The sequence below is a fragment of the Camelina sativa genome, chromosome 4, assembly GCF_030686135.1.
Source record: "Camelina sativa cultivar CO46 ecotype springtype chromosome 4, ASM3068613v1".
NCBI classification, from domain to species: domain Eukaryota; kingdom Viridiplantae; phylum Streptophyta; class Magnoliopsida; order Brassicales; family Brassicaceae; genus Camelina; species Camelina sativa.
Genome location: NC_141883.1, coordinates 2921086 through 3057074, shown reverse-complemented (window position 1 = coordinate 3057074; position 135989 = coordinate 2921086). Strand labels below are relative to the sequence as shown.

Below are 135989 nucleotides of genomic sequence, written 5' to 3'. Positions count from 1 at the left end.
TCGGATCCCGGAAATATTGTCATATCTAAGAAGTTTGGGAAGTTGGTTGAAGATAGTAATATTCCTTTGTCTGATGGAGATTCGAGATTGTTGGAATCAAAAAAGGAAAATATCCCGATATCAAATAAACAACATGATTCGAGGAGTGGTAATCAATCAAAGGGGAGAGTGGGTAATGGGCCGAGCTCGAAACTTTCAGGGGTTGCAAAGGATGGTTTGTCTAATAAGAAAGGATCAGGTCCATTAAGGATAGTTAATAATGGGCCGAATCCAAAACCTGTTACAAATAGGCCCATGAGGGGACTTATCTTTTGTTCGACACGGGGGAAGTCAAATTGGCGGAATCTGGGAAGCGCTTACGAGTTAAGAGTGTCGGAGTTGGTCGTGTCGGCGGTTTGTTTGATAGGATAGAAATGATCGAAGGGGATAGTGGGTCTCTAGTTACGCAAGTGGCGAATGGAGGAAGATCAGGGGCAATGAAAGCGGTCGTAGCACCATAGATGGATATGGAGCTAGCCGTTGTTGAAGATCCGCCAGATGGGGTGGTGGGGGATAATCGAGTTTAACAACTCGTCCCGGTAATTCGCTTTCTTTGCTATATATTCATGATGAATTATTTATTTTGGAATTTCCAGGGGAGAATAAACCCAATTTCTGACGGTCCATTCGGTATTTGTTAAAAAGGTTTAAGTCTGATGTTCTTGCGTTGTTTGAGACTCATGCGAGTGGTGATAGGGCGCAATGTATTTGTCAGGGACTTGGGTTTGATAATTGCTTCAGAGTTATGCTGTTGGTCAGAGTGGAGGACTTTGACTCTTATGGAGGTCTAGCGTTGGTGTGATGGAGATTATACAGTCGTCTACTCAATATATCTATGCTACAGTTACAAAGGATGCTGATTGATGTCATTTTATTGTTGTTTATGCTGCTCCTTTGGTTAGTAGGAAAAGCGGCTTGTGCAATGAGCTCGAGGGTGTGATGCGTAACATATCAGAGCCGATGATTATTGGAGGTGACTTCAATACTATCTTGTGGTTGGATGAAAGAGCTGGAGGTAATGGGTGCCTGTTTACTGATTCCCTTGAGTTTGGAGCTTGGATTGATAACCTATCTCTGATAGATATGGGGTTTAAGGGCTCTAAGTTTACCTGGAAAAGAGGTTGTGAGGAGAGGAATTTTGTGGCGAAGAGACTAGATCGGGTGCTCTGTTGTGCGAATGGAAGATTGAAATGGCAGGAACCTACATGTACACACTCACCCTTCCTGTCGTCAGATTATGCTCCTTTGTTTCTCCAGTTGTGTCCGGTGGTGAAGGGGGACCCGAGAAGGAGACCTTTCTGGTTTGAGGCGGCCTGGCTAAAGCATGAAAGCTTCAAAGATCATTTAGATGCCTCTTGGAAGAATGATATCTCAACTCCGGAGGCATTGAATATTTTATGGGTCAAACTTAAGCGGTGGAATGCGGAGGTGTTTGGGGATGTGCAGCGTAAAAAGGATAAAACAGTGGAGGAGTTGTAGAGTATACATGACGTGTTGGCACTGTCTTAGACAGATGAATTATTGGAAAGGGAAGGTGTGTTGGCCAAAGAGTTTGATGAGATTTTGGAACAGGAGGAGTTGATTTGGTTCCAGAAGTCTCGTGAGAAGCTGATAGCTTTGGGGGATCGCAATACACGTTTCTTTCATACCTCTACTATCATTCGTAGAAGACAAAATCGAATTGAGATGTTAAAAGGGATGGTGGTCGGTGGATTTCGGACACATATGAGATTGAGGAGATGGTTGTGTCTTATTTTAAACGGCTGTATTCACTGTAGGATGTGGATCAGAATGTTAGTAAGCTGCCTGCTAAGTGTTTTATCCATTTTTCACAGTCGGATCTGCAGAGGCTTAATTTTCCATTCATCGTACAGGAAGTTGAAAGTTCTTTGAGGAGTATGGGGAAGGTTAAGGCTCCTGGACCGGACGGTTTTCAACCTATCTTTTATGAGGAGTGTTGGGATACAATTAGAGAATCTGTAGTACGGTTTGTGTTGAAATTCTTTGAAACATGTGAGTTACCATCGCATACGAATGATGCTTTGGTAGTTCTGATAGCAAAATTACAAAAACTAGAGACAATTAAGCACTTACGACCGATTAGCTTGTGCAATGTCTTATTCAAGACGATCACGAAAACTATGGTTATGCGGCTCCAAGCTGTGATGCCTATGTTGACAGGATCAGCGCAATCTAGCTTCATTCCAGGTTGACTTAGTACTGATAATATTCTTATAGTACAAGAAGCAGCACACTCTATAACAAGAAAGAAAGGCACCAAAGGTTGGATGTTACTTAAGCTCGATCTTGAAAAAGCTTATGATAGAGTCAAATGAGACTTCCTTGAAGATACACTACAGGCAGCATAGTTACAGGAGGCGTGGATATGGTGGATTATGAAGTGTGTGATAGGACCCTCGATGAGTGTGTTGCTAAATGGGGAACGAACAAAGGCGTTCCAACCTTCCCGTGGACTTCGTCAGGGAGATCCTCTCTCCCCGTATCTGTTTGTGTTGTGTCTAGAGAGATTATGTCATCAGATTGATTGGTCTATAGGCTTGAAGGAGTGGAAACCAATCAGTCTGTTAAGAGGTGGACCTAAACTATCTCATCGATGTTTTGTAGACGATTTAATATTATTTTTTGAAGCATCATTAGTACAGATACGAGTAATTAGGAGGGTGTTGGAGACCTTTTGTGTGGCGTCGGGACAGAAAGTAAGCTTGGAGAAATCCAAAATTTATTTCTCCGCAAACGTAAGCTGTGATCTGGGGATATAGATAAGTGTAGAGAGTGGCATCCAGCGAATAACTGATCTTGGGAAGTATTTAGGTATGCCTCTCCTTCATAAAAGGATAAATAAGGATACATATGGAAGTGTTTTGGAAAGGGTGTCAATAAAACTGTCGGGTTGGAAAGGCAAAGTCTTGAGTTTGGCAGGTCGTATCACGTTGACTAAATCTGTTCTCAGCTCGATTCCAGTTCAATCGATGAGTACTATCCTGCTGCCAAGGTCTACTATGAAAAGTTTAGATAAACTTTCTAGAAGTTTTATTTGGGGGAGTACCGTGGAGAAAAAGAGACAACACCTTGTGTCTTGGAAAAAGGTTTGTTTGTCAAAGAAGGATGGGAGATTGGGAATTAAGTCTCTTGAGGTGATGAATAAGGCTTTGATTGCTAAAGTTGGGTGGAGGGTCATTCATGATAGAATGAGTCTGTGGGCAAGAGTGCTAAGGAGTAAGTATAAAGTTAGGGACTATAATGATACTTCTTGGACTAGAGTGAAAGCCACATGGTCCTCCACTTGGCGTAGTGTGGGGACGGGACTGAGGGACGTTGTATTACCTGACTTAAGATGGGTAGTGAGGGATGGAGGTTCCATAAGATTCTGGCAGGATTGGTGGATGGATGTGGGGACCTTTGAGGAATGTGCCTTTGAGAGACATACCAGCAGAGTTAGTAGACTTGCGAGTGAAGGATCTCTGGATAGAGGGATCTGGATGGGACTTGACGCGTATCGAGCAGTTTATTTCACCTTTGGATAGACTACGTCTTGCTGTTGTGGTAGTTGATACTCTTACTAGAGCAAGAGATAGAATTGCCTGAGGTCCGAGTGATGATGGGAGATTCACAATTAAGTCTGCTTACTCCTTTTTAACTCAAATGGAGGTTCTAAAAGTGAATATGGAGTGCTTTTTGGGAGGATATGGAAGGCAGTGCTCCCCGAGAGGGTCAAAGTCTTCCTTTGGCTGGCCTGTAATCAGGTTTTCATGACGAATGCTAAGAGATTTAGGCGTCATTTGAGTGATTCGGGCCTTTGTCAAGTCTGTAAGAGTGGGGAGGAAACAATTCTCCATGTGTTTAGGGATTGTCCAGCGATGTCGGTTTGTGGAGTAGGATTGTGGCACCAGAGAAAATGGATTTGTTTTTTCGTCAAACGCTGTTGGAATGGATTTACGTAAACTTGGGGATTACAAAGCCACGGTTTGACGTACCCTGGGTTACGATCTTTGGAATGGCAGCGTAGTGGGTATGGAAATGGAGATGCGTCAATGTTTTTGGGATGAATGGGAAATGCAGGGATAGAGTACACTTTGTTAAAGATATTGCTAAAGAAGTATCCCAAGCCCACGTCTTGGCGAGTTCGCAGAGTCGAGCTGGTGAACGGGCGGTGCGACAGATTGCATGGTCTCCTCCGCCAGAGGACTGGGTGAAAATTAACTCTGATGGTGCCTCTCGAGAAAATCATGGGTTGGCTTCAGCTGGTGGTGTCCTACGGGATAAGGAGGGGGCTTGGATTTACGGTTTTGCGCTTAATATATGAGTATGTTCTGCTCTGATGGCGGAATTATGGGGTATTTACTATGTTCTAGCTATTTCTTAGGAGAGGAGGATCACTCGGTTGGAGGTATAGGTGGACTCGGTGTTGGTGGTTGGTTTTCTTAAGACAAGGATTTGTGATACTCATCCTCTGTCGTTCCTAGTACGTTTGTGCTATGACTTACTTTCAATGGACTGGACAGTCTGGATTTCTCAAGTACATAGAGAAGCAAATCGTCTTGCTGACGAATTAGCTATTTATGCACTTTCTCAACCGTTAGGTTGCAGTTGTTAAAGGTTTGTCCTTCTTATATTATGTCGGTGTTTACTGAGGATACTAACGAGATTTTACTTCCACGTCAAATTCATGTGTAATCTGATTATTTTTCTTTTAATAAAGTAAGGAGACCTTTGTCTTCTTTTTCGCACTAAAAAAAAAAAATATATCGCTCAAAAGTCTTGGGTCTTTTTTTGTTTGAGCTGTAAGAGATGAAATTCACAATACACTAAACGTTACTTCTTCTCGAATAAGAGATAGATTCGAATATATAAAACTATTGAAAGATCATAATAACCAATTGGGGATGTAGCTCAAATGGTAGAGCGCTCGCTTTGCATGCGAGAGGCACGGGGTTCGATCCCCCGCATCTCCAACTTTTTAACTTTTTTCTATTTCCATCGATCATACAAAAAATCCTGAAATTTTTGCACTTAAGGTAAGATTCAAAGTTTATAAACAGGTTTCATGTAGACAACTCATTCTACTAATCATCTTAAACCTTCAAAATAAGATACATTGTGGAATATAAAATAAAAAGAAATAATCTCTGTTTACAATAATCAAAAGAGCAAACAAAAATTGGATGAATGAAATATATATATATATAGCTACATTTGTTTTTGTTCCAGAGCAATATTTAATGAGGAAAAAGAAAAATTAAAGAATATTTGAATCTAAACTCTTTCTTCTACTCATAGCTACAGCTTCCACTTACATATAGAGCCAGCCTCCTCCTCAAGTTTTTGAAAAGCCATCCAGAAATAACAAAAACAAAAAGATATGATCTCTCTCCAGAGCTTGCAGGAGATATATAAATTTGGATCTGTTTAAAAACAAATAACATATTGGTTGGTTACTTAGAAGCTCAAGATTTTGATTTCTATTGAAGTAATAGAGAGAGAGATCTTACCAGTGAAAAAGACTGTGTAGTGAGTGTTTTTAATATGGTGAAAGAAGCATGAAAACTTTTTGATGTTGCTTTTCAGTTATTTTTTAAGGAATGGTTTCTCACAGACAAGAAGTCTTTGGTCACTACCATCTTGAAGATCAATGACTCGTGCTTCCCATCGCACTCGAGCTGTTAGTGCTCGAGCCATCTCTATTACTCCCACCTTGTCACTTAGAACAACCCATCCCTATTAAAACCAACCACATGTATGTCAAGTTTATTACTAATTAGGTTTTTGAGGATCTTATGGGAATAAAGGAATGGTGTTAGTATAAGAACCTCAGGTCGAAGAATCCGATCCATCTCCAAGAATAAGTCCATTAGACTGCATCGTTCGGAGCTAAGATGTGTAAGAAGTTCATTGGCATGAAGCATGTCGTACGTTCTAGGATATGTCGGGAATGGTTCACACCTGTACAGTGAATAAAAAAACAGTTTTGATGCGTTTAACCATATCACAATAGATCAAAAGGAAATAGTTTTGATGCGAGTTTCAAAGGCAAGAAAACACACTCACCAGTCATGTAGAACACCGGCGAAACCACGATCAAGTATGATAGGAAGAGTATTACGTGCATTGACTGGGACAACATTCATAACCCAAGCTGATTTGCCTTCATCAAGTAAAGCGGCATTCAAATTCCCAAAATGAGCATTCATGTCCATCACGTTGCGTATCATGTTAAAAGGAGGGAGAGGATCTTCATCACCGGGTCTCTTCGGGTGGTCAGAGAATATTAGAGGTGTAAGCAAGGACCAATAATTTTTCAGAGCTGATCTCCATATTTGCGTGTCCTCAAAGAATTCTTCAGGTTTTAAACCTGAAATATTCAATTATAACCCAAGACAAGATGTTACAATCTGAAAGTACCAAGTGAAAAAGAGAAGCAATGAAGTGGCTACCAAAAGAGATACTTTCCATGAGTTTCAAGCCCAGCCGAGGTTGTTCCTGCAACAGCAGACCTATTCTGAACAGAAATCCAGCGTTTACTCGTGGTTCCACTTATACATGGAACCAGTGGGTGGTAATACGGAACACTATCACTATCTTTGCAAAGAGGTATAGAACCTTGCGAACTACACAAACCAAAAAAAAAGCATCAGTAGAGGAAAACCAAACTTACACTTTCAATACAAAGAACATGTCTCAAGATCCTACTTACCGAGACGAATAGCAATTTGAATCTGTAGTTTTCTGCCAAAGAAACGTCTCGTCCTGCTGAGCTGTTAGACTCCAGCAGATTTTCTTTGATAACTCATCAACCCGTGTCGAAATGCTCGTTTTCTTAGTATCCGGTGAGTTTCCCTGTGCTTTGTTCGTAGGAGAAGTTAAAACAAAGTATCCACCGGGTTTCAGAACACGATCCACTTCCAAAAGTAACATTGCATCTGCTTAAGGGAAAAACAATCAGCACAATTATCCAAATTTAAAGACAACGTATCACACTCCCGACAAATGTTGATGTAATTACCTTTAATATCCCAAGTAGTGCCACATTGAGCACAATGGACCATGTCAAAAGACAATGCCGGGTAAGGAAGCTGTTTTGAAAAGAAATTGCCAATCATTGCAGGAAGGCCTCTCTCTAGAGCTAACTGGACTTGGCTCCCAGTTGCCTCATACTCAGCAATACATATAGGCATCAACTTCAAAGACACTAAATGTGCACCAAAGCTACCAAATCCACAACCAATGTCTAACACAGTTCGTACCTGAAAGCATGAGAAAATTTCTGAAAAAATTGGAGCTGGAAAGTTGATGTGTATGATGATAAGATTAAGAATACTTACACCTGCTTGAGAAAATTCAGTATCGCTTCCTAAACCTATCATCTCAGCAATTTGACGAGCATAGTCTTTGACCCCATCAAAGACTTGTCCATCCTCGGAGTGAAAGGTTATTTGATTCTCTTCAAGCAACATTAACCTAATAAGGATAATAAGGATTTAGAGAAATTACAGAACAGAACCAAATACATGGGGAAACTATAACTGTATGTCAAAAGAAAGAGACCTCGTTGTCACGGTTCCTGACGAAAGAAACTGGTCTTTGGTTATCTTCACGTTCCCACTCCATATAATATCTCTACCAAGTGGCCACCTAAGTGGTATTTTATAGTCTCTCGGAGGACGAACTACACATCTTTCCTTCTCTCTTTCAAACTCGCAATGCCGATCTAACTCCTCACCTTCTTGAAGCCCAGCAAGCAAATTCCCAGTAATGTTATAACAAGGCACATAGCTTTCTCTTTCTTTACCACACAAAGGGAACTCTTTAAGACTAGCACCTAAGGAGAGAGACCTTAGATCAAGATAGTCAACAGCAGCTTGCTCCTTTATCCTCCTATAGTTACTATAAATGTTGGGCACAAGTGTCGAACTCGAAGAAGAATCATACGAATTGGATGTGAATGGTGATATAATAGTAACTAAAGCGACAACACCGACAATGAAGAAAAGCAACCCTCTGATCCGTGGTCTGAGACCAAAAACAGAGGAAACACTCTTGTACCAAGAACCTCCTCTCATATCACAAAGATCAAACCACCACTAATCCGTGTTGCTGCTGTCCACAGGAACTTTGTCATCCGCTTCTTTTCAAACAAGTCTCAATTTTTGGAAGTAACATAGTCTCATCATCCATTACCTCATCAAGCCATTTCAATTCCACAAACCTTAAGCTCTTTTATGATCCAAATCAGGAAATTGGCACTAGTAGTAGTAGTAAGTAGATGCCAAAATTCAGAACCAAATCTCGATGTAACCAAAATTGAAGATGAAACTCTCGAAAGGGCAATGCCAATTACGGGAAAAAAATATCAAAATCTGAGCTTTAAACAAATCAAACCCACCTGCTGCAACCAAATCTCACAGATAAAAAAAAAAAGAAAAAGAAAAAAAATCTAAACTTTTTCCCAAAAAAAGAAACATTACCACTTCTAGTGAATCTATACATTAAACGAATTTTGCTTTTTTCCTCTCCACAAATATTCACCCAAAAAAAATATATAGCTTTATAACAATTCTATGGATAAACCCATGATTGAGATCTCGAGAATGACGAACAAGATCAGATCAAAAAAAAAAAAAAAATGCAGCAAAAAAAACAAAAATCCACGACAAAGATCAATTTAGGGTTTTTGAGATGCGTACCGAAGTTAATAGATTTCAAAGAGAGCAACCAAACAACAATGGCAATGAGAGAGATTCAGAAGAGAAGAGAAGAGAGAGAAGAGAATGTGAGATTCCAATTATATGGGCACTCTCTCTTTTTTTCTTTTTACTCTGCTCTGCGTCGAGTTCGTTTTTTATTTTATTATCTGAATTAAGATTAATAAGCAAAGTGTTAAATGATGATTAAGAAGAGATTAATTAAAGTAATTTTAATTTATTATTTAGATCTAAGAGAAAAGTATGTGTAAGTGAAACTTTATAAAACCAAGAATTGTTAATCTTTTTTTTTTGGTTTGTTCCAGCAAAAAAACAGTCATGAAAGAAGCAGGGAGATAGGAGAATAATTGCAAATTCGTGGTGAACTTTTGCTTTTTGTGGCATTTATTAAATTGGTCTCTTTGTCTTTTGGGTGTCTCTTTAGTAGTATTTTATTGTTTTCTTGAAATTCACTACTACTATGATTAAATTAATTAGCATTATTATGTTGTTGTTATTGGTGAGCAATAACAATCCACTACTATAAAGAAAATCTTATAAAACAAATTTTTAAACTCAATTACTATAAGCTTACTTGTATGTTTTAACTTTCAATCATAATAATAATGTACTAAAAAAAGATATTTTTTTTTCATCAACTATTTTTAAAATAAAAATAAATCATTATCAGAAAACAGAATGATAGTAATCCGGAAACCAAAAAAAAACAAAATATACTGTTAAAATTGGTGAAGAAAATATATTTGAAAAATATCTGAAGGAGTCTGTAAGATTGTTACCAACAGTCGTTCGTGTTTAGTGTTACCAACAGCCGTTCGTGTTTATTGTTACCAACAGTCGTTCGTGTTGACCCGTTCGTGTTGATCGTGTGCAAAAAATATTTGGCAGTATCAAAGGTAAGATAATATATCTACCTCTTAAATCGTCTCATGAAGAATATGGTCACATGTTATTCATCACAGGATTTGGTATCGATGCTGATGGTGTTAGTTTCTTGGAGGAGCAAGATTAGAGAAAGGAGATTGTGGATAGCTAGAAGAGAGAATATAATTACATATTTTTATAGGATGAGTTTGAAAAATAAATCTGTTCTTATTAGTTATTAAGGGAATGAAAGTCATTATAAATTTATTGCAAAAGAGGAAAAAAAACAAATCAGGCAACAAAACGTCAAAGCAATCGTTTTCATATGTCCCGCTAATTAAATATTGAAAGAAAACAAATTCTAAGTATCTTCTTCATTTTCTCATTAAGCAAAACAATATTACAATTTTTACAACACAACAAACTGATATTTATCCCTAAATGATATTCAGAGACAAAAAAAAAAAAAAAAAAAAAAAAAAAAAACAAGACATAAATTTTAAAAAATCTACGTACAAGGATCGAACTGGGTTAATGTCTTGAACAAATATATAAGATTATAAAAACAACTTGATCAAATTTAGTTCAAGTGATTTAGATCAGTCCTTTTACCACTGTTTGTACTAGATTGTCTACTAATCGTCTCTATTTGAACAAATTCATTTTGATGATTTATTATATTGTCTTCTTGTCTACCTCATAAAGAGAAGTCTTGGAAAATTTCCCAATTCTTTTTTTTTTGTTTCAAACAAATTCGCTCAGATCCTCTCCTTGTCCCAGATCAATCTTCAAATCAATTGTAATTTTCTTTTTCTTCTTAATTTTATCTTTCGATTGATACCTGTTTTGATACCATCCTTGAATATCTTCAAATCTAGGGTTTTCTTCGATCGAGTTCTTGATTTTGATCACAAATCGATAGATCTGTTTAGGCATTTTTCTGGGTATCGATTCTTTTCAACATCCCTGTATTAATTTCACGTTTTCCCCAAATTTTATTAACCCTAATTTGCTCGTCGTGACCTTTGATGCTTTAAGGTTCGTTAGATCTGTAAATTGATTTGGGGCTTTTGTTCCTCGTACTTGAAATTGATTGATTCGTTGTTTTTTGGACTCTTGATTTTGTGATTTTTAGACGTGAATTGAAAATTCTAGGGTTAGGTTTCGAATTTGGGGATTTTTTAATTTGGGGGAAAAATAATTCCTTTCGACTTTTTGACTATAACTTAAAATTACACTAATACCCACATCTACCTTGAAACATCAAAATCAATCATCGTTTGTCTCTCTAATTATGGAATTGTCCATATGTAACAAAACTTAACGAATGTTATAAAGAAAGTTACTAAATTGACTTTGGTTTTTACCATTCAGGTTCTAAAAGAAAAAATGGGATTAAAGCGACCTTTTGATGCTGAAGAGATGCAAGAGTGCAATGCTAAGCATGCAAGACAGCTTACTTACAACAACCTTGACCAGCTGAACCAGTTTGACGAAGCTGATCCGTATCATCATGTTTCTTCTATGGAGAAGAAGACGACAGGTGTATTAGGTAACAATGAAAACCTCTAATGCTAGAATTTAATATACTATGTTCTGCTAAGTTTTATCTTAAAGCAAGTGTTTTTAACTTTGGATGTTTTTTTTGTTGTTGTTGCAGTAGACGGTCTGAGTGATCTCTGTCGGAACCCTACGTGGACTAATGATGCAATTCATGTTGAGAAGGGTTTTGACTCGTCTGAACCGTATTCGTGGATCCCAATAACCGATTTGTGTCAGGAAGATTCTCAGTCTGGAGGGTCGACTCAGTCAGCTCTCTCTAATCAATCTTCTGATTCGGATTTCACCTGGAGGCCACTTTCACCAGTGGGAGACGTTTATTCTTGTCTGATGAATCAGCCACCTAGGAAACAAGTTCCTCTTGGGTCTAATCACCAGGCGGATATTCCTGAGTTTGTCCTTGATCAGTCAGAGGGTACTAACGGTGACTTGGAAGAGAAGCTGATGGGAAAGTGCATCATACCAATGCCTAACTCAGACCTTTGTGGAACTGGCCAAGGAAGAAAGGAATGTCTTTTCTCAGATAAATACTCCATTAGATGCGTGCAGCGACATATCATGGAAGCCAGAGAAGGGATGGTTGAAAGGATTGGATACCAAAGGTTTCTGGAGCTGGGGTTGTGTGGAATGGGTGAGGAAGTTGCAAGCTTATGGACTGAAGACGAAGAAGATCTCTTTCACAGGGTTGTGTACTCTCATCCTTTTTCAGTGGGTCGCAACTTCTGGAGGCAATTAAAGGAAACGTTTCCTTCAAGAACCATGAAGGAATTTGTTAGTTACTACTTCAATGTCTTCATCTTGCGAAGGCGAGGTGCCCAGAATCGGTTCAAAGCCCTAGACATCGACAGTGATGATGACGAGTGGCAAGTTGAATATAAGATTTTTAACAGCACCAAATCTTTAGATGAGGAAGAAGACAACAATGCAAATCGCTCCTCGTATGAAGATAACGAGGAAGAAGAAGAAGAAGAAGAAACCAACAGCAGCGATGATGATGAAGAAGAAGAAGAAGAAGAAGACTCACCAAGTAACGATGCTCATTGTGTATATATGGATAAAGCTTCAAGAGACAGTGTTGGTGAGGAGGTAAACGTGGAAGACGACTCATGTTTGTCCTTCGAGTTACAAGACTCCAATTTGATCTTCAGTCACAACCCAATGGAAAACAGAGAGTGTCACAGATCTGGTGATGAGTCGTATAAGTATGATGATCAGAGACTCACATCAGATTGTTGGACCAAGAACAACGACCTTCTACCAACTTCCAACATCATTGAGGAAATATTTGGTCAAGAAGACTGGGAAGATAATGATGATGATAACTTGAAGGGGAAGTAAATGTAAAAAAATAGTTTTCTTCTCCTCTTCCATGGATTTCTGCTAAGATTTATTTTTTTTCCTATGTGAATTATCAAAAAAAAAAATGCAGAAGTTTTCTCCTTGAAGTTTTTGGTTGTTTAGGTTGAAGAAGAGACTTCCTGATTGATTTGACTCTGTAAAAAAAGCTATTAAGAATCCAGGAACCTTTTTTGTTTTTTTTGTTGTGTACATTATTTTGCTGTAAAAAAGAAATGAACAAAGGAATGCTAAGTTATCCATGTGTTTGTATTAAACTAGTTTACACAATAACTTTTCCATAACACAAATGCAGTTGCCTCGTTAAATTAAACCTGAACGTTTCCAACGTATTAGCATTTTTGGAAGACGAAGCCGTCGTGAAAGACGCATTCGATTCCGAATTTTACCGACTTAGGGGATCAAAGATGGTCATGGGATGAACAAAACTTGTTCGATATGTTTTAAGTTTGAGAGTTCGTAACAAAAGTAAGACATGATGAGGAAGGATGGAGGACGATGTTTAACTTTAGTGTGAAAAGAAAAACAAACCCACATTGTAAAAAAAAAAAAAAAAAAAATCCCACAAGTTGTTCACGTTTGGTTTGTTATTACTATTTCTTTATTTAGTGTGTATACTACAAGTCTACAATCATGCAATGGTCTATATATGGAACAAAATATGCCAAACCTTGATATTTTTTTATGTTATATAATTTTTTTAACAAAAAAATGTAATGTGATTTATGATAATGTATGAAGAATATTTTTAACTGAACTTATATAATATATAGTTACACTATGAAAGATATTCATTATTAAAAATTAGTAACTTAAAAGTCATGAAAGAAAAGAAAAAATTAGACCCTAAACAACTTTGTAAATAAATTTTTAGTTTTTTTTTTCTCCATTGTCAGTTTATAGAACAGTGAATGGTCTTGAATCATGATGCCACCAAATTAACGGATATGTTATAATTACTTGCATTTTATATAGACAAAATCTTTAAGAGTTAGCTCGGGAAAACGGCCAAAATCCACCCCAACTATTTTCAAAACGCTTTTTTATACTTGAACTCTAACTCCCAGCAAATAACAACCTTAACTCAATTTAAATTCAAATTCCCTACCTAAACTGTTCTTAATGTGGTAAATTTCAACACTCGTATTAACGGGGTTAAATTATGGATTAACGGTACTAACTCAGATTACGACGTGGCATTAGGAGTGAACAAAACGACGTCGTTTTTTTTTGTGTGTGTTGTTTCAAAAGCAAAACGACGTCGTTTGCAATTGGGGATTAAAACCAAATCGATTTGGGGATAAATCGAATTTAGGGTTTTTGTTCTTCTTCTTCTCTCGACTGAAACCGAGATGGCTGATCAAGGAAGAGGCTTCCCAACCAGATGCAGATGCGGAGAGGCTGTAAGAATTGGTATGTCGAGGACAGCCAAAAACCCAGGAAGATTGTTTCACTCTTGTCCAAGAAGATCCGAAGAGGTATTGTCAATTAACAAATTATTGTTGTAAATTTTGTTTACTTTGCTTGTTTGATTTGAGTATCGTGTATTGGTGCAGACTCAATGGTATCACACTTTTAAATGGACTGATCAGTGTATGGTTGAAGAGATTGAGGATTTGAAGTTGAAAATGGATAATGTGGAAGAAGACTCAATCACATTTCAAAAGAGTGTTAATGCTTGTGAAACAAAGGTTGGAACTCTCCAAATGGAAACTCGTGTTTGTGAAACTATGGTTGAAAAGGAGATAAGAGAGTGCAAAATGGAGCTGCGCAGCTTGAAGAATATGGTCGTATGTGTTCTGGTGATGATTTTGGTATACATGTTTATGTTTTGAGTTGAGATGTTTCTGTTTTGAATTGTGTTCTAATGTGTAAGGATTGATAACACGAAGAAGTAATTGAAAGAAACTTTGTTCACATCGGCAAAAGTTACATAATTTAGTCACCATTCGGATCAAGAACATCCTAAAACCAACAAAAAAAGTTACATCACAACCGATGGCTTGCATCCAAAAACGTACCAAAACGTACCAAAACAAGCCTAGTTTCTTCAAGCTTCAAAAACCTACTAATCCATGCATCCAAAACCTACCAATACCAAAACAGCAACTCCTTCATTGACTTTAAACCAACTAATGCTTTTGCCTTTGCTTTTCTACACTTGTCTCTTGTGACAATCAGATTGAAGTTCTTCAAAATTTCTTCCTCCATTGTCTTCGGTTTAAAGTCAGGATCAGACCTTACATCATCCAAAAACAACTTTGCAATCACCCTTGATTTCAAGATCTTACAATATCCATCCAGAGTGCAAACATGTTCATCTTCAAATGATTTCACCTTGTACTTTCCAATACACTCTTCATAGGAGCAGTAAATCCTCCATTCACAAGGGATCTCACTTTCTTTTACACCACACACGGCTTCACACTTATCTTTCCCCCATCGGTTTTGATTAATATTGTTTCCACTTTTTAAAGCGTATTCAACTAAAGCATCCTTGAACTCATCCAAACTTTCAAACACTTGATGCATCTTCAATTCACCACTTCCTGGCTTGAATCTCACATGAACCTCATCATCACCTTCATCATCAGAGTTAGGAGGAGTATTGTGGTAGTCAAAATCTTCATCCTCATCATCATCAGTAAAAGGATCCACATTTCTTTCAACCCTTTCTTCCTCCTCACACGGCTCACCACCAATCTCCGCATCTTCTTCGCGTTCCTTTGTTGCTTCAGCCACAAATACATTAACAAATTTAACCCAACGAGCCCCATAACACATCTTACTAAAAGTCCTTGCACTCAATACCTTCCGCTCCTTAAAATCTTCAAAAGGGTAACAATACCACAACCTTTTCCCAAAAAAAGAATCACCCAAACAATTTCCCACGATAGTATAAAGTTCTTCAGCCTTACAATCAAATGTAGAATTCTCACCACCAATATAAGAATCTTCCCCTGCATCACTCGTCGTCCAACTCCCACCATAATAAACCGTGAATGTTACTTCAACAGCGTTGTCACAATAAACGACGTAGAAAAATCAACATTAAAACAATGGACAAAAATTCTAACTATTCATATCCTCAATTCACTGTTGAAAGACAAATTATTACCTCATTTTGTCTTCCGAAACACCCGAAATTGGAACTTAAGAAACGTATCAGTGAACGATATTCCTTTGATTTCGATTCGACCCACATAGCTAAAGACCAACGCTCTTGAAATTCACTACTTTCCCTCTCGAAAACCACAGAACAAGAAACCTACACTCTCGAAACTTAATCAACAACTCGCTCCCATCGATTACAATCCACACTTGTTTCAGTTTCTCGACACTCGGTTTCAGTCGAGAGAAGAAGAAGAACAAAAACCCTAAATTCGATTTATCCCCAAATCGATTTGGTTCTAATCCCCAATTGCAAACGACGTCGTTTTGCTTTTGAAACAACACACGCAAAAAAGAACAAAACGACGTCGTTTTGTTCACTCCTAATGCCACGTCGTAATCTGAGTCAACACCGTTAATCCACAATTTAACCCCGTTAATACAAGTGTTGAAATTTACCACATTAAGAACAGTTTGGGTAGGGAATTTGAATTTAAATTGAGTTTAAGTTGTTATTTGCTGGGGGTTAGAGTTCAAGTATAGAAAAGCGTTTTGAAAATAGTTGGGGTGGATCACAAAAAGCACATAATTAGAGAGAACACACGACGAATTAGTAAATTACCATGACGTTGAAACGACGTCATTTTCGAGATTATTTTATCGTCACAGATCAGTCCTTGTGACAATAATATCGTCACAGGTCAGTTACCTTACGATGCTAATTAATATTTTGTTTGGTCATTAAGAGCCGTTACAATATTTTGGACATGTGGGTTATTTTAGATACTATTATCTCTCAGACTCAGTATATATTAGTCGATGTCCCCAAAAAAGGAAACAAAGTCACCAGCTTCTCTATTCAGGGTTTCTACTTTTCTTATTCTTCCAGTTTCTCCTCTTCCAGTTTCTGCTCTTCTGCTTCTTCATCTCCGGTCAAATCCGCTTACCGAGAGAGGTTCTACGCCACACACATCTTAACGCCTATGGAATTCTCTACAAACTGGTCCATTTCTGATCTCTTTTATCCATTAATGCTCATCTCACGAGTATATTGGTGGTTTATATGTTGATTTTTTCTTTTGTTTTATTCACTTTATATCCTTATCGTTGAGTTCTTATCATATTTTTGAAAACGATGTGCTTGCTTGATGAACGAGATGAGTACAATTCAACATACATATCAATTGTTTATACGTTGTCTTATAAAACCCGTTATAAATCCTTAAACAGCCTTATAAACAAGATAAAACATTTATAAATTTATTATATAAAAAATATAAAAACGTTTTATATGGTTTTATACAATGTCTTGTAAAAAAACCAATATATAAAATGAAAAACTTTTATAAGGTTTTATATGGTGTCTTATAAAACCTGTTATAAATACTTAAACAGCCTTATAAAAATAATTATAAAATATAAAAAACCCTCTAATAAAATTGTTCAATTAAGGTTTTATAAAGTTTTATACAGTGTTTTATAAAAAAAACCCATAAACCTATAAATTTTAATGAGTTGAATTTTTAGACCCTAATGAATTCAGGAGTCAAATGAGTATTGAGTAAACTGGTTCGATAGATAAAATGAGTTGAATTGTAATGGGTTGACGGTTTAACCATTTAATCCACTAATTCTTGAACATTGTTCAATTGAATTAAACAAACTCAAATACTTGAACCAATTGAATCATAATATCATATCATCATTGGGTAATGAGCTTAAAAGAGTTGAATTACCCATTTTGACACCCTACATGTAAACATATAGATATCCATACTTAGTATTTGATGTATTCTATGTTTTATTATTTTATATTGTACAATAGCTAATCTTATATATAGAAAATATTTCAGTTTAAATGAATGCAATTCTACATTTATAAAAATAAATAGGTTAACCTGTCAATTTAATCTACTGCATATCAAATACTTTTAATTTACAAATTTTGTAATGTAACTTTAGATACGGCTACATGCAATTTTTAACTTCAATAACTTCACTAGAGATTACTTTGAGAATCTCCTTGGTTTGAGTTAATAAGGTTTGTTTTTACAATAACTATTTTTTAGTTGATTTATAATGTTCTGGATATGCATTTTTCTAACTGTAGAAATGAAAATTTAGGCAGAATGGCTAGAAGCGTGATGGGGTAGGAACAAAATTTTAAATTTTTTTCATATGGCTACATTTCTTTCTTGGGATTTAGAACTAAGAATCAAAAAACGTGTCAAAACTACATGTTTTAAATAATTTTTAAATATTTCCAAGATGGTACATAGACTTAATATGAAGCTCATCACTGTTCTAGCAAAGTTTTATGACTTAGAACGTAATGCTTTTTCTTTTGGGGAAAGGAATGAGAGTATGTTCTATGTAGATACCTTGTAGATATTTTATATAATATTGGACTTACCATTGATGGGCTACATATATTTAATTTAAATTTTGTATTTGATTAAAACCTTTTTTATTTTTTATTTTTATGTTCAATCTTAATTCAGGTATCCAACTATGAGGTTAATATCTATTGCATACAATTATTGAACATGTACAAGTAATAAAAGAGGAGGCTTGCAGCTTGCTTTATCAAAAGAAAGGACAACCCTTTTTAACCATTGATCTAAAAAAACTGCAATCTAGATTTGAAAAATGCCAGATGGAGCGGATGATTTGATGCCTTATTTCTTTTTGGTGAAGAGTTTGCTTTTTGCGAAAACAATAGAAGGTATATCTCCTGTATATACAGTTACTTGTAGAATCAGTCAACGACTATGCTTGGGGAACAACGACGTTTGCATTCATTAAGCATGAGTTGGTATCAATGAGGGAAGATCTTACGAAGGGTAGGACCACAAACTTCCCTGGTTTTGGGTATGCTTTGACGTTAAGTTCTGAAACCCAGCAGAATAATTTTTTAATCGAAACATTATTAGCCACTTTGTTACATAATACATAATAATGTTTACTAACATTTGTTCTTTAGTTTTTCATTGTAGATATTTGCAGTGGAGCTATTTTCGTCCTTACACGAAACATTATCAATTGATTATCTACCCTCCGGATTTCCTATGTTTTCGGGGTGGTTAAATCTATTTCCTAAAGAAAATGTTAAGAACATCTTTGTGAATCATTTCCAAACCAAACCTAACAAAATGATGGAAAATCAGGTAATACTTCTTTAAGACTATAGAAACTGCTTATATATGGTTATGTATTGTTGTTGTAAACCCAATACTTGATTATATATTCACAGGTTACATGACAACCTTATAAATTTTCTAACCGTAACCTTGAATTGCATGATGAGTATAAAGATCAGGATTTATATGATCTATTCATGCACATTTTGTATTTCCTTTAATGTCATCGCATATAATTCCCCTCATAAGTTCGTCAAGCGGACCGGCGAAGGTGTGCACACTTGATGAGATGCCAGATATGAAGATATATCCCAAATTTTCACATAGCAAGAAAAAAGAAAAGAATTGATTCACTTTAGCATATAAACATGTTGTTCTCCAATCATTGTCTTTCTTCTTTCTAAGTGATAGTTTGGGATGTATCTTCATATCTGGCATCTCATCAGGTGTGCACACTTCCACTAGTCCTAATTGTTTGAAGAACTTATGAGGGCAATCATATGCGACGACATTAAATCAAATACAAATTGTACATGAATAGCTCATATAAGTCTGATCTTTATATTCATAATGTAATTCAAGCTAACAATCAGAAATTTTAAGATTGCCATATAACTTGTGAATATATATAGTCAAATATTGAGTTTATAACAAGAATACATAATCATATATATATGTAAGCAGTTTATACAGTCCTAAAGAAGTATTACCTAATTTTCAATCATGTTGTGAAACTTGTTTTGGAAATGATTCACAAAGATGTTCTTATCATTTCTTTAAGAAATAGATTCAACCACCCCGAAAGCAGAGGAAACCCGGAAGGTAAAGAATCAATAGATAATGATTTGTGTAAGCACGAAAATAGCTCTACTGCAAATATGTACAATGAAAAACTAAAAAGAAATGGCAGTAACATTATTATGTATTATGTAACAAAGTGGTTAATAATGTTTTGATAAAATTTCGTTGTATTGTGTTTCAGACCTAACCATCAAAGCATATCCAAACCTAGGGAAGTTTGTGGTTCTACCCTTTGTAAGATATTCCCTCATTGATACCAACTCATGCTTAATAAATGCAAACGTCGCAGCTCCACAAGCATATTTGTTGTCTGATTCTACAAGAAACTGTAGATATATAGGAGGAGATATACCTTCTGTTGTTTTTGCAAAAAGCAAACTCTGCACCAAAAAAAAAAGATATGCCTTTTGATAAGGCATCAAATCATCCGCTCTATCTAGCATCTTTTCAAATCTAGATTGCAGCTTCTTAAGATTGATGGTTAAAGAGTTTCGTCCTTTCTTTTGATAAAACAAGCTGCAAGCCTCTTTTAGGTTACTTGTAAGTGTTTCATAATTGTATACCTGAGGTATTTATCTTTATATCCGGATGCCTGAATTCATATTGAGTATAAAAATAACAAATAAAAAATTTGTTAATAAAATAGAAAATTTAAATTAAATATTGTAACCCATCAATGGAAAGTCCAATACTATATAAGATATCGGCAAGTCCGATATTTACATAGAACATACTCTTATTCCTCTCCCCAAAAGCAAAAGCATTATGTTCTAAGTCATAAAACTTTGGTAAAGCGGTCATAAGCTTCATATTAAGTCTATGTACCATCTTGGAGATACTTAAAAAGTATCTAAAACATGTAGTTTCGACACAGTTTTTGATTCTTGGATCTAAATATATCGCAAGAAATAAATGTAGCCATAGTACATAAACTTTTAAAATTTTGTTTCTGCCCCATCACACTTGTAGCCATTGTGCCTACAATTTCATTTTCACAGTTAGAAAAATGCATATCGAGAACCTCACAAATCAAGTAGAAACTACTTTTTATAAAACCTTATAAATCAATTTAAAGGGTAGTTATTTAAAAGGTTTGTTAGGACTACCCAATTTCTGTTTTGGTAACACTGTTAAATTGGCTGATTATGGTGGAAAGATAGCGGTTTTGTGGGAGTAAGTTTTGCTTTATTATAAATCTTATAGCGGCTATAAGCATATGATTATGTATGCAGAGATTACGCTTGAAAAGCGCGGAAATTGTGAAATTTGGATAAGGTTCTTGCTGTTACTCTTTTGATAAATGTCTCACAAGAATTGAACGTATGTTCTTTTGGGTGCATGCAACTTTTGATGAATGAGTCTATCTCTTGCACAACAGTTTTCGTGTTGTATAGTTACGAAGAATATTGTAGCTATGTATTTATATTTGTAACAAAATCTGAGTTGCTACAAAATTGTTTCGAGATTTTTTTTGCACCTATAGGGTGGTTGCAAAATACCGGTTGTGAGAAATTGTAGCAATTTGGCTACAAATTTGCTACAACTGTTCTTGTGTCCATTTGCTTCAAGTTTGTCTCAGAAATATTGTAACGGATTGTTACAACTTTCCCACAAACTAAGTTGTCGTTAATAGTTACGAATACTACAAGTTTGTTGTGACAAATTTGCTACAATTTGTCATAAATAAAACTGTGTCAATTTGCATCAATTTTGTTTCAATATTTTTGTAACAATTTGTTATAAATACCCACAAACAACCGGTTGCTAATAGTTACACAGAGCTACGTTTATCTTGTAACGTACGGGCTACAAGCTAGGGACGGTTGGTATTGTAACAAATAGCCACACAAAATTGTCACTAGATCTGTAACTAAATTAGTCAAAACTTGATACAATGTTTTTTGTTCTTATCAACAACAAATTAATTTGTAACAAACTTTTATTTACTCACAAATTCTCATCGCAAATACCCACGATGTACAAACATAGTATATTATACGTGTTTTTGGTAACAGAATATTTTCACAAACACAGTATATTATATCTGTTATGTGTTTTTGGTAACAAACTATATTCACAAACAGAGATAAATCGTTTGTTAAAACCAATTATATATAACATAAAAACCAAAATTAACAGAAAACCCAACAAACAAGCATTCATAAAAAAGTTTCAAAAGTAGAACACAATCACGTGGATCATACATTCCCACCTCCAAAAAACAAGAATTCATAAACATAGTTTCAAAAGTAGAACAGAGGGAGAGATAGCATATGAAAAACTTGATAAGCAAAAGAGATAGAGGCTAACATCACCATTCACTTGACCAACTTGCACCAGCATTGTCCTCATCAACATTGTCATATTCTTGGTTTGCCTCATTAGGAACTTGGTTAGGATCTGAAACTATGGGAGTACCTTCAGCATGTTCCTCTGGTGGATTACCAGGTTCAACATCATGATTATTGTTGAAGCGAGATGGGCCAGCTCCGGTGCTTTGTGTGGGATGAGCAGAAGGGAAGTTGATGGTCGCTCCTTCAGGCAAGTACTTCTTCATGTGCTCAACCACATCAGCCAGCTGCTGTTGCAAGGTGAAGAGTTGACGTTCAAGTGAAATTCTGGCTCTTACACCAGCAGAGCTTTCCCCACGCTCAAGAGTATAAAACTTGTTCTCCACGACCAAATATCCTCCCATTATGAGATGGTACATACTGAAAAAAAAAACAAGTTAGAAAACACTTTCATAAACTTCCAAAGATAGAACATTGTTAGAAGAGAACAACAAACCAATGGCATTTAAAACAGTTGAAAACGTAACATGACTTTTGGTCCCTGAGAATAACTCGATAACATTCCTAACCAAGCTCTTCTTATGTATGAACGTAAATACTAACGAAGCTAAAGAGAAAATGAGATTGAGACAAATACTAACAAGCTAAAGAGAAAACAAAAGAACAACAATATAATAATAACAGTTTGAGACAAATACGTTTAGTATACTAACGAAGCTATTTTCTTTTTAATTGCACATATATATATTACTCTCTCTTTTATGTGCTTTGCAATACTCAAATTTGACATTAATAGTATTTTTTCTTATGTTTGCTTTACTCAGGGACTATGGTTTCAGTAGAACGGGTGCTTCAAGGTAGCTTTATTAATATTAGTCTTTTTTAGTTTTTTTTGCTTCGCTAAAACAGTGAACAATTATGTAATGCTACATGATTTTTGTTATTCTGTTTATGCCTCATGATTTTCTTATTTTTTTTAATTATTACTGTTATCTTTTACAGTAAAATTATTCTAAAATATTACAATATGTTAAAAATCACATATCTATTTTAATTTCATTTTCAGATAAAAAAAATGATGTTAAGATTTTGAGTACTGAAGTTAACGTCATTATAAATGATCTACACGTTTAATTTCTGAGAATTATTGGAACTATTTACTATAATTTTGTTATTATACAAAGTAGTGAGTATATTTGTTACACCTATATTGTTACTTCTCTGTAGCTATTTACTACAAAAATAATTAGTAACTAGTTACTACAAATTAAGTTACTAATCACAATAGTGGGTATATTTGTTACAACAATATCCTTACTTAAGTATAACTAATTACCTCAAAATAAATTAGTAAAATATGTTTAGAATTGTCACAAAAGTATAGTTGCTTATCAGTGGCTATTTCTCACAAACTATTTTTTGTATCTAGTGGTGTCACTAATTATTACAAATTACTACAATTTTGCTACTAAACTTTTAATTTAATTTTTTGTAACTAATTAGTAACTAATCGTCGCAATAATTAGCTACAAAAAATAACGTGACAAATTCCGAAGCTATATCGTCCAATCTTTGTTTCCTTTCTAATCTTTTGATCCCGATTAGTTGTTAATTGTTATGCTTATGCTGTGACCAAAAAATGTCTTTGAAGCAGTTAAATAATGTTGCTAAGCTTTTTATATGATACCTGACTCGTAAGATATAATATCAGAATGATATATAAACCTGTGTGGCAAACAAACAAACAAAAACAAATCAGTTGAATCACGTCTCTTCGGTTTTCATTTGGATCCAACACGAATATTCTTTCTTTTTACGACTAAAGAAGCCAACAAAATACCCCAAAATCACTCCCAAAACCATCACACTTGCTCCTTCAATGTACCACAAGAATGCAATATCAAATTCAGATCCAAATTTGTCGTATCACTACCGCTAATGACTTCCTCAGATGCCAAAATCTCAACAATATCATGAACTTCTCCGTCATGGTTTCCCACATACGAAAGAGTGAGTCTTTCCCAAATGCTCGATCATCCGATCCTCTACCTTATCGAAGCGTCTCTAATCTTTCTACTTGTAGCATACATTAGGTCTATGCTCTTGCAACACAACAAACGGTGTCTTGCTCCTATTCACAGACTCCATATCACTCTTCAAAAAGCTATACTGCTTCCCTCCTCTAAGAAACTCAGTCTCTGTCAAAAAGCTATTAAAAATGCACAACCTTTTTTTTCTTGAGTACTTAAGATCATTATTATTCAATGAACATTATTTTGCTGTATAAAAGAAAGAACAAAGGACTATGTTAACAAAGAAAGAACAATGAACATTATTTTTTGTATTAAACTAATAACTTTTCCATAACACAAGTACGGTTACCTCGTTTAAGTGCGGTGATTATAAAGGCTCTAAACTGAAATTATCACTGTAGAGTTCATACAGATTATCACTGTAATGGAAAAAATTATGCAGAACTTGACATTATCATCTTATAAAACTACAATCATGTTATGGTTTTATAAATATGCAAAACTTGATATTTTAATTGTTATATAATTATAACAAAAGAATGTAATTTGAATTTGATTTATTTTTATGTATGAAAAATATTTTCAAATGAACTTATATAGGTTTTAGCTACACCATGAAAGATATTCATAATTAAGAATCGTAACTGAAAATTCATGAATTAAAAAATAGAGAAATTAGATCTTAAACATCTTTTGCAAATAAAGTTAAGTGTTATATTATAGAACAGTGAATCATCTTGATGCCACTAACCAAATTAATGGATATGAATCTCCGATCAAATCCGCTTTACCAGAGAGGTGGTTCTACGGATCTGATTCGTCGCGGAAGTCTTCTACTAGCAGGTCATGAGAACTTTCTTTTCTTATCTCTTCAATTCCTAATCTCACGAGTTTATGGTGGTTCTTATAATATTTTTGGAAACGATGTGCTTGCTTGATGAAAGAGATGAGACAAATTTCAACATACATATCAATTGTTTATTGCGGTTTACTTGGATCTGTATTGATTATGTAACTTGATTTTGTGACTAGAATGTTAGAGAGTTAGCCCTTTCACAACAACATGTGCTTGTTTTGTTTTGGTTTTGATTAGGATTTTTTGGTGTTACCAAAAAGAGTACGAGTTACATAGATCCATTGCTAATCTTAGTTTTACTTCGACATATAAATTGATTCTGTAACACTTGATTTTGTGATTATTATGTCAGAAAGTTAGTTTTGTTTTTTACAATATATGAGTTTTTTCTTGTGTATGTGTTATGCATCTTTTGGTCGTGATATAGCTGGAAAATGGTGTTTAGTCTAGTTTAGTATTGTCGTGGACTTAAGTTGTTATGCTGAAACTGACTAATGGTTCATTCCTGAGATAGATATGGCTCAGTACTCTGATGATATCTTTTATTTAACATATGAACAGGCTGTTGGACCATCCAACCCTCTGAAACCAAGGGAGCAAAGCAAATGGAAAAGGTTAGATTTTGTTTTGTGTGTGTACTGATCTATCGTTTAACATTTATGCATTCATCATTGGCTGTTTTTCTTTTGTTTTTGTAATGATCTGTAGTTGTGAATCATATATATTTCTTTACATAAGATGATGTCAAAATGTTCTCAAGTTCAATTTTTGATTATTTTTCAGATTCTTGGTTTCATTTTGCTGTTGCCCCTAGTTGCCTATTCTAATGTTGGGACATGAATAAGAAATGGGTTGATGATGGGTAGTGCATGAAATGAGGTAATTTAAATTACCTCTTTACAAGTCTCGTGTTGCCTATTCAAATGCCCCGGTTCGTTAGACTCTTCTTATGATGAGTCTACAAATTAGAAGTGGAATGATGGTGGTGCGTGAGTGATAACTCTATTCCGTGTTGCCTTTCAAATGCCTCGGCTCGGGTTTAAGACTCTTATTATGATGATGGGTCTGCAAAATAAAAATGTATTGATGGTAGTGCATGAAATGAGGTCATTTAAATTACCTCTTCACCAATCCTGTGTTGCCTATTCAAATGCCTTGGTTCGGTTTTAGATTCTTCTTATGATGAGTCTATAAATCAGAGAAGGAATGATGGTGGTGCAATGAGTGAAAAACCTTTTCCCGTATTGCCTTTCAAATGCCTCGGCTCTGGTCTAAGAGTCTTGTTATGATGACTCTGAAAATTAGAAATGGGTTGACAATGATGAGTGTGTAAATCTAAGATGGAATGATGGTAGTGCATGAGTGAGACACTTTGTCCCCTGTTGCCTTTCAAATGCCTCGACTCAGGTCTAAGAGTCAGAAAATCATAAATGGATTGATGGTAGTGCATGAAATGAGGTAATTTAAATTACCTCTTTACCAGTCCCGTGTTGCCTATTCAAATGCCTTGGCTCTGTTTGAGACTCTTCTTACTTGATGATGGGTCTACAAATCAAAAGTGGAATGATGGTGGTGCGTGAGTGAGAAACTTTGTCTTGTGTTGCCTATTCAAATGTCTCGGCTCGGTATTAGACTCTTCTTATGATGAGACTAATCAGAGATGGAATGATGGTTAGTGCAAGAAATGAGGTAATTTAAATTACCTCTTCACCAGTCTCGGGTTGCATATTCAAATGCCTCGGTTCGGTTTTAGATTCTTGTTATAAACCACTTATCGGATGGACTCCATAACCAGGCCCATACACGGCCCGTTCATGGCCTGTGTCCGTCCAAGGCAATAAGGCCCATCGGCCACATCCTTTAATCTTAGTCGGTTTAGGATTCCTAATGTAATTGGGCTTTGCCCTTGACTATATATATGTAACCTCGAGTTTGATCAATGAATAAGAACAAGAGAATTCCTTCATTCGATTCTCTAGTTTACAACAATTCTTCTTATGATGAGTCTATAAATCAGAGAAGAAATGATGGTGGTGCAATGAGTGAAAAACTTTGTCTCGTATTGCCTTTCAAATGCCTCAGCTCTGGTCTAAGAGTCTTGTTATAACGACTCTGCAAAATTAAAAATGGGTTGACGATGATGAGTCTGTAAATCTGAGATGGAATGATGGTAGTGCATGAGTGAGAAACTCTGTCCCGTGTTGCCTTTTAAATGCCTCGACTTAGGTCTAAGACTTGTTATGATGAGTCTGTAAATCTGAGATGGAATGATGGTAGTGCATGAGTGAGATACTTTGTCCCGTGTTGCCTTTCAAATGCCTCGACTCAGGTCTAAGACTTGTTATGATGAGTCTGAAAATCAGAAATGGATTGATGGTAGTGCATGAAATGAGGTATTTTAAATTACCTCTTTACCAGTCTCGTGTTGCCTTTTCAAATGCCTCGGCTCGGTTTGAGACTCTTCTTACTTGATGATGGGTCTGTAAATCAGAAGTGGAATGATGGTGGTGCGTGAGTGAGAAACTCTGTTCCATGTTGCCTCGACATGGATTTAGATTCTTCTTGCGATGGGTAAGAAATTTTGTCACCTGTTATCAGGTAATGATGTAATTAATTAATTGTTTGGTATTGCATTGAAGAATATTATAAGTAAGTTGAATAGTAAATTATATAACAATATGTACAACAATATTTGTTTTCAATGACTATTATTAATATTTTCACTTTTGCAGGGTGGTAGCTACGGATCTGGATATATTTTTTGTCAGGTTCGTTGATAGTGATGATGTCTCGGAAGATATTAGTTAGTTGTATGTCTCGGCAGATATTAGTTAGTTGTATTCGTTGAGAATCTTATATAGTATTTTAACTCAGCTGATTATATGTGTTAATCAGGATATTACTTCTGCAATGGATTTGGAGCTTGAAAAAGGTTAGTTGGATTTAAGCATATTTGAGAATATCAGAAGTAAGGATTTCTTTCTAATCTCTCTCTTCCTTTCATACGTTTGTTTCTGTCAATGATTTCTTTCCAAAATCCATAGCCAATACAGATTAGTTTCTGGTCCCATTATATAATAGTATGCAGGGAAGAAGAAAAATAATAGAGTTGTTACAAAGCAAATTGTTATGTATCCTTACCTTCTATTTGAGGCACATACCTCAGCAAAAAAAGGATTGTAAAGGATTAATTACTGTTCTTGAATTTTACAGGTTTGAGCAAATAAGAATTACAAGCAATTCTTCCTCAGGTTGGTTGATTGATATTGATCATAATGATCAATTTGTGTTACAACTAAAAGTTAAAGGAGTCGTAGTTGTGTCGACGTGTTCAGCTGATGTGTGGGCGGAGCTGACGTGTCAGAATAAAGGGGTTTGATTGGTCGAGCGGATGCGGATGACATGCTGGGCTGTGATTGGTTCATTTGAAGTTTGTGACTATTGTTGACCATTGACCGAGGAAGAAGCTTAAATCGAGTTCTCTTCATTTTTCTTTCATTATTCGAATATCTCATTTGAAATTCTCTTTTACTGTAAAAACCCAGAAACAACTCGAATTGGTCTAGATCTTTTGGTAAGATCTTCATCATTTGAGATTCAACTCTCGTTTCATGAGCGTTAGTTGGATTTGATTGTATTTGCAATTTGAATTGAAGAAGTGTTGGTTTTATTCTTTATCAGAGGTATCAGAGCTAATACGAACCTTGGAGAAGATGATGGAGACTCGTGCTCAAGCACAAGTAAGAGAAGCAGCAGCTCACGGAGGTGAAGAATCGTCAGATGCTTGGATCGTGAAAGCTTTGGCGGAACAAGATGCGAGGATTACGGAGAATTCTGCAGAAATGTTTGCTGTGATTTGTATGATGGCGGAGAAGGTGGATAACTTGGTGGCGGCAACCACAGACGCCGTATAGTTCATCTCCTCCGACAGTTGAGAAGGCGGATTACAATTGTTTTTCGACGGAGGTTCCACGCAAAGCGAGATCCGGCAATCCATATAACTACTCTGAAATGACTCGCTTAGCTAGATTGGACTTCCCTAGGTTCGATGGTGAAGGAATTAAGGATTGGTTGTTTAAATTTAAGCAGTTTTTTCTGTTGGATTTTACTCCTAACGAGATAAAGGTTCGAATGTGTGCTATTCATTTTGATGGAGCCGCGGCTGCTTGGCACCAGTCCTTGTTTGAATCGGATTTGGGAAGAACTGTGTTGAATGACTGGATTTCTTATAAGATGCTACTGAAGGAGATGTTTGAGGATGCTTTGGATGATCCTATTGTGGAGCTAAAAATGTTGCAGGAGAGAGGGGGAATTAAGGAGTATAATGAGAAGTTTGAGCTTATTCGTTTGAGATTGAGGTTGCCATGAGACTATTTGGTTCGTGCATATTTGGCAGGTCTTAGAACTGATACTCAAATACACATTCGAATGTTCCAACCTCAGACTATAAGCCAATGTTGGATGTTGGGTAAGCTGTAAGAACAAGCTCATCCTAGAACGGGAAGTGGTATCGCATCTAATGGTTGGTAGAGTAACAAATGGCAAACTGGTGGTAATGTTCAGCCTAAGGCAGGGGTTGCTAATAAGTCTGATTGGGTGCAGAAGACTGGCAACTTTGAATCAACTTACAGGCCTAAGGATAACACAATGCAGCCACGCAAGTTCCTGTCAATAGAAGAGATGAATAAGAGGAGCTCGCAAGGATTGTGCTATTTCTGTGATGAAAAATATTCACCAGAACATTATCTCATTCACAAGAAGACACAATTGTATATGATGGATACAGATGAAGTGGAGGGAGAGATTGATGAGATTTGTTTAGAAGAGGATGAGGAACTAGATATGGTTCAAGAAAGGGCTCAAGTTTCAGTAAGTGCAGTGGAAGGTACGGATGACTTTTGGACTATGCGAGTTAGAGGATATTATGGGAAGCAGAGTGCGATCATGTTACTCGACTCGGGTTCCACTCATAATTTTATGGATCTGGGGACACTAGCAAGGTTGAAAATTCCATCGACTCAACCATGTCTCACTAAGGTTTTTGTTGCTGATGGTCGAAAGGTGGGGGTATCCGGTAAAGTGGACAAGTTTAACTGGAGTTTCAGGGATACATCTTTCAAAGCAGATATGATGGTCATACCGTTGAGGGGTTGCGACATAGCGTTGGGGGTGCAATGGTTGAAACCGTTGGGAACCATAACATGGAATTTTGACACTTTGGAGATGAGCTTTAACTAGGGATTGAAGAGTGTTCATCTTCGAGGAATTAAGCAAGGGTCTGTTAGAGAAGTTAAGGCAACGAAGCTCAACAAGATGAAAGAGAAGGATGCACAGTTATCTATGATATGTGTTGAGCAAATTCCTAAGGATAGTGAAGTGATGTTGTGTTCCGTAGAAGTGCAAACTGGGAAAGAAGAAGAACACCCAAAGTTTACAGAGTTGATTGAAGGGTTCGTTGACATTTTTGAGGAACCAATTGCTCTACCACCATTCCGGGCTAATCACAATCATAAGATTCCACTTATGGAAGGGTCAAATTCTATTAACCAGCGTCCCTATAGGTATGCAGTGCATCAAAAAAATGAAATTGACAAGCTGGTGAAGGATATGTTGGTTGGTGGTACTATACAAGCGAGCAGCAGTCCTTATGCATCTCTAGTGGAGTTAGTTAAGAAGAAAGATGGCAGTTGGAGACTATTTGTTGATTACAAAGGTTTGAATGGGATGACTGTTAAAGATCGGTTCCCTATACCTTTGATAGATGATCTAATGGATGAACTGGGAGGCTCGGTGATCTTTTCGAAGATAGATTTACGAGCAGGGTATGATCAGGTCAGAATGGAACCTACTAACATCTACAAAACGGCTTTTAAGAAACATAGTGGACATTACGAATACCTGGTGATGCTGTTCGGTTTAACGAATGCACCGGCTACGTTTCATAGTCTAATGAATGAAGTTTTCAGGGCTTTTCTGAAGAAGTTTGTGCTCATATTTTTTGACGATATCCTCATTTACAGCTCGACTCTGGAGAATCATTTGCTACATTTGGAAGAGGTGTTTAAAGTGATGCGAAGTAATAGCTTGTATGCTAAGAAGAGCAAATGTGCATTTGCTGTGAAGAGGGTGGAGTATTTGGGCCACTACATTGAAGCCGAGGGAGTTTCTACTGATCCCCAGAAGTTGGTGGCGGTACGAGACTGGCCTGTTCCCAAGACAGTGAAGCAAGTGAGAGGGTTCTTGGGTTTGGCAGGGTACTATCACAATTTTGTGAAGAGTTTTGGTGTGATTGCGAGACATTTGCATGATCTTACCAATAAGGATGCATTCATGTGGAATGATTCGGCTGCACAAGCTTTTGACAGACTCAAGAGTTCCTTATGTGAAGCCCCAGTATTAGCACTTCCACGTTTTGACAAACCTTTTGTCGCTGAAACTGATGCTTGTGGGGTGGGAATTGGAGCAGTACTAATGCAGGAAGGTCACCCAGTGGCTTTTATCAGCCGACACTTGCGTGGTAAGCAGCTACAGTTGTCAATTTATGAGAAAGAATTGCTTGATGTCGTGTTTGCAGTCCAAAAGTGGCGCCATTATTTGCTTCCAAATCACTTTGTGATCAAAACGGATAAGAGAAGTTTGAAGTACTTGTTGGAGCAAAGGTTGAACACACCAATACAACAACAATGGCTTCCCAAGTTGTTGGAGTTTGACTACGAGATACAGTACAAACAGGGAAAGGACAATGTGGTTGTCGATGCTTTATCGCGTGTTGAAGGTTCAGAAGTTCTACATATGGCGATGTCCGTCCTTGATTGTGATTTGATGCAGAGGATTCAGGCTCATTATGACACATATGATGCTTTGAAGAGTGTTATTGAGCAGCTTAAACTCGATCTGCAGGCTAAGAAGCATTTTTCATGGGTTCAAGGAGTGTTAAGAAGGAAAAGCAAGATTGTGGTTTCGTCTGACATTGAGTTGCGAGATGACATTCTCAAGTGGTTGCATGGTTCAGGTAATGGGGGACATTCTGGCTGAGATGCAACATGTCAGCGAGTAAAAGGTCTTTTTTACTGGAAGGGGTTCGCCAAGGATATTCATCAGTACGTATGGAGTTGTAGTGTATGTCAACGGTGTAAGTATGATACTTCGGTTTCTCCTGGGTTACTTCAACCTTTACCAATTCCAGAGACCATTTGGACTGATTTATCCATGGATTTATCGATGGGTTGTCTCCTTCCTTTGGAAAATCAGTTATCTTTGTTGTTGTTGATCGTTTGAACAAGGCTGCCTATTTCATGGCACTTTCATATCCTTATTCTGCTATGACGGTGGCTCAGGCTTTCATGGACAACGTATTCAAGCTTCACGGTTTCCCCAAGACTATTGTCAGTGATCGTGACACTGTTTTTCTCAGTGAATTCTGGAAAGAGTTTTTTGTGTTGTAGGGCGTGTCATTGAATTACTCTAGTGCTTACCATCCTCAGTCACAAGCCTTGAACGTGTTTTCTTTTGGTAATATCATATTTTATTTGGAATACTTTATGTTCTTTTGTGTGAATGCAACTATTGAGGAACGAGTTATCTCTTTTGTGAGCAAAAAAATGTCTTTCAAGCAAAAAAAAAAAATAATGTTGCTAAGCTTTTTATATGGTACCTGACCTCGTAAGATATAGTCTAAGAATGCTATACAAACCTGTGTGTGGCAAACAAACAAAAACAAAATAGTTGAATCACGTCTCCTCGGTTTTCATTTGGATCCAACTACCATTAGATGATCCAACTCCAGATTCTTTCTTTTTACGACTAAAGAAACCAACAAAATACCCCAAAATCCCTCCCAAAACCATCACACTTGCTCCTTCAATGTACCACAAGACTGCAATATCAGATTCAGATCCAAAGTTGTCGTCTTTACCATCATCATCACTACCGCTAATGACTTCCCCAGAAGCCAAAATCTCAACCACATCATGAACTTCTCCGTCATGGTTTCCCACATACGAAAGAGTGAGTCTTTCCTTATTAGCAACCAAACGAGTGTACCCAAACTCGCCTCCACGGTACATTGAGTTTGCAGGCTGAGGAAATATCGGGACATCCTGGTGATTAGGTCTCGGTTCCCATATAGGTTGTGTATCTTTTCCAGCCATACCAATCACAAGATGAACAGGGCTTCCTTGCCAACGTTCACCACAAGTGTTGTTACTAATCGGACAAAACCTTTCGTAATTATGAACATGTCCCCATAAAGCAACCGTCACATTGTTCTTCACTAACAACGGTTCCAAATGCTCGATCATCCTCTGTCTTATCTCCGCATCTCTGATCTTCCTACTCGTAGTGTACATCGGTCTATGCCCTTGTAACACAACAAACGGTGTCTTGCTCCTATTCACAGACTCTAGATCACTCTTCAAAAAGCTATACTGCTTACCTCCTTTAAGAAACTCAGTCTCTGTCGATATATAAACGAAATGAACCGAACCCATATCATAAGAATAGTAAAGGTTCCGAGTTTGAGAAGGTCCCTGAACCATACCCGTGGCTTCAGATGAATTACCAGGCATGTTGAACTTAACACTATACGGTACACCACATTCACCACCACTATCTTTACCATAAATATAAGCTGACCAAACTGGTTTCCAAGGCTGGTTAGGCCAATCATACTCATGGTTACCAATACACACATGGTATGGTACTCTAGATGCAATTGGCTCAATCTGAGCAAAGAACTCATCCCAAATCCACGAGTAACCTTTCGCATAACTTATATCTCCAATGTGAGATACAACCGCTGCCTTATCCTCACCTAAAGCTTCAATGTCTCTTAGAATCCACTTCACAGTTGATAAACTCTCATCTTCACCACGTATGAATGTTCTGTAAGGTGTAGAACAACCCATATCTCCAAACATGAAAGCTAACGTTTCGTCTGAGCTCTCGTTTCTTGAAACAAAGCTATGGACTTCACTCCATCCTTTCAAATCACTCCCAACCTGATTAAAATAAATTCAAATTCGTTTCAAAAACTCAAATCTTTTGATTCGAAACAACCCTTAAAGATTCGATTTTTTACCTGATAAAAGTAGTTAATCCCTTGTTTCAGATCCTTCATCACAGCGTCAAAGGTCCAACCTGGATCTCTCCATCCGATTGTCGTATTCGCCGGCGCGTGACACATATGTTCCCTCTCGTACCTAACTCCACGCGCCACCGCGATGTTATCTAGCTTCTCCTTAACCTCACCGTATCGAGCTTCTCGTACCTCTCCATCTCCGGTTACAAACATCACTCTCATCTCGTTGGTATTATCTGTGTAACCCAAATGAATCTGCTCCGGCCGGTTAGCGGCAAACCGGAAATTTAACTGGTTTGATTCGGTTAAAATATGGCGGGTTCCGGGTAACGGGTTGTGATCATGGTCTAGGTGTTTCGGGTTGATCTCGGATTCGATCCAATGAAAGATCCGGAAAGAGTAATTTGAGCGGAGATTGGTTAAGGGAAGTGAAATCGAACCCGACCCGGATTGCCAATCGGGCGAATCGGATAAGAATTTGTAGCCGATGAAGTGATCGTGACGAGATTCCGGCGGTGAGTAGATTCCTAACCAATCGAGATCGGACGGTGACTCGACGCCGGACCATTTGATCACGACTGTGTCGCCGGATCGGTTTAAGGTTTTGGGAGTGAATGAAATCGTGGGTTTGGAATAAACAGAGGTGGTGATGAAGGTGAAGATGAAGATGAAGAGATAGTAAACGGCGATCATGATGACGGTGGCTGACGCGGCGGAGGATGGTCGTTAGTCAAAAAAGTCAACTTTATTTAGGAGTTTTAGTTTGGTTTGGTTTTGTTAGGGGTTTAGAAGAGTTTTGAGTTATTATGAAGTCATTGTTTTTAAAGACTTTGGAACCAAACTTGATTTATGACTTTTCACCTTCAAAATATCTATGCTATTTTTCAATAATAAAAATAAAAACATTATGGTATGAAATGAAACTATTAATTAATTTTAAAATTTTAAAATTTTGGCAATAACTATTGTTAAGGTATATTTTAGCAATCATTGTTAAATCAAAACATGATTTATATTTATTTTTTGCAAGTGTTTTAGCAATAACTAAGTTGTTAATATATGTAGAATATGCTTTAATGGAATGCTTTGTGTCTGTTTCAGACGCAAATCTTATGGTATAACACAATCAAAAGCACAAAATTAAGAGTATGAATCAAAGAGTTACAAAGGTGAAATAATGGAACAGGGGAGATTCAAAGGGGTGACCTGAGAACACAAACTCAATGGTTTCAAATAGGAATATAAAGAAACCAGAGGATCTGTGTTCTCATGGCATGCTTTTGATATTTCACCTCCTGTTGATTTCTCTTATCTTCTCCGTACTTACTTTTAAGTTCCACTCTTTTATTTCACATAAATAATTAGTTCCACCATATACAAATTTATAAGGTTTCAGTTTCTTCTTCTTATTGGTCTTAGATTTTTTTTGTTCACTCGTGTTCTGTCATAATAATGTGGTCATCTTGTTGACAGAAAAAACATTAACAAAGTGTGGTCATCTTCACCAAATCCTTTTCTCATTCACCCACGACATCGTTTTTCAAATAGAAATGATTCAAACAGAGCTGGGCTCAGAAAATTATATAAGTGGGCAATTAATACAGGCTTCTCAACTGATAGGCAGAGGTAGTAATTAAACAATTTAAATCATAATTTCTCATCTAAGTATCTAACGTACGCTACTATGATTTAAATTATTTAATTACTCTGCCGACAAAATCATAAATTGGTCAAGAATTGGATAGACTAAGGTTAGGTGGCATGAGGACCCTTTTCTCCGTGCCACTCATCAAACCTTCAACCAATCCATAATTTTAAGTGTAGTGTTGCTCTACACTCTACACATTTATGATCTAGAATCCAAGATTATACTAGCATTTATGTAGGTATAGGTATATGTATGATCAAGAATCAAATAAATTCACCAGTGGTCGACAAAACGTAGATGTAATGATCTAGAATCAAACTTAAGCAAGACCGGTTCCGAGGGTCGAGCTTGTACGAAATGGTCAAAATGTAACTAAGCATTTATGTAACAAAATACACCAAGAAAAAAAAAAAGAGCCGTATAAAAAACTCACACCATTGAAAGTAGATCTATGGCGTAAGAAGCGTGACTATAAATATCCCATTATCTAGTGGATAAAGATGAAGGGAACAAATATAAAACTAGTGGACAAAGAAATAAAGAAAAACACTAATTTCTGAATTTATCAATAAATACCCTACGCATAACTTTGTTATTGTACATTTTCCAATTTCAAGACAAGAAAAAACTTTTTTCTTTAAGACAAAAGAAACATGGATTTCTTCACCGATCAAGTAAAGAAGAAGTTCTCCGACAAGAAACCGGAGAGCTCGGATCCGGAACCGAACCACAACAAGAACAAACCAGATCACACCGAGCCAACGACACATAAACCGGTTTCCAACACCGATCCAACAGCACATAGGCCAGCTTCCAACGCTGAGCTCATGGCTAGTGCCAAGATCGTAGCCGAAGCTGCTCAAGCCGCTGCTCGTAACGAGTCAGACAAGCTGGACAAAGCTAAAGTCGCGGGAGCCACCGCTGATATCCTTGACGCCGCTTCTAGATATGGCAAGCTCGATGAAAAGAGTGGTGTTGGTCAGTACCTCGAGAAAGCTGAACAATATCTCCACAAGTACGAAACTTCCCACTCTCACTCCTCCGGCGGCGGAAGCCACGGTACTGCTGGAACCGGTGGAAGCCACGGCGGTGTTGCAACCGGGGGAAGCCACGGCGGTGTTGGAACCGGGGGAAGCCACGGTGGTGGAGCTGGAGCACCGGCGTCTAAGAAAGAAGATGAGAAGTCCGGAGGTGGCCATGGGTTTGGAGATTATGCTAAGATGGCTCAAGGTTTCATGAAGTGATCCATTAACGTTTTAATTAGTAGAGTAAAAATAATGATGTCTGATCAATTAACGTTTTAATTAGTGAGTAAAAATAATGATGTCAGTAATGATCTTCTATAAGTGGTTTTATGAATTAGTCACTGTTGGATACTTGGATTTGTGTATGGTTGAGGAACATTATGATGATGTAAGTACTTTCTAAATTATTTTTTTTTTAGATATTTTTCTTGTTTTTTTTAAGATTCTTTTTAACTTTTTAATGCATTTTTATATATTAATGAAAACAGATCTTCAAATAATTAAGAAATGTTCAAAGATCTTAGTTTAGAGAGGTGGAGTGATGCATGGAATTTGGACCCAAACCAAGAGGGCTAGACTGAGAAGTGGCTTGAACAGAACGTGTAAATGTGATGCGAAGGCGTACATAGGCTTCTTTTAATCAAAGCTTTGTTTTTGTTTTTGTAATCATGTCTCAGTACTCTTCTTATTAAGTTTTTTAATGATTTCTCACAAGAAACCGCCAAAAAAATAAACAAAAAAAAAAAAGTAAAAGAGGGCTCTTATTTCTACTACACCTCCCCTAATTACGTGACAACAATTGGTTGCTGATTTGCTCCTCTTGAAATCGGTTTATTCAATCATAAGGGCGACCTAACTTCTTCCTCGAGTCCAATTAATTCTATAACTCTCTGCACCTCCTCAACAATTTCCTTGACAGAGTCCGATTCAACGCTGCCAAAAATTGTAAATCCATCAAACATCCTTTCATACATTTGAGCACTTAAAAAATATATATATATATATATAGTTCAGAGTGGAGAATACATACCTGTTGTCTCCTAAAGACAAACCCATCTTATTGGTAATACCCTCCAAGGCTTCTTTCCATTTCTTGATCTGATCTCCACTAGAAGCTTCTGCGAGCCTCCAGAAATTTTTACCGAACTCACTGTCACCTGTTTGTTTTCTAACGTCCCCTGCCTCCACCTTGTAGAATATTGGAATGACTCTGAGCTTTCCTAGATCCGCAAGTTTGTTCATTTTCACCAACTCATCCATACACCACCTAGATTCTGGATATCTATATATTAAGACAATGACTATGATTCTTGAGTCTTACGTATACACATATATACACCTCTAAAGTAGAGATTGAGAAGTACGTGAAAGAATAGTATACAAACCTAGTAGAGAAGATTGCGAGTGCAATGCTCGACTCTTCGATTCTCACAAATAGGTTTTTAAGGTCTTTGCCTCGCTGCTCGTATTTGTCCACGAACAACTTGATGTTGTGCCTCTCGAAAGCATCACCGAGGTGACTGATAAAGTTGTAGCGCAGTTCCTCTCCCCTGAAATTCAAGAACACTTGATGGACCTTCTTAGCTGGAGACACCGTCATATATGACATGAACAGGGAATGGAAAGTTGTGAAATGACGAATTAGAAATGTGGCCCTCTTTGTTTGCGTTTGGCCTGAAATGGACGAGGACAAATTCGAGTTCGCTTGATTGAAGCAGCGACAGGACTCACATAGGCCAATGGTATTTGTTACATTTGTGTTTTCTAAAGAGACTGATGATGATATGATTTTGCCAGTGAGAGCCAGCAAGAGGATGATGCCTAGGATCAAGTTGTTGAGATAGGTATGCGGTGGTTTCTTGCGGTTCCTATCTATAGCTTCCTCTGTAATAAATAAGCCCTGAAAAGGAAATCAATATCATCTTTAAAAGTCCAACCAACACATGTTAAGAGCTTATATAAGATTCCAAGTATCCACAAAAATGAAACATATAACAGAGCAAATTAGTCAAAAAAAACCTGCGCATTAGGACAGTTGTTGTTGTCACTGATCACCGTGTTTGGGGCCAATACCTCTTCACACGGCGGAGAGAGTTCTTCATCAGGACCACCTTTGTGGACGTCTCCTTGTTCACCCATATAACTTACGTTACAGATAACATAGGTCCTCCTAACAAAGTCCACCTTTGATTTGACAGCAAAAAAAAAAAAAACTCTGTAACAATTTGGTAAAGAATTGAAAAATGAAAGGTACCAAATTGAAGCATTTGGAAATTAGTATAGTTGGTTACCTTATCAGGATTCAAGAAAGCGACATGGAGCTCGTACATAATCCAAGGAGTCAAAACTCTAGCAATTGCATCACCTTCATAATACTGACGCGTCCTCACAACCGCGATCCCTTTGCTAACTTTCTCAGAATCGGTAAGCCAATTAGAACCGGTAAGCCAATCAGCATCGATGACCTTATCAGCACCGGGTCCGGTAGTAAGTCTCCATGAGCCAGAGCTAGTCTTCTTTTTAACAGACCTGTACTCTTTCCGATCGAACTTGTACACAGCTTCTTTCAATTCGATCTTCCGTGCTGCTGCTGGATTAAAACAAAAAATGATCGATTATGAGAAAGAAAGATCACGGACACGAAACGAAACGACCTTGGGATTTGGAATGAGAAAAACTTACGTTTGACGCGCCCTTTCTTCCCCAGATCCTGTTCCAGCGTGTTCACCAAGCTCTCCACCATTTTTGTTTTTTTCCTCTGTCTCTCTGTCTCTCTGTCTCTAGATGGTTCCTACTGCTTCCCACTCACTCCCAAAATTAAAGAAATGCTGAATAGACTATAGACTAGAGTGAATGTGAAAACCGTCAATAAATTGATGATTATATAAAGAGGGGGAAAAGTCAATAAAAGTGTACCAAAAACCGATTGTACGTGGGTTGTATGGTACCATTTAGAATAATGAACTCCGTAGAGAATTGTATTCATAACCATATCATATCCCTTATATAGGGATAGTAAGAGTATCCACCAAGTATATATCTATACATATTTGACAGTATCAACATTAGGGAATATTCTTCTTCCGTGCTGCTGCTGCCTCACACCACTCCAAACAGAGTTAAAAAATAAATAAAAAATGATCCTAGGCATTATATAAAGAGGGGGAAGAAGTCGGTGGGTTGTACCAAAACCGATTGTAGGTGGGTTGTATGGTACGTGTCACATGTACAAGGGGGTTGTACGTACCGTATAAGATATTTTTTTTGGATTTTGGGAATCTATTTGTTTTTTATCAATAAAATACTTTTATGATCAGGTTAAAACAGCCGGTTGGAACATAGAAGAGATACATACATGTTGTTAAATCCTCTTTATAATAAAACGGAAGAACATAACATTGTTTTGTAAACTATATAATTTTAATAAATTAGTTACAATAGATTATACATTAATGATAGATTAATTTGTTACAAATAGGTTATACCGAAAATTTTAAATTGAATATTTTAAAAAATCATATTATCTAATTTACCATATTAAATTATTCATCAAATAAAATCTTTAGATATCTAATTTAACATATTAATTTATTAATTATCATTATACTTCACCTCTCATTTTTATATATGAGTCTATTTGTGAAACAAATAAATTATCATATTATTTATTATAATTAAAAAATAGTTTTATTTCTGAATATACCATAAGTTGAATTTTTAAAAACAAATATAAATTGTTCAATCTATAAAATATTCAAGATTTAGTAATATTATTCTTTAGAAATAATATCTATTAAATTAAAAAATTTACTGAGTAACAGGTCAAAATTTGAATATTTAAATTCAAATTTACAAAATTATATCTTATAATAACATTCAAGTCATTATATATAATATACATTGTTGAAATAACTTCACATAAATAACCTAATACAACATATTAAAATTTTATTTTAAAATATAAAATATATAAAATAACACTAGTACTTATCTAGAATCATTAACAATATTAAAACTTACAAAATATGTGTCTTTTTCAAATTATCATATTTAGCATATGATTTTATTGCATAATGTTTTATCCAAAAAAACTTTAAAAAACAATTAAATAAATTATATTTTATATAAAAATTACAATATAAATAAAATGAATTTTAATATGTGATCTAGTACGGATCTTAATCTAAAATTAAAAAACGATATAATGGGAGAACCCGTTGATTTGGTTTTTTCTTTTTTTTTGGATTTTTCTGCTCGACCAAGGAGAACTTTAGATTCTGTTTCTAAAATTGACCAGCTAACTGGAAAAGATATTGCTTACGAAAAATTGAGAACAGAGCCTATCATGGTTTTTTTTTTTGCCGGCCAACATTTTTATTAAAAAGCCATACAGGTACGGAAGGGTCTAGCCCATGAGAGGATTAAAACAAAAATAAATAACAGCTAAAACAGAATCTTATTTTTTTTTGAATTTAATATTAAATTATATTCAAAATCAAATTACAAGATAATGGTAATGAGACTGTTCTTTTGTTAAATGCTGCGATAGCGATTGGTAAAAAAGAAAAATAGTATTACCAGAGAAAAAAATACACAGAGATGAGAGAAGTGTCGCAGATGATTAAAACTTATAAAGATTGATATGTTACTGAAATTTTTTAGCGATCGATGCAATGTCGTCGCGACTCAACGGATGTCATCGACGACTCATTTAGATCTGTAGTATTCAAATCCACGGTGTCGTTTAACATTGCTGCTACTCTGCTTGACACGTCGTTTTAATCAGCCGCCGCCACAGCCGCAACGTTTAGCAAAAGTACAGCCTCAATAAGCATTTTTTATTGAGAAATAGCCTAAAATATCAGTAAAACAAATTTTATAGTCAATTATAGCATACATTTTCTAAATCTCCAAAAATGGCACTATTTAACACATTATAATATTTAAAATTAATTTTTAAAAAAAAAATTATTAGGTTTAGGTTCTCAATTTCACATTTAGGATATAGTTTTGAGAGGTAGGATTTAGTATTTAAATTTAAGATTTAATTTGGACATATTAATTTGTGTTATTTTGGAATTTTAGAAATGTTGTGCTAAGTTTGGAAAAAAAAATATTTTAGTACTATTTTTGAGAATGTCCATTTCTATTTAATAATAAACACGTGGATAAAACATGAAGTGAAGACGTGTTCTTCTCCTATCCACGCTTTTTGACCTTGAGCGCCGCTGTCAATTTGCTGGACACCGCCAACAGCTTCAAAATTTCTCTAAAGAACACCAACTCCATGGAAGCTCCATCACTGACTACACTAACTATCATGCTTGTTTCTCCTATCTCAATATCTCCTCCTCTTTTTTTTAAAAAAAAAAAAAAATCTAATATCAAATTATATTTAAAAGAAAAATATATTGTTTTACATGCTTAGTGCATACTGTTTATTAGAGCAGAATATAAATCCAACTTTATAAAATATTGCTTCAAATCAAACTTGAATTTTGGTGCCTTCTCCATCTGGCATTGTGCTCAATATATTGCCGACATTTTTGTCAATCAGTTTCACCACTTTCTCTTGCGAAGAAGGTTCCTCCCTGTGACGTCTAGCGTTTCTCTCCATTCAAATAGAGTGAATTGTGTTTTGATAGGTATAGCCCAGTTGTTGACAACAAAATGATCGATTATAAGAAAGAAAGATCACAAACAAGAAACGAAATGACCTTGGGATTTGGAATGAGAAAAACTTACGTTTGACGTGCCTTTTCTTCCCCAAATCCTGTTCCGGCGTCTTCAGCAAGCTCTCCACCATTTTTGCTTTTGTTTTCCTCTATGTCTCTCTGTCTCTAGATGGTTCCTACTGCTTCCCACTCACTCCCAAAATTAAAGAAATGTTGGATAGTGAATGTGATGATGAATTGAATTGATGATACTATATAATTTATTGATGTCCAAATCGGTCATAATTAAATAATTTAATTCGGTAAAAAGGATATTGAAATTCTCTTTATAATTCGGTACCGAAGCACAAAAAGTCAGGCAACAAAATAGACTAGACGAGTCAAACGGAAAGAAGAAAGACAAAACTGAGTTGCGAGCTTGTCGATTCTAGGTTTTTAGACGAGAGTTCGATCGCTGTCCTTGTAACTATTTTCTTTTCCTATTCGCTGCCTCCATTTTGAACATTGTACATCCGTATTTATAGGTAACTGTGTTGGTTCGTCCTCTAAAAGGACCAAAATACCTCTCTTTTTCCTTGAGATTTAATTGGGCCTTTTCTGAGTCGGACCTTGTCTTAGGGTGAACCCTAAACACTTGTGAGCTTTGATTCTTAACGTAAGAAAAACTTTGATTCATATTTATTTAAATATTATAATTAAAATCTATAAACTTAATAAAATTTTAAAATATTACAAATATGTAAAAAAAAATTAAAAATACTATATAATATGCTTATATAGTAGATATGTTATAAAGAGGACATGTTGGAATTAATAAAATATCATTAAATTTGTGCTAACATGGGTTAAATCTTCATTTTATTATTCATCAAAACTAATAATATTAGAATATTTGATATATAAAAATTAACTTGATTTAACTAAGATTGTGTTAAATAATTAAATCATTAGGAAAAATGTGAGTTAATCATAGTGTATAAATGACTTACTATGAATTTAAATCCTTTATTTTTTGTTATAATAATTAAAAATCAAAATATAATCTCAAACACTAAACAAAACAAACTAAATATAACAAACAAATGATCATAAAGTAAGTTGTGGGTTAAAAAATTAATATAAATATTTAGCTGCACAAACGGTCGGAAAATTTAGTTATTCTTCTATTTGGAAAACATACGATATTTAACAAATAAATACAATATAAAATATAAATAATAATAAAAATTATATGCACACAGTGTACCGCGAGTTAAAATCTAGTAGGATTAAAAAATTAGAGTTTAGATATTTTGGTTTAGCTATACTGGTTAATGTTGGTTTAGCTTTAGACTTTACATGTTGATTAAATTAAACTTGAATGAAGATATTTTGATTATTTTCTCAATTAGTCCCTCCGATCCTAAATAATTGTCGTTCTAGGAGTAATTTTCATTTTCTTATTAAGTGTCGTTCTCACTTATCAATGTGATAATACTAATTAAATTACTAATATAACCTTAACTAAATTAACACAAATTACTATACCTGAAAATAACAAATCTTTAAAATACAACACGAGTGAGGATATATGAAGAGTCATCGATGAATATATATTGGGTTAGTGGGTTAGTTCTTCTTCATAGCGGTTAGTTCTTCTTCTTCATAGTGGTTGCAACCATGTGAGCAACCAGAAAATGCCAACATATCCATTTCATATCTGAGATGCAGAACAAGAAAGGGATCTTTCTCACTCAGAATCTTGACTACTCTTCTATCCAATTCCTCAATCTTTGGAGTAAACCTAAGCCTGTTGAAATTTGCTCGGCATCACACCTTCTGAATCTCAAGAGGCAGTTTGTTATTAGCAAGTCGTGTATCGGTCTTGTTCAGATGTACAACCTTGTGCTTCTTCAACAGTGGAAGAATCTGTTTCCAAGGGTTAGGTACAAAGAAGCTTGTGAGAATGTTGGTTGTTTGGGCAAAAATATTCGATTTGTTTAAAGACTACGGAAACAAGAAACAGATATTGAATAGTTGATTTTATTGATTAAAGTCTTGAGCTCAAATACAAGAATTCAAGACCCAACGAATCAATCTATAAACCCTAGCCGCGTTCTAGAGTTGAGTCGTGTGTTTTGTGTTTTAGGTCTCTTGATTTGCTCTCGATCCCCCTCTCGTAGAGGCCGCTCTCCTTTTTATATAGAGATCTCTTTACCCTAATCCCTTAGGATATGTCTTGGGCTTGCCGACTCTATCTGTGATAGGGTCGGTCAATAGACTCTTGGCTCATTGGTAAAGTCGGTCATTAGACTCTTGGTCCATTAACAAATCCAGTCATGTGACTTCCGGCCCATTGACGAAGCCAGTCGTGAGATTCTCGGCCTATTGAAAAAGTCAGTCGCGAGATTCTCGGCCTGTAGACAAAGTCAGTCGCGAGACTCTCGACCTATTGATCAATTCAGTTACAAGCTCTTGGCCTAGTTACAACGTCGATCACATGACTCTCAATCTATTGACAAAGTCAGTCACATGACTTTTCTCTTAGTAGATTGGCAAACTTGTGTTGACTTTGTCATGTAGAATATGAGTTGACTATATCCAATATCTTCGTGAATATTCTTTCTGCTTCTCCTGATTTACCGGGTTTGTCGAACTAACCACGAAATTTATTTATTTAATAGAGAAGATAAAATTATATCCAACAGTTTGTGGCGCTAGAAGGAGGGGCTAGAGTAAACTACGTGAGATGACAGGAAACAGAAGTGACACGACTAATGTCGACGCGACTGTTGCCGCTCAGCTGGAAGCACTGACTACCATGATGAACGAGACAGTGGAAAAGCTGACGCAAATTGAGGCTGATAACGCTAGGCTACGGGAGGAGAATGCATCGCTGGTGACAGCAGTAAGAATTTTTACTGAAGCAAGCTCTCAACACGACTCCTAGAACTACTCGAACGACAACCATGACTGAAGACGGACGACTGGAGACTCCACGTGAGGATAATAACACGTGACACGAATAGCAGAAGCATGTGACAAGAACGATCTCCTGAGCATGTAACAACACGTGATATAAACAATGTCATGAGCACACAACGCGAATCACGTCACAAGCAAGAGATCACATTCACACTGCAATACAACGCTTACCGCAAAGAATTCAACAAGAAGTAAAATTCGACAAGACAATTAGAAAGTCTTCTAATCACAAAACACCGAACAAGCTAAGTCGCGACGTTCACAACGTCATAAGCACCTGGCGTATATGGCGTCATGAGTGCAGGAAATAAACAAGGTCATCATGACATGATGTTGTAAGCACGAGACTCACGACATGAGCACATGACAAATTTTCTGAGCACATGATGAAAATCGCGTCATGAGCACCATACGTAAACAATCATGATTACATGATGTTGTGAGAAGGAAACTCACGCCATGAGCATGTAACATGAGTAGTGTCATTAACATGTGACATGAATGGTGTCGGAAGCACATGACATGAACAACGTCATGGGCGCAAAACAATCATTTGACACAACACAAAGCAGTAGATGTACCAAGAGATAAATATCACTTTGTATTTGCACGATGAAAGTCGTATTGTAGTGCGCAAATCGTACCAGGAAAGCTAGAAATATACTCTTGTTTCAAGCACGGGATATAAACAGTGCCATGAAGACGAGACACATATAATGTCATGTTCACAAGACATAAACAATGTCTTGAGCCTGAGGTATAAGTCATGTCACGAGACAAATCATGTCATGAATGCGAGACCTAAATTGTGTCTCAGGCACAAGATAGGAGATTGTCATCATGTACATCCTCACATGTGGAGATTATCCTAAGGTAAGAGATTGTTATTACGTACAAGATCAATGTCACGAACAAGTCTTATGACTGAAAAGAATGTCACAACCTACAAAATGGTCATGACACATAAAGTCAAATACAAAGACAATTCCCAACAGAACGTGTTAAGGACTCAACATTGTCTCTACGGAGTCACTATTCGATCAAGCTACTATGGTGACATCACAACCCATTACAGATCATTCCAAAAGGTACATGACTTCGAGATTTTGTTGGCTGGAAAAATAATACCGTTGTTTCTAAATACTCTCTAAATTTTTACTAAGAAAATAGAGAGTGGAGGGCAAACTGTTGGATATAATTTTATCTTCTCTTTTAAATAAATAAATTTCGGGGTTAGTTCGACAAACCCGGTAAATCAGGACAAGCAGAGAGAATATTCACGAAGATATTGGATAGAGTCAACTCATATTCTACATGACAAAGTCAATACAAGTCTGCCAATCTACTAAGAGAAAAGTCACGTGACTGACTTCGTCAGTAGATTGAGAGTCACGTGATCGACGTTGTCACTAGGCCAAGAGCTTGTGACTGACTTTATCAATTGATCGAGAGTCTCGCGACTGACTTTGTCTACAGGCCGAGAATCTCGCGACTGACTTTTTCAATAGGCCGAGAATCTCACGACTGGCTTCGTCAATGGGTCGGAAGTCACATGACTGTATCTGTTAATGGACCAAGAGTCTAATGACCGACTTTACCAGTAAACCAAGAGTCTAATGACCGACTTTACCAATGAGCCAAGAGTCTAATGACCAACCCTATCACATATAGAGTCGGCAAGCCCAAGACATATCCTAAGGGATTAGGGTAAAGAGATCTCTATAGAAAAAGGAGAGCGACCAAAAGTCACATCGAATAAAAACACAGCTTTCAGAAATGCAAAGAGATTTGCTTTAAGAAAGCAAGAGGATTAGTTCTGATCATACCGCTGCTCGCATTTGGTTGAGTCCCCCATTGCAAGAAACCATAAGATAGCCATTGTTCTGATATATTCCTGAGATGAACAAAGAGCATTAAACAAAAAAAAGCATAAAAATTGCAATTCTTTATAATGAAAACAAGCAGTTTGATGAAGATTCAATAATGATATATAAAGTACAACATACAAAACATTGACATTCCCAGAAAGTTGCAGCTAAGCTACTACATAACAAGAAAGAAACTTACTTTTAGGAGGAAGGGCGATTTTGATTGGAAGAGAAGTCATCTCAGCAGCAGCGATTGGGAAATCATGAATTCAACATAGAACTCTTGCATACCATCGTTGATGTCTCCACTTTATAATCACTCATCATCCAGTCAAACAAGATCAATCCAACCCTCAAAATCATCAATAAGAAACCGACATTAGGAAAAAAAAATCAAAATTGAAATTAAAAAAAAAAAAGATTACAGTTTCATCATTTCCATTTCTCTGTGTTTGCTTGGTCTTATGATGAAGGTGGAAGATCATCAGAAAATTGGTTGAACTCGCTGGAAAATCAGAGGAAGCGGAGGAGGAAAAGAAGAAGCTCACCGCCTAAAAGTCAATTACAAAACAAAAGAGGAAGCTTCACACCAGATTTTGATTTTGATTTTGCGATAGGAAAAAAGGAAGCTTCGTTTCTCCATGTCCAGGGCAAAAGAAACCGATCAGAGAAGTTTATTTTTTTTTTAAAGAAAAAATCGGAGGACTTGAGTTTGTGACGGAAATAATCGGAGAAAGAGGAGATAATTGGGATGAGAAAAGGAAGTTCAGGTGACAAAAAAAGAAGAAGCTGAAATTAATTTATTAAATAAAAGAGAACAAAAAATAAAATTGTAAATTAGTTTTAATCCTGAGGTCAAAATAGTCAAATTATACACTTTCTGAATCTAAAAGAATTTTTCTAGAATGACAATTATTTAGGATCAGAGGGACTAGTATGATTTCTCTCCCGACCAAAGTTTGAGAGAAACAAATATAGAGGAGTGTATTGAAACAATGATTTTGGAGGATTTTATGAGATTTATGAAATTTGGAAATTTGTTAGATTTTAGGAAAGTTGATATGATTTAAGGTAAAATTCTTTCAAATCCCACCTAAAACCATGAGATTTAGATTTATGTATTTTTAACTAAACAAATCCTCTCAAATCCTACCGAATCCCTAAAACTTATTAAAATCCAAATCCACAAACTGTTTTGAATAACTGTAGATTTTAAAGTAAATTTTTAAATCATCAGTTCAATAACAATGGATTTTAAGAAACTTTTTAAAATCTATAATTAAATAACATTTATAACTTTTATCTAAATTAATTAAAATGTTAAATTGAATACACTTCTGTATACTGTAATTTAAATAGGAGAAAAAAAGTCAACAAAAATGTTACGGACGTGTCACATTTAAGAGGGGTTGTACTTGTACGTGTAAAGATATTTTCAGGATTTTGGGAATATATTTGTTTGTTTCTTTTAATTCAATAAAATAATGATCAGCGGCTTTAAATGAGGCCATTGGAAGAAGGAAGATATCCTTTGTTAAATAAAAGAGATAAATGCGCGAACCCTTGGCTCATTTTTTTGTTTTTTTTTGTTTTGGATTTTTCTGCACAAATTCCGAGAACTTTAGATTCACTTTTTAAAATTTGATGTGCTCAACTGGCGTCGCGTGTCAACTGTCACGTTGGTATTCTGTTGTCGACATGTGTTTTCGGATTTTAATTTTGTCTTCTTCAGGAGATGTTGGGGGAATGTTTCTGCGTTTGCTTTGGATATGTCATATGTTTAAGAGAAATTTGAGTGTATAACCCAAAAAATAAAATAAAAACACTATAATTCATTCAGTAAATTACATATTTACAGGCCTACCAAAAAAAAATTACATATTTACATGGATATATAAAAAAGATTACAAAGTTGAAATTATGGTTTCTTTTGCTTCCAAATAATGATGGTATTATTTTTTATGAATAGCCAAAAAAAAAAGAATCATATTACAAAATCCAAATTTGTATAAATCTTTATACCAAATATATATATCGTAACTACAAAATTCGTGTTTAAACTTTAAACAATAAGAAATTAAGAAAAATATAAAATGATTGTTTCTTAAAACAATAAATTATTACTTATTAGGAACAAAAAATAAGAAAAAAATGTGTAAAAGGGCCATTAAACGAGCCCACTATGAGAACCCATTGGTTTTTAATTTTTCTGCTCAGATTTAGTTCTTACAAAATTTATAATCACACTAAGTAGGTCTCGTTGTTTTGTACTATAATTTTCCGAATTTATTTTCTAACTTGGAAAAAAAGTTTGAACGATGATGGAAATCGATGCTCCGAAGCAACCAGAGTCGAAGCAGATCAGAGACGAAGAGCTTTTCAAAGCATCCGAATGGGGTGACTCATCCTTGTTCGTGTCTTTATCTCCAGAACAGCTCGCGAACTCTCTCAAATTCAGAAACGAAGACGGTCGCTCTCTCCTCCATATCGCAGCCTCCTTTGGCCATTCTCAAGTTTGTTCTTTTCTCTTTGTTTTAAGTTTATAGAATCCGAGAAGTCTTTAAGTACTAATCTATGGATAGATAGAAGCTAAGCCTCTTAAATTACTAAAGCTGCATAATTTAGGTTGTTTAACTGATGAGGAAACTTTGGCTCTTGTGTTCATATCTGGCTCTGTAATTCACAAGAATGTTTGCCTTGTTGTGAGTTTTCTTGTAAAGATTGGGTTTTGTCTTTGAATGCTTATGAATGTGGAGTCTGTAAGTAGTTAAGTTATGTTATATTAGCTGCATAATCTGGTTGTGTTTAACTGATGAGAAAGCTCTTTTGAGTCTGGCTTTGAAAACCACTTGAATCTGTGTTGTGTTTAACTGATGAGAAACCTCTTTCTGAGTCTGGCTTTGAAAACCACTTGAATCTGTGTTGTGTTTAACTGATGAGAAACCTCTTTTTAGTCTGGCTTTGAAAACCACTTGAATCTGTGTTGTTTGTTAGCTAATTGGGTTCTTGAGATTAGTGGGTTTTAGGAACAGTACTAGATGTTAATATGTTTATGGAGGTGGGATTTGCAGATAGTTAAGTTGTTATCAAGTTCAGATGACGCAAAGACTGTAATCAATAGCAAGGATGATGAAGGATGGGCTCCTTTGCATTCCGCTGCTAGCATCGGTAATGCTGAGCTCGTTGAGTTGCTTTTGACCAGAGGTATGTAACATAAGCCTTATTGTTCTTGGTGAAATCCTGATTTGCTATCATAAAGCTATAATCTTTCTCAGTATATTCAAAATATCCTGAATATCTCTAATATTTCTCCATGGGATTGTGAAGTGGATTTTTTATGTGTTAGTTCTACCAGTGTTTAGCTCTTGTTTCAATTCATTACATGTATTAGAAATTAAGATTCAGTTACGAGAAGATGGATACATTTGCTGACGTTCTTCTTGTGTGTTTAGGTGCTGATGTAAATGCCAAAAACAATGGTGGTCGCACTGCCCTTCACTATGCTGCTAGCAAAGGCTGGTTGGAGATTGCTCAGTTTTTATTAACACACGGTGCAAAGATTAACATCACAGACAAGGTTTTCTCTTAATGTCTTGTTGCTTGTGGATCATTTACTTGTGTTAACACATAAACAAACTTTTTTGTGGCTTTCAGGTTGGTTGCACTCCACTTCACAGGGCAGCAAGCGTGGGAAAGTTAGAAATTTGTGAGTTTCTTATCGAGGAAGGAGCAGAGATCGACGCCACAGACAAAATGGGCCAAACTGCACTCATGCATTCAGTCATCTGCGATGACAAGCAGGTAATTTTTCGATCTAATCCACCTTAAATCACCATCTCTTTAAAGTTAAAAGTTTCCTAAATTTTTGAGCTTCTCTTTGTGTTTTCATGGATCAGGTTGCGTTCCTGCTTATAAGACATGGTGCAGATGTAGATGTAGAAGACAAGGAAGGTTACACTGTTTTAGGCCGAGCTACCGCCGAATTCAGACCAGCTTTAATCGATGCTGCAAAAGCCATGATTGAAGCTGAAGGATAAAATGACTGGATTACTTTGAAACTCATTAGATACTCTTTGTTCTTTCAATATCAGGAAATAATCAAAGGATTATTCTTTGCTTTTTCAAGTTTTCTCTAAGAATCTTCCAAATAATGCTTGAATTGATAAAATTTGGAAACTTGAAAACAAGTGAGAACTCAGAGAAAAGGTTTTTTTTTTTTTTTTTTAATTAAAAAAATTATAAATATCCTTCTTATCTCTTAAGAAGTCACTTACCCTCCTCACAAAAAAAATCTGAAGACAAAAATGATGCAAACCAAAGTCTCTTCTTTCTCTCGACCAAGCCTTACTCTCCATGAACCAAGAGTAGTTCATCATCCTCGTATCTCCATGGCTGTATGCTCATCATCATCATCATCAGCACCATCACCGTTGCACAATCTTCTCTGCAAGTCTACCTTCCCTCTCGCTGCCTCTCTCACCCTTCTCCTCTCTCCTTGCACCGGTAACAACCCTATTACTCAATTTCCTTATCATCCAATGTATATGTATATTATCATCATCATAATAATCATCATCGAATGTATATGTATGGTTCTTATTCAGTTGAAGCAGGACTCATGTCAGGATCTCCCGGTATAGAATCAGTTCCAGGTCCAGAATTACCAAAAATCGAATTCCTTGACAGTTTCAATGGTACCAATCTTTCAACTTCTTGAATTCTAGAACAAAAAAACTGTGATTTGTCTCCTTTTAATAAATTAAAAAAGCTTAATTGCAGCAAAAAACCAGAAGTTCTACGCCGAGAACGATGCCAGATTCAAGGAATCTCCACTTCTCAAGAAACTACTTGAGAATTCCAAACTAAACAAAGAAAAGTAAGTTACTTTACACACACCCATTTGGTCTTTTGAAGATGTAACAGAGCCAAAATTGTGTTAAAGCTGCAAATTTCAAAACTCTGTTTTCAAAAATCTTGCTCTTTTAACTGTTACCGTTTTGTGTCAAAGCTCAATGCTTTGAAACTCTGTTTACAACAATCTTGAAACATTGGCTCTGTGTTATGTTTTGATTAGGAATGAAAGAGCGATTCAAGACAAATATTGTCTAAGAGGAGCAGAATGGGGAGTAGGAGATTGTTCAACCACAGGAATGACAGATGAAGAGAAGGAGCAATTCATCACAATGTTGAAAAAGAAGACTGGTGTTGAATAAAAAGATGCCAGAAATCATATAATCGTATTTTTTTTGCAAGAATGGCTTTTAGAGAGAACCTATGCTAATTGTTGTTAAAGTTATCAATCCGAATCCAAATGGTACAAGAACAAAAACAGAGGAAACAACAAAAAAATACGTGTAACCATCTTTTACAAAACGGGTTTCTTTTTTAAATCAATCAGCGGTTTTGATATCAAGAAGAGAAAGTGTAGCAATCTCATTCATAACCAAAGCTTTATCAGTTTCAAAACCTTTATCTTCTTTCTCAGCTTTCAAATCAGCAAACAAACGAAGAATCTTGTTTCGGTTCGCCACGAGAATCGCCACAATGTCCTCTGGCTTGTTCTCGTTCGCCACAAACAGCTTAAATATATGAAAAGCTTCTAGCTGAATGTTCTTTGTTGGTTCTCTCAAAAGATTCATCATGATTCTCAAATTATCCAAACTGCTCACGTACTTAATCATCACACCTGAATTCGAACGATCCATCAACACATCTCCAAGCAGTTTTGAAGCTTGCCTCTTCGTGAAATAGCTTCCTCTCTCCAACAACCTCGTGCTGTACTCCGAGAAAAACCATTCGTAGTTCTTGGCGAGGTACTCCGCTACAGTCGATTTATGCCTCGTCAAAAGCTCTCTAAAGATCTTGCTAGCATCCGTAGCTACATCGAAATAAGGAAGCTGAACGTAATCGAAAAACTTCTCCAAGTTCTTGGATTCGAGAATGTACTTGGCAACAACCTGATGCCTCACACATTCTTTAAGCATCCCCGTGTAATGCAACGCCAGCTCGTGATCGCGATCGATACCTTGAACTAACGAATCGATAACGTCTAGATTCGATTCAAGATATTCAGAAGCAACGAGCCGTGACTCAACTTGTTGTTTCTGCAGATTCGCAACGATCTGAGTCGCGTCTTTCCTCGCTTCAAGATCGAGTTTGGGAATAGATTTGATCAGAGGACGAAGCGTGTCTTCTCTAAAAAACTCTTGCGTTAACATAAGACAAGCTTCGGGGACAGGCTCAGCTTCACTATTACCGTAAAGAATCGATTTCAAATCCCTCATGTTCCGACACAACTCCGCACAGATCCCTAACCTTTTCGAGTGTCTCGCATCGATGATTACTTCTTCTTCGGATTCGGATAACGCGATGAGATCTCGAGTCTGACGTACGATTTCGTTAGGGAGACGAGGTTTGTTCTTGAAGAGACCTTTGATCCTCGTGCTTCCTCCATGGTGTCCTAGGTTCCCGCTTAAACTGCTAAGCTTCCCGCTGAATGTGATGTTGATACATTCTTCATCGGTGGATCCGACGCGTAGATGGCTCCGTGTACGGTGGTGCTTTGGCAACGGAGCTAAATCGTAGCCTCCGTGTCGTTTAGCACCACCGATTATGGAGACACACGCACCTATTTTGTCTCCTTTTTTTTTTCTTTACCTCAAAACACACCAAATCAGATTCAGACAGAAACAAATCTGTGTCTTTGTCTATAGGGTTTGTTCAAAGCTTTTTTTCAAGGGGTTTCGCTGTGAAATCCAAAAATGTTGATATCTTCTTTGGACAAAGGAAGAAGAAAGAGACAAACTCAATGCTAAAAATGGGGTCTTTGATTGGCTAATTTTGCCGCGCTGAATTTTCGTTGTTTGTTAGTTTGAATAATCTTTTGATGTCTGAAACATATAATTAGACTTTTAAAATTTATATTTCAAGTGTATTACTACTATTAGTATTCTCAAATCTGCATACTTAATATTTATGTGTGAAGAAGATATATATAAAGGATTTGGTCAGATGTATCATAATTTGACAACAACAAAATCCTTTAGTTACTAATATATGCGGACACTTTTATTGGGCCAAATTGGGCCTTAGAAGCCCAAGGAGAGTTAAAAACCATATATAATCTATCCAATGGCATTAATGTTTCAACGAAAAAGAAAGAAATAAATCTGTGAGGACGAAAACTCTCCTTCGTTCCGGCGAGTTTCTCCAGTGATCGGCAAAATCTTTCCGGCATCTATTGAAATTTCCACTTAACCAAATTGTAAGTTTCTTTAAATTTCAATTTTACAAACTTTTTTTCTGTGTACTCGGAAGTTTTTGACTCGTCTTGTCTCGTTCTTCGATTTCAAATTTGGAAATCTCAAACAAGTTTGCTATCTCTGGTTCTTGTTGGGTTTTGTAGGAAGATTATCGGATAAGAAAGCTTGAAACTTTGGTCTTGTTATAGAAAGAGAATGGTGCAAAGTCAGTCGTTAAGCACATTAACACTCTGTGGAAGTGTAGAAGTTTCAAGTTCGTGGAGGAATCGTTTAAATTCAGGGAAAGCTTCAAGCTTGTTCGGTGATCGATGTGTTTCGTGTCAGTTTTTGCGTAAATCACCGCCCTTTCGAAGCCATTGGAAGTCAATAAAGCAAAAGAATTTGTTGAGGGTTGAAGCTAGATGGCCGTTTCAAGGGGGTGGTGGACAAGGTTTAGACCCGAGCTCTGAGCGAAGCGAGAGTGCGAATGAAGATATTTTGATCTTTTTCTTTCAGTTGGATTTGGCTACTCGTGTACAGGTCAGCTGATTTATCGCTTTCAAGATGATTGCTTATGGTTTTTGAGGTGTTACAAACATTGAGTTAATCTGTGTATTTTGAAATGGCAGTATGCGTTGAATCTGGAGCAGTATGACATTGCGCAACAACTAAGAGAAAAGCTAACTGAGGTATATGAAATGATATGTTATCATCTTTTAATTGAGGATAAGTTTTGTGAAAGTTTTGAACTTTTTGTGTTCTTGTATGCCGAAATTGCAACATATGGGTGAATAACATACAGTCAGTGGTTGATAGGTGGAAGAGGAGGCAATAAGGCTGCAAGAAGGGAAGAGAGGGTCATCATCAAAGAGTGAAGCTCAAGACAAGGGCATTAGCATTATAAGGCTACGGTGAGCAGCTTTATTCGGTTGTTTGTAAGATATTTTCTCTGTGTGTGTATGTGTAAACATCTGAGTATATCGTCTTCATTGTTCATTTGATATAATTGCAGTGCAGATCTCCAGAATGCCATTGACAGTGAGGATTATGGTTTGGCAGCTAAGTTACGAGATGAAATCTCAAAGCTTGAGGCAGAATCATTAGCTGTATCTGCGAAAGCCTTGGCTTTTGAGAAAGCAGAGTATGCATTTCGTTTGGGACAGAAACTTAGACACAAAACTTTCGGTACATCATCATATGTATATTTAATGCTTGTCTTCCTTTTGGTTTTACATTCATATCAGGGAACTGAAACCGATTTCTTTTCATTTGGCTTTAGGTTACCGGGCTGTAGTTTGTGGTATGGATCCAATTTGCTGTGAATCAAGCTCTTGGATGGAAGCTGCAGAAGTTGAAAAGTTGCCTCGTGGATCCAATCAGCCATTTTATCAGGTTATGGTTGCAAGTATTCCATAAAGACTTACATTGAAAGAGAAAGAAGCTGAAACCATTTTTACAAATATGAACAATTGAAGACTCTTCTATTTCATATCTACAGAAAAGAAAACATGGATATCTAAATTTCTTGCTTGTGTCTAGCAGGTTCTAGTCGATGTTCGCACACACCCAGATCTACTAGTGGCATATGGTAAGTTCTGAGTTTTCAAGTCCAATGTCTTCAACTGTTTAAGTACCTCTTGTATCTCAGATTGTCTGCCATGAAATTCTGCTTTCACTTGACAGTTGATCTTATATTGCAGTTGCTGAAGACAATCTGTTAGCTCCAGAAAAACCCGACAAGGTGAGTAGACTCAGTATGGACAATCGAATCCCCATTGCAACTGTTTGACTCATGTTTGTGTGTGGTTTCTACAGGAAAGGTTTGATCATCCTTACATTTCTTTTCTCTACTATGGAGCCGACACAGCTGGAGATTTCATCCCTGTCAAACAATTGCGTGAGAAGTACAACAGACCCCGGCATGAAGTTCCTTTTGATTCACAAGACGAAGATTAAGATGAAAGCAGCATGTAACCTAAGAGTTCACAACCACAGACTCAAGCACAAACCACAACAAAACAAGAACTTTAGCATCGCTCCAAACATCTGGCTACCAACTCAGAGATGTTTTGTTGGTTATATACCCATAGTAGATGTAGTTAGCACTTGACTGTTCTTTTCTATATACACTGAAACATATCAACTTTATTCAAGAATGCTTTTGTGTATAAATGCTTCTTTGTTCAACCTACTGAATTTATCCAGATTAGCGAAGACAACTAACCAACTGCTAAGAACTCAGATTCCATTGTGCTATGGCCTGGAATCTTGCTCAGACCTCTTTGCTTCATCAGATTTCTCACTTCTTTAGCCTGACTCCATCGTCCATCCGATGCATACAAATTAGATATTAGAACATAATATGAGGCATCATCAGGATGTAACTCAAGCATCTTCTTAATGACAACCTCCCCAATATCAAATCTTGAATGCATTCCACATCCATGGAGAAATGCTCCGTAACATCTCACGTCTGGTTGAATCGGCATCTTCTCGATGATGTCTAAGGCTTGCTCAAGCTCACCTGCTCGAGCTAGCATATCGATCATACAAGTGTAGTGTTTTGTGGAAGGCGTAAAGTTATAATCTTTGTACATTGAGTTGAAGTACCTCTTCCCTTCATTAATCATCCCTGTGTGACTACAAGCCGATAAAATGGATGTGAAGGTTGATTCGTTCGGCTTTTTTTTTTTTTGCAGCATCTCTTCGAATAGCTCAAGGGACCCTTTTGTATCCCCTTGCTTTCCATAGCCTCCGATCATAGCACTCCATGTGATTGTGTTTTTCTCCTCTATAGTATCGAAAATGAGACGGGCAGATTTGGCATCCCCACATTTGGCATAGAAGTCCAGGAGGGCAGTACCGATATGAACACTAGATGATGCCAAGAAACCCAATTTCATGGAATAAGCATGAAGCGAGGAACCTATGGCTAGAGACCCAAGGGAAGCACAGGCTGAGAAAAGACTCGCAACTGTTACACCATTAGGCGTCACGGATTCTGTATTCATGCGATGGAACAGAAACAGAGCTTCATGGATAGAGCCGTTTTGTGAAAACCCGGAAATTATAGAATTCCAAGCAACTATATCTTTCTCCGACTCCATTTCAAACACGTACTTAGCATCTCTATTCTGGTAACACTTGGCGTACATGTGAACCAGAGCATTTGCAACATTAGTATCCCAAAGACCAACTTTAACGGATAAGCCATGAACTGATCTTCCGAGTTCAAGATTCCCAATAAGACCGCAACCTGATAAGACACTTGCAATGGTAACACAATTAGGCTTCATTCCAACCCCCTTCATTTTCTGAAACAAGCTCAGTGCCTCATTGGCATTATTGCTATGGGTGTAACCCACAATCATAGCTGTCCACATGACAAGATCCACATGAGCATGCTCATCAAACACCCGCCGAGCATTGCTTATGTCACCACACTTAACATACATATCAAGAAGAGATGTCACCAAACATGAGCTGAGCTCTATACCACTCTTAATTAAACAACCATGGAACCACTTTCCTTGATGTAAAGCACTAAGCTTTGTGCACGCCATCACTAGAGTACCGTAAGTAAACTCATTACCCAAAACAGAGTTTTCCCTCATCCGATTAAACAAATCCAACGCTTCTTCATGCAAGTCGTTCTTAACATATCCAGCAATCATCGAAGTCCAACAAACCACATTTCTCAAAGTAATACCTTCAAACACTTTACAAGCACTCTTGATTTCTCCACACTTAGCATACATATCTAAAAGACCTGTCAACACAACATTATCAAAACTTGGCACCTTAACGATCTGACAATGTATCTTCTTCCCATTGTCTAAATCTTGCAGCTCAGTACAAGCTTTCAAAGCTTTCGAGAGAACAATGTTATCAAATCTAAATCCGTGATTCATCAATAAAGCATAACACTTTATGACTTCCAGACTCTCGTTGTTCAAGTAATAGCATCTGAGCATGACCTTCCATAAATAAAAATCTGGTTCAGGAATTTGATCGAACACCAAGCGTGCATCTTTAGTATACCCAAAAGAACCATAAAGACTAACGAGCTTGGTGGTAATCAAGATATCACCAATGATTCCATTCCCCGTTAGAAATCCGTGAGCTCGCCTTAGAGAATCAATGCTCGTGCACTTACTTAGAAGGAGAAAGCTCGGGCTCGGAGCAGCGTAATGAGTAGAAGAAGACTCATCGTTGTCTTCGGGCAAAATCAATCCATTGATTGTCGTGAATGAGACGCATCTCTGTTGAAATACAAATCTTCTAATCGGAGAAACCCTTTCTGGTAGGAGATAGATTGAGCGTAGCATTGATGATCTTCGCCGGTAAGTTGTGACCGGCGGTGTTGCTCTTCCCGCCAATATATTTGGTCTTTTTAAAAAGGGTTAGTTTAGCCCATTGGGCTTGGAGACAATGAGCCCATGACTATTTATTTACTTTTTACAACGATTCTTTCTAACATAATTCGATGTGGGACAAAGGACGAAGTCACGAAACAACAGGTTTTCACTGCATACGAGTGAGAGTGGATCTTAAACAAGAAGATCTCACCAATTTAACATGTTGCTTAAATCTTAAACACTATGATTGGTGGGATACGCCAAGCCCTTATGCAACGCATGAGCGACAAACATGATTTTGTATATTTGTACACTTAATAAGGTGTATAGAGATATGTATAATTAAAAATGTGTACGTATACAAAAAATATATATAATATATTTAAAAATTATTAAACATAATTCATATTACAGAATCTAAGAAGTTTTCTGACTGTGAAATAGTTGAATAGTGGTGAATGTGTTTTTCCCAATTGTAAATAGTGACTGTATCTTTTTCTTAATTATGTTTAAAAATATATCTCATTTGGCCAAATATTTTATAAAACTAGCTGTTACAAAGATGAATTGCATGAAAGAGAGAGACAAACATCATGCATGAAGGAGAGAGAATGAACAATCATAATTGCTTCATTCCAACAGAAATAAAATCATGTGATAAGGAAGAAAATATATTTAATTATATAAATACCCATATGTCTCTATTTTTTCCTCTCTCTTTAACTATTTAAAATATACTTCTTTTGTATCAAATTAGATGATCTTTTATGATTTTCACATAAATAAAGAATTTTTTTTATTGTTTAGTTATAAATACATTCTTTATTTATAATAACATAATTTTATAATTATTAACCAATAGTAATCCATCAAAATTTTAAATTCTCATTTATTATTTTGAAATTCACAATTTCTTAACATTAATTGATTAAAATAAACAGAAAATCAATCTTTGTAATACAAGGAAAAATCATAGAAAATCATCTTTTATGATAGAGAGGGGTATAATTTAATACATGTCAAAGAGCAAAAAGTTTTATGATATAGCAAAAAAAGAAGTAAATAAATAGATGTAAACACATACACTCTAATTGAGAACTATTATTAATTAAATGTTCTATTATAGTATTTCCCCACGCATCAGCATTTCTACTTCAATATAGTATTATTTCTACATTAATAAAACTGTCTTTTTCATAACAGAAAAAAAAGTCTTGCAGGCAGTACAAAATATTTTGTAAAAGAGAAAAGTCCTCTTGATATAAAAAAAAATATATATATATATATATATATATATACTGAATCACTGATTTGTTTTTTTGCATTCTATTTTCTTCTGTTCTTTTTTCTTTCTTTCTTTCTTTCTTTCTTTTATCTTCCATTGAAGGATTTTTGAAGCTCTAAAGGTCGATATATTTTGATTGATTGTTATATAGATAGCCATGGTTAAGAAGAACACGTCGAAGAGTTATTCGATGGCAGCAGTTGCGTTGGTGATCGTTGTGGTTATGTATGTTGTTTTGTCCTCCGTCTTTGATCATCAACTGTTTCGTTCGTCAAGTTTATCTCAAGGTATGTAAATATATATCAAATTACTTTTTTGATTCAAGCAAATAAAAATCTTAAACATCTTCCACTACAAAAAAAAAAAAAAAAAAAAAAAGGTTGTTGGCTTGTTTTTTTTGTCATCTGATAGAACCAAAAATAGTTTGAGTTTGAGACGAAAACAAAAACACGATAGAAACAAGAAGCAACAACAAACTTATTCCTCAGCCAAAAATAAAGGTTATTTTACGGATTTTTCTTTAGAGGCTGTGATAAGACTTTTTGACAATTTAATCAATAACTCACACAGTCACACATACTTTACTGGATTTGAATCTAACGAAACAGCACTAATTCTGACTTTTAGTAAGTACCGGTCAAAAGAAGCAACTAAAAAGTAATATGATTTTTTAGTCGAATAAAATGTTTGTTTTCTTGTTTGTTAAAAGAATCAATTTTTTCTTTCTTCTTCTCTTCTCTATGAGATGATCATTCATCGATCATTGTTTTGATGAGTTAAATGGTTACGTGATAGTTTGTTAATACGCAGTGATCTACAAAATAAAATACTAGTATCACATAGAGATCTACAAACTTGTTACGTATAAATTAATGGGAATTAAATTTCCTGCCAGCCTCGGACAAATAATAGTTTACCTATAAGCATGTGAAGTGTTTATGGGATATTTTGTTGTTGAATATTAGTAGTGTTTTTGGTTGATAAAAACAACTGGTTACATTTTAGTCAATCCATAATGCAAATCCAAATTGATATTTTCTTATATATTTTTCGGTTTTATAGTGACATTTTATCCTTCCAATTTGCACTACTACATATTTATCTTCTCTCTTGTTACTAGTTAACTAGAAATGGTAACACATCTCTTCTCATTTTTTCTTCGTCCATTTGTCATAATTTTCACGGTTGACAAATATAAAACAAAGTACAATTTCAACATACTACAAATGTCCACTCTTGATCCTTTTAACAAAAAATAAGATAAGTTTCCTTTGTAGGTACAATACAACAAACATGGGAATCCACAAGAATCAAGCAAACCCCACAAGAGATGACTTCATCAGCAACAATTACATGTGACCGATCCCACACTAGTTACGATCTCTGCTCAATCAACGGCTCATGTAGTCTCGACCCCAAAACCGGAACGTTAACTCTCCTCCTAGACCCAACATTCGCCAGATCAACACCACCACTTGTCCAAGAGATCAGGCCATACCCAAGAAAAGCTGAAAAATGGATCATGCGTAGGATCAGAGAGCTAACACTCACTTCATCACGCACAATGGACCATACCCGATCATGTGACATAACACATGATTCACCGGCGATTGTGTTCAGTGCCGGAGGTTACACCGGAAGCGTTTATCACGATTTCATCGACGGTTTCATTCCGCTTTTCATCACGGCCAATACGGTATACCCTGACCGCGATTTCGTCGTCGTGGTAGTGAATTCGAAGGAATGGTGGATGTCGAAATACATGGATATTCTAGGTGCGTTTACCAAACACAAAACCATATTACTAGACAAAGAAAACGTTGCTACGACACATTGCTTCACTTCAGCCACCGTAGGCCTAATTTCACATGGGCCTATGACTGTAGACCCGACCCGAATACCCAACTCTAAATCGTTAGTAGACTTACATAATCTCTTAGACAAAGCCTTTAACCCAAACCTATCTTTTCTCAAAATTTCCAAGCCTCGTCTAATATTGGTCAGTAGATATGGCAACGTTGGTCGAGTGATATTAAACGAGAGAGAGATCAAAGAGATGCTTGAAGATGTCGGATTCGAGGTTATATTATTCAGACCATCGAAAACGACAAGTTTGAGAGAAGCATATAAACTTATAAAGTCGAGCCACGGAATGGTCGGGGTACATGGCGCGGCATTAACCCATTTCTTGTTTCTTCGACCGGGTTCAGTATTTGTTCAAGTTATTCCAGTTGGCCTAGGTTGGGTTGCTAAAACATGCTTTGAATCACCGGCTAAGGCAATGAAGTTGGAGTATACGGAGTATGGGGTAAACGTGGGAGAGAGCAGTTTGGTAGAGAAGTATAACAAAGATGATTTGGTTTTGAAAGATCCGATTGCTTATAGAGGAAAGGATTGGAATGTGACTAAAATGAACGTGTATTTGAAAGAACAAGATGTTAGATTAGATGTGAATAGGTTTAGGAGACATATGAACGAAGCATACGAAAAAGCTAAACTTTTTATGGACATAAACGGTTGATTGACGTTTATGTTCCATCCTATAATGATTAGTGCTTTATTTTTTTATCGGGGTATGATGTTAAATTATTCGTGTCATATGGGTGAGGTATATATTGGTTCAATGATGTTGGAATAATTGTTATAATTGCGATGTTACTAGTGTTGCGTAACATTATTGTCATCTTCTATTGGACCCCCAACGCATCTCTATTTCATTATTCAATCAGTTTAGTGGCGTTGAAACTCAGCTTTTGCACTTTTTTTTTTAAACCTTTGAAGTTTGAACCATAATCTCATTAATCAAAAAGGATCTCTTAGTTTAATAGTTAATACATTCCATTTTTATTGAAAAAATGAAGATTTCAAAGAAAAAACGATAAAATAATTTTATTTTAGTAAATTCAAAATTAATTAGACGGTTAGAGAGTCTTCTTCATTGTTTAAACAATTTTATTAATTTGAACTTTAGCCATCAAAGCGGAAAATGCAAAAAAGTAGATACGGAAATTACTGAAACACCCTCGGTTCAATATTTTCTTTGAGCTATTTTTGGCCAATGGAGAAAGGAATTTGAGAGTCGCCGCAGCTGCAGCTATCACTCTGCTCTGTCACTTTGTCTTTTTACCTCTCAGAGATACTCAGAGAGAGAGAGAGAGAGAGAGAGAGAGAGAGAGAGAGAACCCGAGAGGAAGGAAATGGAGAAGGCGTTAACGAAAGTGACGAGCTTTAAAGTGGGGAGTTCATGGATCTCCAAGAAAGCTAAAGAAGAGCTCTCGAACATCACCAGTGACCTCACTGTGAGTGCTTCTTCAATTGGGATCTTCGTCTTGCTTTGTGTGTGATGTTCTTTTGTTTCTTTCGTTTTTTTTTCCATGGATTCTTGCATGCGATTCCTGTTTGAAATTGTTACATTTGGTGTAATGTTGTGTTATTTAAAAGGCGATTCTTTTTGTTCAATCTGGTCTAGTTGATGTTTCGAAAATTGTACAAGAATCATAGATCTAGGAAGATCTGAGGTGGGTTTTGCCAATTGAACATGGAAATTAGTTCAGATCATTAGAATTGTTGATACAGAGTCAGTCCTATCTCAGATTATTTTACTTTTTTTGAATTTTTGATTATAAAGAGTCCAATTTTAGCAACTTGATGTAGAAACAAAGATCCGATTTTACCAAGTTGAGATTTTAGGACTAGAGAGAGTCTTTATTTTCGTGTTAACTCAACTAAGCTTAGTGTTTGCATTTTAACTTTTAAGTCATTGTTTACTAGAATGGATGATTCTTGTTTTGGTAATAATGTGTTCATGTGCTTGCTTTTTGAGGTAAGAGCTCTACACCGACAAGGCAAGAAACCCAATTGCACTCGATTTTGTGTTCTTGAGTTTGCTTATAGTTTTGCCAAGATATCAATTTTCTAAGACCATTCTTCAAACAATCGTCTTTATCGATTTGTCTCATTGATTCACTACTTAACTACGTATGATTGTGTTCATAGGCTTTGCTATTTATTCTATCATTGTGTTAATAGGAATTGCATAGTTGCCTCGAATGGTAATATAATGTTCATTTTCTTTTCCAGACTTTCTCCAGTACTGTTGAAGAGAAGGCAAAATGGGTTTTCAACAAGCTTAAAGGTATTATTAGCATACACCAATTCAGCTACCATAGTTTCAAAATCAAAGATGCTAAAGTTCCTAACCTTCTAATCTGTTTTCTGTGTTCTCTCTTTAAAATAGGAAAACCACTGAAAAGCTTACCAGATCTCCTCAAAGAATACAACTTACCACCAGGCCTCTTCCCAGAGAACATTATCTGCTACGAATTCGATGAGACCAAGAACAAGCTCACTGTCTTCTTTTCTTCACCGTGTGAAGTCACATTCAAAGACGGATCAGCGATAAGATACGCAACACGCGTGAAAGGTATTCTGCTTAGAGGGAAACTGATGGGTGTGGAAGGAATGAAGACAAAAGTGTTGGTTTGGGTTAAAGTCACAACAATCTCAGTAGAGAGCTCGAAGTCCGACAAGCTCTGGTTCACTGCTGGTGTCAAGAAATCTCGATCCAAGAATGTTTACGACACGCCTCAAGATGCTATCAAAGTCGTTGGAGAGTTCTAATGATATTTTCTTAAATGGTTCATTGTCATATTTGATTCATGAATTTTATTTGGGTATTTGGGGTTATATTTGCATTGTGGGAAGAGGTATATTCAAAGGGAATGTGTTTATATATCTCTCATTGTCCTCCTTCCTTTATTCAAGCAATCACAAATATATAGTACCACTCAATACTAATTTTGGTTTCTTGAATTGGTAAGAAGGCTCTACATGTCAACTGTAAAGATTATGAGCTGATTGACATTTCTGAAGATGGATTTGTATGTGTTCTTGCATTATCATGTTGAAAGATGATATATCATGGTTTTTAGCCATAATATAAGTCTTATTTATAGAGTTTTTTTTGTTATTTTTAGAGTCTTTTGAGTCTTTATAGGATTTAGCATGGATGAGAGCATAATAAAGCTAAATAGGAGGATTTGGAGCACATTCAAGCATTGAGGCTAAGCTGTAAAGTTGGGAGACAAGTTCAGAGACTTGCATCGGTCGATGCAAGTTATGGTGTCGATCGATGCATCATCCAATAGAAGAATCAGAAGTTTTCTCACAAGTTTTGAATATTTACAAAGTTGTCCCAAAATTTTCCATATTTGTATCATTAGTCCCTGGACGTTTTTAGGAATATAAATATGATTTTTTGGGTCATTGTTTAGACCGAAGTTATTTTCAAGTTTTATTTTCTGCCACCTTTTGAGAGAGAGACCTTGAGAGCTTTTTAGGAGAGACAAGAACTCAGCCCTGTTGAGATAAGCTTTTCTAAACTCCTTTATTCTTCTCTTTTGAATTTAATGATATCTATTTTATCCATGGTTTTTGTCTCATTAATCATGTCTGAGTAGATCTCTTGTTAGGTTCAAGGTTTTTTATAGGGTTTTTATGATTTATTAGATCTGTTATTTTTAGGATTTTTTATCTTTCTAGATTTTCATCTTAGGTTGTTCTTCATATTAATTCTTGATTGATCACCTAGAATTAATACCTGGGAAAATAAATTGATATGAGAATATAATTGATTTTTCTGATAAAACCTTTTGATGAACAAAATTACTTTCTGCAAAGAGATTTGATTTAGTGATTTTGTGAACAATCTAAACTTGTTTTTAAAGCTGATTTATTACCTAGAATTTTGCAAAGAGATTTTGATTTTCTGGTTTTAAATTTAGATAATATTTGCAGTGAGAACTGATTTATTTTACAAAAGAGTTTAGAGTTCTAGATCTGATCTTAATTGCTTGAATCCTAATTTATTGATTGATTTAATATTTCATAAATTCCTGAGAATTTCTCTAGGCCTAGCGTTTTTAATTCCTGAATTTACAACACTTTTTAAATCTGTTTCTGCATTGTTTTTAAATTAATATTTTGATTTATCATTATTAAAAGATTAATAAGTCTATTGTGTGATCTAGAGTCTCTATGGATTCGACCCCTAGAGTATTACAACTGCAAGTATGTTAGTACCATTAGGGTATTACAATTTGAGCATATCAAATGTTGGCGCCGTTGCTGGGGACTCTTTTGATTCACCATTAGATTAAAGTCTATAATTTTGTCTAGATTTTTATTTTTCTATTTTACTCACACGTTTTTGTTTCTTTTCTCTTGTGTGTTTCAGGTACATGCCTAAGCCTAGCACCAGGAAAAATCCTACTGGTCCAGTTGTGAAGCTTACAAACCAAGAGTTAGGACAACTAGAGCGTGAAAACACAAAAGCAGCCAAGTCAGTGAAGATGGTCAAAACACTCATATTGAGACCTGATGAGGCTGGAGTTTTGAGGGATCAAGAGGGTCATGTGTACAATGAGCAAGGCCAAAAACTTGATGCTGAAGGACGAGTTATTCAGGAAGAACTCGTCGTGGTTGAGGATGATGCATGTGGCATCGAGCGACGCAATGACGACATCGATCGACGCAACCAAGAAGGCATCGACCGACGCAACGTTGGCGTCGATCGATGCAATGCCAGAGCCGATGCAGAGAATGTTCAGAGGCGACGGGAAAACAATGGAGAGCTTGTCAAGACTCTTGCGGACTTCAACTGATCAGACTTGTTCTATGAGAACCGCTCCGCAATTGTCCCTCCTCCATTCCCCAGAAATGATTTTGAGCTGAAGCCTGCCTACTTTGCTCTTGTCGGCCAAAGACCATTCCAGAACCTGCCACATGAGAAGCCTCTAGACCATATTGAGCATTTTGAGGATATAGTCACAAGCATCAAGGCTAATGGAGTCACAGAGGACTATCTCTATTGCAAGCTCTTCCCCTACTCTCTTGCTGGGGAAGCTTCTCATTGGCTAAGACAACTCAAACCGGGATCTCTGACAACCTGGCATGACATCAAGGTGGCGTTCTTGAACTATTTTTATGATGATGCAATGTCTGATGAGCTGAGGATTAAGCTCTCCACCTTTAGACAAGGACCAGCTGAATCTTACAAAGCTGCTTGGGTAAGGTTCAAAGCATACCAGAGGGATTGTTCCCATCATGGGTTCTCAGAGGTGCAACTGATTAGTATTTTCTTCAGCAGAATTGATTGGAGGTATCAGATGGTTTTGGATGCTGATAGTGATGGAAACTTCAAGACAAGGTACCCAGATGAGGCTAAAAATTTGATAGAGAGACTAGCATCAAACAACAGTAACAAGAATGCAGATCGAGAGCGGAAAAGGGCACATGAAGGCCATGATTCAAATCAGCTAGCTTCAGTTAATGCTAAGCTAGATTCAGTTCACAATCTTCTTGTGGGAAAGAAGTCTGTCCATTTTGCTGAAAATGTTGAGATTTTTGAGCCACAGCCAGAGACTACAGAAGAAGATGTCAACTATGTGTATGGAGCTAGGTATCAGGGTCAGAATTTTGGAAATTAGCAGAGCAACACACCTTACAGTGGGAACTCTTCAGGCTATACTCTTAACCCGGATTACCAGAAGCAACAACAGAACAACAGCTTTACAAGGACCTATGGTAATTCTTCTTATCAGTCTCCACCTCCACAGACTTCTGAGAGTAGAATGGAGGCTATGTTTGAGCAGATTCTTCAAGGTCAAGAGCAGTTGACAGTGACATTCAATGGGAAGATTGACAATGTCTACACTGAGCTGAACGGGAAGATCGATGCATTAAACATTCATATCAAGAAGCTAGAGAATCAAGTTATTCAGACTGTTGGGTCTGTTAAACGGCAAGAAGGTTTTCTCCCTGGAAGAACTGAGTCGAACCCCAAACATGTTTGTAATGCAATTTCGGTGAAGGAAGAAGACAACTATTCGATAGATGATGTTGCATCGACCGATACAAAGCAGCATCGATCGATGCCACCACCATCCAGCGTCGATGAATGCACCACAAGCGAAGATCGACATCCCACACAACCAACTTCGGCTTCTCTTCCAGTTCAACCATCCGATTCACAACAAGCCTACAAGCCTAAGGTTCCTTTTCCTAAGCCTAGGAGGTCCAAGCAGGAGATTGAAGAAGCTAGCTGCAAAGCTATGATAGATAAGGTGATGATAGAGATGCCTTTGATTGATGGTGTTTTTAGCCATGATATAAGTCTTATTTTTAGAGTCTTTTTGGTATTTTTAGAGTCTTTTGAGTCTTTATAGGATTTAGCATGGATGAGAGCATAATGAAGCTAAATAGGAGGATTTGGAGCACATTCAAGCATTGAGGCTAAGCTGTGAAGTTGGGAGACAAGTTCCGAGACTTGCATCGGTCGATGCAAGTTATGGTGTCGATCGATGCATCATACAACAGAAGAATCAGAAGTTTTCTCACAAGTTTTGAAGATTTACAAAGTTGCCCCAAAGTCCTTCCATATTTGCATCATTAGTCCCTGGACGTTTTTAGGAATATAAATAGGATTTTTTGGGTCATTGTTTAGACCGAAGTTATTTTAAAGTTTTATTTTTTGCCACCTTTTGAGAGAGAGACCTTGAGAGCTTTTTGGGAGAGACAAGAACTCAGCCCTGTTGAGATAAGCTTTTCTAAACTCTATTGTTCTTCTCTTTTGAATTTAATGATATATATTTTATCCATGTTTTTGTTTCATTAATCATGTTTAAGTAGATCTATTGTTAGGTTCAAAGTTTTTCATAGGGTTTTTATGATTTATTAGATCTGTTATTTTTAGGATTCTTTATCTTTCTAGATCTTCATCTTAGGTTGTTCTTCATATTAATTTTTGATTGATCACCTAAAATTAATACCTAGGAAAATAAATTGATATGAGAATATAATTGATTTTCCTGATAAAACCTTTTGATGAGCAAAATTACTTTCTGCAAAGAGATTTGATTTAGTGATTTTGTGAACAATCTAAACTTGTTTTTAAAGCTGGTTTATTACCTAGAATTTTGCAAAAAGATTTGGTTTTTTTGGTTTTAAATTTAGATAATATTTACAGTGAGAACTGATTTATTTTACAAAAGAGTTTAGAGTTCTAGATCTGATCTTAATTGCTTGAATCCTAATTTATTGATTGATTTAATATTTCATAAATTCCTGAGAATTTCTCTAGACCTAGCGTTTTTAATTCCTGAATTTACAACATTTTTTAATTCTGTTTCTGCATTGTTTTTAAATTAATATTTTGATTTAGCATAATTAAAAAATTAATAAATCTATTATGTGATCTAGAGTTTCTGTGGATTCGACCCGTAGAGTATTACAACTGCAAGGCTGTTAGTACTATTAGGATATTACAATTTGAACATATCAAAATATTTGCTTGTATCAATAACAAGGGGTCTCAAGATATCATCACCATGGTCCATGCATGGCCTAAGTAAATACGTGGAGGTCACTATTTTATGAACCTTTCAAGTAAATTTATGTGATGGTCTTCCTTTTCTTCTTTTTGGCCACCTACCTAGATAGATTGAGAGGACCGAAACCTAAACAAAATTTGTTGCTCATTTACTCAAGAATTTTGTTAATTAGCCGAAAAAAAAAATTGTGTCATAAGATGTCTTTTTAAGTGATCTTACTTACCAAGCTCAAACTTTACTCTTGCTTTTTGGTCGGCTCAATCTAAAACTTGCACAAAATCATATTTTCTTTAATAGTAGAAATCTATCTCTTCGTTTATATTCGATTCTTATTTGTATCCGTTTCCATGTTTGTTGTGATTAGAAATGTTACATCTCCAAGTCGATGTGATAAGTGGAAGATGCGACTCGTTGTGGCAATGAATGAAAAGGGCTCCACGGTCGGGTCCTACAGATATTAAGGATGTGTTGTCTCTTTGGCCCGTTTTCAAAGTTACTTGGGCCCTCCAAAAAGTCAAGTTGTTCTGTTTTTTTTTTTCTTTTTCTTTTGCTGTCACCTAAATTTTTTACTCCATCTCTCACTTCTTCTCTTAACCTTCACGTTTCCTCTTCTTTCACCATTTTACCCAAGAAGAATAACTTTAATTTACCAAATTGATTTCATCAAACAATGAACTCCATAAAACCATAACGACAAAACTCATAAATCATTAATGTATCTATTTATGATATAAGCTTAACTTAAATTATGAATATACGCTTGTTCGGTAGCAGCTAGGATTAGGCGGCTTAATTGACCACCATAACTTCCAGGCTCATAAAGTGTGTACACGTGGCGTAGTCGGATTAGTAGAATGTGGTGAAGAAAATTAATTTAAAGCTGGTTAATAAAACCCGTCGAGTCGTGCTTACGAGCTGCTGGTTGACTTGCGAGGTACACACACACTCGTTGTCTTTAAAGGGACAGAACAGTTGTTTTTTTTTTATACATGGACCGACACCCTTTTTATAAATAAACTCCCTTTTCTCTTATTAGCCAATCATATCTCAACAATTACTACAAAAATAGACAAAAGAATATAATAATTTCACACATAATGAATAGATAAATACGTAAATTTTAAAAAGGGAAAAATCTGTTTAGATCCTTGTTTTCAATAAACAAACCTGTAACTTTTGTTTTTTTGTTTATATTCATCCAAAGTAAAAGTATTATACAGCTTGTGCAGTTATATTGGTTAAAGAAGTTTTGTAAAATGAAGTGGTAAAGACTTTATATATTAAAAAATCAAAATCTTTTTTTCTGTGTTATTTTCTATGTTTTATTTTTACATATAATGTTTTTTTCGGTAGAAATTTTTACAAATAATGTGATAATCACGTAAAAAAATTATACTATGTTATTTGTTAAAAATGTACAAAAATTCAATAGATCATTTATTTCAGATTGTGTCACCGTGTTATTTTATAAATAGATCTCCATATTTTATCCATCTAGCTGATTAACCAAATGTATTAGTCAACCAAAAAAATCAATTTCGTCCGTAGTCAAAAATTTACATATAAAAAATCTTATTTTGACTCTTACTTGTTGTAGTAATTTTTTTTTTTTGGGTGGGGACAAATTCGAGTAAGTTATAAATTTCACTTCTTTCATAAACGAAACATTTTGAATTATTAACTGTTCTCGGAATTATTGAAACAATGATAAATAAATCATTTACAAAAAGATAAGTAATGGATAAAAATGAGAAAGACAGAGAGTTTACTCTCTTTTGTATCTGCACCGCAGACTTTATCCTGCACCAATTTCTTTTTTAAAAAACCAATATTTTTCGAGATCTGCTTGAGGAGGAGACACAAGAAAATCACAAAAAATCTCTCCCATTAAAAAGACTGCAGAAGAGAAATAATTATTAAAATAAAAAAAAAACAAAGCGAAAGAGAGAAGAAACACGACACGAATTTTGTAAATTTAAGATTTTAAAAAGTTATAAAAAAAAGAGAGAAAAGAAAAATATCTTTTTTTTTTTTGTGAGTTGGGTTTTGTTTTGTTCAGTTTCTATCCTCTCTTTTGTTTCTCAAAATCGGAATCGATGGCGGAGAAGAAGGAAGACCAAGAACAACCACCGTTGAAGCTACTAAAATCATCCACCGGACGGCCAACGATTTCACTCCCTCCTCGACCCTTTGGTGAAATGTTTTTTAGCGGTGGCGTTGGGTTTAGCCCTGGTCCCATGACTCTCGTCTCTAATTTGTTCTCTGATCCTGATGAGTTAAAGTCTTTCTCTCAGCTTTTAGCTGGAGCTATGGCTTCTCCGGCTGCTGCTGCTGTTGCCGCCGCAGCCGTAGTAGCTACTGCTCATCATCAGACACCTGTGAGCTCTGTCGGTGACGGCGGCGGTGGAAGCGGTGGTGATGATGTTGACCCGAGGTTTAAGCAGAACAGACCAACGGGTTTGATGATTACACAACCACCGGGGATGTTTACTGTACCGCCGGGATTAAGTCCGGCGACTCTTTTGGATTCTCCTAGCTTCTTTGGTCTTTTTTCACCTCTTCAGGTGTGTGAGATTCATTAATAACAATGTTTTTTTTTTTAAGTTCTGTTTTTGGTAAATGAAAGTGAAGAACTTTATGAGATTTTTGGATTTTTTGTTGCTATTTTCAAGTTTTTTGTTTTCATTCGGTTTATGGATGTAAATCCAAATTATTTTACTGGATAATGTTCTTCATTTTAGGTCAAAGTTGGGAAATTTTGACTCTTAGAAATTAGGGATGCTTTTTTAGGTATCTGAATCTTTAGATGAAATCATGAAAGAACTTAGAATCTCAGATATGTATGTATTTAGAATTTCAGTAATAATTCTCTGACCCTCTTTTCTACATCTTTAATTTGTTTTCCATCTTTGGGGTATTATGTGTCAATTACAAATGTGAATTTTATGTTGTAGGGAGCATTTGGTATGACACACCAACAAGCTTTAGCACAAGTCACTGCACAAGCTGTTCAAGGCAATAATTATGTTCATATGCAGCAATCACAACAATCTGAGTATCCTTCCTCTACACAACAACAACAACAACAAGCTTCACTGATTGAGATTCCAACATTTTCTACTGAGCATCGATCCCAGATTCCCTCGCCGCCGGTTCAAGATTCATCGCAGCAGGGTCAGAGAGAAACTTCGGATATATCAGTCTCTGAGCATCGGTCACAGCCTCAAAATGCTGACAAACCAGCTGATGATGGATACAACTGGAGGAAATACGGGCAGAAGCAAGTGAAAGGGAGTGATTTTCCTCGGAGTTACTACAAATGTACGCATCCAGCGTGTCCTGTCAAGAAGAAAGTGGAGAGGTCTCTCGATGGACAAGTGACAGAGATCATCTACAAGGGTCAGCACAGTCATGAACTTCCTCAAAAGCGCGGCAACAATAACGGGAGTTCTAAAAATTCTGATGTTGCAACTCAGTTTCAAACCAGTAACAGCAGTCTCAACAAGAGTAAGAGGGACCAAGAAACAAGCCAAGTTACGACAACAGAACAGATGTCTGAAGCAAGTGATGGTGAAGAGGTTGGTAATGCAGAGACTAGTGTGGGAGAAAAACACGTGGATGAGCCTGATCCCAAGAGAAGGTAAAGAAAAGAAACTTAGAAGAGATTTGACTGTTCCTCTTACGTTCATGTCTTATGAGTGCATTGGTGTTTCTGAGATGAGATTAAGACAATCTTTGAATGTTGCAGAAACACAGAAGTTCGGGTTTCAGAACCAGTTGCTTCATCGCACAAAACTGTGACAGAGCCTAGGATTATTGTCCAAACGACGAGTGAAGTTGATCTCTTAGATGATGGATATAGGTGGCGCAAGTATGGTCAGAAAGTAGTCAAAGGAAATCCTTATCCAAGGTTACAACAAAAACCGGTCATCTAGTTTAAAGATATATATATATATATATATATATTCATCGGTCTTTTTTCCTTAATGAATGCTCTTTGATCTAATTCACAGGAGCTACTATAAGTGTACAACACCGGCTTGTGGAGTAAGGAAACATGTAGAGAGAGCAGCAAATGACCCGAAAGCTGTTGTAACAACCTATGAAGGGAAACATAACCACGACGTTCCTGCTGCTAGAACCAGCAGCCATCAGTTAAGACCAAACAATCAACACAACAACTCAACGGGTAACTATAATCAACAACAGCCTGTTGCGCGTTTAAGGCTTAAAGAAGAGATATAGAAGAAGCATAAGAAGGCGCTTGAGCTTCTGTGAGTTTAATGAATCATCCTTTTTTTGGGTAATGAACCTGTTGTGTTACATGTTTACTCAAATTACAACAGGTCTCCATGGACAGAAACTCTGATATTACAGGTCTAAAGGTTTGCTCTTTTATTTCATGTTGGAATCTTTTGTGTAATCGTAGAAGATTTAGGAGGTAATGTAAAAACCAGATTCAAGAGATTCTGGTCTTATGTGAATTCTTTTGTACATGGGGAAAACAAAAATTACAGGGATCCTTTTTTGTTCTTGTTGTAGTAGTTTAAGTTTGTGGAGTAAATGTTTTTTTTTTTTCTTAGTAGTTATAATAGCAATGTCTATACAAATGAAACCTCGCACTGAAGATTGATGCTTCTACAGAGATTCTGAGTGATCTAAGTTACCCTTAGCTTAAATTAAGAAATCTGATAATTCAGAATAAAAATCTTGATTCGGATTAACCACTTTGGATCATTCATAGACATTACAAAAGTTTTGAAGTCACAAGAACAGTAAATGTATATACAAGGTTAAAAAACATGCTTTTATCATACAAGAAGACCAGATTTTTCAAACACTACCATAACAACAAAATAAACAGAAACCTATACTTCATCATCATCCTTCAGATGTTGTTGTTGTAAGCTACAGAGACCAAGTGAGGAACTTTACCCTCATCAAAAGGCAAACTCACATACTCTCTCGCAAACTCTTCAGCTATCTCCCAAGCAAGCTCACCATGAACAGCTTTACAATACATATACATCACAGTAGTCGCAGCAAGATTATATAGCATCAACAGCGTCAAAACCGCAGACGTGATCACAATCTGCAGCACAAAGAAAGCATTTGTCCACAACTTCCCACCATCATCGTCGAGCTGAGCAGAGGCAGCTACGGTACTGATCCATACTAGAAGCGACTCGGCTGTTGCAAAGAAGAAGATGATAGACAAAGAAACACTTTTCATTCCTTTAACTAAGCTTTTACTTCTCTTCAATGGAGCTAACCCCCAAGCTGACTCAACAACAACAACAACCCAAGCAAGAACCCAATCCACATAGAGCTTAACCACAGCTACAATCGAGATAAACGTTACTACCATAGTGAGAGCTTGGAAATACGGAGAAGCGTAATCGAATCGAAGACCTGGGATGATCTGGATTAGCTTAGTCAACAAGAAAGCTAAAATCCCTAAAATCAAGAAAACCCCAAAAACGATGAAATTGGATGAAATCAAAGTAGCGAGGAGCGGTAAAAACGAAGCGAAGCTCGATCTAACGGCGGAGATCAATCTCACAGGTCTACCGTAGAATCCTTGGAAAACACTGTAAGCGATTGATCCAATAGCTAAGAGATTGAAGACGGTGACAACAACGATGTAACCGATTAGAAGCAAGACCGTCGTTTTGGTATCGACGACGACATCAGAATCATGGAGTCCGCGGAGGAGAGAGACGCTGTGGTGAGAAGCGGAGGATTGATCGGTGATGAGGCGGAAGACGGAAGGGTAAACAGTGACGGAGAAGCAGAGGGGAAGGAGGAAGAGAACGGAGAGAGCTAAGAAGTGGCGTGAGTGAGCGTTGATGATTCGTTTTGATTCCGATAAGACTACCCATAGATTCACCGGAGATGGGGATAGAGATGGAGATGGAGTCGCCATTGAAGACGCAAAGTTTAGTTAGTACAAGAATCAATCGAGAGGTTCATGACGAAGACTTTGCTTAAAGATATTGTTGTACGGGTAGACTTGGGTCAAATCGGGTCGGATAGGGTCGAGTTGGGTCAAATCGGGTCGGGTAAGGTCAATTAAGCAGGGATGATGAATCCATCTTATTCACACCTCTTAACTAACCAATCAAAATTAGTCTTTTCAATGTGTTGTTACTAAAATTAGCATCTTGACAAGTATTTGTTGTTATATATCTGGCCTACGACCTACCAAAGGAAGAAGATGTGAGTGTTGTTTACTCATAAGATTTCCATCTCAATTTGTGTTAACAATCTTCATTATCAAAAAATTCACCTAACCTAAAACTTAAAACCTATCGAATGGATTCACAAGTTATGAAATTCTCAAAATATCATAATGATCAACAACTACAACTCTCTCTTAGATTAGGGAGTCACGAAGTAAGACCATCTCCATGGATCATTTTTTTAATAAATGTTTAATCATTTTTATATAATTAATTTTAATGTTATTTAATTAAAAGTGTTTTTAGAGTGTTCAAAAGTTAAGATATTTTTTGCATACTCTAAAGACACTTAAATAAATAATATAAAAATTATTATAAACAAATCTTTAAAGATCTATCAAAAACAATTAATAGAGAGATAAGGTCTTGTGTGAATTCCTTAGAGCATTTGCAGCGGTGTATATATGCTTTGTCCTTCAGAATAAAATGATTTAATTTAAATCGAAATGAGACATTTATCGAAGGAACGTTCCTTCAAAGGGACGTTTATTTCTCCGTCTTTCGTTACACGTGGCAGCGTGTGAGTTGTTTGTGTTGTTTGGGTAGGGGATACCAAAAAATCGAAGCATCGACTTCTTTTTTTTTTAATCTCCGACTCTCTCTCTCTTGTCTCTATCTCTCTCGACGGCGACTTGTTTTGCCGGCGAAAGCATCCGTTAATTTCGTCAGACGAATCGATCTGCGGTATCATCTAGAAGATTATCCGCCGGTATCAATTGAAAGGAGGTTAGTGTTCCAACGCCGTTTGCGATTTTAGGGTTTGCTATATTGTTTCTGGGATTCGATATTGTTTCTCGATTTAGTCTCTGATTTGTTATTAGAGTTGGATTTAGGGTTATGGGTTTCGATTTTTTATCCTGAATTTAATCTCTCGATTTAGGGTTCTCTGATTAGTTTAGGGTTTTCGATTTAGTAATTTTGATGTATTTTCGATTTTTTTTCTCTGATTCGGTACGTCTGGTCTTCGATTGTTTAGTCTCTGGTTCGATTGTTCTCGATAATAGTTTTATCTTTGGGTTTACGCTGCAAATGTCTCTGATTTTTGTTTTGATTTAGGGTTTTGGATTATGTTTTGTTTTTCGATAGTTGAGTGTCTCAGTTTTGGTTCGAATTAGGTTTTTAGATTATGTCTCTGGGGTTAGCTGGATGAGTGTATGAGTTTCTGGCTTTGTCTCTAAGATTGTTGTTATTTTGTTTGGATAATGTTGATTCTATTATGTTAAACTGACTATACCTTGCATATTGTTTGCTGTTCATGAGTTTCCTCAGCGTCACTTGAAGATAGCAACACACCACGGGAAATCACAGAAGAAGCAGTTGACAATCTTTGTATTGGTCTCATTAATTGATTTGGTAAACAAATTTATATGATAGGTTTCTTGATCATAAATTGTTTTGGTTGGTGTAGAGTTGGTCTCATTCATTTCTTTGCTTGTAATAGTGATCTATTTAAAGAAGTCTGTTAAAAGTTATGAGAATATATATTATTAGTGGTGATGATCTCTGCTAATTCTGATCTAACTTAATTGTGATCAAACTTATATATTAAAACCGTAAATATTTTGTCTTAAACCATCTCCTCTATCAATTTAACGGGATACTAGAATGCTTTGTAGTTGTGTAGTGGTGTAGTTGTGTAAGTTGTGTATTGGTGTAGTTGTGTACGAGTATGGTTTGTAGTTGTCATAAATTGTGATTAGACTTAGGTAGTTGAAAGATAGGTCATTATGAATGGTAACTTATTACTTGATACCTTTTCACATTTTAAACACCAAACCCGCCTTCAATCTTTCTCCATCATCTTCTATCTCTCTTCTTTGTTAAACCAACAACATTTCCGAATCCTCATCATCTAAAACTCTTCTGCTATGAGTTTTTTCTCTGTGTGTATATGTTTCAAATAAATAAGATGGGCCAAGACTACAGCTACTCTCAGCCTGATTCGTCAGATCAATATGATAGATACTCTGACGACACTATGGACAGTGAGATAGAAGCTTTGATTCGGATGAATGAGGCTGAGAGTAGCTTCATGAATGCTCAGGCGACTCAATACCCTCCTCAACCTGAAGTTGAGTTCGGATTCCCGAAGGTATGCTATTGTGGTGGTCAGCCCCTCTTATCTACAAGTTACAACAGACGGTATGCTACATCCCCTCTTATCTTCATATTGCTATGTTTAACTGATTATTAAGTGATTTGCTAATTATATATGTTAATGCAGGTTCTTCACATGTGGGAATGTTGATGATGGAGAGATGCATATTCACAAGTGGTGGGATGAAGCTGTTATGGAGGAGATGAGAGAGATGGGCAGACACTGTGAAGTCCTGTCTCAGAAGGTAGATAACCTTCCAATCTCGACTAATTATGAGACAGCGCAGACAATAGACCGGTTAGAGAAGGAAATGTTTGAGCTACGGAAGACCAAAAATAGGATTAGAAATGGTTTTGTATTGATGGTTTTGGTAATTGCTTTTGTGGTATCCTTGTTTCCAATTTTTTCTACGGCCTTTGTATGAATTTGGGAATCTGTTTGTATGCTTGAAGTCATGGATCATTACTCTTGAAGTCACGGATCATTACTCTTGAAGTCACAAGATTTTGTCACAAGTTTTTGTAACTTTTTAATTTCTTATGTTTTTAATGTCAATGTTATATGTTTTATTTAAATTAAAACTTTAATATGTTTTTACTTATTAATTTAAATAATTATTTTTTTAAATTAAAAATACTATTATTTTTTCCAGATGACCAACTGTGAGGGACACCAATGCTCATACCAAACTTAAGAAACTCTCAAAATAAGATTAATATATTTGAAGGACCAAAAATTTTCCTACACCAATGCACATGGTCCCATTGGCATGAGGGGAGTTGACAGAAAGAGCCAGGGGTTGTTCTAGAGAAAGATGGATTCATTGATTCCTATAATCTTCCCCACTTTAAGCTTTAAGAGGTCTCGCACAAACACTCTCCAGTTCTCCAGCCATGGGATGATGAACCATGGACTGAGCATTCATGAAAATTTGAGGTCTTGCAGTGTAGTTACTAACAAGAATCTTTGCCAGAAAACAAGAGTAAAGATTACGATGTTACCCATTTTGCGAGACGCGATTTGCGAGGAACGGTTGTGTCTCGCAAATCCCTTGCTATTGTCGATTTGCGAGGGATTCTTCCACCGCAAATTGACTGTTTTCTTGTAGTGGTAGTAGTATAGAAAAATCTAAGAAAATCTTCGTTGATATAGTAATACCATGCATAGATATTGAAATCTGTTGAATACTAGAATACTAGAAAATAAAGCAAAGTACTTAAAACATTAAAAACATAGAAAAAACAAACAATAGGCAATTCAAAAATATTAATAAAATTCACAAAATTAGAAACAAGACTTACGAGATATAATTTTCACCGGTTACAAGCTCTAATCAAAAGGAAAACAATGAATCAGTTTCACAAGCAAATTACAAGGGAATAATTTTCTCGTAAACGACATGGAATTTGCGAGGGACTACGTTCCTCGCAGATGTAATGTACATTGCGAGGTATTGTTTTTCTCGCAAACGACACGCAATTTGCGAGGGATTTTTTACTCGCAACTATGAAGCAATTTGCGACGAATTTGTCTCTAGCAAATACGTTGCAACGTTGCCATAGTACATCCCTCACAAATTGTTGTGCATAAATTAAAAAAAAAACAGAATTCATATTTAATTTAAATCATTATGTTTGATAATTTTGTTGTGAATTTAAAATTCTAAATAAAATAAAGAACATAATTGAAAATCGAGAAAAAAAATTCTAAATAAAATAAAACATAAATATTACAAAAAGAAGTTTTGTTTTAGTTTTTCCCTCACAGGGGATATAGTCAGCAAAAAAAGAGTTTTTAAAAGGATTGAGAGAGAGAGGTCACGTTTAAATTCCCAGTTTAGCAACCAGTTACTCCCGTTTCACCGGTGGTGCCATCTGGGTTGGTGCCATCTGGGATAGTGCGCTGGGTTGGTCGCTTGTTGGTTGGTCGGGTTTCGGAACTTGGCAGCAAACTCAGGATCTTTTTCGGCAAGGTAGTCGAAGTATGCATCGTAGCTATGCATTCTTTGTGTCTGGGTTTGGATAAACTCCTCAGCTGCAGCAAGTTTCTGAGCCAATATAATCGGATCATTAGCTGGAGACGGAGGTGGTGGACCGCTACTGGTAGAGGACGCTTCAAACTGCAGCGAACCAACCCCAAAAATTCTGTTTTTCTTCTTCGGAGCAACCTAACAACAAAACAACAAACAAAATCGTGAGTTATCACATACAAAACAATCGAAGATATCACAAAACAATTTCAAGTTATGACATACAAAATATGCACAAGTTATAACATGCAAAACCATCAAAGATATTACATACACAAGAATCACAAATTATCACAAACATAACAATGGCAACAGTTCAACCATAGAGTATTTAAAACCAACAGTTCAAAACAATGATAACAGTTCAACAGTTCAAACAAAACAATCGCAAGATATCACAAAATCATTAGAAATACAATCATTATTAAACTTAACAACACAGTTCAACCATCAGTTCAAAATAGAGTATTTAAAAAACCAACAGAACTTCAAATTTGAAACTTACCTCAGTGTAAATTTTGTTTTTTATATGATGGGCATCCCACCAGAAGCAGAACTCTCTCCATTATTCCTTGTACACAGCTCAGATTCTAACTCTTGAATCTTGGACGACACCTCATTGAACACGGACTCGGACTTGCCATCAGTAAATGAGCCATCTGGTTTTTGATGAGTGTCTTCTAAGATTCGTAGGAAATCCGGAGTTAGCTCACCAGTGATCTTAGACTTGAAAAAAAGGACATTGATTAGTTATAACAAATAAAAGAGTTCAAAAGGCATAATTATAAGAAAAAAAAAAAACTTAACGAACTTACATGCTTTCGAGCACGGGCTTTAAACGACGTTTGGCCTGAACGGTGCTTGTATATTCCGGTGCCATCCGGATCATGATAGCGAGCATTCCGACTGTGGTTGCTCTTGATTTCTGATTTTGGATCAAGCCAATACCGAACAACACCAGGCCATACCTGAGGATCAATCCACCGTGGTTTTGCCTCATCACCTTTAAGCTTCCACTTTAACTTCCACCGTGACACTTGATCACACATCCTGTCCTTCAACTTGTCCTCAAACTCTTGCCTCACTCTATCGTTTATGCAACGGTCCCAATTGTATATTTGCTTGCAAAAAAAAAAGGATTAGTCTATATTTAATTAAGGCAAAAAAAAAGGAAATTTCACTGATCCTTTCTTCTTGCAACACGACTTGATCATCAACTAACCCGATTATACGACCTCGAGGATTAACTTTAATGACTGATAACCACATTTCACGTCTTGGCCTTAAACGAGGATAGGGCAGAAAGCTCACTTGTTGTGCTTGTGATGCTAGGATGAAAGGATCAAATTTGGGGTATGATCTGTTCGCATTCACATCGACAACTCCCCAATTATTTACCCGCACGCATCGGGCCGATGGATCGTACCAGTTACACTTGAAAAGTACGCATCTCAGATTCAGAAGGCCTGGATAATCAACTTCTAATATTTGTTGCAAAACACCATAGAAATCGCTATCACCAGCTTGTACATAGATTCCATAATTTGCTGTAGCTTTGCGACTTCCGTGTGCGTACGTATGAAAAGTATAACCGCGAGTAAAGTACATCGGAGCAGTAGTGATCTTTGCTCTTGGTTCTTGAACGAGCTCATGCAACCAAAGAGGCAATGGTTCATTTTCACATCCATTCTGAACCTATATAAAGAAATAAGATATTTAGATCATAAGTTTATTTAAATTTTAAACTATAATACATATATAGTTTAAATTTATTTCATATATATACTTACATAGTATTTCAACCAATTAGCGAAATCCCGCTCTTTGTAAGCCTCATAGTCAGATTCTTCTAAATTAGGATATGCTTCACGAATCTGCATTTCAAAAAGTCTAAAAAAATAGAGATTTGTTAGTTCATTATCTTAGAAAATAAAATTAATTTTAGTTTTTAAAAAATAATACCTTTCAAAAGGTTGAACATAATCTAGATTCCTCAAGATGTAATTGTGATCTGCTCGACAATAGCTATGATCTTCCCACCAAACTTCCTTTAACTTTCCAGCAAGTCTTCCTATCTGAGCAAAGATATCTGGAACATCATGAACATTATATGTAGGTGCAACGCCTCCGTCATCATATCGTCTAGTACGTGTTTTCTTGGTTCTCATGGTGGGGCTAAAGTAGTATGATGTGAAGTGAGACGTTTCCTCGGTTAAACTCCCGGCGACTATCGACCCCTCAACTCTAGCAAGATTTTTGGCCTTTCCTTTAAGAGTTTTCATAAACCGCTCAAAAAGATACATCCAGCGAAATTGCACTGGCCCACCAAGATCAGCTTCATGTGGTAAATGGATTGGAAGATGTTTCATCACGTCAAAAAAAGCAGGGGGAAAGATTTTCTCCAAGTTACAAATTAACACTGGAATATTATCTCGTAACTGCTCTATGCCATCACTGGTCAATGTTCTAGTGCATAAGTCCCGGAAAAAAACTCCAATACCTACAAACAATTGTTTAATTAATTCATGGGTGAATTAATTAAAAAAGTATATATATCAATATATAAATATATCATTATATACTTATATACCTGCAATAGCTTCATGAACGTGTGTTGGCAAGAGCTCAAGAAATACAAATGGTAGTAGCCGTTGCATGAAGACATGACAATCGTGGCTCTTCATACCTGAAATGTTTTGGCCTTGCTCTACACATCTTGAAAATTTTGAGACAAATCCATCTGGAAACTTCACTTCAAATTTAATCCAATCGAACAACACCTTCTTAGCCTCTGCTGACAATCGAAATTGGGGTAATGGTAATTTCCCATCTCTTGTAAGATGTAAATCGATCCTTGCACATATTTCCGCCAAATCCAACCTAGATCTCCTGCTATCTTTTGTTTTACCCTGCACATTCAGAAGTGTAACGATGAAATTATCGAAAAAGTTTTTCTCGATGTGCATCACGTCAAGGTTGTGCCGCAATAGAAGATCTTTCCAATATGGAAGCTCCCAAAAAATACTCTGCTTGTGCCAATTGTGAGCGCTTCCATATCCATCTGGCATGTTTGCTTGTGTGTGATAGTTACCCCCACGTTTACATGTTTCTTGAGCGCCATAGTAATCAATCTGCTCAAACAAATCATTTCCAGAGACATAACAAGAAATGAAGATTGTATGGCGTCAATATAACAGGCCATAAAGAATACTGCCTCCCTGACATACCAAATGGACTAAAACCATATGTACACAACCCAAGATAAACATTCCTACACTCTTGAGCAAAGTCTGGATATACCGAATGAAAATGTTTCAACGCCTTTGCATCAAATGGGTGTGTAATTTCTCCTTCTTGAGTAGAATGTTCTGCATGCCATCTCATTGCCGCTGCAGTCCGTTTTGATTGGTATAGGCGTTTCAATCTATCAGCAATAGGCAAGTACCATATACGTTTATATGGCACTCGCGTCCTTCCTTGAGTAGGCTGATATCTCGGCTTCCCGCAAAACCGACATTCCTGCAACTTAGCATAATCTTTCCAAAAAATCATGCAATAGTCATCGCACACATCAATCATTTCAGATGGTAATCCAAGACTCGCAACCAACTTCTGTATTTCATAGTAGTTCTCAGCCGAGACATTATCAGCTGGCAAATACTCTTTAATGAGTTCAGCCCAAGAATCCATGCAATTCTCACTTAAGTTATTATCAGCTTTAATTGTCATCATCCTAGATGCCAATGATAACTTAGAATGCCCTTCTCTACATCCATCGTAGATAGGTTGATTTGCAGCATCTAACATAGCATAAAAACGTTGTGCACCTACGTTGGGTTCTTCTGTATTATTCTTAGGAAATGCAGCAGTAGTTTCATGAAATGCATCATTAACCATATCATGAAATCTATTTTCCTCATTATACCCATAAAAACCAAATTGGTCAGATTCTTGATGCCCATAATTACTAGGTTGCTCAAAAGCATAATTCATACTACTACTTCCAACATTACTGCTACAACCCTATGCATGACGAAACCATACATAGTAATTTGGCATAAATCCTCTATTATAAAGATGCTTCTTCAGTAGATTAAATTCCAAATAATTATCGTTGCAACACTTAGGACATGGACAAAATATAGTACCGTTTTGACGAGCAAATTCTTGGTTTGTCGCCTGGTACATGAAAGCGCGCAACCCATCACAAAACTCTCTCGTCACATCACCGGTCTCTGGATCTCTGTGATTGTACATCCACCGTCACAATGTGCATATCTCATGCTGCCCGCCTCCAAACATTATTATGGAATTTAAAAGTTTTTAGGCCTTTTTTTGTAGCCTTTTTTCTTTCTCAAAATTTTTTTTGGTAGTAAGTGTTTTTGTTGCAAGTGTTTTGTGTTGTGGTTTCCATGAATCAAGAACTTGTTATTTATAGGCTTTCTAAAAATAAGTGTTATGGATTTGCGAGGGAACTTTGCAAGGGATTTGCGAGGGATATTTAATATTTTATTTTTTGCAAGGGATTTGCGAGGCTGTTACTGTTTTGCCGACAAAACAGTTACACTCGGGGAAAACGTGGCTGCCGACATCTTCGTCCCTTGCAACTCCCTCGAAAATTTGCTACGGACAAAAGTCATCGCTAATCCGTCGCAATTTGCGAGAGAGTAGCGAGTTGTTTGCGAGGAAACTCCGCAGAGTCGCAAGTCTGTATTAAATCCCTCGCAAATTAGCGAGGGACTGTGCCGTCGCAAATTTTGCGAGGGAATTGCAAGTTCCCTCGTCTTCCTAACAAAGTACTCGCAATTCCATCGTAAATTTGCGAGGGCTTTCTACCGTCGTAGATTTCCGTCGCAAATCGACTGTTTTCTTGTACATATCCTTTTCTTGATAAAAACGATTTAAATTTCTACACATAAGGAGTAATATTTAATCTGCAAAAATCTGAAGTCAAGGGAAGAGAAGAATGAGATCAGAATTTTGATATATATCCGAATATGAATCGAAAAATTATATATTTGAATATAACAGTGATTTTGAAATTGAATTTATAATAATCTATCAAATTTATGTCTTTCCTAATTAAAATTTTCTCTATTCGATATATAGAGGATGCATGTATTGGTTAAGCTGGAATCGACGACAAGACAAGAAAAAAAACTCATAACACGGTCGTTTGAAACAGCTATTCCATGAAATCATCACATATAGCTATAATATGCATAGTCTTGCTCTCCTTCTTCTCCATGTATGAGTGTAAGTACCAGTGTTTTTTTCTCACATAAATTTCACACACACATATATATATATATATATATCAAATGTCTGTTTGTTTTTGTTTTCAATAGCAAAAGTTTTGGTTTATGAGTTTTGAATCGATGCGTAGGTAGCAAGATAGGGAGGTCGAGGAAAATCAATGTACCATTGTGTTTCCACAGCAAATGCTACAACGTATTTAAACCTGATTGTTGGAGCTGTCTCGCAGCTGGAACCAAAAAAGATGATTGTTGGTTAGAAAGTGAGTACCCCAACGCCAAAGAGATTTGCTTCAAATCATGTATAAGATAGTTTTCTTTGAAGGAGATACATGTATTGGATGGAAATTTTAATTGATTCGGTGGCTTTTAAGGTGTTTTTGGGATTAGAAAATAAAATTTTAAATTGATATTTGGTATGATTCTAGTCTTATAATTTAAGAGGATTTCGTATGACAATAAATTAAATTGTTATAATTTTTTATAACAGAGCAAAGGAACTCATTTCATACCATTCTGCTAATCTGCTATGTGTGTACATAACTCGATCGTTGCAAATTCTCCTACCATATATATGTATATGGAAGAAAAAAAAACTCTAAGGAAATACGTAAAATATATGATCATACTTTTTCGGCGAAACAGCCAAGCCATGACAGTTGCTCAAAGTAGATTCAAAACCTTAAAAAATCATAAGCTCATTCGATTTCAGGGCTCTTTTCGGGTAAAGGGACACCTCTGGGAGTGCCATCTTCTTGTCTAAATACTGTTGCTGAATAATGGAAAGAGGGAGGCTTTGGCATCTTCTTGTCCCATGGCTGGGTTTGTCACAATAATTGGAGTTATCAAGATGTCCCCGTAGCAGATGCAGACAACTCGTCACAACTGCTGGTAGCTATGATACCTTTCTTGATTTGCGGTTCAATATTATGAGGCGGGCCTTCTTCAACTAGACAAGTCTTCGAACAAGACCAGTCTAACCTCATAATCTTTAGACGAATCAGGTTGTTGCTTTCACATTCGTAGCGACAGAGAATTTTGGGTTTTCTGATGCAACTTGTGTCTCTCCTGAAAGACCTAGACTTTATTGTACGCCTCCAGTGCTTAGACACGCTTTGGAATCTAAGTAGGGAACTCACTAGAAGCCTCAACATGATTTCTTCTAACATAAGGTACCTAGAAGACGACTGATTACGCCTTTCTCCTCAACCAAATCGATAATCAAAAGGGAAATGACAGTCAGTGTATCTAAACCAAAACCTAATTTACAATGGAAAGTCTAAACTCTGAACGACTGAACATAAGGAATGAATACACTAGTGCGACCAGGAGTCGAAGAAACATAATTAAAAACTAGGTAAGTAGAATTAGGAAGCAACCAAATGAGCTTGGAGTCATTGTAATCTGAGATAAGCACCTTCTTATTATCATTAGAAGTCGATATAAGTTTCATGAAGGTCAAATAACCTTCACTGGGAAACAAAGAAGACGTTAACCTCAAGTCTATCGAGAACATCTTCTCCGATTCCCATTCCAAGTCCAATGCGTTTTTGATCCTCCAAAAGTGTTGTATACCATTATCTACCTTCAAATCTGTAATCCACACATGGCCATTTCGAGTACTGCTCATAATAATATATTCAGGACATGACGTCTGGGAAAGAGAACTATGTTTAATGACTCGAAACATCTTTGTGTGAAGATTATAGGCAAGAACCATCTTATTATTATTATTTTTTTTTTTTGAAAATTGTGAATTTTCATTAGAGAAAATGTATTGTAGTAGCTACATTATCTTGACACAACCGATAAGCCTTGCAAAAAGAAATAAACTCAAGGACTATCACTATATGAACATGATTGGTGGTAACTGAGATTCTATTTTACACAAACTTTAGCCAGTCCCTCAGCAGTCACTTGAAAAGCTTTATATGACTCCTTGCAAGAATTGTGTCTCTAACCCCTTTGTCCAGCGCTCTGAATAGCACATGCGGTGGAGTGATGATATTGTTATGTGGCCTGTTGTTTCTCTCCATCCAAACGGTGTATATGACTACCTGTGCAACAAGCCTCCTGAGGGTTGTGGTAGAGATAGCATCAGAAGAATCTAACCAAGCTGAGAAGGCCTCCCAGGTGTGAAAGACAAAACGCTGGTAACCCAGTCTTCTTGTTGCTTGCAGCCAAAGTTCCTCACTGAGTTCACATCGTAGGAATAGGTGATCACGAGTTTCTTGCCCGAGTCCACAAACGCAGCATGAAGTTGCTATTCACATTCCCCAGCTTGCCAAACGAGATCGGGTAGGCAGTCTATCTAGATGTGTGAGCCAGAACAGAAATGCATGTCTGGGAGTGGCCCCCTTAAACCAAACCTGATTTGCCCAAGGGAGTGGGTCAGTTCTTTGCCTTAACGCCTCCCAAGTTTGCTTTGCGCTGAAAAAGTCTTTCTCCTCACCATCAATGTTCCAGAGAAAAGAATCAGTTTCAGGGCATGTGGCTGGAGAAGGGATTGTGGTGAGATAGATTTGCAGTTGCTCCGCTTGTGGTGAACGGGCCGGTCGCAGCAACCAACTTGATGGAGAGCAGGCAAGTGCAACAGTAGCGTTGAGAGGGATACCTGTTTGTGCTGGTCCAGTAGGGCCGAGAAAGTGGATGAGCTATCCAAAAGGAGACCAACAATCATACCAGAAACTTGTCTGGTGACCATTGCCTACAACACAACGAAGAAAACAGATAGCATGTGCACGAAGGCGCAAGAGTGCTTTCCATGTCCACGAGTTTGCCTTCTTCTCATCCACTAGCCAGAAGGAACCATCTTTAATTTTATTATTCTTTAACCACTGAGCCCACAGGGAGTCCCCAGTAAACAACCTCCAAATGAGCTTAAGGCAGAGTGTTTTGTTCCAGGTAGAGAAGCACCTAAAACCAAGACCCCGTTCCTCCTTTGGAAAACCAAGTGATTTCCAAGCAACTTTTGCAGCAGGCTTTTTATTTACGTCCCCCTTCCACAAGAATATAGAGCAGAGACTCTGAATATGCTTTATGTATGCTTTCGGCAGGATGAAAGCCGATGCCCAGAAGTTAACTGTTCCATAGATGACTGAAGATATGAGAGCCATACGTCCCGCATATGACAAAGCACGAGCAGACCAGATTGTGAAGTGATATGTTACGGTTTTGACTCACTTTGACCCCGTTTATTTGATAGTTTTGTAGTTGTTTGAGTCCTTTTCAGGTTATAATAAGAGGATAGGAAGCTAAAAGCAAGGATTAGAACAGCAAGAGCAATCGGAGCAGAAAGGAGTTGAATTGGAGCAGAAAAGCTGATTTTAGACCCAGGAGCACATGTTCCCGATTTCCTAGCACATGCTCCCAACTCTACGGTTTCATGACGACACGTGGCAAGCATCTAGGCGCCGATTCCCTGCCTAATTCTCCTTATTTTAGGCGATCCTTTGTGAGAGAAAGAGGGCTGAGATCGCTTTTTAATTGGGAGATTTGAACTTGGAATCTTTCCTTATTTTTCTCTACTTGTATGCTATTTAACCTAGGGTTTTAGGGGAGACATACTGACCTTTTTCTTTTAGTTTTTGGGGGGAGCGACGTTTTGTGAGGGAGAGGAAGAGCGGCTACGTTAGAGAAGCGATTCTGAACCCTTGTGATTTTTATATTTTTATGCTATTGAATTTCTCATCTATGTTGGCTATTCATTTCTCTATGTCTGAGTAGTTTTCTTTGCTAGATTAGGGGTTTCAAAAGGGGTTTCATGGGTTAGCAACAGAACACAAATAGGGCTTTATATAATCGATTGTCTTCACTATTGTTAGACTTAATGCTTAGGTTGATTTGATCACCCAATCTATGATTCTAGGTTTATCTATTCATCAAAAGTGTAATAGGTTGCTAGAAAAGACATTAGTGGGCAAATTATCCTAGACCTGCGAAAGTTGATGTGTAGGTGATTTGTGAACTTATCATTCCTGTTCTTTAATGCTTGTCTGCGATTCTGGGCTCAAACGACAGTTTAGGGTTTATGGAACGCCGAGCATGTGCTCCGGATGTCTGAGCACGTGCTCCGCGTTTCCGCACAGAATCGATCAGATAGAGTTATTGATACCACGACAGTGGATCAGTTTATATTTATGTTTGAGTTCTAGACTGGTACTTAATCTATGCCCTGAATAGTTGTTTAGTTGCTATCTCTGAAATTCCCGAGAATTACCCCTGATCTAGTGTTTTGCTTATTGCCTTTTATACCGTTTTAATCGCGTTACTGTTACCAACCAAACCCAACTTTGAATTGTCTTAGCTTGAAATTGAACCAATAGAACCATAGAGTAAAACTTGGTCTTCGTGGGATTCGACCCCTAAGTACTGCTTCTTTGCTGTGCACTTGCAGTAGGAAAATAGGGTTTAAAACTCTGTGTATCATGAAGCTGGAAGCAACTTTGTCAATAAGCGGTCTGTAGTCAGCTATACGAAGCTTGCGGTGCATTAGGGGAAGTCCCAAGTACCGGAAAGGAAATGAACAAAGCTTGAAACCAAGAGAAGAGATCTCTACGGTTTCACACTGGTTCACCCCTGCAACATAAAGCTCAGTCTTGTCCTTGTTCATGGAGAGTCCTGACATGTCCGAAAAACCCTATAGAGCTGCAGTGATGTTGTGCAGGGAGTCCTTCTTGACATCAAAGAAGAGCATAATGTCATCTGCAAAAGCAAGGTGAGTGACCTGCGGATTGGAGGCTGTAGGATGATGACCAATGGAAATGATATCATAGCTTTTGTTTAGCAGCTGAGAGAACACTTCCATAGCGATGGTGAAGAGATAAGGAGAGATTGAGTCACCTTGCCTGAGACCTTTTGCTCCCTTGAAATATCCATAGGATTAGCCATTAACTGAAACTGAGAACATCGGAGTTGTTATACACTGGCTGATTAGAGTGACAAAGTGAGAAGGAAAGTTCATGACATGCAGAGTGTTGATGATGAACTCCCAATGAACTGAGTAAAAGGCTTTCCGGAGGTCAACCTTTAGCAAACCCCGAGGAGAAACTTTTTTCTGGTTATAACCTTGAATGAGCTCTATTGCAAGCAGGACGTTCTCCACCAAGAGGTGGCCTGGTATGAACGCCGATTACGAGTTGGCGATGAGGTCCGACATAACAGCCTTAAGACGGTTTGCTAACAGCTTAGTAACCACTTTGTAGATGGTGTTACAACAAGCAATCAGGCGAAATTCACTCATTCGAGATGCATTGGGAGTTTTTGGAATAAGAGAGATCAGTGTGGAGTTCCATTGCTTGAGTATTTGTCCTGAGGAATAGAATTCAAGGACAACATCTATGAGATCAGGCCCTATTGTATTCCATTGAGCAATGAAAAACTCGACACTATACCCATCTGGACTGGGAGACTTGTTTCGAGGTAAGGAGAAGACTGTAAGCTTTATTTCCTCAGGGGCGAATGGCTTTGAGAGTACCTGGATTGCAGAGGCAGAGCATCGTTGTGGTAAAAGAGCAGCTAGTTCGGTAATACTGGGAGGTGTTGCGTTGGAAGATGTACCGAGAAACTCTGTAAAATAGTCCACTGCAATTTGTTGAATACCCTGCTTCGTATCCACCAACTGGTTAACATCATCAATGAGAAATAGAATCTGATTCTGTGCTAAATAATCACTCTGTGGAAAAAATTTGAGTTGCAGTCTCCATCTTTTAGCCAGCAGATTCTCGATTTTTGCTTGAGGTAGGTCTCTTCTGCTTTTGCCAAGGCAACCCATTTTTGATGAGCTATTTTTTCCTTGTGTTGCTCTTGCGGTGATGGCGGAGTTGAGCAGATTCTGTTGACAAGCAAGTAACTCCTCAGATGCTTCACTTGTTCTTTTTTCAATTGCGGAGTAGTTCTCCCTAGCAAAGCTTCGAATGACAGACTTAATCTCCTTCAGCTTTTTGGACAGCTTCAACATCTTCGAGCAATCGAAAGAGAGAGCATTCCACCACAGGCTTATTAGAGGAGCGAACTCTGGATTTTGATTGAGGAGCGTGAGAAACTTGAATGGCGTTTTTTTCTTTTGTGTGCCAGAGTCCAAGAAGAGACATCATGGGCTATGGTCCGAAAATCCTGGCTCACTAAAGACACCGATTGAGTTTCGAAAAGAGGATAGCCAGTCATCATTGACAAGAATACGATCAAGTTTCTCTGCAATCAGGCCAACTTCATGCTTGTTAGTCCAAGTGAAAGTGTTACCGCAGAAAGGGAGATCGGAGAGGTATGACTTGATCAAACATTCCCTGAGATCTCTTATTCTCCCTGTGAGAGTTACCAGGTTGGGGTTAGAGTGTTCCTGAGGAGATAGAGTTTGGTTAAAATCCCCAAGGACTGTCCAAGGCTTGTTCAACACTGCTGGTGATGAGGAAAGAGATTGGAGTTCATCCCAAAGAATCTTTCTTTCCGCACAGGAAGTGGAGGAAGCATAGACGTTGGAGACCACCAATTCCATAGAGACAAACGGCAGCCGAACTGGGCAGACTATCATTTGCAACGACTTCGACAAAACGGTGACTTGGACCGAGGCGTGCCAAACAACCCAAATCTTACCAAGTTCAGAGAAAGCATAATTATCCGAATAACACCAGCTCGGGACTACACTGGAGACAAAATTTTGAGCCTTCAAAGGACTCACCCGAGTTTCAAGAATTCCACCAAAAAGAGGCTTATGTACCTTTAGCCATTTCCGGAAGCTTCTACGCTTTATGGGATCATTAAATCCTCTTACATTACGACAAAAAATATCTATAAAGAGATATTGGTTTAGAGGGATAAGGGGCCTCTACCCCGAGCTCTAGTATCCTTCTTCTTCAGCAGCCGCTTGGAGATAACTTGGAGGAATCTATCAGAATCTGCTTCAGGATTATCATCATCCCCCAAGAGACTCTCTTGATCAGAACCCGACTCCTGAGTATCAGCCAGACCACCCTTTGAAGGAGCCTGCTTTGAAGGTACGATTAGCGGAACAAAAGATGCTGGCTTGGTAGCCGGTAGAGCAGATCCGCTTGCAACACTCTTCTTGGAAGAGAAATAATCAGGTTGTTGGTTTACGGCGATAGGTGCAGTCACCTTACTAGGTAGAAGTGCAGGAGAAGGATCCTTTACTTCAAAGATTGGGAGTTGACTCTGAATGGGAGCTTTACCTGCTGCTTTTTCTTTTGTTGTACGGGGACAAGATGTCGTAGTGTATTTAACCGAGCCACAAGAGTTACACGTGGGAGGGGCTAGCGTGCATCGAGAAACTGTGTGCCCAACCTTCTTACAATGACTACATAAAGAGGGGAGCCATGGACTGGAGACTCGAATTATCTTGATTTGTCCTGATTCAAATCGAGCATTTACGACATCCAGAAGTGGCTTGCGCGGATCAATAACAGTATACACCTTTGCAACTTCAATGTTAAGAAGTTTTTATGTGTGGGGGTGGAGGCACACTGGATGTCCAACGAGACCCGCGATGTGTTCCAGTCCTTCCCTATTGAAGAATTCAAGAGGGACTCCGTGGAAATCCAGCCACACAGGCACCATTGATAGCTCCGTCTTCTTTGGGACAACATCCGGAGACCACTTGGCAACGAACATCGTCTGACCATCCACTTGCCATTGACACTGGCTAAGAATGCGTCTTCTAGCATTCAGGCAAGGAACTTTGAATAGAAACGAGTGCCCTTCCATTTTGGAGACAGAGATATCCCTACGTTGCTTTCTCCAGATTCCATTGACGATGGCATGAACAGCACCTCTGGTAGGGGGCTCCTCATAGAATTGGCCCAAGATAAAGCTATCCCAAGCTTTCTTGTTCTTCTCAATGACAGAGTTTGGAATAGTGACACATACCTCGCCTGAGTCAAGGGTAAATGGAGATCCTTTCTTCTGAAGAGGGGAGGAGGTTTCCTTTACCAATGCTTTCCAGGACTGGTCATCATGAGGGATTGGGTGACCGGGCTCCTTAGACGGAAGTGAGGCCATGGTCTTTGTGGTAGCTGCAGCAGGAAGAGGGGTAACCTCCCCTAACTCTCTGTCAGGTATATTTTTTTGGGTGACAACCTTTGCGGCTTCAGCCCGAGACTTTGGGGATCTAGGGTTTTCAATTGCTGGTACGGAGATCGCCAGGTCAGGTAAGGTTAGGGTCGAAATCAAGATTCCGTTGTTGGCTGAGTTCAACATTTGCTCAGGCAACACAACTGCGGGGTAACTAACGGACAAGTCCCCGGCCGATTTTGGCGATTCAGGCGGGGATTGCCTTGAGGGGGAGGTAGCGGAGGTTGCAGATCCAGTGGGGATGCCGCGAGGGGGCTTTTTCACTGCAATCAAGTCTCGCCTCTTCATCTTCAATCTGCTTTTCTTAGCTGCCGGATCCGCTTCCTCCATCTCCGTCTCCGCCAATGGAGTCTCCTGAACTGTTAGAACATCCTTCAAACCAAGGATCGAGAGATGCGCAAACATCCGATTCTTCCGTAGAGAGAAATCACCAGATCCGTCAAAGACCGAGACCTTGAGCTTTGTATTCATCATCTTACTTCTAGATCTACGCAAAACCAACACGAAACCTCGTTCTGCTACCACTTGTTGCTCCTTTCTCCGATGAGAATCTAGATCTAACTCGAGAAGAACCAACGAATCCTCTCTCTCACTCACTCGTTTGTAAAGATCGAACAAGAAAACGAAAAGACACACAATGCTTTTACGAGTTCGGATCCTTAGGTAGGATCCTACGTCTTGCCGGAGAGATCTCCGGAATCCACTAGAACAGTTGCTCGAAACTGAGCTTTCTCTCTCTACAATCGTTTCACCTCTCTCTTACTCTCTCTCTAACAACTAACAAACTTTAGTCAATTCAAAAAAAGAATTAGGAAGAAGAAGATATAACAAAGTTGGACCATTGACTTCCGTTAGCTGCGAGTAGACCGAGTAGACCAGATCACTCCACGTGTCGCAATCTCAACCGCTCAAAACACACAAAAGCGAACCTTCCTTCTCCACCAGAGTATCTTCAATACTTAGAGATATTCCAAGTATAAAGGTCATATGCCACAAAACCTCCCCTTGACCTTTATATTCCCTGTTCTAGCTTTAGACTTGGATTCCCTCTCCGGTACCTGAACACACTTGTTCAGAACAATTAACTCCAGGCAAAACTCACCGGACTTCATATCTTCCGGAGTAAACCCACTCAGCTGTTCGAAGGAGCTCTTGCTCCCGATCAATTCTTTGTAACTCTGAGAAGTTCCAAAGCCTCTTGGAACTTTCCCACCGGTAGAACCTTGGTAAAAATATCAGCCGAATTATACTCGGATGCAATTTTCACTACCTGCACCACACCACTTCTGATCAAATCTCTGATAAAGTGAAACTTCACATCAATATGCTTCGTCCTATCGTGATAAACCGCATTCTTCGGTAAAGCAATTGTGCTTTGCGAATCACAAAAGATTGGAACAGATTCCTGCTCAAAGCCTAGCTTATTCATCAGGCCTTTAAGCCTCACTGCTTCTTTCACAGCCTTTGTCAAGGCCATGTACTCAGCCTCAGCCGACGAGATAGACACCACTTTCTGCAGAGACGACCTCCAGCTTATAGTATTGCCTCCTAAGGTAAAGACCAAACCAGTAATTGATCTTCTTCTATCCTTGTCAGCTGCATAATCCGAATCACAGTAACCCCGCAGAACAAACTCTCCTTCACTCTTGTAACACAATTTCCTCTGAAGTGACCCACAAATATACCGAAGTATCCACTTAACCGCTTGCCAATGCTCCTTTAAAGGTTTACTCATAAACCTGCAGACTAGTCCAACCGCATGCGCAAGATCTGGCCGCGTACCAATCATTGAATACATCAAGCTTCCCACAACACTCTGATAAGGCACCTTCCTCATCTCACTCTCCTGCATCTGTATCTCCTCGTCTGTAGCAGCTCTTAGGTTGAAATGAGCTCCCAAAGGAGTCACTGCCGGATTAGCCTGATCCATCCTGAAATTCCCCAGAACTTTCAACAAATATCCCTCTTGAGAAATATGAAGAGTACCTTCTTGTCGATTCCTTGTAATCTCCATTCCCAGGATTTTCTTAGCATCACCCAAATCTTTCATCTCAAATTCCGAAATCAGTAATGCTTTAAGCTTCTTTACCTGTCTCTTATCTCTGGAAGCTATAAGGATGTCGTCCACGTATAACAACAAGTAGATATAGTCTCCGCTTGTAAGCTCCTTAAAGTAAACACAACAGTCGTGTTTGCTTCGAGTAAACTCATTACGATGTATGAACTCATCAAACCTGTTGTTACACTGTCTCGGGGATTGCTTTAAACCGTAGAGAGACCTTTTTAGAAGGCACACCTTGTCTCGATTGCTTCTATCAACATAGCCTTCAGGCTGCTCCATGTATATCGTTTCATCTAGATAGCCGTGTAGAAACGCTGTTTTGACATCCATCTACCGCAACTCCATGTCAAAATGAGCCACCATGGAAAGCACGAACCTTATGGACACATGTTTGACCAAAGGAGAAAAAATCTCCTGATAATCAATTCCTTCTTTCTGCGAGTACCCCTTTGCGACCAACCTCGCCTTAAACCTTGGTCCTTCAACTCCTACAACACCCACTTTCCGTTTAAACACCCACTTGCAGCCTATCGGTTTCTGCGTTTCCACTCTATCAACCAAAACCCAAGTGTCATTCTTCAATAATGAGTCCATCTCTTCTTCAGCTGCTTCATGCCATTTATTGCAATCCGGATTAGAAATAGCTTCCTGAAACGATCCTGGTTCAGGCCTTACGCCATCCTTCGTAACCATATACGCGAAACCAGAAGCCTCACTTAGCATCTCATCCAACACCTCCTCGTTAGTTTCGTAGTCCTGCAGCCTTACTGGTGGCTTAACTTGCCTCTTCCCACGGTCCCTAGCCAACAAATGGCCCCTTGATGTAGTCATGTCTCGTTTGTCAGACTCAGAAGCCTCCCCTTCATTTATGTCAGTTGTATCCCTGTTATCACCTGCGCACTCAAAACTAGACACTTTGTTAGTAACAAAAACATTATCTACAGAAGACATACCTGAAAAAGCCTTTGACATGATATCCTTGTACACCACGTCTTCTCTAAAGATCACATTACGACTGATCATACACTTCTCCTCCTCCAACAACCAAACTCGATAACCCTTCACACCCTTAGGATATCCCAAAAAGAATTCTCTCTTTTCACGAGGATCTAACCTGCCTTCTGAAGAATGAACATACACCGCACAACCAAACCTTCTTAATAAGGAAAAATTTGGAACTACCGATGTCCACAACTCCTCTGGAATTTGAAACTCAATCACTGATGATGGTGACCGATTGATTAAGCACACCACTGTTGATGCAGTCTCAGCCTAGAACCTCTTCTCCAAACCACTCTCACTAAGCATGCTACGAACCTTATTCATGATGGTCCTATTTAATCTTTCTGCTGCCCCATTCTGCTGAGGAGTGTAAGTGCACGTTTTATGCCTTAGAACACCCTCAAGCTTGCAGAACTCATCAAACTTGTGATTGCAAAATTCCAGGCCATTGTCTGTCCTGAGACGTTTCACTTTTCTTTCTGACTGGATCTCCACCATTTTTTCCACTCAACAAACTTGTTGAATGCTTCATCTTTAGTCTTCAAGAAATAAACCCAGACCTTTCGAGACCAATCATCAATAAAACTGATGAAGTACTGACACCCACCGAGACTATGAGGCACGTTAGGAGAACCCCATAAATCCGAATGTATGTAATCTAACTTCTCCTTAGTAACATGCTGTGCTGTCTCAAATTTAGCTCTGTGTGTTTTTCCTATGACATAATCCTCACAGAACTTGATAACAGTAACTTTATCACCACCAAAACAACCCTTTTTCGCCAATGCATCCGGAGTCTGTTGACCGACATGGCCCATCCGACTGTGCCACAAACGTGTCTGATCCAAGCTCCCAGAAACCGAAGCTAAAGCCTCTGACATTTGAGCACTCCCCTGCAGAATATACAGTGATGACCTTCTTTTACCCCTCATAACAACTGTAGAGCCTTTAATAACCATTAGCACTCCATTGCCACCTTTAAACTCACAACCTTTTTCTTCAAGATTTCCCATAGAAATCAGATTTCTAGATATATCCGGCAAATACCTAACATCATGCAGAATAAGAGTCCTACCTTCTTCAGTCTCAAACTTCACATCACCGATTCCTCTTACCTCAGCATACGAGTTATTTGCCGTTTTGACTTTCCCAGAACTAATTTCTCTGAAACCTATCATGAATTCCTTCCTAGAGGTCATGTGAAACGAACACCCGGTGTCCATAACCCATTCCTCTTGTCCTGATCTGTTTTCTCCCATATTTACCTCCGCCGCTATCAAACCAACGAGGTCTTGGGAATCATCCTTGACCATAGCAGCCTCTCCTGCCTCTGCTGGCTGAGCTTGATTCTTGTTCCTTTCCAACCACTTATAGCACTGTCGTTTAAAGTGAGCCTCCTTGCCACATATCCAGCATATCTTCTTTCCTTCCTTTGAATCAGATCTTGATCCACTGCTACCACTTTGACTATTAACCTGACTTGAGCGACTTCCAGCAGAGAACTTGCCTCGAGTAAACAGCCCTTCACCAACAGAATTATTGATACCTGACTCATCCCAAATCTCAAGCTCCTTTGACTTTGCAGCACTAATAACATCCTCAAGCTTGATCCCGTCACGTCCATACTTCAGTGTCTCTTTCAACATATCATACTTCTCTGGCAGTGAACTCAAAATCAAGATTGCTTGGACCTCATATGGAATCTGAATCTGAAGGTTGCTCATGTCGGAGATCATCTTTAAAAACTCATTGATGTTCTCATCAAGCGTTCTTGACTCTTGCATCTTGTAGTTATAAACCTTGAGTTGAAGATACACACGATTCGGTAGAGATTTTACCAGATATAAACGCTCTAACATCGACCATGCTTCCGCTGCAGATGTACACTTATCAATATTTCTTAAAACCTTGTCGCCTACATTCAGAAAGATTATGTCCATAGCTTTCTCACTGCGAGCAAGTCTCGCCTCTTCATCTTCGATCCGCGTTTTCTTAGCTGCCGAATCTGCTTCCTCCTTCTTCGTCTCCGCCACTGGAGTCTCCTGAACTGTTAGAACATCCTTCAAACCAAGGATCCTGAGATGCGCAAACATCTGAGTCTTCCACAGAGAGAAATCACCAGATCCGTCAAAGACCGAGACCTTGAGCTTTGTATTCGTCATCTTACTTCTAGATCTACGCAAAACCAACACGAAACGTCACTCTGCTACCACTTGTTGCTCCTTTCTCCGATGAGAATCTAAATCTAACTCGATAAGAACCAACAAATCCTCTCTCTCACTCACTCGTTTGTAAAGATCGAACAAGAAAACGAAACGACACACAACACTTTTACGAGTTTGGATCCTTAGGTAGGATCCTATGTCTCACCGGAGAGATCTCCGGAATCCACTAGAACAGTTGCTCGAAACTGAGCTTTCTCTCTCTACAATCGTTTCACCTCTCTCTTACTCTCTCTCTAACAACTAACAAACTTGAGTCAATTCAGAAAAAGAATAAAGAAGAAGAAAATATAACAAAGTTTGACCATTGACTTCCGTTAGCTGCAAGTAGACCGAGTAGACCAGATCACTCCACATGTCGCAATCTCAACCGCTCAAAACACACAGAAGCGAACTTTCCTTCTCCACGAGACTATCTTCAATACTTAGAGATATTCCAAGTATAAAGGTCATATGCCACACTTATGACGCTTTTGCACCTCTGGATTTGTCTCCGTCAAACTACGAATTGCAAACCCTAATCGTGAAAAGGATCACACTTTTACTTCACCAAAGAAAATGTCTTAAATATAAAGTCCTGTTAATATATTTAATTAAGCCGATCTATTTTTTTGTTGACAATTCGACAAAATATCATTTTTGGTTACATGTGTTTTATTGGTAAGTGTTTGCTTATTTTGAGTTTAAAAAAAAAAAAAATCGATGTGATTTATGTTTCTGTTGCCGTTTGAAAAAAACGAAGTTTATTGCTATATTTTTAGAAAGTTCGGTGATTTTTGAACTAAAGTTGTAAAAAAAATACAGTATCATATGATATTAATTATACTTTCATTACCACGAAGAAACTTGAACATACATATATAGAAAACCCCATTGACTTCACTTAAGTATCGTTTAATAATCACATGGAGGACATGCTCTTATTATTTATTAGAATTGTAAAGGTATAAAGATACACATAGATGATGAACCCACTTGGAACCGCACCAAGCGAACGTTTCTTATTCAATCTTATACACAAACTTATGTTTCTTACAAGACTTGAACTCCAGCTCACTCTCCTATCTATCTAACACAACACCCTGTGTAGACTTAAGAGAAACTAACACACTCTCCTTCTAAGTTTTTTATGATCGCTTGAAGGTTACAAATCTCACCACTTTATCCCCACGAGTGCTAGCTCTTTTTGTGGCTAGACCTCGTCCTTTTATACTTGCACACCCGATTTCTAACCTAATTCTTTGTGCATCCTATCGATAAGGAAATATACTTGATCAACAAGAATATTACATCCTTATTCTCCTATCGAGATATACTCTCAATATCTTTGAGTATATCATGATTGCTTCTTCCTCCCAAATCTCATGGCTCGTCGTCTTGTCCAACAATCTTCCTCCACCTCAGCACTCCATGCCACGTCAGCTAAGCAGACCTCTGAGACTCTCCACAGCACCGTATCACAGACAGAGTTCTGATGCACTTACAATCTTCCCCTTTTTGACTGAATCTTGTCAAACGAGCATCTAGCACATTTAACCTGTCAAAACATAAACAGCCAGCAACAATCCAAAAACAGACACAGCTGTACCAACAGTGCATCACAACTAACAAAAGATTAAATGAACAACGAATGATCATTACGACTAGGCAAAGTAACACAAGTCTGAAAAGATAAAAACAACAGGGAACAGAACAATAATCAGAAAAAAACATAACAGCTGCTCCCCCACAGCTCAAACTCCCCCTCAAGCATCTGAATCAGACTCATCTCCCCCTGCTTGTTTGGCACAGATTAGTCAAAAATATCAATAAACACAAGGAAGTATACTCAGAGATGTGACAACTTACCAGCGACCAAGGCGTCTTGCAGGATTTGAATGGCCAACCGGAGGGCTTTGCGCTCTGCAGACGATCCAGCCCGAAGATTAGACTCCGTAGGACGTGAAGCAGTCTTCTTACCCTTGGTATTCTTCGTGTCTTGCAGTTTAAGACATGGAATAGGTCGCTGAGCTTCCAAGAGCTGATAGATAAGGTTGGGAAACGATAGACGGAACCCTGACTGAGCTTGCAATCCCAACTGTATGATCTGATCATAGACAATCCTCCCAAAGTCAAAAGGAATCTGATGCATGATCATGTAGATCACCATTGCTCTGTTTGTTGAGATATAACCAGTGTTCACCGTGGGAGACCAGTTGCTGCAGCAAATCTTATGCAAATCCTTGATGACTGGGTTCTTAATGGCTGTTGCCACCAACTGCTTGCAGGATTTGACTTTTCCATCTGACAGGAACAGTGCGAAATCCTCCTCCAAAATGGCAGCCGTCTTTTGTCTCTGCTCACGAACATCAATGGATTGGAGACCAAACAGAGCGTTGATACGTCTAGGTGAGAACTCATACACACAGTCCCAAACAAGAACATCAACCAACTCCCCCTTGTAACATCCCCGAACCATTCTATAGACAGGACGACCAAAGATGCTACGTGATGACACTCGCAGACGGACAACCGAGGCTACCGAAACAAATTCAGTCTCCCTAGTCGTCCATACCGCGGGGCCATCCCACTTGAACATGGGTCTAGGCTTGCCAACCCTTACCATGAGCGAATGTTTGGGCGGTCCGGACTAGACCATAATCATTATGAGCCAACTCATATAAAACATCTTTATTATACATAATATATCAAGTACAGCGGAAATAGGTTACCAAAATACATATATTTTATTCGTCAGAGCTAATCTCCAAAACCTTATACATACGTATACTTGAAAACATATTTTACAAAAAGGCAGAAAAACCTACACTGGCTTTCCTAACGTCCAGCTACCCCTCTAAAATAACCCTCTACTGGTCACCTGCAAAACAAATAGGGTAGCATCATGAGTAATCTAAGATTACTCAATGAGTCCCGAATCTCTAATGTTAGTATACCCCAACCCCATTTCCCCAAACACAAGCAAGATAAAATAACGCGATAAGGCAGCGTTACGCCACAAGCAAATAGAACCAATAATTAAAGACTACTAGCTAGACTCTTAATAATCCTAGTATGTCCATCTATGAATCCATGATCTCCCAAGGCAATGTCTCCCACCCCTAGATACAAAGTCTAAAGGATACATTCCTTCGTACTACATCGTCATGTAGCGTCCGGCCGAGCATGACCCGCTCTGAACCTTCGTAAGCGATAACGTTACGGAGTTACACGCAACGCACAGCAGACGACAGGATCCTCATGATTCGGCTAACCCTAGTTACCTAACTATAGTAACTAATAAGCACGCAAGTAATCAGACAGCATAACTGCAATGCGACTAAACGTCCAGCATCACGACTATACTATCGCGACGCTATACCAAACAATCATACATGCAGCATAACAATAATGCGAGCAATCACACAATGCAAGCAAAATAATTCAAGAATAATACTTCCTAACATTCTAGGAATATTACTAAATAATCCTAAGTAATATTACCTAACCTCAAGCTAACTAATTAATTAAATAAATAATTAACTTACTAATAACTAATAAACTAAATAAATAATACTTAAATCAAATATTAAAATACTAAAATAATAAACTAAAACCTATTCGCGTGCTACCCACACGCGACCGAACTCACAGAGCTAAGGCGGACGCCTAAAGGTTTCTCCGAGAGCTTCCTTCGCGGGCCAATGCTCCTAGGGGCTCTAGAGGTTTTTGGGTGAGGAATGAAGAACGATGGACGAGGATAGGGGGTTTATATAGGGTCGATTTGGGACAGGATAAGGATGGGCGATTGGATAAGATAAGGACAATGATCGGATAAGCATGGGCGATTGGACAAGCTTCAAGGCACGGACCAGTCACGGTCGGACACAGCAAACGGGCCGTCCTTATCCACAAGGTAAGTCGGTTTATCCCCTTAAGCAGCTTACTTGGTCGTACCATGGCCGTCCGTACTGCTCGTACGCGGTACACGGCCGTACCGAACGATTTTCCGACCATCAAACGTACCTTCCGATCTTTAATGAACTGATCCTAAATCTAACAGTCAAAATCTAGTTCTAATTACCTAAGAATGCCTAAGTCACTAGTCACGGTTGGAAGACTCCTTGGCGCTAAACTGTACTAAGTTGGGTCGAACGTTACCACACCAGTTTGATTGTCCAGGCATAGTCTTGGTGCGGGGCATTACATTCCCCCCCCCCTTATTAGAATTCGTCCCGATTTCAAAATGGTTCCGACGGTCCTGCTTCATCAAAAAATTATGGATGCTTCCTTCTAAATGCAGCTTCATCTTCCCATGTGACTACTTCTCGTTGTTGTTTACCCCATGTTACTTGGATTTGGGGAATCCACTTATTCCTGAGCTTCTTTATATGTCTCGCTCCAATTCTCAACGGTCCTTGGGGATAAATGACGTCAGTTTGCGGTTCTTCGACTATCGGCGGTTCTACTTCTCGAGGGTCTCGTGTGCTTCCTTAGCATAGACACATGAAACACAGGATGAATGCCCATGGTCTTGGGTAATAATAAGCGATATGCAACTTCTCCCATTTTGGCAATAATAGGAAACGATCCTTCATATCTTTTTCCTAGTTTCTCGGTCTTGCCAAAACGATCCTTTCCTATTCCTTTGATAGCTACGACTGTTAGGTAGATTATATTCCCTACTGCAAATTCAACTTCTCGCCTCTTTTGGTCTGCATACTTCTTCTGGCGATCTTGGGCCTTCTTAATGTTTCTCTGGATCAGCTTTACTTTTTCCATCGTCTCTTCTATTATATGGTTTTGAATTCCTTCTTCTCGCCAAACTTTTGTCCAACATAAGGGTGTTCGACAGGGTCTTCCATAAAGAGCTTCAAAAGGAGCCATGCCAATGCTAGCATGGTAACTATTGTTGTAGGAGAACTCAACTAGGGGCAGGTGAGATTTCCATCCTTTCGACCAATCTAATACGCACATTCGTATCATATCTTCAATAGTACGAATGGTTCGCTCCGTCTGACCGTCAGTCTCCAGGTGATAAGCTGTGCTCATGAATACATTGGTTCCTAGAGCTCGTTGTAGTTCTTTCCAAAACGAAGCAAAAAATCTTGGGTCTCAATATGATACAATGTTTGCAGGTACGCCATGGAGTGGTACAATCTTGTTCACGTACAACTTGGCTAACTGATCCGAGCCAGTATCATGCTTGACGGGTAACAGGTGCGCAACTTTGGTTAATCGGTCTACAATTACCCAAATTGCGTCGTAGTCTCCCTTGGATGGTGGCATTCCCACTATGAAATCCATTGCTACCGAATCCCACTTCCATTCGGGTATAGGAAGATTCCTTAATAATCCGACGGAAACTTGATGTTCTGCTTTAACTTGTTGGCATGTCCGACATTGAGCTACCCATCTTCCTATTGCGCTCTTCATGCCTGGCCAGTGGTAGTACCTTCTCAAGTCCTTATACATCTTAACAATTCCAGGATGAATGCTGAATCAGGTATGATGTGCAAGTCCTAAAATTTCTTCCCGTAAGCCTCCGCTATCGGATACTATAATTCTTCCATTGTGTAAGAGTGTTCCATCATCAGCTAAATGATATCCACTAGCATTTCTCCCTCCTTGGGTTCGCACGTCTTCGGAAATCTTTTGCAGATTTTTGTCCTTCCCTTGTTCTTCTTGGATTCGTTGTAGTAATCCAGCTTGGCGCACTGCTTGTGCTCCTAGTGGTTCGCTAGCTTCTCCGTCTATTGTTGCTAAGCTAACATTCTTCAGTTATTCAGTTAGAATCTCAATGTCTTTTTCAGTGTCTACTTCCAACTTTCGACGGCTTAAAGCATCAGCTACTACGCTGGCCTTTCCCGGGTGATACTGAATCTTCATATCATAGTCGGCTATGAACTCCATCCATCGTCTTTATCGTAGATTCAGGTCAGCCTGAGTAAATAAGTATTTAAGGCTTTTGTGATCCGTAAATACCTCAATAGTCTCTCCATATAAGTAAGACCTCCATATCTTGAGTGCAAATACCACATCAACAATCTCAAGGTCGTGAGTAGGGTAGTTCTCTTCATGTTTCCTAAGCTGTCTTGAAGCATAAGCAATGACCTTGTTCTCTTGCATTAGTACACATCCCAATCCGATACGCGAAGCGTCTGTGTATACCGTATATGGTCGTCCTGGTTTTGGTACAGCTAGAATCGGTGTTGTCGTCAGGGCTTCCTTGAGTTTTACAAAATGCTTTCTCCGTATCTTCGCTCCAGATAAATGGGACTCCTTTACCGGTCAATCATGTTAAGGGCTTTGCGATAGAAGAAAACCCGCGCACGAATTTCCGATAATATCCTGCTAAACCAAGGAAACTTCGTACTTCAGTTGCGGTAGTAGGCTGCGGCCAATCTTGGATAACCCGAATCTTTTCCGAATCTGCGGATACTCCTTGTGCTGATATTCGATGTCCAAGAAATCCTATTTCTTGCTTCCAAAAGCGACATTTACTAAACTTAGCAAATAATCGATGACCTTTTAGTCGTTCCAACACCTTCCGAAGATGATCTTCGTGTTCTTCCTTACTCCGGGAATAGATGAGGATATCATCTATAAAGATAATGACAAATGAATCAAGGTAATCATGGAACACCTTATTCATAAGTCACATGAATGCCGTCGGCGCGTTAGTAAGTCCAAACGGCATAACCACGAACTCGTATTGTCCATATCTTGTTCGGAACACCGTCTTCGTAATGTCAGCTTCTAAAATCGGAATTTGGTGATATCCTGATGCCAAATCGATCTTGGAGAACCATGCAGCTCCTCGTAGCTGGTCTAACAATTCATCAACTCGCGGTAAAGGATACTTATCCTTTATGGTGTTATTATTGATCCCTCGGTAATCAATGCATAGCCTCATGCTTCCATATTTCTTTTTCACGAACAAGACTGGTGCTCCCCATGGTGAAGAACTAGGTCGTATAAATCCCTTCTTCAATAAGTCTTCTAGTTGCTGCTTAATCTCAGATAATTCTGCAGGGGCCATTCGATATGGTGCCTTTGTTATTGGTGTCGCTCCAGGTTCAAGATTGATGGAAAACTGATTGCTTCCGGGTGGGGTAATCCTTCTAATGGTTTGAAAACGTCTTTATATTCCTGAACAACGGGAATGTCTTCGATCCCCATTTCGTCCTCCGAGTCGTTTCCAATAATGGTCACAGTGACTAAATAGGCTTCTCTTGTTTCTAACTCTTTTCCTACCTTTAAGGCGGAAATAAAGGTGGCTACAGGGCTTGGACTAATTCCATGGTAAACTATCGGGTTTTGGCTTCCTTCAAACGAAATCCTACCTCTAGCACAATCTATATGGGACTGGTAAGAGGATAACCAATCCATATCTAGGATAACCTTAAAACGTTCTAAAGGTAATACTATAAGGTTGGCTAAAAAGGTCCTATGCAAGATTTCTACGGGTACTCCTAAAACTAGATCTTCAGCTTTAAGAATAAGGTTACCAAGGGTTCGAACAGAAACTTTCACCTTTTTACGGGCAAAGGTTTCTTCGAATTTGGAAGCAGTCTCGGGAGTTACGAAACTATCAGTCGCTCCCGAGTCAAACAATGCGTGAGTGGGATTTTCACCAACACGTAAAGTTCCTGCTTACCAAATTACGCAAGCAAAATAAAACTAAGCAGAAACACGCAACAAGCACACACAAAAACACGATAAAAGGATGAGAAGGTTAGCTCCCAAACATACCTGCGATGAGACCTCTAGTAGGTCCTGGAAGGTCGGCATTATCTAAATCTATAGCATTAATCCTAAATCCAGTAGCTTGCTTCTTAGATGCTGGCTCATAAGCAGGGCGAGTCGGTGCTGGGTGGTTACTTGCCTTGCTTGGATTCCTTCCGGAGATGGGACCTTTAGTTGGGCACTGATTCGCGTAGTGTCCTTTCATGTTGCAAGAGAAACACACCACATCTGGGTTTCCCTTCAGGCCTTCATTGTTAGGGCAGCTACGTGCAGAATGTCCGGGCTGGTTACAGTTGTAGCATAACGGTGCAGAAGTAACAACTCTTTCCTTTGAAACTTTCTCACTGTTCTTTGTCGGATTCTTGGCCTGTTCTTGACCAAGCTTAGACTTATGAACTTTCTCATTCACAGTGACGATCAGCAGCATCTCGTCCCTCTCAGCAAGCAGTCTTTCCTCCACATTCACAGCTCTTTCCACCAGCTCGAAGTAACTTTGAAATTCGACCACCATAAGTTGGCTTCGTATTGATGGACGTAGTCCACGAAGAAACTTGCAAATAAAAGCCTGCTCATCTCCATTGCCGTAGTTGGTGTACCTCGGGAGTCGAGCAAACTCAGCTTCGTAGTCTCGAACAGTTCTCCCACCTTGCTCCAGTTGCAAGAATTGAGTCTCCAGACGATCTATCTCCTCTGGCAGAAAGTATTTCCTTTCAAACTTCCGTTGGAAATCCATCCAAGTTGTGTCATTATGTAACGCCTCTCCACATTGGTCCACCAGGTTAGAGCGTCCCTCTCTAAGTAGTGAATTGCAATATCCTTCTTGTAGGTTTCAGGACACCGGGTTGCATTGAAATTCCTTCCAATGTTTTGCAGCCATGCGTCTGCTTCATACGGGTTTGTACTCCCTGGAAACTTGTAAGTACCAATATTCTTCATCATCATTACCATGTCAAGGAACTTCGGCGGTGACAAGGATTCTGATCGAGCATCGACTACCATATGTTGTTGTTGCTTCATCTGTTCCAGCATCTCATACATCAGCTTCAGCATCGGGGTCTCTTCTTGCATCCCTGGCTGTCGGCACTCGGGTGCTGGACCTTGTCTCTCGAACTCATCTCTTGGTAAGTTACCATTTCGATCCATCCCTCGGAGATACTGATTCATCCGAGGCTCCTCCTGCTGACCATCCATCTGATCATTAATCCTGTTGGAGTAAGACATTGAATTACGCGGCTGAACAGGTTCAGGTCTTGGCGACCTAAACTCATACTCTTCCATCCCGGGGATATCAGCATGCCTTCTTGCCATTGATCCCATAGAAAGTGACAGGTCTACAGACTTCCTCTCAGTACCATCGCGAACACTAGTGCTACCATTGTCAGGATACCCAATGTTCAAATTCCCATATCCAGGTGGCAATCCCCACGACCGGCCTCCGCTTAATCCTTGTCCCGACATCTGCAGAAGATAAAGGGTAAGTTCTAATCCATACTAACCTAATTCCCACTAATCCTAATAAGCATGGACGTGGCCAGTTTAACCTAATGCCTTTTTGCGACCATTTACTCGATAAAACCGATTGAAAACAGTTGGTTCCCATGAGCATCATAACCATGCTCTGATACCACGCTTGTAACACCCCCGAACCGTTCTATAGATAGGACGGCCAAAGATGCTACGTGATGGCACTCGCAGACGGACAATCGAGGCTACCGAAACGAATTCAGTCTCCCTAGTCGTCCATACTGCGGGGCCATCCCACTCGAACATGGGTCCAGGCTTGCCAACCCTTACCATGAGCGATTGTTTGGGCGGTCCGGACTAGACCATAATCATTAAGAGCCAACTCCGAATATAAAACATCTTTATTATACATAATATATCAAGTACAGCGGAAATAGGTTACCAAAAGACATGTTTTATTCGTCGGAGCTAATCTCCAAAACCTTATACATACGTATACTTGAAAACATATTATACAAAAAAGGCAGAAAAACCTACACTAGCTTTCCTAACGTCCAGCTACCCCTCTAAAATAACCCTCTACTGGTCACCTGCAAAACAAATAGGGTAGCATCATGAGTAATCTAAGATTACTCAATGAGTCCCGAATCTCTAATGTTAGTATACCCCAACCCCATTTCCCCAAACACAAGCAAGATAAAATAACGCGATAAGGCAGCGTTACGCCACAAGCAAATAGAACCAATAATTAAAGACTACTAGCTAGACTCTTAATAATCCTAGTATGTCCATCTATGAATCCATGATCTCCCAAGGCAATGTCTCCCACCCCTAGATACAAAGTCTAAAGGATACATTCCTTCGTACTACATCGTCATGTAGCGTCCGGCCGAGCATGACCCGCTCCGAACCTTCGTAAGCGATAACGTTACGGAGTTACACGCAACGCACAGCAGACGACAGGATCCTCATGATTCGGCTAACCCTAGTTACCTAACTATAGTAACTAATAAGCACGCAAGTAATCAGACAGCATAACTGCAATGCGACTAAACGTCCAGCATCACGACTATACTATCGCGACGCTATACCAAACAATCATACATGCAGCATAACAATAATGCGAGCAATCACACAATGCAAGCAAAATAATTCAAGAATAATACTTCCTAACATTCTAGGAATATTACTAAATAATCCTAAGTAATATTACCTAACCTCAAGCTAACTAATTAATTAAATAAATAATTAACTTACTAATAACTAATAAACTAAATAAATAATACTTAAATCAAATATTAAAATACTAAAATAATAAACTAAAACCTATTCGCGTGCTACCCACACGCGACCGAACTCACAGAGCTAAGGCGGACGCCTAAAGGTTTCTCCGAGAGCTTCCTTCGCGGGCCAATGCTCCTAGGGGCTCTAGAGGTTTTTGGGTGAGGAATGAAGAACGATGGACGAGGATAGGGGGTTTATCGGATAAGCATGGGCAATTGGACAAGCTTCAAGGTACGGACCAGTCACGGTCAGACACAGCAAAGGGGCCGTCCTTATCCACAAGGTAAGTTGGTTTATCCCCTTAAGCAGCTTACTTGGCTGTACCATGGCCGTCCATACTGCTCGTATGCGGTACACAGCCGTACCGAACGATTTTCCGACCATCGAACGTACCTTTCCGATCTTTAACGAACTGATCCTAAATCTAACGGTCAAAATATAGTTCTAATTACCTAAGGATGCCTAAGGATGCCTAAGTCACTAGTCACACTTGGAAGACTCCTTGGCGCTAAACTGTACTAAGTTGGGTCGAACGTTACCGCGCCAGTTTGATTGTCCGGGCATAGTCTTGGTGCGGGGCATTACACTCCTCAACCTTAATCGTGGGAAGATTGGCCCAGAATTCATAGACAGCCTCTGAATCATAGGTTACTACTTGAGTAACAGTTTTCAGCAGCCCAGCCCTAGCAATCAACTCCCTAGTCTGATCATCAACTCCTAGAGAGAAACAGACCTCTGGAGCAAGGTTCCTTGATGCAAAGAAACCATACCTACGCGATGCCTCAAAAGACTCGAATCGCTTGGGATCAAAATCTCTTGAACTCGCTCCTCGAGAGGTTCCCGCAGCCTTCTCTTTGACAGTGTGAGGACGTTTGGACTCCCTGTTATCAGGCTCAGCAGATGTTTGTCGTTTGCGCAGCCAGGATGAGATTCCCTGATTCGACAGAGTAGGCACATGGACATCACCGGACAGATCAACCATCGGAAAACGAGATCTTGTCCTTCTTGGTAGAAAAGACGAAGAGTCGCATGTGTCGTAATCCACTTCGACAGACACCGGTCTGGGTGAAGGATTCTCCGGCACCAGAGTTGTTGTAGTTGATTCATCGCGGGGTTCGTAGACGACCATCGCCGTGGTAGGATCAATTTGAACATAGGGAGACAGCGAAGGTAGGGCTGACGGAGGGGTATGAAGCTCCTCATCTGAGCTAGAATCATAGTGGAAACCGCTAAACACATATTTCATGGTGATCAAGAGTTAGAGAGCAAAATCAGAGGACGGAAAAGATTAGAAGCTTAATCGACAAAGATCTGAAATCGCAAGGATGAAAAAACCTCAAAACCCTAGCCGCTCCTTTTATACACCCTCGTGAAACTTATTGGGCTGTAAAGCCTCGGCCCATCAAATGACGCAACCCTGAAAACACTCAATAAATCTGTTATGGTACATCGAATCTTTTTCCCTTTTCTAATCTCAATTGCATTAATCACAAGATTCTAATAAATCACATCCTCCACCCTTTTAAGGAAAACTGAATTTGTTCACGAATCAAAACATCGGATACACACATCCACTACCTATGAACATGAAGGCACCCAGATCGAGAAAAAACATACGTGAGCATAACCAAGATTTTTATTTATATATAGATATATATATATATATATATATATATATATATTTAAAAACAGAACACAGTACTAACCATACCTTTGCTGTGTCAACCACTTGTTCAGAATATTTACTAGGAGCTATCACAACCTCTTGAATTGTAGAAGATCAGAGACTTGATGCATGTGGGTAGTCTTTCACACTGCCATGCCTTCAGTCTGCAATCCAACATTTTAAGGCAGCTGGAGATTCTCTCTTTGAAGAGCACACATATATTTATTAATTTTTTTTATTATTTTTTTTTGTACATATGTGTCTCAGCCTTCTGTTACCTGTTTCACTGATATGAACATCAGTAACATCATAAGAGATTGTCAATCACTAATATCAGACTTATCACCCAAACAGAGTTTTCCTCTTGAGGGTGTATGTGTGTGTCTCTTCACAGCTCTTTGACCTCCTTAAAACATGACAACATTTGACAGGATGGATAGACCAACATGACAGGTAGCTATTTCCCACAGTTGCTTTCAGAGTGCTGATCCTCTATATACTCTAGGATTTCCATGATCTGTCCTAGCACACGTTCCTGTCTCTGATCAACAAGTTTGAATTCACAGACACCAATGGACTTTCTCAGATTTACAAATCTGTTGAAGTCCAGAGGCTTCGTAAACAAATCAGCTAACTGCAGATCAGTGCTCACATGGTCAATCTCGATTAGTTTCGCCTCAACTAATTCACGAACAAAGTGGTGTCTAATATCAATATGTTTGGTTCGTGATTGCTGAACAGGATTCTTTGAAATATTAATTGCACTCAAATTATCACAATGAATTAAAAGAGTATCAGAATTCATACCATAATCAGAGGCCATTTGCCGCATCCAAAGGAGCTGTGTGTAACAGCTTCCTAACGCAATGTACTCAGCCACAGCAGTTGACAGAGAGACACTGTTTTGTTTCTTGCTGTGCCATGATATCAAGTTGTTGCCCATGAAAAAACATCCTCCACTTGTGCTGCGACGATCATCCACAGAACCTGCCCAAACAGCGTCACAATACCCACTCAGATAGGTGTTGATACCCTTGGTATAGTAAATACCAAAGTCGAGTGTCCCTTTTTATGTACTTGATGATCTTCTTTACAGCTAATAAGTGTGACACCTTGAGCCTAGCTTGATAGCGAGCACAGGTACCTACTGACAAACATATGTCTGGTCAACTAGCAGTCAAATACAATAGACTTCCAATCATTCCTCTGTATAGTCATTGGAGAGTTTGTCATTTGCGCCCATAGGAATCTTCACTTCTTTACTTTTATCCAAACCAGAGCGTTGCACAAGCTCCTTAGCATAAGTACTTTGAGATACAAAGATCCCATCAGCCGATTGTTCAACTTGCAATCCCAAAAAGTACCTTATCTCTCCCACCATACTCATCTCAAACTCCTGAAACATGCTCTCCACAAACTGTTTTACAAGAGGCTGACAAGTGGAACCAAAAAACCAAGTCATCCACATAGATCTGTACGAACATCAGATCGTTGTTGCTGTTGAGAACAAACAACGTTTTGTCAACACTCCCTCGACGGTATCCCTGATCCATTAGAAATGTAGTCAACCTCTCATACCATGCTCGTGGTGTCTGCTTTAGACCATACAGGGCTTTCTTCAATCGATAAACATGCTCAGGATGCTGCGAGTTCTCAAAGCCCTTTGGTTGCTCAACATAAACCTCCTCTTGCAGTATTCCATTTAGAAAGGCACTTTTAACATCCATCTGATGCAAAGTGAACTTAAGAGCACCTGCCATACCAAACATAAACCTAATTGACTCCAACCTTGCCACCAGAGCAAAGGTTTCATCAAAATGAATTCCCTCAATTTGAGAATAGCCCTGAGCTACCAACCTTGCTTTTTTTCTTACAATGCATCCACTAGCATCACTCTTATTCTTGAATATCCACTTTGTTCCTACGACATTGACGTCAGCAGAACGCTGAGTAAGTTCCCAAACATTACTCCGTTCAAATTGTTCCAACTCATCTTGCATAGCAGCAACCCAGAACTCATCACATGCAAATCGTTGCTTTGAGGAACAACTCACCTTGTGATTCTTGGGCTCAATAGAAGAAACAAAACATGCAAATCGCACTACGTCAGAATCCTGAGAGCGAGACTCCGGAACGACAACCTTTTGTTTCTTCCCAGCCAGCTGAGCAAAATCAATTTGCTTCCCTCTGGTAACTCTACCCCCTGAATCGCACAGTTAACACCAGTAGAGGAGTGATTCCAATGAATCTGAGAAGACGAAGAAAGAACATCCGATGAAGACATGGGGCTGACCAGGACACCATGTCTTACAGGTTCTTGCTCTTGCTTCTCATCATTTGTTACCAGGTCTTCATCATCCAAAAACGAGTAGAAACATCCAAACACATGAGAGTAGCTCAATGTAGGATCCTTCCCTTTCCACAACTCATAGGAAGTCTTGTTGGTTCCTGTTTGAACATACACTCGGTTGATGATGTAGCAGTCTGTATAAACAGCTTCACCCCAGAACCAATGAGGATCCTTATTCTCATGTAACATAGCTTGTGCCATCTCCTGCAGTGTTTTGTCCTTCTGCTCTACAACTCCATTCTGCTCTGATGTTCTTGGGACAGAGTATTGACGAATAAGACATTAATGGCCACATAGTTGATCAGACCTGTCATTCTGTAATTCTCCTTATGATTACTACGAATAATTAGGATAGAAAGTTTTTTACTCTTATTGCACAGACCCCATATGAAGTGTGGATCATCCTTCAGCTTAGAAGTTCCATGCGCAGCTTCTTGATTAGTACGCCTCACCAATGTGCCTATGTTTAGGCACCCAACCCTGTGGTTGTGTGGACACATTGCATTGCTGATTCCCACATGTAACAGTTGTTACTAGATCTCCTTCCTTTGTACCGAACAGATCCTTGCTGATCAACTACTTCACACCCATTCTTGGTAAACGTGGCATCCAGACCTTCATCACACAGCTGACTGACACTTATCAGGTTTGTCTTCAACCCATCAACCAGGACAACATCCTTTAGGTGTGGTTGAGAATCACCACCAGTTGTACCCTTTCCTCGGATTATTCCTTTTCCTCCATCACCAAAAGTAACTCTCCCTTCATCGACAGCCTCTACATGTTATAGAGTATCAAGAGCACCTGTCATATGCCTAGAGCATCCACTATCAAAGTACCACTTGGTCTGATCACCCTCTGCCCTTTTTGCTGTATATGCCATTTGGCAGTCGAGATCATTTTTCCTGATTGCATCCTCTTCTTCTGTCCAGACATCGTCTTCTTTGATATCTTCAGCAGCACTCGGTAGTACTACAGAGTTGTTCAAAGACTCACCCTTGCTATCTTCTTTTCTTCCCTGAGGTCAGACAGCAGTCTGCATGATCTCTATCAACTGATTAAACTTAGCCTTTTCTAAGTTTAGAGACTTGGCCACAACAGACCTGTGTGGTTGAAGCTTATCAGACAAACTTCCAAGAAAATTTTTCACCATTGACTCATCGCTGTATCGTTTTCCCAAAACTGCAGAGCTCTGTGCAATTTCTTTCAATCTACTGTTGTAACTAGCAACATATTCTTTTTCAAACATGTGAAGTCTCTCAAGTTCATATGCAAGTTTATCCACTCTGATGCGCCTAGTACTGCTTGTGCCTTCAAACAAGATTACCAGACAGTTCCATGCTTCCTTGGCAGTCACACACCCCTGTACTAGGATGAAAAAATCCATTGGCAGAGCATTGAAAATGACTAACAATGCTTGGGAGTTATATTTCGATTTTGGTTTTTCCTCAGTAGTCTACCTCGTCTTCTGTTTGAGAATAAAATCACCTTTCTCGTCCTTGACCATAGGAGGAGACCAGCCATCCTCCACAGCAATCCACGCTCCCACAGCAATGCTCAATATAGTCTGCTTCACCTGACTTTCTAGAACCCAAAGCTCTCAGAGTCGAGTTTCAGTAGTTTTGGTGACCCAACGAAGTTCAGTGATTTCTCCATACCCATGTCACAAGATCCCACCTGTTATAAAAGGCTATCAGAACTTTTATCAGGTGTCTGCTCTGATACCAATTGTAAAGGTATAGAGATACACACAGATGATAAACCCACTTGGAACCGCATCAAGCGAACGCTTCTTATTCAATCTTATACACAAACTTATGTTTCTTACAAGACTTGAACCTCAACTCACTCTCCTATCTATCTAACACAACACCCTGTGTAGACTTAAGAGAAACTAACACACTCTCCTTCTAAGTTTTTTATGATTGCTTGAAGGTTACAAATCTCACCACTTTATCCCCACGAGTGCTAGCTCTTTTTGTGGCTATCCCTCGTCCTTTTATACTTGCACACCCGATTTCTAACCTAAATCTTTGTGCATCCTATCGATAAGGAAATATCCTTGATCACCAAGCATATTACTTCCTTATTCTCCTATCGAGATATACTCTCAATATCTTTGAGTATATCACGATTGCTTCTTCCTCCCAAAACTCATGGCTCGTCATCTTGTCCAACAATCTTCCTCCACCTCAGCACTCCATGCCACGTCAGCTAAGCAGACCTCTGAGACTCTCCACAACACCGTGTCACAGACAGAGCTCTGATGCACTTACAAGAATCACCTCTATGTGTAACTTCTCTTCTCCATCAATTAAAGAGTATGGATTTTATGTATATACTTACCTAATGCAGTATTCATGATCAATGATGAGCTATTTGGTAATTTTCAGTCTATTGACGATTGTGGTCTTGCATGGTTTCAATCGATCATCTTCCACCGACCACTGATTCATTACATTCTCTCTCCGTCTCATTCATTAATGCTAAATTAATCACAACCACCGTACCTGAAGTAGAAGATGACTGTTTGAGCGAAATATATAACGTACGGCTGTGATTCATTCCTTGACTTATCAAACATGTTTGACTTAGACGATGAACGGACGGCGCTACGACCAGAGAAACTCTGGAGAAGTTTCTGTGTAGTTGAGCGTGACGTTTTTGTTTTACGAATAGAAGATTCTTTGCTACATTTGGGGATATATCTTTTAAAATTAATTTTGTTTTAATGAAGCTAGCCCTACATTTTGACATATCCGACATGTTTGACTTATAGGTAGAAGGCTTTATTTTTTTAATGGCATAAGTTAAACAGACGTTAACATGGCAATTTGACATATCAAACAAGTTTGACTTTTTGTTTAACAAAAGAAACATGTTTGACTTATAGGTAGAAGAAGGCGTTATTTTTTTAACGTCATAAGTAAAACAGACGTTAACCCCGCAATAGAGAAGATATAAGAAGATTAAGTTGGAGTTAATAAACGTATATGAAAAGAAAAAATACGATTCTTTTAAAAGATTTAGTTAAAAAAAGAGATTATGATCACTTTAGAGAAGAACACAAAGGATGTGTGAGTGTGACACGTCTTGGTTATAGTGAAAGGTATAAAGAGGAATATGATTACTTTTTTCTCGTTTACTTGCTACTTTTTTTTGTCAACTACGTTTACTTACTCTAATTAGTAATTTTTGATGGAATAGAAGCGAATGAGGAACATTCACAGAAACAAGAGACTTTAGGTGATTGAAAGGTGTTCCTTAACTCGAGACCGCATATATTTTTTTTTAAACTGTTTTTTTTTTTTTTTTTTTTTTGTAATTTGGGCATTCATGACTTAAGTTGATTAGTCTCGACTTTTGCTTGGGGCCCAAAGTAGCCTAGCGGATTATTTAAGAGCTCCGGTGAATGAACAAGATAATTGCAGTGATTACAAGCCAAAGAAATCTCAACTCAAACGGAGATACCATCAAAACAAGAGGTCTTATAAGTTGCTGTTATGTGTGATATTGTGAATACTTGTGTTGTGGTATCTTAGTATCTCTCTAACATGTGTTGGATCGTTAAAGACAATGATGATGCCATTTCCTTTAATTTTTCAGGTGATAGAAGATTTGGTATGTCAGAGAATAATGACATTTTCATTACTGAGGAAGCAATACTGATCAGGAGAAACCCCAATAAACCAAGGCATGCCTGTTTCATCAACACGATCATAGGCTGCATTCTTATCACATTAGTCTCTTTAGATATGGCCTCCAGATTTTCATTAAAATCTGGACGCGGCTCAACAAATTATAGCTCCCCATTGCCGCGTTTTGGTGCTGAGTCTTGTCCCTGCTCATTCTATGACGGTCAAACAAACTCAAAATTTCCGCCGTTGGCCGTTTTATATCCGATGAGCATGGCCGTCTCTCCGGGTAAGGTCCATCAAGTGTTCTTAAATTTTCGAGGAGAGCAACTGCGGTACAACTTTCTTAGCCACGTAACCGATGCCTTAGAGAGGCACGGGATCAAGTTCTTCATAGACAAATACGAGCAGAGAGGCAAAGACCTCAAACATCTCTTGGTGAGAATTGAAGAGTCGAGCATTGCACTGGCCATCTTCTCTTCTAGGTTTGCATGCTGTTCTTTCACGTTCTCAATATGTATTTTTACTTCAGATGTGTTATGTGTATATACATGCCAGCATATATATATATATATATATATATATAAAACACATAAGATTCAAGAATCATAATCATTGTATTAGGTATCCAGAGTCAAGGTGGTGCATGGATGAGTTGGTGATGATGAAGAAACTTGTGGATCAAGGAAAGCTCCGAGTGATTCCAATCTTCTACAAGGTGACAGCAGAAGATGTTAAAAAACCAACACGTGACAGTGAGTTTGGTAGAAACTTCTGGAGGCTCGCGGAATTAGTTTCTACCACTTCTTCTAGTAGAGATCAGATCAAGCATTGGTTGGAAGCCCTGGAGTGCATCTGCGATAAGATGGGTTTATCTTCAGAAGAAAGGTACTTTTTCTTCTTGCTTTTTTGTACGCTCTAATAAAAATATATAAAGGATGTTTGATGGATTAAAGTATATATCCTATATATTTTGGCAGCTCTGAATCCGATTTTGTCTACAAGATTGTTAAGAAGGTTAAGACACTTAAAGAAGCAATTGATCTAGAGGAAGAAGAGAAATCATTTTGGGGGAAAATATTAAAAATAAAAGTGAGAAATTTTCAGTTACCTACTACGTAAAGAAAAGTGGCATGCATGGGTTAATTTATATGCTTCAAATTAAAGTAATTTGAAATCATCTTTTCATATCATTATTTATTAGGTCTCGATCGGCGTTTGGTGGTCGGTTTCCTATGTTCGGTTCCTGTCACTTGCAATTTTGGCTAATTTGCCCAGAAGTAGAATTGATACATATATAATGTATTTTATTATATTAATTGATAATCAGTGGGTAATAGTTTTGTTGTGTTTGGCTATAAGATGGCTATAATTTGTCATCTTATACTCCTGCTCCTAATTAATCTATTTTCTAGGATTTTCACACATATTGAAGACTTTTTTTTTTGATAAAAACAGTTATAACATTACTTTATTGAATGTCACAATCGTATTTGAAATTTATAACATTACTTTATTATGTCACATACGTATTTTTTTCAAGTAATATTTACTATAAGGGTAAATTGAGAACGATAACAATAACTACACCTAGAAAATTGAAAACATGTACTAACTTTTTGAAACAATATTTTTTTCTAAAACATGGATCATTTAGGAACATATGACCCAATGTCTAAAAATGCTAAACGAGTCGGCTTTCACGACCAACGTCTCTGTGGTTTTTTTTCTTCTCTTTCTGTGAAGTTAAAACAGAGGCAAAGGAGTTTGAGTTTGATGAAAAGATGACGTCTATGTGAGTGAGGCTGCGAAGGTGCCACAATCCTTTCCATACGCCGAATTAACATTCGGCTTTTTTCGGGCCAGTTCCAGCAAACCAGGACAGGCTTAGTTCTTGATTGGTTATATAAGTTGGCTGTAACTAAATCAGATTGAGCTAACTTCTCACTTAAACTACCTATAGAATTAGAAGTAATAAAAATCACTTGTCTAGTTAATTTAATCGATAATCGAAATCGATTTAAGTCTGAGTACTAACTGGAATCTCGAAAGGTGATACAAGAGGACACATGTTTGTTGCCGTTCTTTGAGTGTTCATGTGAAGTTTATGGCTAATCTTTTTTGTATGAACCTTTTATAGTCTCGAGTTAAACTTTAGGAAGTTTGCATGGTGAATATGGAGTAAACGTCAATTATGAAAAGAAAAATTGATTTACTTGAATATAGATATAGGAAAACCCATTGAATACCGTTCACATAAATATCGCTTAAAGATATCACCATTTTTTATTATTTTCTTGCAAATTATATTTACTGAATAACTATAGATCGTAGTGAATTCGAACGTTCACTACTATGCGGTGTTAAAGTAGTAGGAGAAGCGGATGAAGATGGAAGTTCTTGTGATGTCGTAGACACATTTGGTATCTCTTGTGATTCATTTGTTATCTCTTGTGCTTCATTTGTTATCTCTTGTGCTTCATTGTCCACAAAGACAAAGTCTACTCTTGATCGACCTCTCGAATCGTTGAATCTTATTCCCTTTAGCTTACGACCTTCTAAGCTCGGCTTTCCTTGATATCCAAAACGAAAATTATTTCATTAGTTAATATTAAGCGGTTGAAAAAACAAATATGCAACAAAATCATTACACCATTACATTGATTTGGTGATTAGAAAAAATTGCCACTTTATAAAACTTTGAAACAGCTAACTAACTATTTGATGAATAAAATATCAATTTTGTTTTCAATGGTTTTCTGATACTATTTTATTACGCCTAGTTTTGTATTTATGGCACAACTAGTAGTCTTTCTCTATCAACGCACCTGATGACCTGAAAATATATATCTCCTTCCATTTGCATCAGCTAATTTAGTTATCTGGCAAACTTTTTATATGCCAATGTACGTCATTCACCTAAATTTGCCTAAGTTTTAATTCGTACGTACGTACCACGTGATCTTAAAGCAGTAGCCGCAATAGGAATGTTTGGTTCCTCTGCTGATTTTCCAAAGCTGAGTTTTCCATAAACTTTTGAAGCTGCAAACATTAAAAGTAAAGATTATACAATGATATATATTAAAATATGAAAAAACAGAAAACTTATCATAAAACTTCATACCTATGTATGTTAACCATTCATGCACTATTCTTGGAACCATTTTTTAACTGAAAGGTTTTATCTAAACAATGACGTACGTAGAGAAGACGTTAGTATAAGAAAAAGATTCGAATAGAAGTAATTAGCCATTTAATTCTGATTATTAGTCATGTGTAATGTTATTGATCACCCCAAAGCACGAAATAACAAACATGCCAATAAGTAATAAATTTAATTAAAATTTTAAAACTACTTAACCTAAATATTCATGTCATCATCAAATAAAACATGTTGGTTTATAGTTTCTTTTAAAAAAAAAAAATCATTTACAATTTGATCTGTCTAATGAATATGTATAATATCATCTGAATTTTTTGCAGTTTATATAATATTGCTAAAACAAATAAAATTGATAGCTTTTTTACCTTTTAAAAATAATTAATTGTGAATATAGAAATCGTAGAGAGTCTGAAAACCAATAGTGTCATTATCACTCTGTTAGATATTTTTGTTCCCAGCTAGCAAAAATATCGTCGTTATTAGTTTTTTTATTTATTAAAAGACTCTAAATTTGTCTGAGAAAATCATTGAAATGACGTCATATATAAAAAAAAACCGAACCAAACAACTCACAAACAAAAAGCATAACATTATCCAAAAATATGGACAGAGCAGAGGAGGCAGAGCAAGAAGAAGAGTTTAGCGATTGGGTGGTTCTACAAACCTCACCCAAATCTCCATCAAGTGACGCAACTACCCCTCCAAACTCACCGATATTACAACCAAGCCATCGACGTGAAAATTCAACCGACGACGACGATGATGATGATGAAGATTCTGTTGTCTCTGTCGTCGGAGAAGAAGAAAGTGAATCTTCCTCCGCCGGGAATCTTTGGCTTCCGTGGCGTGTGATCGAGACTGCCAAAACGCGATTGATCAAGGACTCAGTTTGCTTCTTCCAGGCCGTGGAGAGGGTACGTTGTAGTTACCTGACAAGAAGAAGGGTACTTTGGTCATTAACAGTCATTGGAGGTTTCTCGTTGGTCTTGAGCCTTGTTTACGTGAAGGTCGTGAGATGGTGGAGACGATTACAAGAAGAGAAGCTGAGGTTTCTGCTTCTTCTGCTCAGAGAGAAAGATCAGGTTTGTGTTAATTAATTAACTTTTGAGTTCTAGTAAAAAAATTGAATTCTAGATTTTTAATTGGAGGTTTTGTGATTTTGTAGAAAATAAAAGAACTTATGGTTGAAATTGGGAGATTGAACGAGTTGTTATCATCACGACGCAGAGTTCGAGTGGTTCGAATCGTGTGACGATATAGAAGTATGTATTTACATACTTGGATTACATAGCAGACCAACTGGTATATATGTTGCGTGATTGTTATACAAATATATTAATTTAATGTGTATGAAAGCAGTATTCAAACAAAAAAAAAATTAAAGGAAAATAGAGTATGTGATATAGTTTGCGTTTGATGTTTTTTTTTCTATGGGTTGATCGGTTCTCCTAAAATGTGGCATTTTTTAGCGGTTGCGATTAGTTATACATATTTGATATCAATCATTAAAAAAAATATATGTGGCGATCTAGTGGAACTCGATCGTATTCGTTTGCTATTAATTAATCTAAGAAACAATCTATTCAAATCGCAAATTCTGTGAAATGTCTGTATAAGCATGAATATGCCCTGTTTGTGATAGAGTGATGAGAGTTTTTGCTGGAAACAAGTCTATTGATGACTCTCATGAGATTTATAATAACTTATACATTATACTATGTGATATAGAGAATAGAATGATAGGCTAATTAATTAACCTAGTTTCTGTTATGAATAATTATTTTGTTGTATAGATGTCCATTATCGGTCCATTAGTATAAACCCTAAACTCTAATATTGTATCATATATATATATATGTTGTATCCTATGCAATAAATGAATAATACAAGAGAATAATTCCCTAAATCTCTTGTTATAACAGGTTATGAGCACGAGTCTCTAACTCTAGCTGCATACCAAAAAAAAAAAAAAAGTCGACGGTGTCTTCGTTCTTCCGTTGTTCTTATTCTCCAAACACGTCAAAGCAACAAATTTATTATAGAGATAAGAAACTCTATGCTTTATATTCATCAGTCCGTCATGTTTATATAATTTGATTTGTGTACTTTGTTATATTGCTGGGATCGATGTTCTCGCTATAATATTATTATATTATTGCTGGTCAATGTCATTATGTTGCTTTGCTTAATATTCTCACGATTTTGGACGTATCATTATGTTGTTATTTAGTAAATCGTTGGCTTCTAAGATCTAAGTTAATCCTCTGTCTGAGTGATAACAAATAAGTAATGATATGATCGAACTAGTGCTGCTTGACTTAGGATCGATTTCTATGTTTTATATGATCGATTCATGATGCTTATTCACTTATGATATTACACATGTATAGGCATACCTTATTATCAGTTTGGTAACATGGTTTAATTGAGAATTTCTATGTATGTACAATATTATGTATACAGATACATGTGTCCGTATTATAACGAATATATATACGTGTATGTGTGTTGTGAATGTATAGAAGTATTTTGATTAATTGTTGGTTTGCTACAATTGATTTAACTAAAACATGAAGTGTAGTGTTCAATCATAATCGGTAATTGACTAAATATAAATATTTTAATCTTTTGAAGCGGAGGATCTTATATATAGAAGACTGAGTAACCCATCATTGGTCGAAGATGTTATATGTCTCTGACCCTTCACACCATCCTCATCGAGATAAGATTTGATATGGTCAGTCGAATAAGCGATTGTCACCACCTACTTCATCTTTGTTGTGGATCTCTTACAATGATCTCTCCGGTTAAAAGATAAGTATTCTTTCTTACTTTTATGAACATGTAGATTTAATGTTTCTTTTAAACATTAGTCTAAATTTGAATTTAAACATGAAAAATCTTTTTACCCTAAAAAAAAAAAAAATTGTGTGTTTTGTGTTATGAAATCATACACACATGTCATAATACTGTTTGTTCCATTATAAGTTAATGGTTCCATAGTTTCACGTGGGTTTATAGTGTACAGTATACACTTCTTTAAATTAGTAATATATATTTGTGCTTAATATTTATTTAGCATTTATTTATATAATTGTTTATAATGCTTGTGAATTAATTTATTTGATTAATCACAAATTTTAATCTAATCAAAATTATATAATATCATGATGAAAGATTTTAAATCTTGTTCCCAACCTTGTTGGTGAATAATAATTATTGATCATGTTTTCTTGGCATCACTTCTATGGGGAGGTTTAAGTCCAAGTATATAACCATAAAAATTCATTAGTTCTTTAGAATAATCTAAAGAAAATAAATGATTAAAATTCTATAAAATAATACAAATCAACTTGATTCCAATTATTACCAAGATTATATAATTGAAAATGATATCTTTGATGGAAAGATATTAGAAAATACATAATTTACTTGTCACAAAGTATTGTTGTCATGTAGACACAATATAGTGAAAAAAAATATATTTTAAAATTTTATAATCTTGTTATTTGTGAATGAGTAAATTTATGAGATGTTGATGTGAATCACATCCTATTGGGCTGGTCTATTCTTTGAAGTGAATATGACTTTATGCTATAAGTGGTTTCCACTATTCTACTACAATATTAAGAAGTAGTAGAAAAAGTATTAAAAGCTCTAGAAGAGTATATATATATATTATTGTCTATGGGAACACAATTTAATATTAATGTGTTATAATCTCCCAATTAGTCTCAAAGTTAAAAAGGTCTAAGATATAAACATGATCCAATTTGAGGATGTTATTGATTACAGAGTGAGATTCAAATCGAGATTGATAGACATGAAGTGTCATCATCTCGAGGGGAGAATTCATGAATCCCACATACAGAGATGATGGAACAAATATAAGATTATGTTCATACACAAAATGAGTTTAATCACTCATATGAAAGAGCAAATCTTGAGGATTTGAAAAGTAATCATGTTGAGGAAAAATACTTTGAATTCATAAGTATTATTACCCAAGGCAATAAAAGTATTTTAGAGATTACATGCATTATCTAGAAGATAAAATGCTTTGTGAAAATCTCACTGTTTGGCATGACCGGTTAAGTCATTCCGGTTTTAATAATGATTCGAAAGAATAATCAGAAATTTCTGAAAAGATTCATTAGAGAACCTTAAGAGATTTCCTAGTGATTTCTTATGTGTGCTGCTTTACAAAGCAAGCCGATTATATGGCTTTCACCGACCTCATGAATTTGGATAATGTCAATTTTCTGGTACGTATACAAAGAGATATTGTGGACTGATCAACCACTATATTCTTGTTATCATTTTGCAACCTTGAGTTTGCAAGAGTATTTGGTAAATTGACAATGGTGGTGAAACCATGCTAAGTAATTGACATAAATGACTCTACATGTCAATAAATTCGCATATGGCCAACAAATTATCATGAATATTCCCCATTACAATTGGTTTGGGTCAGAAACCAGATATATTCCATCTAAATGTGTTATACATATTAAGTTGCTCCACCAAAGTGATTAAGATGGGATTTGAAACTATGTTGGATATAGATCTCTCTTGATGATTGATTATCTTGAGATGCAGAGACTGTTGGTTCAGTGAGTCAGTCTTTCCAACATGAGAGGGAGAAAATAAACAGCTGGTAAAGAAATATATTGAGAGAAATTATCTTGATCCTCGTACTTTGAAATGTGCACTAGAAATTGAAAAGATAATTTATTGACAAAGTTTGTAAAGATGCTAAAGGCATGTAAGAGCCATTTTCTGACCTTGAGTGAAAATTCTCATATATCAGATGTGCTCCAATTAATGTCCTAAAAGGATAAGATCAACTGCTAGTAAGTCTAAAAATCGCATGAAGTGTGATAGACTTATGGTTCCAAATATAAGCATCCTCGGAAAAGAAAAGGAGCACAAATTAATATGGCACCGAGGAAGCAGAGAGTTATGTAAATCTCTAGAGGAGATCTAGAGACAAAGAAATACATGAGTAATAAAGAGATTCAGGTACCTGAGAATCATAATGAAATGAAATCTCAACAAGTTGAGTCATGTCTCAAATGAAAGGAACCAATACGCAAATCGACGTCGTAATATGTTTGCATGCAGTGTTGCAGTTCATGATGATATTGATGAAAATCGAGGATCATAAACCGCGGTTAATAGAAAAAATTCTATTGAAAAGTGTACACAAAGAATGATTGGTTAATCATTGAAAGAAGTAACTATGAAATAGTTCAAGTCTCTTAAAGAGATAATATTTGGACTTATAGTCCTTACACTTGAAAGTGTAAAATGAGTGGGACATAAGAAGATCTTTATGAGAAATAAAGTACATGTAGTAGTACAATGATTCTCATAAATACTTGATATTTATTATGAGAAATGCACTCTATTTTGGTGGAAGCAACTATTTTAGATCTCTTATGAGTTTGAAAATAAGAGCAAGACTTGATTTAGTCTATCCCTTAAAGTAATTATATTGCTAGAAGCAATATTTTTAAGTTCTTGAGAACATTGTAAAAGTGAGAAAACGTTTTGATGCCCTTTGACACCTTTGGGGAGAAAAGGGTGAGAGTTTATTTATATGAGAGAATCCTGGGTGTAGATCATTGTTGTTGATCTTAGAGATCTCATAGTGGATTGAAAATAGATCGGAAACAAGCTAAGAAAAAATCTTAGGGTTGTGTAAATCCGAGATTGAACACTAACTGTAATTGTGTTCATGAAGTATTTTCATGAAAATTTGAGGATGTAAGCATTTGCTGAACCTCGTTAAAAGAAAAATTGTATGTGTCTTTTGTCTCTTCTGCACTTACAAGTGGTTATTGTTAGAAGAAAGATACAAGAACAAGTGCAAACTATGCTGATGATGAAAACATTATCTGATCTCCGGTAGAAACAATCAATGATAAAATATTACTCCTGAAAGATCGAGAAATCGGATTTTATAAGATCAGATTTTTTTTTATGAAATTTCTTGAGGTTATAAATTTGAAATCTGTTGAAAGAGATGTTACCTCAAGATGCTTACATCATCTTACATAGAAAAATGGTCTTTGTATTACCATATTCAGAAGAAGAGTTGAAAGAGAAAGTTTTACAAGGAGATTATAAATAACTCCTATGTATAAGATGATTGTCTGAAAGATTGTATGTAAGAGAATATTTGGGCTTAAAGTTCAAATAGATCTTCTATATGAAAGGGGTTCATATGACTTGAAGTTCAGTGACCCAGGAGAATATATGATGATCATATGAGTTTGTACCTGAAAGCGCTGTTTATAACAGTTCAGAAAGTTGATATATATGATCATAATGCATAACCTGAAGATGATGCTTTCAGGGGGAGAAATATGATCATAAGCGTGGTTGTACTCTTTTTCCCTTATCATTGTTTTTATCCCATTGGGTTTTTCCATGAAAGGTTTTTAACGAGACAACAAAAGTATATGCGAAAGATAAACACCTAACAAGGAATATTATGATTCCAATGGTGAAAGACTATCATCTTCAAAGTCTTTGACATACATTGATGAGATTGTGAGAGACGAAGATAATGATAAAGATGAGTCATTTGCGAGGTCCATTACCAATTGAAGAATAGAGCGATGCACGTGTGCTATAGGATCACTAATTATTTAACATAGTGATCCTTCCATGAATACACTAATTAGTGTTAATGCACTACTAACATTCTCTACCCATTGGTGGATGCGGGTGATGTGGCGTGGATGCCAAATATGAATAAGTGTCTAGATTAATCAAGTCTGCTTGTTTGTTTCTAGTTTATTTTTGTGTATTGCATGCTGCTTGTTTAACGTTTCCGCATTGTGTGTTATGTTTACTTGATCTTGCGGGTAGATGGGTGGAGAGAATGCATGTTAGAGGGTTATCCAACTTACTAAGTAATCTTAGATTACTCATGATAATATTTTGCTTTGTAGGGAAGACTAAGAGATGGGTGGGTTTAGAGCTTGGGCAGATAAGAAACCAGATAGAAACTGGATAGGATGTTTTCATGCTGTTTTGCAAAATCCTATGCCCTTTTAACATGTTTTCTTCGAAATGGATCCAACTGTTTTACTTGGTATTTTGTTTTAAATGTAACAATGTACTAAAGTAATAATAAAAAGTATTTTCGTATATTCGGACACGTGGAATGGTACTTGGCCTAGTCCGGACCAACACAACGCCGCGTCTGTTCCAAGGGTTGAAAAACCTAAGAGACGTGCGCAGCGGGAAGGCATTGTCGGTGAACTTTCGGAGGGACCTGATTCGTTGGTGGAACCTCGGTCGGATAATCAACAAAACTTTAGAAACCTCTCTAAAAATTCTTTAAAATAATTTATTTATTCACTTTTGATGATTTTGTTAAACTCTTCTAAATGTTTTATAAATTAGAATCCAATAACACCGTCTTAAGTTGTTGTTGTTGTTTTCCAATCATTTAAAGATAAAGGGATTTCTCCAAAGATTGATGAGGAATCATCATCTTTCAATTAATTTGTTTAATTTATTTTACTAGTATTAAAATTTCTATAATAATTATTATTTTTAATTAGAAAAAGTACCAAAGAAGCGGATTTTTGAAGAGACTCTTTTAATTAAAAAAAAAGCTTAAATAAAATTTGAAAGAGAGCTCTTCAGGTGATGACACGTCAGCATGTCACATTTAATAAAACCATTTAGTTAAAAAAAATTAATGCACTAACACTCCATTGCATATATGAAATTAATACTTATATGACTTATCCAATGGAATTTTGAATTAATTTTAATTTAGTGCAAACATTCAAAAAGAAAAATGCTATTAGTTGAATTTATTATTTATTTTACGAAAAATAAAATATGAGTTACCAAATCAATGTTATACTACATAGTTACCGGTGTTGACAACACTGAAAAATGTTTGCGTAAACTTTACTTTAATTTGTTAGTTATAAAATAATAGTATAAATTTTATTTGATTTACTCTATACATTTTATAATGGTTTACTTTTAATATAGTTACTTTCATACTCTGATTTGAACTCGTATTCGGTACATGATACAATATTAAAATTCGTGAATTATATAAATTTGGTAAAAACCATAAAACAAAACAAACCCGTATTGAAGTGTCGTATTTAGAAATCTCGATTCAAATTTTAGATTTTTTAGTTGTATTTACTATATTGAATAAAATATAACATTTGTGGTTCCTTAAATTTTAGTATGATGCCATTGCGTCAATTTTCAGTGCCAAAAAAATATTTAATAAATTAGATAGAATATTCTATTTTTTTAAAAAATATAAGCAATATTGTATCTTAGTTTGAATAAATATACATATATATATGTCATTATTATACAATTTAGGCATGCAAATATTTAATCTTAGTTTTATAAATAAAATAAATTTTAGAATTGTTCTAAATAGTTTATTGTTGTTTGCTAAGATTTTCTGAAACAATAAATAGAATATGTTAAAAAAAATATTAAATAATTTTAATATTTTATTATTATTTAATAAACTCAGATAAGTTTTTATTTTGTTAGTTACTAAATTAATTAAAATGAAATAATATTTTTTGTAATATACCATATGATAGTAGGGTTAAACTATAGATTTTACCTCTCGCCAAAGGCGATTTCTCCAACGTTTCAACTACCAACAAACTTCTCTGTTTAACCATTGATTACGGCCGACATCGGTTCTTCCGGCGTCGGTCGATTTTCCATCTGTAGTCTTTTCACTTTTATATAGATTTAGTTAGTTTATAATGGCATCTCTTTGGTTACAACGATCGACAGTTCCTCGACATCTGAAACGGTTCTTTGAATCTTTGTTCGTGATGGTTCCCACTCCGGCAAAGAACATTTTTTCTACCAAGTTCTTGTGTCGTGCATATAAATCGTCTTTTCCAAAGATGGTTACATGGATTGAATTGAAGATTGCTTTATGTGTTCAAGGACAATGTCTACTTGCAGTTTCGTTTCTCTTTCTCGTAATGACGGTTGTGATGGTGATTGCACAAATCGTTTGGCCTGATCATATTCAGAGTCTATTGGACCTGATTTGGATTCAAGTGATTTTAGCGGTTAGCCAAACGCAACCAATTTCGGAGAGAGAATATATTTCTCGTGACCGGTGGATCCGAATCAACCGTTGTGTTTCTATCTCCAACGATTTTGCCGAGAATTTTCCGGTCTGTTTGGCCGTGTGTTTGGTCATACTAACACATGATCTTAGTTATGCGATTTTTCCCGGGCGTCAATATGATTTATTGTGGGCGTCCCGAAGGCAAATACAAATCCTTTTGGATTTGATCTGTACTCTGATCAAAGGTCAATTAAAACATAATGTGTACTCCACCACGATCTAGTGGTATTGTTTTAACACTTCAGGATCGAATCCATAGAGACCAAACATTTACACTATGAAATTATGTAGATTAAATATAGCTAAGACAATGGAAAAGGACAATGGAAAAGTTTGTGAATCAAGTAACTATCTAAAAACAGAAAGTAAATAAGTTGTTTCTAAATCAAAAAGGAAATATTGGGCGCAGAGAATCTATGGGAATATAATTCTCGGACTAAGGTGGAAGATGGGGATGCATTAAACACCGTTCTAAAACTCAAATCACGGTTGTAAAGCTAACCTACTTCCGCAGCGTTAACTATCTATGCAATGAATTCACTAAACCCTAAACCGTCATTTGGACCTAGCAAACCAAGCAAGCAATAAAGGTTCAAGTTTGATCTGTTCACAAGATGCCTCAACTTCAACTTCTGTTGGCTAAGGTCCACCTTGCTCACCTAAGTTCTTTTCCAGCAACTCAATAACACTTTTGGTGCCCCGATGAATTAAACCTATGATCATAAACTAGGTAGCTAATCTAGTTTAGGCTTTAAGAACAACTATAGATGAAGAACAAAATAGATCAACCCCAAATCTAACAACCTAAGTTTAGAAAATCATAATTCCCCTTTGAAACCCAAAACCCAATAGATAAAATACTCAGCCATAGAGAAACAGAAACAACAAGTCAAAAATGAAGAAGACATAATTGAATTGCAAAAGGAATAGAAAATAGGGTTTAGAAATCTTCTCCAAAGTGTCAAGAAGGATTAGAGATCTTCTCCCTTAGCTCTCAATACAAAATAGTCTCAGAAAATAAAGCTTATGTCTCTGGAGGCCGAGCCTCTAACTTAAATATCAAAATAAAACCCTAAAAGTCGGTTTAAAACAAAAAAAAAGGAAAACTTGAGTCGGGTACGGGACTGGTCGATCCCGAATGAGGATCAGCCGATCCTGGATGGTTTTCTTTGTTGGCTCTAGATGCTTGTTTTCATCCCCAAAACACTCAGTTTCCTTCCAAAGTAAACCTATAACCTGTACAAACTCTCAAAAGACTAAAAAGACTCTAAAAACACACTTTGACTCAATAAAAGACCCCAAAAAAATATAAAACTATGGTTAAAATCCTATAAAATGCAGACACATCAATTCTCCCGGACTTGAATCTTTGCTTGTCCTCAAGCAAGAACAGTTAAAAACTCAGGAACAGAGAAAAGTTTTGAAAGTGGAAACTCACATATTCTTGGGAACCTCTTCTTTGGACTCATCATCAAATCAAATTAAGAACTACTTTCTGTACTCTACCCATTATTAGGATCAACACTCCCTACTCTGAACTCCACAACCTCAAAGAACCTTCAGCATCCCCATTGTTGTCTCTCTACATCAGATTAGTGAAAATGTGTGGTCTCGCCGAGGGAATATCGATTACTGACTTTGATTCCTTCAACCTTTTAATGCCCAAGACTTCCTACATATGCTTCCTTTCCTCTCTCTTTTCTCACTTCCAAAGGATCGATTTTTCCCTAATTTTCTTGGGTATCATTGTATTTTTTTTATCAATCCTTTGCTCATTTCTTTTGGACAGGTTTCCATGAATTTCGAAGGATGCACGGGTTTACGCAAAACCCTCGGTTCACTTCTTTATTACCTATATCCTCTTCTTCTTCTTTCTTTCTTCTCTTTTTTTTACTTATGAGTATTGAAGGGAAGAGAGAGGGGAAGCATACTTTGTGAGGAGATGCATGTCTTGTATTGCTTAAGGGAGGAGTCTTGTCCTATGTATACCAAGTCCCAAGGCAAGAAGTTAAATCCGGTTAAGTCCTGTCAAAGCTAGAGACAACGTTTGATCAACATAATGTCCTCTTCGGTGAGGGTCTTTTGGGGGGTGTTGATTCTGCTCATGTTCATTCCAATCTTCATTCTAAAATCAAAAGTACTAAAGCAATCATAAGAGTGTTAGTTTAAAGCAAAAGATTCCTAGAAATGATCATAGTTTTCCAACATTTTTGACTCAATAAAAATAAGAAAATGACTCAAAGACTCGAAAAATCAAAAGGAAACAACCAAAGAAAACGACATTAGTAACTTGGAGACATCCCTCCCCCAGACTTACTTCACACCGTCCCGGTGTGAAAGCAAAACCAAGAAAAGATTGAATCCCACAAAGAAAATAAGAAAACATGAAAAAGAAAAAGAAAGAAATAGAAACAAAAACCAGTGATTTCGCAGCTGGTGTCGGAGTTGTGTTGGCAAGGGTGGGGATCGATCGATCTTGGAATGTGATCGATCGATCTTGGAATGGGATCGACTGATCTGAAACATTATTGAACTTGGAGATATCCGCAGCAAACCAACGGGATCGATCGATCTGTAAGGAGGATCGACCGATCCAAATCTTCTGGAACAAAAAAAATTCGCATCTTCTGCGTTTGGAACATGTTCCTGAAAACACTTAACACCAGACGTGATTTCACCGTAATAAATCCTAAAACAAAAAAAAAATCCTAAGACAAATAAAAATTAAAAGGGTAAGCCAGCACAAACCCCATGGGTTGCCTCCCATAAGCGCTTGTTTAAGGTCTATAGCTTGACCGTGGTTTCATGTGTCAAGTGATGGGAAGATAAGAACTCATATCAGAACAAGCTCTCCAATTCGTCAGCTTAAGCTTCAGAATTTTGTTTAGCATACCATCCACTGCTTCTTGGCCATTCTCTTTAAACTCCAGAGTGAGGATGGCTTTAACTTTAGAGAAAGGTCGAGATATTCCTTTACACTTCACCTTGTACTCAATGGTGTCTCTAACATATTTTTGGGGTACCAAGGTTATGCGAAGATCTGGTATTACTCTCTCTATCTTCGGCTTGTCTCTCTTCTTAACCTTCTTAGAACTCTTCTCAGAAGAATGAATGACTCCATCCAGGACTTCGTTGACCTCATTCTTCTCACCATTCTTTCCCATTATCATGGCATCCACCGTCTTCTCATTTTCTACAGTTAGAAAATGTCTTGTAGCTTCATTTGTAGTGAATGCGTTGTAGAAGACTTTATCATCAATGTTTGAGAAAGTGATCCTCTTATTAGGTAAGTCAAAAACTGTTCCAACTGTTGCTAAAAAAGGTCTCCCAAGAATCAAAGGCATAACAGAACCCTTGCTCATTTCCACAACATGAAAATCTGTAGCAGCCAAGCAACTCCCAACTTGAACATCTAAATTATTAATGAAGCCTTGTGGGGTCGTGCTGACAGCATTTGCAAACTTAAGAGAGACCTTAGAAGTCTTCATATCATCAATGCCCAACCTCTCTGCAACAGCCTTAGACATTACATTCACACTGGATCCAGTATCATAAAGAGAATCCTCAAAGTTCACTCCTAAGATGGAGCATGGAACAACAAATTTTTCTGGATCTTCTAATTTGGGTAGTCTTTTCAAAGCTGGAGCATGAATGTTCTTCTCTCGAGCCAAGAACGCCTTAACCTCCACCAAATCCTTTTCTTCAACCACAACATCATTGTAAACCTTCTTAAACAAAGAGATATGCTTTACTGCCTCTGTAAAGGTAATGTCAGCGGTGAACTCACTCATAACTTCTTTGTACCGAGCATACTTCTTTTCATCCAAAGGTTTCTTCTCATGTCTTCTTGGAAAAGGAATTTGTGGCCTATAGGGTTTTGGTTCCACAAGAAGTGACTCCCTAGCATCTGCATCAGGAACAAATGAGCTGGGTTTTCCCATACCTACAACAGGGACTGACCGGTCTGGACGTAGATCGGTCGATCTGAGACCTTCCAAGACAGGTTCTGCGTCGTTGACGGGATCGACTGATCTATGGGGGGGGACTGGTCGATCTAACTTCTCTGGAGATTAGACTCGAATTATCATAATGGATGGGACTGGTCGGTCTAGGCTCAGGACTGATCGATCCTATCACTGAGGAAGCCAAACGTGAGTTGATCACAACATAACTCAATCCATCTTTGATTCCACCATGGAGTGTTATAGCATTGCATGACTCTTTGTTCTTAGAGCTAGAAGAAATAGTAGAGACTCTCTTATCAATGGAATCAACACGTGAACTCAACCTCTCAAATTTCCCATTCAAATCATTGTACATGCTATCAATCTTGACATTAATCTCAGCAGAACTTTTCTTATGGCCCTCCAGTAGTGCTTGCATCATCAATTCGAGTTTGTTATCTTGTGGAGATGCATATGGAACGTGGTATCCTTGGACATTTGATCTATTAAATCCAACACCCTTGTTCTGAAATCCTTGCGGGAAGTTACCTTGTTGACTCTGTGGAGGATACACCTGATCCTGAGGATTCTCAACGTTGGTGCTTCTGTAGGAGAGATTAGGATGATTTCTATAATTATGATTGAACCCATGATTCTGATAGTTCCCTTGTCCTCCTACATAGTTCAGCTCCTTTGTCCCCTCAAAACCTGAATTTACTCCAACTTGCTGATACACACCCGTCTGCCTGTCGCACATGTTGACAGCTTGCTGATCTCTCTTCAAAAGAAGGTCTACCTTGGCAGTGAGACTCTTAATAACATCTGTATTCACGGAGCTAACAACATGCACAGAACAATCATACTCATGTCTATGATTGCTGTTACTCGCTGCAAGGTTTTCGATCAAGAGGTTTGCTTCAGAGGCATTGTTAGTAGAAAAATCTCCTCTGTTGGCAGTATCGAGTGCCATCTGGTACTTCTGGTCAATTCATCCATAAAAGATGTTCATAAGATTCTCTTGTGAAAAGCCATGATGAGGACAGTCCCTCATATACTCCTCTAATCTCTCCCACGCTTCACAAAAAGACTCTATACCACCTTGTGATAATGTAGTGATCTTGCTCCTTAACATAGCTGATCGTGACTTAGTGTAGAAGTGGTTCAGAAACTGTGCTCTACACTGTTCCCAAGTGGTAAGTGATCCTCGGTCCAAGAGATTTAGCCATCTCAAAGCCTTATTTCCTAAGGAGAATTGGAACAAAGTTAACATGAGATAATCATACGAAACTCCATTAGACCTCGTAGTACTAGCCAATCTCTCAAAAGCTTCAATATGGTCCAGAGGGCTTTCTGATGCTAATCCATTAAACACACGATTCTAGACCAAATTGATCAGGCTATGCTTGATCTCATAATCTTGTCTCGCAGGAGCAGGAGGTTGAATCGCAGATCGATTCACAAACAGCCTGTTGTGAGCATCTTCGTCCCTCAAGGTGGTTTGCCGTGCTGGTGGATTGGGTTGGCGAACCTCTTCATTGTCTTCGGCCATCTTACCGGAATCAGCTCTCGCTTTTCGGTTCTCTCGTTCCAGTCGTGCTAGCTCCTCGTTTCCTAGTATACGCAAATCAGCTTTTTTGTGGCTCCTTGTATGCATACACCTGAAACAGAGAAATAAGAACGCAAGAACTAGTTAGTAAATTAAAATTAAATAAACCTTAGACTAAACTCAATTCTAAAATTTCAAAGGCAACGTTTGGTCCCCGGCAACGGCGCCAAATTGATCAAAGGTCAATTAAAACCTAATGTGTACTCCACCACGATCTAGTGGTATCGTTGTAACACTTCAGGATCGAATCCACAGAGACCAAACAATTACACTATAAAATTATGTAGATTAAATATAGCTAAGACAATGGAAAAGTTTGTGAATCAAGTAACTATCTAAAAACAGAAAGTAAATAAGTTGTTTCTAAATCAAAAAGGAAATATTGGGCGCAGGGAATCTATAGGAATATAATTCTCGGACTAAGGTGGAAGATGGGGATGCATTAAACACCATTCTAGAACTCAAATCACGGTTGTAAAGCTAACCTACTTCCACAACGTTAACTATCTATGCAATGAATTCACTAAACCATAAATCGTCATTTGGACCTAGCAAATCAAGCAAGCAATAAATGTTCAAGTTTGATCTGTTCACAAGGTGCCTCAACTTCAACTTCCGTTGGCTAAGGTCCACCTTGCTCACCTAATTTCTATACCAGCAACTCAACAACACTTTTGGTGCCCCGATGAATTAAACCTATGATCATAAAGTAGATAGCTAATCTAGTTTAGGCTTTAAGAACAACTATAGATGAAGAACAAAGTAGATCAACCCCAAATCTAACAACCTAAGTTTAGAAAATCATAATTCCCCTTTGAAACCTGAAACCCAATAGATAAATTACTCATCCATAGAGAAACAGAAACAGCAAATCAAAGATGAAGAACACATAATTGAATTGCAAAAGAAATAGAAAATAGGGTTTAGAAATCTTCTCCAAAGTGTCAAGAAGGATTAGAGATCTTCTCCCTTAGCTCTCAATACAAAATAGTCTCAGAAAATAAAGCTTATGTCTCTGGAGGCCGAGCCTCTAACTTAAATATCAAAATAAAACCCTAAAAGTCGGTTTAAAACAAAAAAAAAGGAAAACTTGATTCGGGTACGGGACTGGTCGATCCCGAATGCGGATCAGCCGATCCTGGATGGTTTTCTCTGTTTGCTCCATTCTCTTGCTAGTCCGATCAGTCTTCACCAAGTTGGCTCCAGATGCTTGTTTTCATCCCCAAAACACTCAGTTTCCTTCCAAAGTAACTTATAACCTGTACAAACTCTCAAAAGACTAAAAAGACTCTAAAAACACACTTTGACTCAATAAAAGACCCAAAAAAAATATAAAACTATGGTTAAAATCCTATAAAATGCAGACACATCATACTCATCGACCAGCACGTAAACCACCATGGAAGCAATATGTTGAGGAGGAGTTAAAGGCTAATAGGAGAATCAGAAGATGGTTTATACCATATCGACGCAAATGGGTTTTAAGTGCAACCAAGATCAATGACATCTCTGTATACAGGAGAGTTTCGACCAATTGGAAGGTTTTGCGATGTAACAGATGGATCTTTGCCTATGATTTTCGAATGCGTTACCGGTAATTCATCAGTAAAAAAAAGATGTTTCCCAAGCAAGAAAATCACACCAAATTGACGGAAATGACGATAACGATGAAGTTTTTGCTTGATAATATTGTG

At 37.4% G+C, this 135989-nt stretch overlaps 23 protein-coding genes, 1 long non-coding RNA gene, 2 other non-coding genes and 1 pseudogene across 39 annotated transcripts in view; 16 read left to right on the top strand and 11 right to left on the bottom strand.

Annotated features, from left to right (window-relative positions):
- LOC147945274 (uncharacterized) overlaps positions 1-500 on the top strand; it is a 1517-nt gene extending 1017 nt beyond the window's left edge. The window contains exon 4 of the mRNA XM_087509182.1: positions 291-500. Coding sequence (XP_087365308.1) covers positions 291-500 — 210 coding nt within the window. The remainder of the gene's footprint in view (positions 1-290) is intronic.
- A 37-nt stretch (positions 501-537) lies between these two features.
- Positions 538-1518, top strand: LOC109132431 (uncharacterized). Its single transcript, XM_019244040.2, has 3 exons — positions 538-578; positions 685-831; positions 945-1518. Exons 1-3 carry the CDS (start codon positions 538-540, stop codon positions 1516-1518), a joined length of 762 nt encoding a protein of 253 aa, XP_019099585.2.
- A 7-nt stretch (positions 1519-1525) lies between these two features.
- LOC147945273 (uncharacterized) lies at positions 1526-3584 on the top strand. Its single transcript, XM_087509181.1, has 4 exons — positions 1526-1573; positions 1875-2247; positions 2400-2545; positions 2820-3584. Exons 1-4 carry the CDS (start codon positions 1526-1528, stop codon positions 3582-3584), a joined length of 1332 nt encoding a protein of 443 aa, XP_087365307.1.
- Positions 3585-4939: 1355 nt separating this feature from the next.
- Positions 4940-5012, top strand: TRNAA-UGC (transfer RNA alanine (anticodon UGC)). The gene has a single exon. It is a non-coding gene; the product is annotated as a tRNA-Ala (tRNA).
- Positions 5013-5132: 120 nt separating this feature from the next.
- LOC104779671 (putative methyltransferase PMT5) lies at positions 5133-9116 on the bottom strand. Of its 7 annotated transcripts, none has more exons than XM_087509799.1 (10): positions 8742-9070; positions 7603-8300; positions 7380-7515; positions 7061-7301; positions 6752-6977; positions 6504-6665; positions 6106-6409; positions 5868-6000; positions 5550-5775; positions 5133-5462 (listed from the first exon to the last, which is right to left on the bottom strand). In XM_087509799.1, exons 2-7 carry the CDS (start codon positions 8115-8117, stop codon positions 6397-6399), a joined length of 1293 nt encoding a protein of 430 aa, XP_087365925.1. In that variant the 5' UTR covers positions 8118-8300; positions 8742-9070; the 3' UTR covers positions 5133-5462; positions 5550-5775; positions 5868-6000; positions 6106-6396. The 7 variants fall into 7 exon arrangements, with proteins under 7 accessions (XP_087365925.1, XP_087365926.1, XP_087365922.1 ...); XM_087509800.1 differs by having other exon boundaries at positions 7603-8443; positions 8742-9057; XM_087509796.1 differs by having other exon boundaries at positions 6106-6410; positions 6509-6665; positions 7603-8443; positions 8742-9057.
- Positions 9117-9999: 883 nt separating this feature from the next.
- Positions 10000-12809, top strand: LOC104779669 (uncharacterized). Of its 2 annotated transcripts, none has more exons than XM_010504056.3 (3): positions 10000-10422; positions 10998-11175; positions 11284-12809. In XM_010504056.3, exons 2-3 carry the CDS (start codon positions 11013-11015, stop codon positions 12519-12521), a joined length of 1401 nt encoding a protein of 466 aa, XP_010502358.1. In that variant the 5' UTR covers positions 10000-10422; positions 10998-11012; the 3' UTR covers positions 12522-12809. The 2 variants fall into 2 exon arrangements, with proteins under 2 accessions (XP_010502358.1, XP_010502359.1); XM_010504057.3 differs by having other exon boundaries at positions 10152-10422; positions 11287-12809.
- Positions 12810-13891: 1082 nt separating this feature from the next.
- LOC104783496 (uncharacterized protein At4g04775-like) lies at positions 13892-14447 on the top strand. Its single transcript, XM_087510061.1, has 2 exons — positions 13892-14017; positions 14096-14447. The coding sequence occupies exons 1-2, from the start codon at positions 13892-13894 to the stop codon at positions 14372-14374; spliced, it is 405 nt and encodes a 134-aa protein (XP_087366187.1). The 3' UTR covers positions 14375-14447.
- Positions 14448-14477: 30 nt separating this feature from the next.
- Positions 14478-16294, bottom strand: LOC147945272 (uncharacterized). The gene is made up of 4 exons (XM_087509180.1): positions 16273-16294; positions 14685-15547; positions 14571-14627; positions 14478-14504 (listed from the first exon to the last, which is right to left on the bottom strand). The coding sequence occupies exons 1-4, from the start codon at positions 16292-16294 to the stop codon at positions 14478-14480; spliced, it is 969 nt and encodes a 322-aa protein (XP_087365306.1).
- Positions 16295-32356: 16062 nt separating this feature from the next.
- On the bottom strand, positions 32357-35228 carry LOC109132430 (putative inactive purple acid phosphatase 9). Its single transcript, XM_087509794.1, has 2 exons — positions 33851-35228; positions 32357-33770 (listed from the first exon to the last, which is right to left on the bottom strand). Exons 1-2 carry the CDS (start codon positions 34541-34543, stop codon positions 32502-32504), a joined length of 1962 nt encoding a protein of 653 aa, XP_087365920.1. The 5' UTR covers positions 34544-35228; the 3' UTR covers positions 32357-32501.
- A 634-nt stretch (positions 35229-35862) lies between these two features.
- LOC104779666 (nodulin-related protein 1) lies at positions 35863-36945 on the top strand. The gene has a single exon (XM_010504054.3). It carries the CDS (start codon positions 36152-36154, stop codon positions 36740-36742), a length of 591 nt encoding a protein of 196 aa, XP_010502356.1. The 5' UTR covers positions 35863-36151; the 3' UTR covers positions 36743-36945.
- A 212-nt stretch (positions 36946-37157) lies between these two features.
- On the bottom strand, positions 37158-39644 carry LOC104779665 (uncharacterized). Of its 2 annotated transcripts, none has more exons than XM_087509806.1 (6): positions 39206-39644; positions 38815-39113; positions 38543-38707; positions 37909-38423; positions 37554-37805; positions 37158-37456 (listed from the first exon to the last, which is right to left on the bottom strand). In XM_087509806.1, the coding sequence occupies exons 1-6, from the start codon at positions 39264-39266 to the stop codon at positions 37363-37365; spliced, it is 1386 nt and encodes a 461-aa protein (XP_087365932.1). In that variant the 5' UTR covers positions 39267-39644; the 3' UTR covers positions 37158-37362. The 2 variants fall into 2 exon arrangements, with proteins under 2 accessions (XP_087365932.1, XP_087365933.1); XM_087509807.1 differs by having other exon boundaries at positions 38815-39110; positions 39206-39531.
- A 6387-nt stretch (positions 39645-46031) lies between these two features.
- LOC147945271 (uncharacterized) lies at positions 46032-48170 on the bottom strand. Its single transcript, XR_015596178.1, has 3 exons — positions 47230-48170; positions 46989-47056; positions 46032-46724 (listed from the first exon to the last, which is right to left on the bottom strand). It is a non-coding gene; the product is annotated as an uncharacterized LOC147945271 (long non-coding RNA).
- A 1057-nt stretch (positions 48171-49227) lies between these two features.
- LOC104779664 (uncharacterized) lies at positions 49228-51155 on the top strand. The gene is made up of 5 exons (XM_010504053.3): positions 49228-49543; positions 50102-50234; positions 50483-50607; positions 50685-50831; positions 50927-51155. The coding sequence occupies exons 1-5, from the start codon at positions 49349-49351 to the stop codon at positions 51065-51067; spliced, it is 741 nt and encodes a 246-aa protein (XP_010502355.1). The 5' UTR covers positions 49228-49348; the 3' UTR covers positions 51068-51155.
- A 54-nt stretch (positions 51156-51209) lies between these two features.
- Positions 51210-52443, top strand: LOC104779663 (uncharacterized). The gene is made up of 4 exons (XM_010504051.3): positions 51210-51533; positions 51635-51724; positions 51810-51906; positions 52105-52443. The coding sequence occupies exons 1-4, from the start codon at positions 51335-51337 to the stop codon at positions 52241-52243; spliced, it is 525 nt and encodes a 174-aa protein (XP_010502353.1). The 5' UTR covers positions 51210-51334; the 3' UTR covers positions 52244-52443.
- Positions 52290-53314, bottom strand: LOC104783493 (MO25-like protein At2g03410 pseudogene; annotated as a pseudogene). The gene has a single exon (XR_015596465.1). The product of XR_015596465.1 is annotated as an MO25-like protein At2g03410 pseudogene (transcript).
- An 852-nt stretch (positions 53315-54166) lies between these two features.
- On the top strand, positions 54167-56458 carry LOC104779661 (clp protease adapter protein ClpF, chloroplastic). Its single transcript, XM_010504050.3, has 9 exons — positions 54167-54294; positions 54436-54811; positions 54901-54960; positions 55088-55182; positions 55284-55456; positions 55551-55663; positions 55814-55859; positions 55972-56012; positions 56087-56458. Exons 2-9 carry the CDS (start codon positions 54488-54490, stop codon positions 56225-56227), a joined length of 993 nt encoding a protein of 330 aa, XP_010502352.1. The 5' UTR covers positions 54167-54294; positions 54436-54487; the 3' UTR covers positions 56228-56458.
- On the bottom strand, positions 55639-58698 carry LOC104779662 (pentatricopeptide repeat-containing protein At2g03380, mitochondrial-like). Of its 2 annotated transcripts, XM_087509805.1 has the most exons (2): positions 57653-58638; positions 55639-57527 (listed from the first exon to the last, which is right to left on the bottom strand). In XM_087509805.1, exons 1-2 carry the CDS (start codon positions 57696-57698, stop codon positions 56491-56493), a joined length of 1083 nt encoding a protein of 360 aa, XP_087365931.1. In that variant the 5' UTR covers positions 57699-58638; the 3' UTR covers positions 55639-56490. The 2 variants fall into 2 exon arrangements, with proteins under 2 accessions (XP_087365931.1, XP_087365930.1); XM_087509804.1 differs by having other exon boundaries at positions 56138-58698.
- A 1192-nt stretch (positions 58699-59890) lies between these two features.
- LOC104779659 (xylan glycosyltransferase MUCI21-like) lies at positions 59891-62597 on the top strand. 2 transcript variants are annotated; one of them, XM_010504048.2, is made up of 2 exons: positions 59891-60201; positions 61192-62597. In XM_010504048.2, exons 1-2 carry the CDS (start codon positions 60072-60074, stop codon positions 62433-62435), a joined length of 1374 nt encoding a protein of 457 aa, XP_010502350.1. In that variant the 5' UTR covers positions 59891-60071; the 3' UTR covers positions 62436-62597. The 2 variants fall into 2 exon arrangements, with proteins under 2 accessions (XP_010502350.1, XP_010502349.1); XM_010504047.2 differs by having other exon boundaries at positions 59938-60201; positions 61180-62597.
- An 83-nt stretch (positions 62598-62680) lies between these two features.
- Positions 62681-64726, top strand: LOC104779658 (uncharacterized protein At5g01610). Its single transcript, XM_010504046.3, has 3 exons — positions 62681-63213; positions 63995-64049; positions 64152-64726. The coding sequence occupies exons 1-3, from the start codon at positions 63112-63114 to the stop codon at positions 64532-64534; spliced, it is 540 nt and encodes a 179-aa protein (XP_010502348.1). The 5' UTR covers positions 62681-63111; the 3' UTR covers positions 64535-64726.
- A 6306-nt stretch (positions 64727-71032) lies between these two features.
- LOC104779657 (putative WRKY transcription factor 3) lies at positions 71033-73913 on the top strand. The gene is made up of 4 exons (XM_010504045.2): positions 71033-71867; positions 72258-72943; positions 73052-73213; positions 73317-73913. The coding sequence occupies exons 1-4, from the start codon at positions 71400-71402 to the stop codon at positions 73546-73548; spliced, it is 1548 nt and encodes a 515-aa protein (XP_010502347.2). The 5' UTR covers positions 71033-71399; the 3' UTR covers positions 73549-73913.
- Positions 73914-73998: 85 nt separating this feature from the next.
- LOC104779656 (uncharacterized) lies at positions 73999-75669 on the bottom strand. The gene has a single exon (XM_010504044.3). The coding sequence runs from the start codon at positions 75227-75229 to the stop codon at positions 74192-74194; it is 1038 nt and encodes a 345-aa protein (XP_010502346.1). The 5' UTR covers positions 75230-75669; the 3' UTR covers positions 73999-74191.
- Positions 75670-77432: 1763 nt separating this feature from the next.
- LOC147945270 (uncharacterized) lies at positions 77433-78093 on the top strand. Its single transcript, XM_087509803.1, has 2 exons — positions 77433-77687; positions 77770-78093. Exons 1-2 carry the CDS (start codon positions 77437-77439, stop codon positions 78065-78067), a joined length of 549 nt encoding a protein of 182 aa, XP_087365929.1. The 5' UTR covers positions 77433-77436; the 3' UTR covers positions 78068-78093.
- Positions 78094-79284: 1191 nt separating this feature from the next.
- On the bottom strand, positions 79285-84075 carry LOC147945269 (uncharacterized). The gene is made up of 6 exons (XM_087509802.1): positions 82263-84075; positions 81635-82172; positions 81463-81562; positions 80488-81367; positions 80178-80398; positions 79285-79810 (listed from the first exon to the last, which is right to left on the bottom strand). Exons 1-4 carry the CDS (start codon positions 82738-82740, stop codon positions 80759-80761), a joined length of 1725 nt encoding a protein of 574 aa, XP_087365928.1. The 5' UTR covers positions 82741-84075; the 3' UTR covers positions 79285-79810; positions 80178-80398; positions 80488-80758.
- Positions 84076-87034: 2959 nt separating this feature from the next.
- On the bottom strand, positions 87035-88043 carry LOC147945268 (uncharacterized). The gene is made up of 3 exons (XM_087509179.1): positions 87708-88043; positions 87297-87581; positions 87035-87190 (listed from the first exon to the last, which is right to left on the bottom strand). Exons 1-3 carry the CDS (start codon positions 88041-88043, stop codon positions 87035-87037), a joined length of 777 nt encoding a protein of 258 aa, XP_087365305.1.
- A 30689-nt stretch (positions 88044-118732) lies between these two features.
- Positions 118733-119586, bottom strand: LOC109132428 (uncharacterized). The gene is made up of 3 exons (XM_019244036.1): positions 119547-119586; positions 119381-119464; positions 118733-118938 (listed from the first exon to the last, which is right to left on the bottom strand). Exons 1-3 carry the CDS (start codon positions 119584-119586, stop codon positions 118733-118735), a joined length of 330 nt encoding a protein of 109 aa, XP_019099581.1.
- Positions 119587-120092: 506 nt separating this feature from the next.
- On the top strand, positions 120093-121774 carry LOC104779655 (uncharacterized). Of its 3 annotated transcripts, none has more exons than XM_019244284.2 (3): positions 120093-120667; positions 120751-120847; positions 121508-121774. In XM_019244284.2, exons 1-2 carry the CDS (start codon positions 120188-120190, stop codon positions 120835-120837), a joined length of 567 nt encoding a protein of 188 aa, XP_019099829.1. In that variant the 5' UTR covers positions 120093-120187; the 3' UTR covers positions 120838-120847; positions 121508-121774. The 3 variants fall into 3 exon arrangements, 2 of the variants coding, with proteins under 2 accessions (XP_019099829.1, XP_010502345.1); XR_015596462.1 differs by having other exon boundaries at positions 120103-120667; positions 120751-120887; XM_010504043.3 differs by lacking the exon at positions 121508-121774 and having other exon boundaries at positions 120117-120667; positions 120751-121151.
- An 11940-nt stretch (positions 121775-133714) lies between these two features.
- Positions 133715-133821, top strand: LOC147945267 (small nucleolar RNA R71). The gene has a single exon (XR_015597915.1). It is a non-coding gene; the product is annotated as a small nucleolar RNA R71 (small nucleolar RNA).
- Positions 133822-135989: the final 2168 nt, after the last annotated feature.

Excerpts from the sequence above, each read along its gene's own strand:
- LOC104779661 (XM_010504050.3), top strand. The coding sequence starts at position 54,488 with ATGGTGCAAAGTCAGTCGTTAAGCACATTAACACTCTGTGGAAGTGTA. Across the intron at positions 55,183-55,283 it reads ATTAGCATTATAAGGCTACG|TGCAGATCTCCAGAATGCCA; the intron begins GTGAGCAGCTTT and ends ATATAATTGCAG. Across the intron at positions 55,860-55,971 it reads AGATCTACTAGTGGCATATG|TTGCTGAAGACAATCTGTTA; the intron begins GTAAGTTCTGAG and ends CTTATATTGCAG.
- LOC109132428 (XM_019244036.1), bottom strand. The coding sequence starts at position 119,586 with ATGGTTCCAAGAATAGTGCATGAATGGTTAACATACATAG. Across the intron at positions 119,465-119,546 it reads TGAATGGTTAACATACATAG|CTTCAAAAGTTTATGGAAAA; the intron begins GTATGAAGTTTT and ends TAATGTTTGCAG. Across the intron at positions 118,939-119,380 it reads GGCTACTGCTTTAAGATCAC|GTCGATCAAGAGTAGACTTT; the intron begins GTGGTACGTACG and ends ACGATTCGAGAG.
- LOC104779657 (XM_010504045.2), top strand. The coding sequence starts at position 71,400 with ATGGCGGAGAAGAAGGAAGACCAAGAACAACCACCGTTGAAGCTACTA. Across the intron at positions 71,868-72,257 it reads GTCTTTTTTCACCTCTTCAG|GGAGCATTTGGTATGACACA; the intron begins GTGTGTGAGATT and ends TTTATGTTGTAG. Across the intron at positions 72,944-73,051 it reads GAGCCTGATCCCAAGAGAAG|AAACACAGAAGTTCGGGTTT; the intron begins GTAAAGAAAAGA and ends TGAATGTTGCAG.
- LOC147945270 (XM_087509803.1), top strand. The coding sequence starts at position 77,437 with ATGTTTCAAATAAATAAGATGGGCCAAGACTACAGCTACTCTCAGCCT. Across the intron at positions 77,688-77,769 it reads TCTACAAGTTACAACAGACG|GTTCTTCACATGTGGGAATG; the intron begins GTATGCTACATC and ends ATGTTAATGCAG.
- LOC147945272 (XM_087509180.1), bottom strand. The coding sequence starts at position 16,294 with ATGACGTCGTTTCAACGTCATG. Across the intron at positions 15,548-16,272 it reads GACGTCGTTTCAACGTCATG|TAACATTCACGGTTTATTAT; the intron begins GTAATTTACTAA and ends ACGCTGTTGAAG. Across the intron at positions 14,505-14,570 it reads AAGAAACTAGGCTTGTTTTG|GATGTTCTTGATCCGAATGG; the intron begins GTACGTTTTGGT and ends TGTTGGTTTTAG.
- LOC104779663 (XM_010504051.3), top strand. The coding sequence starts at position 51,335 with ATGATGCAAACCAAAGTCTCTTCTTTCTCTCGACCAAGCCTTACTCTC. Across the intron at positions 51,534-51,634 it reads TCTCCTCTCTCCTTGCACCG|TTGAAGCAGGACTCATGTCA; the intron begins GTAACAACCCTA and ends GTTCTTATTCAG. Across the intron at positions 51,725-51,809 it reads ATTCCTTGACAGTTTCAATG|CAAAAAACCAGAAGTTCTAC; the intron begins GTACCAATCTTT and ends GCTTAATTGCAG.
- LOC147945268 (XM_087509179.1), bottom strand. The coding sequence starts at position 88,043 with ATGGCTCTCATATCTTCAGTCATCTATGGAACAGTTAACTTCTGGGCA. Across the intron at positions 87,582-87,707 it reads GGCTAGTGGATGAGAAGAAG|CTCATCCACTTTCTCGGCCC; the intron begins GCAAACTCGTGG and ends CCTTTTGGATAG. Across the intron at positions 87,191-87,296 it reads CACTCCCTTGGGCAAATCAG|CAACTTCATGCTGCGTTTGT; the intron begins GTTTGGTTTAAG and ends GAATGTGAATAG.
- LOC104779658 (XM_010504046.3), top strand. The coding sequence starts at position 63,112 with ATGGAGAAGGCGTTAACGAAAGTGACGAGCTTTAAAGTGGGGAGTTCA. Across the intron at positions 63,214-63,994 it reads ACATCACCAGTGACCTCACT|ACTTTCTCCAGTACTGTTGA; the intron begins GTGAGTGCTTCT and ends TTTCTTTTCCAG. Across the intron at positions 64,050-64,151 it reads GGTTTTCAACAAGCTTAAAG|GAAAACCACTGAAAAGCTTA; the intron begins GTATTATTAGCA and ends TCTTTAAAATAG.
- LOC104779671 (XM_087509795.1), bottom strand. The coding sequence starts at position 8,117 with ATGAGAGGAGGTTCTTGGTACAAGAGTGTTTCCTCTGTTTTTGGTCTC. Across the intron at positions 7,516-7,602 it reads TCAGGAACCGTGACAACGAG|GTTAATGTTGCTTGAAGAGA; the intron begins GTCTCTTTCTTT and ends TATCCTTATTAG. Across the intron at positions 6,411-6,508 it reads CGGCTGGGCTTGAAACTCAT|GGTTTAAAACCTGAAGAATT; the intron begins GGAAAGTATCTC and ends TTGAATATTTCA.
- LOC147945273 (XM_087509181.1), top strand. The coding sequence starts at position 1,526 with ATGACGTGTTGGCACTGTCTTAGACAGATGAATTATTGGAAAGGGAAG. Across the intron at positions 2,248-2,399 it reads GCAATCTAGCTTCATTCCAG|GCAGCATAGTTACAGGAGGC; the intron begins GTTGACTTAGTA and ends GATACACTACAG. Across the intron at positions 2,546-2,819 it reads GATCCTCTCTCCCCGTATCT|ATAAGTGTAGAGAGTGGCAT; the intron begins GTTTGTGTTGTG and ends CTGGGGATATAG.
- LOC104779656 (XM_010504044.3), bottom strand. The coding sequence starts at position 75,229 with ATGGCGACTCCATCTCCATCTCTATCCCCATCTCCGGTGAATCTATGG.
- LOC104779659 (XM_010504047.2), top strand. The coding sequence starts at position 60,072 with ATGGTTAAGAAGAACACGTCGAAGAGTTATTCGATGGCAGCAGTTGCG. Across the intron at positions 60,202-61,179 it reads TTCGTCAAGTTTATCTCAAG|TTTCCTTTGTAGGTACAATA; the intron begins GTATGTAAATAT and ends AAATAAGATAAG.
- LOC104783496 (XM_087510061.1), top strand. The coding sequence starts at position 13,892 with ATGGCTGATCAAGGAAGAGGCTTCCCAACCAGATGCAGATGCGGAGAG. Across the intron at positions 14,018-14,095 it reads GTCCAAGAAGATCCGAAGAG|ACTCAATGGTATCACACTTT; the intron begins GTATTGTCAATT and ends GTATTGGTGCAG.
- LOC104779669 (XM_010504056.3), top strand. The coding sequence starts at position 11,013 with ATGGGATTAAAGCGACCTTTTGATGCTGAAGAGATGCAAGAGTGCAAT. Across the intron at positions 11,176-11,283 it reads GAAGACGACAGGTGTATTAG|TAGACGGTCTGAGTGATCTC; the intron begins GTAACAATGAAA and ends TTGTTGTTGCAG.
- LOC104779665 (XM_087509806.1), bottom strand. The coding sequence starts at position 39,266 with ATGGTGGAGAGCTTGGTGAACACGCTGGAACAGGATCTGGGGAAGAAA. Across the intron at positions 39,114-39,205 it reads GAAGAAAGGGCGCGTCAAAC|CAGCAGCACGGAAGATCGAA; the intron begins GTAAGTTTTTCT and ends GTTTTAATCCAG. Across the intron at positions 37,806-37,908 it reads CTCGCAATCTTCTCTACTAG|ATATCCAGAATCTAGGTGGT; the intron begins GTTTGTATACTA and ends CTTAATATATAG.
- LOC104779662 (XM_087509804.1), bottom strand. The coding sequence starts at position 58,599 with ATGCTACGCTCAATCTATCTCCTACCAGAAAGGGTTTCTCCGATTAGA.
- LOC104779655 (XM_019244284.2), top strand. The coding sequence starts at position 120,188 with ATGGACAGAGCAGAGGAGGCAGAGCAAGAAGAAGAGTTTAGCGATTGG. Across the intron at positions 120,668-120,750 it reads TGCTCAGAGAGAAAGATCAG|AAAATAAAAGAACTTATGGT; the intron begins GTTTGTGTTAAT and ends GTGATTTTGTAG.
- LOC147945269 (XM_087509802.1), bottom strand. The coding sequence starts at position 82,740 with ATGCCAGATGGATATGGAAGCGCTCACAATTGGCACAAGCAGAGTATT. Across the intron at positions 81,563-81,634 it reads TATGTTCAACCTTTTGAAAG|ACTTTTTGAAATGCAGATTC; the intron begins GTATTATTTTTT and ends CTATTTTTTTAG. Across the intron at positions 81,368-81,462 it reads CTAATTGGTTGAAATACTAT|GTTCAGAATGGATGTGAAAA; the intron begins GTAAGTATATAT and ends TTCTTTATATAG.
- LOC104779664 (XM_010504053.3), top strand. The coding sequence starts at position 49,349 with ATGATGGAAATCGATGCTCCGAAGCAACCAGAGTCGAAGCAGATCAGA. Across the intron at positions 49,544-50,101 it reads CCTCCTTTGGCCATTCTCAA|ATAGTTAAGTTGTTATCAAG; the intron begins GTTTGTTCTTTT and ends TGGGATTTGCAG. Across the intron at positions 50,235-50,482 it reads TGAGTTGCTTTTGACCAGAG|GTGCTGATGTAAATGCCAAA; the intron begins GTATGTAACATA and ends TTGTGTGTTTAG.
- LOC109132430 (XM_087509794.1), bottom strand. The coding sequence starts at position 34,543 with ATGATCGCCGTTTACTATCTCTTCATCTTCATCTTCACCTTCATCACC. Across the intron at positions 33,771-33,850 it reads GGATTAACTACTTTTATCAG|GTTGGGAGTGATTTGAAAGG; the intron begins GTAAAAAATCGA and ends TATTTTAATCAG.
- LOC104779666 (XM_010504054.3), top strand. The coding sequence starts at position 36,152 with ATGGATTTCTTCACCGATCAAGTAAAGAAGAAGTTCTCCGACAAGAAA.
- LOC109132431 (XM_019244040.2), top strand. The coding sequence starts at position 538 with ATGGGGTGGTGGGGGATAATCGAGTTTAACAACTCGTCCCG. Across the intron at positions 579-684 it reads GAGTTTAACAACTCGTCCCG|GTTTAAGTCTGATGTTCTTG; the intron begins GTAATTCGCTTT and ends TTTGTTAAAAAG. Across the intron at positions 832-944 it reads GACTCTTATGGAGGTCTAGC|GAAAAGCGGCTTGTGCAATG; the intron begins GTTGGTGTGATG and ends TTTGGTTAGTAG.